Source organism: Ursus maritimus, unplaced genomic scaffold (genome assembly GCF_017311325.1).
Source record: "Ursus maritimus isolate PB19 unplaced genomic scaffold, ASM1731132v1 scaffold_16, whole genome shotgun sequence".
Classification (NCBI taxonomy): Eukaryota; Metazoa; Chordata; class Mammalia; order Carnivora; family Ursidae; genus Ursus; species Ursus maritimus.
In genome coordinates this window covers 43,521,903-43,665,527 of record NW_024424008.1, presented here as the reverse complement: position 1 = coordinate 43,665,527, position 143,625 = coordinate 43,521,903, and the positions used below count along the sequence as shown (strand labels likewise).

At 42.8% G+C, this 143,625-nt stretch overlaps 3 protein-coding genes and 1 long non-coding RNA gene across 8 annotated transcripts; 1 reads left to right on the top strand and 3 right to left on the bottom strand.

Annotated features, from left to right (window-relative positions):
* Positions 1-1,154: 1,154 nt before the first annotated feature.
* ROBO4 (roundabout guidance receptor 4) lies at positions 1,155-15,050 on the bottom strand. The gene is made up of 18 exons (XM_008688248.2): positions 14,941-15,050; positions 14,265-14,594; positions 13,850-14,007; positions 13,535-13,655; positions 13,151-13,278; positions 12,833-13,061; positions 12,464-12,576; positions 11,594-11,762; positions 11,260-11,442; positions 11,105-11,147; positions 8,604-8,740; positions 8,225-8,488; positions 4,469-4,576; positions 4,139-4,277; positions 3,677-3,904; positions 3,159-3,517; positions 1,940-2,146; positions 1,155-1,807 (listed from the first exon to the last, which is right to left on the bottom strand). Exons 1-18 carry the CDS (start codon positions 15,008-15,010, stop codon positions 1,797-1,799), a joined length of 2,997 nt encoding a protein of 998 aa, XP_008686470.2. The 5' UTR covers positions 15,011-15,050; the 3' UTR covers positions 1,155-1,796.
* Positions 15,051-27,195: 12,145 nt separating this feature from the next.
* On the bottom strand, positions 27,196-39,545 carry HEPACAM (hepatic and glial cell adhesion molecule). The gene is made up of 7 exons (XM_040630691.1): positions 39,461-39,545; positions 30,359-30,700; positions 29,361-29,642; positions 29,008-29,101; positions 28,387-28,460; positions 28,019-28,089; positions 27,196-27,498 (listed from the first exon to the last, which is right to left on the bottom strand). The coding sequence occupies exons 1-7, from the start codon at positions 39,543-39,545 to the stop codon at positions 27,196-27,198; spliced, it is 1,251 nt and encodes a 416-aa protein (XP_040486625.1).
* Positions 39,546-46,167: 6,622 nt separating this feature from the next.
* Positions 46,168-53,340, bottom strand: LOC121102909. Its single transcript, XR_005835033.1, has 2 exons — positions 53,154-53,340; positions 46,168-46,408 (listed from the first exon to the last, which is right to left on the bottom strand). It is a non-coding gene; the product is annotated as an uncharacterized LOC121102909 (long non-coding RNA).
* Positions 53,341-53,544: 204 nt separating this feature from the next.
* On the top strand, positions 53,545-124,873 carry CCDC15 (coiled-coil domain containing 15). 5 transcript variants are annotated; one of them, XM_040631083.1, is made up of 16 exons: positions 53,545-53,645; positions 54,150-54,338; positions 59,609-59,758; positions 60,307-60,498; positions 66,757-66,870; positions 71,345-71,467; positions 71,959-72,564; positions 73,139-73,261; positions 73,509-73,631; positions 75,483-75,554; positions 76,476-76,598; positions 83,161-83,253; positions 84,631-84,734; positions 122,168-122,344; positions 122,766-122,914; positions 124,118-124,873. In XM_040631083.1, the coding sequence occupies exons 2-16, from the start codon at positions 54,159-54,161 to the stop codon at positions 124,237-124,239; spliced, it is 2,451 nt and encodes an 816-aa protein (XP_040487017.1). In that variant the 5' UTR covers positions 53,545-53,645; positions 54,150-54,158; the 3' UTR covers positions 124,240-124,873. The 5 variants fall into 5 exon arrangements, with proteins under 5 accessions (XP_040487017.1, XP_040487016.1, XP_040487018.1 ...); XM_040631082.1 differs by having other exon boundaries at positions 53,555-53,787; XM_040631084.1 differs by lacking the exon at positions 71,345-71,467 and having other exon boundaries at positions 53,555-53,787.
* The last annotated feature ends 18,752 nt before the right edge of the window (positions 124,874-143,625 follow it).

Below are 143,625 nucleotides of genomic sequence, written 5' to 3'. Positions count from 1 at the left end.
CCTGACCCCCTTACAGAAGGGTGTGTGAACAGGGATATCTCTTGGCCAGTCTAGGCCTGGATGTGATGGGTTTGGCTGGCATAGGATTTTTTGAAACTTTGGCCCTGAATGCCACAGTGCGCACTGCTTCTTCTCTCATAGCCCATGACCCCGAATGGTTTTCTGAGCTTTGTTTCCTTCTGACTTCTTCACCCCCAGGCTCAGTAACTGCCCTGGGCTCTCAGGGGACGGCCACGGCCCCCACCCCCACCCCCAAGCCCAGGCTCTTTCTGACCTCTCCTGCCACTGTGACCTGTGTGTACAAGTCCCTTTTTCTCCATTGGTCTGGCAAATAGGGTTGGAATGTTTTCAAAAGGAATTTTACCAGGAAGCGAAAAGAAAAACAAAATCCAAAAAAGGAAAAGCAAATAGAGAGGAACGGATATGTATCCGGAGCACTGATTTCTTATTCTGAGACTAGACCCTCCAGCCCAGACTGGCCCGGTTAAGGTAGTTCAGGCAGTACCGTGTCCCCCAGGCCCTGCCTCACTTGGCCTGTGAGTTCAGAGTGGCCTCCAGGTAGAGTGGCTTAGGTGTGGGAGGGTTATACCCCCTTTCTGGGCTTGCTTCCTAATTGGCCCCCCTAAATGTGTCCTCCTGTGGCCCTGGTCTTGCTCAGAAGCACCGTTCCCCCCGCCCCTCCAATTTGTTTTCTGCCCCTGTCTTTCCCACCAAGTTAGAAGGACGGGGCCCCACCTGCCCTTCTGGAACTTTCTGTGACTCCGGCCCTGGCAGTCCTGCTCCATTTCTCTGTTCTGTTGTTTTGCCTGAAGGCTGTTCACCAGCCAACCGTTACAGGTGGTTCTACCTTTTGGGGAATTGCGCTACTTTGTCTATTTTAAGAAACCATCTGGTCTTAACCATCTGGGACTGGTCCCTGGGGAGGGGGGCTGGGACCACTGAAAGCAGGAGTTGTCTTTCCGGGACAAGTTGTGAAGACCAGCAGACCAGGAGAATCCAAAGGATGCGTGTAATTCTTCCCTTAATCACAGAACAGAGCTAAGTGATTCTCCCTGAGTGCCAATGAACACCGGATCCCTTTTAAACTCAGAATTCTTCCCATATCTCCGGGAACCCTCCCCCAAATGGGGCTCTGGGGAATGATCTCACCACACTCAAGTCATTACAGTTTTATGGTATCAATTTCTTAAGTTCACAGAGTCCACGGTATGAGGAGAGGGTTTTGTCCCCCATTTTCCCACCTCCCTTCCTTTAGCTCCCTCCCTGGATCCATCCTGGCCCCTCTGCCTTGGGACCAAGGTAGGGCCTCACTGCTTCAGTGCTGGTCCTCCTTCCTTCCTCCAGCGGGTGTGGCTGGGGAGAGGTGAGCCTGCCCCTGGAGAATGAAGGGTCCCCTCCAGAGAGGGGTGGCTCTGTAAAGCTCCTTCCCCTACCGCCTGTCCCACAGGCTCTGGGAAGACCTCTGGCCTCCCCACTTTCCGTGATCCAAGTCGGGGTGTAGATCAGAAGATTAGGCTGCTTCTCAGGCCAAAAGACCTGGCTGTGGAATGGATGATGGAAGGAGGAGAAAGCAAGGGCGAGGAGTCAGGCCGGGATGACTTTTTGCTCGCTGTGGTCTCCGGCTCTGCTTTGTGCTTGTTTTGTTTTGCTTTAGTCTGTGTTCGCAATCCCGAAGGAGGAGAGCTCTCCTGGAGGCTGGGCAAGGTGGTCCCCCAGCTGCCCGAGAAGCACAGGGCAAGACTGACACTCCGCGGGAGGGGTGGTTTGATTCTCTTCTGGGCGGTCTCGGGCACACTTCATGAGGAGTCTGTGAAGTCGAGGGAGAGTGGGGTTACCCTGCTGCTCCTCTCTCCTGCCCAACCCCAGGGCTCCCTCCTGGCTCCTCCCCCAGAATCCCTGAGGCAAGGTCGCCCCATCAGCTGGGCACGCAGACACTTACTGCCAGCCTTGGGCTCAGGACGGCCAAGTTGACTTCTTCGGGAAGAGATCCGAGAGTCGGGGGGCCAGGGCGGCAGCCCCCTTCCCAGCCGCTGGCTGTGGGGGTTCTCCATGTCCTCCAGCCAGTCCGACCTCCACTCCCACAGGGGCAGGGAGAGGGTGGAGGTCAGGAAGAGGTCATCCCTCGGGGAGGGAGGGGAGGAGGCATCTGTCAGGGAGGGTGGATTTATTTGTAGAGGGTCGACTTTCACTCTGAGGGACGAGGTTAGGGCAGAACGCTTAGGGCCTGCTTAAGGCACACACCCAACCTGAAAGATAACCTAGCCCCAACTTGGTCCATCAATTCTGGTGCCCTTTGGAATGAGTCCATTGGTTTCTTTAGAGAGAATAGTTTGAACTGTTTCCTCCTAGCCCAGCTCTGGCCTTCTATCCATACTCTCACCCTTCCACCCCCCACCCCTCACCCTGGCATCCTTCTTCTCCCTCTGTCCTGAATAATCCTTGCTTTCCCATTTACCACAAGCCAGGTTGTTTTTCTTTGGGGGCAAAGGGTAGAGTTAGGGTTCATAAGATGGGGAAAGGGGATTGACAAAGTGTATGAGGAAGGGGCACAGGGAGCCCTGAGCAACAATTTGTTGACATGGAGATAATGGTCCCACTCTGCTCGACAGGTGGAGGGGTGAGCCCAGCTTCTCCTCACCCCAGCCACAGACAGGGCAAGAGGAAGGGCTGGTAAGCATAGCAGGAGGTAAGAGAGAAAACAGAACTTTCCATAGTGAGGAGAATCTGAAACAGTGGGTTGGAATAAAGAGAAGAGGTGGGGAGCAATCTGTCCTGGATACCAGCGTCTGGGTTAAGAGGAGGGACCTGGAGGGAAGTCAAGGGGTCATACAATTGGCGGCCTCCGGGCTTTAGACTTGAACATTTTGTCCTTGTTCTTGTGGGTGACCTTGGGCAAGTTAAAAAACCTGTTTGATATATAGTTTCCTCATTGGGAAAAGAAAGATAAAGAATAGTCCCCATAGAGGTGTTAATATTGAATGCATATAAAGCACTTATCATAGGGCTGGGGACAGCTAGCTGTTTTAAGGATAACCACAAAGACAATGATTAAGAAGCCTTCTCTCTTGGTTGGGGAAACGGCGGGGAGGGGTTCTTCCAGGAGCTGTGGCTATTCCACAGGGTGGAGGTGAGAAGAGAGGCAGGGTGATCTCACATACCCGTGAAGACACAGTCCACCTCCCTGGGCTCCAGACCCAAGCCAAAGCTGTCCACGGCCATTGCCAGGGCCCGGGCAAAGTGGGCATCAGCGAGGAAGGAGCCGTCAGAGGAGCTGACCAGGCTGGCTCGGGCACTGGGGGCGTTGTCCTCGGAGGCGGAGCCCCAGCCGTTGGCCAAGGAGCCCTCGCTGGGGGTGGGGGTGGGGCAGGGCCGGGGTGGGCACAGCAAGCCCCTCACCTCGGACCCCACCCCTCCTCCTGCCCTGCCCACGTCTGCCAGCTCTGAGGCTGCCGGGATGCTGATGTAGCCGTAGGTGACAGGGGGTGAAGGGGCCCTTGGCACGGGAGAGACACTATTCCTAGAGAAGAGACAAAATGGGGGACAGGACTACGGTTGGGGTGAGTAGGCTGGCAGAGCAGAAACATTCCCATGGAGAAAGTGCGGGGCCAGGGAGCGAGAAGCGTGCTCCTGTCACGTGCTCGTCTGTAGTCCTGTGGTCGTCCCTCAGGCAACTCACCTGGGGGTCTCCTCACCCTCACTGAGCTCCAGGCACAGGGCCACCTCCTCAGGAGTCAGCACACTGTCCTGATCCTCCCCCAGGGACGACAGTGAAGAGCTGGACAGACGACTGGACTCTGGGCTGGGACCAGAGAGGGAAGAGGCCTGGGGGCTGGAGGGGATCAGGATGGGGAGGGGGGCTGCTGGCAGTGGGAGGGAGGAGGGAGCTTGGGGCTCCACAGAGTGCCTGATTGGGGTAAGAGAGTGATAACAGGTGGTTAGTGCAGCTCCCCCCCGTCACCCTCCCCCAACCCCAGTCCAAGCTCAGCGAACACCCCTCACAACCCTAGTCCCCTAGCCCCTGTCTGAGCTCAGCGAACACCCCTCACACCCCTAGTCCCCCAGCCCCTGTCTGAGCTCAGCGAACATCCCTCACACCCCGAGGCCCCCAGCCCTGCTTCCCGACCCCATGCCCTCTTACTGGGTCTGCTGACTCTGAGCAGGGGCTCCACGAGAAGCGAGGGGTGTTGGGGGGAGAGGGCGCGAAGCCAGCTCATTGGAGGAGCTGAGGAGCTGTGGTCCTAGGGCCCTCCAGGCAACCAGAGCCTGGGGCACAGCTCCTGGGGAACAATACCCTGGGGGTGAGACTGGCAGAACTCCCATCAGCCCCAGACCCCACCGAGCCCCCAGCTTCCTGTCTCCACACCCCACTCACCCAGCCTCCTCAGGGGCAAGAGCAGCCACCTGTAGGGGCTGTGGACGCTTACACCCTGCCTCTTCCCCCCACTTCCCTTTTGGGGCCTCCTCTCACCTGGGCTTTGGGAAAGGTTCTTGGAGCCTCTGTTCCCCAACTCCGAGGCCCAGAGCTCCAGAGGGCAGCTTGCCTGGAGGGGCGGGGAGCTGTTGGCTTGCTGCAGCTCTGCAAAGGCAAGAGTCAGCGGGTGGGGGGCAAGCCAGGGTGGGCCTTTCAACCCCAACCACACACTCTATCTTCAGCCTGTCATTCAGTTAAGCTTTAGGGTCCCTGAACCCAGAGAAAAGAGGGAAGAACCCCCCTCCATCCTCTGCACCTTCACCTTCATCCAGGAAGCTATGATAAGGGAGGAAGGTGGCACTAGGCTTGGAGTGGAAAGACCTGCACTGACAGCCCAGCTCAGTTACGTTGTTGCCGTGTGACCTCAGGTAAATCCATTCACTTTTCTGAGCTTTGGGTTCCTTTGGGAACACCCAGTCAAATGATAGTTTTGCCAATTTTAATTTATTTATAAAAACAGATTGTGAAGTTCCTGGTGCCTGAAAGATACTTGGACAATTTTCTTTTCATTACTGTATACACATTCCAATCTTCCTGATCTCTGTACCCTCACATTGCTACTCCTCTCATGAATTTTGGCCCTGTGAAGACAAATACCCCTTCTTTTCTGGAAGAGAATCTGTTAATTTCCATCTCTCACATTACAAATATCTGCCATGGTTCTGGATAACCTTGCCCTGAGAAATCTGAGTATCTGTCACTTGGAAAGAAGGATTGGACTGTCAAGTTGAGCTGAGGCTGAGAGGGTAAGACAACCCCACACCGTGCCGGGTGTAACAGGAGAGAGTCAGCTGAGAAGAAGAGGGGAGGATGTCTTGCCCAGGGAGGCAATGCCCTGCCCATAGATATTTGATGATACTTGTTTTTTTTGTTTTTGTTTTTGTTTTTATTTTTTTTAAAGATTTTATTTATTTATTTATTCGACAGAGATAGAGACAGCCAGCGAGAGAGGGAACACAAGCAGGGGGAGCGGGAGAGGAAGAAGCAGGCTCATAGCAGAAGAGCCTGATGTGGGGCTCAATCCCATAACGCTGGGATCATGCCCTGAGCCGAAGGCAGACGCTTAACCACTGTGCCACCCAGGTGCCCCTGATGATACTTGTTGAATGAATGAGCAAATGGATGGATAATACCAGAGATGTAGATGTCAACGTGAGGTGAGAGGATTCACAATATGGCGGCTCACATGGCCACTTAAGTGAACTCTGACAATGGAGAAGCTGAGGTAACTGAAAGAACAGACCCAGCTGTGTGCAGTGACCCAAGAGCATGCTTCTTGGTCAGGCCAAAACCCGAATGGATCTAAGTTTAAATCAGAAGGGAACCAGGGGGGTAATGGAGGGAAGAGATTTCCCCAAGACCAGGAACCAGGAAAATACTAAGTAAAGGAAAAAAGAAGCAGCCTTCAGATTAGTGTCACACGATTAGAAGCTCAGTTAGGAAAGGGGTTCCTTCCTTGGCAAACCAGAGACCAGGCAGGACCTCAAGGCATAGCTGTCTAGTCGGTCCAATCTCAGAGATTTGGAGGCCACCGTGGGCAGGTTCAGAGCAGGGACGGGATCAAGGCTACAGCATTCACCAAGACTATCTGGGCCCTGGGAATCCATGTACAGTGGTCAGAACTTCTGAGCCACTGGGATGAAAACCCACACAATGACTATACTTCCTCTACCAGAATTTCCTTTTGTTCGTAGGCTGCTTTGTTTTTTAATTTACTTCCTTTATTTGTTGTGTGACCGAGGGAGTCCTGAGGCAACCTCAGGTGCTCCAACTCTGCTATCAACGGCTTTGTGTCCTCTAGTTCTGGCTTCCTGAGTAAGCTCAGAAAAGGGGACACATGTTGGTTGGCTGGTTTGTGTGGACAAGGAGGAGGAAAGGCCAGTCCTAGAAAAGGCCACCTTTGTCCCAGTCCATTTTATTTCCTCTAAAGGATTCTAGTCCCCAAAGCCTTCTTCTACCACACTTGCAATTACTTGGATTTCAGTTTTCAGTGTTATTTGAGCAAACTGCACGATAAAAATTTTATCAAGGTTAGGTCAAATCTCGTTGGGTATACCTGAATGGCGATAAATGTTTGTTTGAATTCATTAAGTGATTAGGATACTCTATGTATCTGGCAGAGTGGAACTAAGACCCTGATATAATGGATGAAAAAAGACAGTATAGTCGTGGTGGAGAAAAAAAAACCCAACCAAGGTCAATTAATAAGAAAAAAGGACTAAGCAGGTTGAGGGGAATGGGGGGCACTGAGAGAGCTTGCAGTGTCTGAAGACAAAGACTCCTCAGTCTTTTGGACTAAGTGACAGCAGTAGAGCCAACTCCATGGCTCTGGACAAGACCATAGCAAAGTCTTGCTGTTGCTGGCGTCCCGGGAACCAGAGCTGGGCCATCGAGTGTCACCAGTGCAGGGGAGCTACTGTGGTGAGCCAGTGGGGCTGGGGTGAGGAGACACAGGGTGGAGTGGGGACCAAAGCCTCGTCTCAGAATTGGAACCTGTCTTGAGAATTAACTGTAGAAAGCGACTTACTTTTTTCCCCAGTAGTATTAATGTTCTAGGATGGGCTACACATCATATCCAAGTCGGTGTCGTTCTCGGTGGGAAGGCTCGTTTTTAAATGGGACTTTTTCAACCCCTTTTCCGCTGCTATTTCATTACCACCGGGGATTCTTAATGCTATAGTTCTCAGGCGAAGCTGGAAAGAATGCCAACTTTGCTAATATTTAGAGTCATAAAATTCTGGATATTGGACAAGCTCTTAATTACTCTGAATCCATCTCTGTCTTCATGAAAGTTGGATTGTATCCACTTAAAAAAAAAAAAAGAATTGGCTGTAGGACATTTGTAAGCCTTACTAATCAGCACAGAAGGCTCATGCAGACAGCAGGTGGAGTGCAGGCCCATGTTCAGAAAGAAGAGAAAATAGTCAGTGGTAGAATAGAATCTCTCAAGGGAGCTGTCAGAGTGTGGCCTTTGGAAGCAGACCACTCTGGCTTCAAATCTGAGCTCGGCAGCTTACTGACTGGTGGGATTTTGAACAAGGTACTCATTTCTGATCCTCTTTCCCCATCTGCAAAATTAGAGAAATAATACCTAGCCAAGAGGTTGGGGGTATGATTAAATGAAAAAACAAATATGTAAGGCACGCAACACAGAGTAGTTGCTAAAGAAACAGACACCATGATTATTTGTCTCTGGGAAGCCAAAGCGGGCAGGCGGAAGTCAGGAGAGAAATCTGGGCAGAAAGGAATCCCTCAGTCTTCTCTGCGAGGTCAGTTGGGAGTCAGTGTCTGGGGAGGCCCGGGCACCGTGCACAAGGAGATGAGCCTTCCCGCTAGCACCGGTCACCCGCTTCCAGGTTCTAACATTACTTATACGCTGGTCAGCCACTCTCCTTGGACTCAGAGGCCTTAGATGGCAAGAGCTGTCTCTTGTGTCCCCACGGCTGGCCTACAGTGGTGCTTATGAAATGTTTGCTAAATTCAAATGAACACAGAAGTGGGCCCACTAGTGGTGTGGCCAAGCAGAAACAGAGCACAGCGTCAAGAAAAGCAGAGGCCAGCACACCCCTCGCTGAGTGTTCTGGTGATAGTGGGGAGACTCTGCGTCTACCAGGGCAAGGGAACCAGAAGCCATGGCTGGGATACAGCCCACATCGGCTGCAGAGCCCCCAGGCCATGTTCCTACCACATTCCCACTCCTGTTCCCTCCTGCCACCCGCTCCAGCAGGCTGTGTCTATCCTCCCTGTCCTTACCCTGCTTCTTTCTGGCCTTCCAAGCCTCCGCAGGGGCCAGAGGCAGGCGCGGAGAAGCGAGGCCCCTGCGGCTGCAGAGGCTGTCTGGACTGGGCCAGGGGCTGGAGAGCCGGGCCAGCTGGAGCGGGAGACGCCTGACAGCTGGGGTCTTGGGGCTTGGCCGGGCTGGGGGGCCGGAAGGCAGCTCAGCGATGAGGGAGCCGTAGAAAGTGCTGGTGTCCGGAAGCAGGGGCACACCAGGGCTTCGGGGATCCCAGGAGATCACTGTGGTGAGAAGACAGGAAGAATTATGGTGAGTGCGTCCCGCCCACAACCCCCAGCCCCAGCCCTGGGATCCCTGCTCCCCTGCTGAGCCCCCGACCCCCCTGGGCCTGCTCACAGGAACGACGACAGTCTAGTGGGTCCCGGGGGTCCGCTCCCAGCCTGCTGCTGATGCTGCTGCTGCTGCTCAGGTCCCGAGAGCCCGAGGTGGAACGCCAAGTGTCTGCCAGCCAAGGGGAGTCGCTGTGATCCATCCTGCGGCAATGGAGGGTGGGGGCGGGGCAGGAGAAATGGGGTGAACCGAGAACGTAATTGGCCAAGACCTCCAGCTCAGAGGGTGATAGCAGCTTTCTTTCAGATCTCTGACCTGGCCCCCCAAACTCAGGGGTCTTTTCTTTTCCTGGGACCAGGGGAAGTCCAAGTGGCCCAGAACCAGGAGGTGTTGAAGAGAGACAGCTACGTGCTGAGACAAAGAGAACACAGATCCAGGGGCAGACAAACCCGCTGTGAAAATCCCCATCTGCTGCAGCCTAACTGTGCAGCCCTGGGCAACGAGGTCTACTAGCCTCTTGGAGCCCCGGTTCTTTATCTGTAAAAGGGCTACCAAAAAAGCCTTCCATATAAGGCTGATGCTGTGAGTCAAAGTGAGGAAATGTGAGATCACTCAGCTGGCAGAGCAAGAGTTTGCCACATGGATGTTGCCTTCTCTACGTCTAGTTTGGTTCCCTTTGAACTGGGTGTCCTGCTGGCTGACTGAGTAATCTTTGAAGAATAGAGGTCAGACCAAAGTAATTCTCTGCCTAAAACCTTCAGTGGCTCCCCATTTACCAAGATAGAGCCCAGCTGCATAGCATGGCTAACAGAGCCCTCATTGGTCTGGCTTCCAGCTCCCCAAACTTACCCTTTACTCTGACCCATCTTGTGTCCTAGGTCCCCACCAGCCTAAATGGCTTATCTTCCCTATGACCATGGCACGTTAATTCTTGCCGCTCCTTTCCCCATCCCCTTCTTACTCTCAGGGTAAATGTGGAATCTTCCTCCCATATTTCCCCACCCTAGCTCCCTCCACGTATCTTGTACATGTTTTTGCCCCCCCCCTTTTTAAAGATTTATTTATTTGAGAGAGAGCATGCATGGGCTAATGAGCGGGGCGGGGCGGGGGGGAGGTGCGGAGGGAGAGGGAGAAAGACAATCCGTAAGCAGACTCCCTGCTGAGCACAGAGCTAGATCCCCCCTTGAGGCCATGATCCAAACTGAAATTAAGAACCAACTGAGCCACCCAGGCGCCCCCGTGTTTCTGCACTGCTAACACTGGATTGCATTCATACATTCATATGCTAGCACAGCGGTCTCCACCTACACTGAGAGTTCCTGGTGGGTGGAGCTTGTGCTAAAGAAATGAATGAACAAAACAATCGGAATGGAATCCCCCCTGGGGTGCCTGGGTCGCCAAGTTGGTTAAGCGTCTGACTCCTGGTTTCAACTCAGGTCCTGATCTCAGGGTTCTGAGATCGAGCCCCACATGAGGCTCTGCACTCAGTGTGGTCTGATTAAGACTCTCTCTCCCTCTGCCCTTCCCCCGTCTCACTTTCTCTCTCCCTCAAATAAATAAATAAGTTTTCAAAAAATAAAAAATAAAAAAGAATGGAATCCCCCTCAAAGACAAGGGATGAAATCCCAGGGGATCCAGAGAAGGTTCAGGGTAAAGCAGGGTAAAGCAGGAAGTAGCTGGAAAAGAAAGGCCAGTGAGCACAGAATAACACAGGAATACGGCCCCAGACAGCTTGGAACCTTGCTCTGGGCTGAGACACTGACAGCAAAACGGCAGCCCAAGGGCTGGTTGTGTCCCACACAGAGGGGGGGCTTGATAAACTTCTGTTGAAAGACACAGGCTTGGAATATGAAGCCCTTTGGAGGAAATCCAATGAGATAAAGAGCAGGAGGAGGTGGGCAGAGAGTTGAAATGGTTATTTAGTGTAAAACTCAGCCAATAAGACAAAAAAGGATGTTTTCTTTCTTAGCATCATGTCTCATAACCACCCGCTCGCTTTGGCAGCCAGAGACACTTGGAGCAGGTGTACCTGCCAGCTGACCCTGTTACTGAGAACAAGGAGTGAGCATCGAGACCGTGGGGGCAGAGCGCCCTCTGCTGGAACTGTGGGTGATTACTGTGAAGGACAGATCCCTCAAGATGCAAAGGCACTGCTAGGTAGACACTGGCTATAGAGAGAAAATTAGAAATTAAACAGGTCTTCCCAGGCTAGTTTTTCCCCACCGAGCAGAACGAGGCAGCAGGAGAGTCTAGTAAGTATTAGTGAGAGGTGGGTGACAAGCACACCGACTAAACGTGTGACACACCAGCTACTAGCAGTGTGGCTTTGGGCGAAGTCCCTTACGTCATGAGTCTCTGTTTATTCAACTGTCAAGTGGGGTGATAGGAACATTAATGAGAGAGACATTAATTCTCCCTTGGAGTTCAGGAGATATTTGGGTAGTAGGAGCCCCAACTGCCTGGCCGTAGGAGAGAGAGTATTCCATCCAGTTCTCTGCTCTGGCTCTACTGTCCCTTGGCCCCTCTGCCCCCGCCTCACCCTCAGCCCCTCCCCTCTCGTCTCTCACCTGTGCTTTAGGATGGCGTCCTCACTGGTATATCTGTACAGACCTGGGAGAGGGCAAAAGGAAGGCTAAATCCGGAGTGTCCAGCTCCTGGCTTGAGATCTAAACCGCTGTACTGTTCCGCCCCGACTGCCCGGGAGTCCACTTCATCCTCTCACCTGGCCCCAGGTGCACCCCCGCTCGGTGCCGGCGGTGGACACACACGGCAGTGCCCAGCAGCAGCAGCCAGAGCAAAACGCCCCCACCAGCAATCACTTCTGGCCGCCTCAGGGTGGCCCTCAGCTGCTCCAGGGTCCAGGGACCGTCACTGAGTTCTTGGGTGGCTCGCTCCATGGTCCGCTCTGTGGGCGATTTGAGCTCAGCGGGAGGGGTGGGTGGGGCGATGAGAGTGGGGCAGACAATGAACTGGAAGGGTGAGATGGAAGAAGGGAGAGAGGAAGGTGGGGAGGGGGGTGCAAGGGCTATGGGTCAGCTGGTGGGCACTGCCCTCACCTAACAGGAGGCAGACGGGGCTACTGGGGGGCCCAGTCCCGGCCCCAGTGACTGCAGCCACTTGCACGCAGTAGGAGCCTGGCTTTCGGGTGGCGATCTCCAGCTGGGTCTGCTCACCCGCCACAGTCCAGTTGGCCGGGGGCAGCGAAGTGTTGCCCAGTCTCCAGACCTGAGACACAAGCGGAGGTGAGCACTCGTCCCCCTGCACTGTCCCAGCTGCTGAGCCCTTCATCTCCGGGCATGGGGTCACCCAGCTCCGCTGTTCACCTGGGGACATTCCCTCCACCCTGTGCAGCCATACTTCCTGTTCCCTTCTTCCAACAGAGTGAGAGAGACTTCTCTCTAGGCTGACAGAAGCGGGGCCGAAGCAGTCTGCTAAAAGAGATGTTAGACCGTGGTTCTCAACCTCCACTGTGCTTTAGAGTCACTGGGAGGGTTTATTAAAAATCCAGGTTACGAGGCCCCTCCCTGAATTTCTGCTTCACGAAGCCTAGGAAGGACCCAAGGATTTGCATTTCTAACACCTTGTCAGGCACTGCTGATACTGTTGGTCCAAGAACCACATTCTGAGGTCACTGCCTTAGAAGCTGGGAGTCAGACGTGGCCTGGTTTGATTCCTGTTCTGTTTCCTGCACCTGTGACCTTGGTCTCACTTTCCACGTCTGTAAAGTAGGGATAATAACCCAGGACGGACAGTGAGACAAAAATGAGACCAGGTAGGAAAGCGCATGGCAGGGTCTGGCAAACCCTGGCTCAGCAACAGTGAGTTTCCCTTGCTTCTCTGCAGGGGGGCTGTTTCTCAGTGCCAGAGCAAGGGTATGCAGGGTGCCAGGGAAGAGGGATGTCCTGGCACCACCAGGAAGGGGGTACCTGGTAGCCACGGATGATGCCATTGTGGTTCTCAGCAGGTGGTGGGAACCAGCTCACAAGAACACTGCTGTTGCCAGGTTTTAAGGTCACCTCCTGGGGAGGGGCACTGGGCACTGGAGGGGAGGAAGAGAGGCTGTAAGATATGCTGAAGGATGAGACTCCAGGACACAGAGCTGGGAGGGGCATGTGGTCGTAGACCACACTGACAAGAAGAGGAGCTTCTTGTAGTTCTGCTTGCTGGCCACGGCAGAAGGGAGTCCAGGAGTAAGACCCACCATCCCCCCAGACTGGAGTGGGACAGTCCAGGGGCCACAGACAGGAAGATGCCAGAGAGGATACTGCTGAGTCCTGCCGGCATCTGTCTCTGACCTTGTTCGGGCAGCCTCAGGAGCAGCACGTTGCTGTCAGGGCCTTGAGCCCGGCCAGAGGACGGTCTCACTTTGAACTCGTAGTCTTGGCCCCAGAGGAGGCCTCCAAGCTCTGCGCTCTGCCAGCCAGCCAGCAGGGCCTCTGCCCATGGAGCTCCCGGGCCCCCTGGAGCCGTCTGGACCCTGAACAGGGCTGTGTAGGACTGAGCGGGTGCAGCAGGGCCACTCACCTGGGAAGGAGTCCAGAGGAAGGATGGGGTCAAGGAGTTTCCGACCAGCTCTTCCTGGACCAGCGCCACCCCTAGGTCCCAGGCCTTACCCTCCAGCTGAGCCACACGGCGGGCTCGGGCCTCGTGCTCTTTGTGGGGTCTGGGTTCAGCAGGGTCACGTTTTCCAGCTGAATGTGCACAGCCAGCAGCTCCAGAGGCTCCTTGTAGTTCTGGGGCTCTGTGGGGAGCACAAGGCTGGTTTGGGGCCTAGAGGCCAGGGTGATGGTGCAATTGAGGAGTGAAACAGCCCCCAGACGTGGAGCAACCACAGTTTCCAGATTTCCCAGTCTAGAGCACTGCTATTTCTCCCTAGGATGGGGGAATCCCTTTAAATGGGGTCCCCATCACTCTGATTCTGATCCCAGGTTGACCCCCACATACCCTAACCCCAGCCCAAACCAGGCCCTAACTTGAGCTGACCGCCCTCGCCTTACCCTGGACAGATACCCTGGCTGCCCGGCTCTCCCGTCGTCCGGCGCTGTTGGTGGCCACACACATGTAGGTCCCCGCGTCGCTCTTCTCTGCTCTTGCCATCTGCAGGGAGCCCCTGGAGACCTGTCAGGGCCAGGTGCTTCGTGAAGTCTCCCACGTGGGGAGGGGCTCTGACTGGGGAGGGAAACTTAGGCCTCACTGCCTTCCTTTCCTCAAATGCTGCAGGGTACATGGGGCTGGGGGGGCGGGTCTCTCCCTCTGGGTGTGCCCCATTCTGCTCAGGACCAGAGAAAGTTTGGGGAAGGGGCTACACTCACCACGTGCCGCCCTGGCTGTAGGGCCAGGGGTTTGCCATCCTTCCACCAGGAGACTGTGGGCTCTGGGTGGCCCCAGGGCGGCCCACACCCCAGAACCACCTGCTCGCCCACTGTGGCCACTGTATCCTGAGGCTGGGTCTGGAAATCCTCCCGAAGGACTGCAGGGATGATGGAGGGTCAGCAGGGGCGAGCGTCCCGTGCTCCCCTCCACAGAGGCCCTGCCTCGGTGCCTCCTACTACATTCTCCCCCTTCGGCTTTACCTGCTTTTTCACTGCCCTGAGTTCACTCTTCACAGCCCCACCCCTCTGTTCTCCGAGCCCAGGCCTCCCCTCCCAGACGGCCCCCCAAATATCCTCACCTCGGGCATCAGGCCCCAGGCGTGCCCCGCCCCGGGCCTCCCCTCCCAGGCCTTACCAGCCACAGATAGCCGAGCGCCTCGGCTGACGGCTGTGCCCAGCCGGTTGCTGGCCTCACAGGTGTAGACAGCCAGGTCTGCGGGTAGGGCCTGGTCGTCGTGGGCACGTCCCTGGGCAGGGGGCCGCATCAGCAGGAGCGTTCCATCAGGTAGGAGGTGGTGGTTGTCTGGGGGCACCATGCTCAGGGGCTGCCCGTTCAGCAGCCAGCGGATGGTGGGAGGTGGCTGGCCCGAGGCTCGGCAGCTCATTTTGGCCGGGCCTGGGCCCTGGAGCAGCTGGTCCTGGGGATGGACTAGGATCTGGGGTGGGGAGTCCTGGGCCATGCCTCCTGGAAGGAAAGGGGGGCAGAGCCCAGTCTGACTACCAACAGGACCCCCCAAGTCCCTGAAGATCTCTCTGCCTTCTCTTGTCTGAAGATAACTTCCCATAACAACATAGCTGGGAGAGGAGAGGGCTGGCACACAGGACGTCCAGGCAGAGCCCTTAATCTGTCCCTCCGTCTGCCTCTGTCTCACGCATACATCGTCATCATCATCATCCCGTCATCATCACCACCATCATCCCTGGTACCCCTACCACAAAAGGGAAGCAAAGGAGCCGGGGGGCCTCTTCTCCCCTTGGCCAGGCCTTGGATCAAGGGAGCAGGCGCTAGGAGAGGGGAGGGTTGCACTCACCCGTGACGAGCAGAAGCAGGAGAGGCAGGGGCCCGGGGGCCCCAAGGAGGCCTGCTCCTCCAGAGCCCATGGCTGCTCTTGGGCCTCTGTCCTTGTCGCGAGCACTTTGTCCTACTGCTCTGAGCTCACAGCGGAGGGAAGGAGGGGCGGGGAGGGGTGGTGGTGGTTGTTTGTGACCGAGACTCTGCCCCAGGAGGGAAGCAGCTTTGAGGAAACCCATGCTTCCTGCCTGGCCCTCCAAGCCTTGGAGAACTGGGAGGAGACCAGCAGAGAGAAACTCTCTGCCCTTGACCCTGTAGCCACAACCCGACTCCAGCTCCGGCTCTAAGGTTTACCTTGGGGTCTAGTATTTCCTAAAGGTGACCTTCACACTGACGTAATTCCAAGCACAGCCTTCAGCCTCTGTTTAAACCTTGATGCCAATCCTGGTCCCTTGGCTCCAAGCATTTCCCTGCCGCAGTGGAACGGAGGCCCGCAGTGGAGTCTCAGGGCACTGCACTGAGAAGCTGAGGGTAGAGAAAAGTGGGCCAAGGCAGCTGGGGGAGGGAGGCAGGAGCGCACTGTATCCCACAGCCCATCTCCCCAAGGAGAGGGGGGTGGGTAGGACAGAAGATGGGAAGGCGTTAGGGGCTCTGGGACAAGCTGGGAGGTGCTCACAGTGTGTTCCTACTCGGCTGGGAAACAAATGAAGTAAGCTGTGGGAGGCCTTGGGCCAATTCCTTCATCCCTGCAAATCAGTTTCCTTACCTGTAAAGTAGGAGTCATAGTAATAGTCCCCACCTTGAGGGCTGGAGTAAGAATGAGATGGGATCGTGCATGAAATCACTTAGAAAAGCGCCGAATCTAAGTGATGTGTAAGGGTTAGCCAATATCGTTATTTATTTATTCTTATGCACATGCCATCACCGAAACTATTCAAGCATCCTTGGCAGGGACATTTTTCAGGGTCTTTCCAGCCCTAGAACCTTGTGCCTACAACAGGCAAGCCTTGCAGCTTCTGAGCCTGCAATGTCAGTGCTCACCCGGCCACTCCTCCCCACCCCCTCCCCTAAAGAGACGCTGCTCTCCCCTCTCGGAGCCCAGCTCCTGTTTACAGGTCTCTTCCTCCCAAATCTGGAATCTCAGCCATTTCCTGGAGCTGTTCCCGGAAGGCCAAGGCCAGGCGCTGGGGCTCAGCGGAAGAGTGTCCAGCCTTTGTTTCCCATTGTTCCTGGCCAGCTCCTCTGTGGGGCCCCTAACACAGCTGACTCCCTCCCTTCCTCCCCCTTCACAGCCTGGCCTCAGCACCAGCCGCAGCCGCAGCCACAGCCCTAGGCCTCCCTCACTCCTCCTTCTCGTTCCCCTCAAATGGAGACCAACAGTGATAAAGACAGTCAGAGCAAGAGAACACCATAGTCTCTAGAAACTGGGCATTTCCAGCGGATAAGGAATAGACAGAGTGAAAGCAACATGGAGCTGGAAGGGTAGGACTTGGGGTTGGAGAGCAGAGTCTGGCATTTCAGAAGTGGGGGAGCTAAGGGCAGTGACAAAGCCCGTGGGCAGGAGCATAGGCATATGTGTGCCCGGCAGAGTGGAGTAGAGTTTATGGCGTCGAGGATCTGGGAGGCCAGAGTGATGAGGGGGGTATTCATGTGGACACCGGAGTCATCCAAGGACAAGGCAAGGAAGGATGTTGTGGGACAGATGGATTTACTGTGCCTACTGCCAACTTGGGACTTTCCTGGGTCCGGAGCCCCCAGTCCCGTCTGACCCCAGATTGCCTATTGTCGGTGGTCTTTCTTTAGTCTCTTCTGCTTATCCACTGGACTTGGGGAGCCCAACCATATTCTCCGCTAATGATCTGAACCAACTGGCTTGTGCTCAAGTCTCTACAATCCATAAAGATGGAATAAGAGGACAAGTCTCAAAGGAATTCAGATCGTGGCTAGCCTTAGCCTCAGCTACACTGTGGGGAGAGGTGCCAGTGCTGAGCTGTAGGAACGGAGCCCCAAAGGGAGGCTACAGTAGCCCGAGGAGCTGCCCCAACTCCACAGTCACGTGCCTCATCCCTGCAGATCGCCTTCAGCACAGCCTGCCTCCATTCCCAGACTCTGGAGAGCCAAGTGCTATGAACTAGGTTGTCCCTGGGAGACGTTGAGACTCTCCTCACTCAGCCCAAGCATCCAGGGCACTCAGGGATCCATGGAGTGATGGCCGAGGGGACTTCCCAACAGTAAGGTGTGTCTGGATGGCTCCCAAAGTTCACAGTGCTCATTTCCAGCAACCGCGCCTCATGGCATCTGTATTGTCTCATTTCCACACGTTAAGGAAAAGCCGACTGCGTGAGTCATGAGGATGAGGGTAGTCAACGGGAGCTGTCTCCGGTTATTTCAAGGAAGCTCTGCTCTGGGGCTAGTGACCAGTTTACACAGCGTCTTCCCTCACCTCCTGGTTTTAGTATTTTGTATTTTTGCGAGAAATTCTTTAGTGGCTTGTAAGAGGGAAGAGAGAGGAGAGGAGTTAAGTGTCCTCCTGAAGGACCCTCCAGGGGACATGGTTTCCCACCTCAGGCTCCTGGCTCCTCTGGTTTCTTATTCTATGTTCTCTGAGGATGTAGCCAGGGATTCCTGCTGGACAAGCTGGTAGGGCAAAATCCATGAATTCAGGCAGGATTTGAAGTCAGCTACACTTAGGCCTAGATCCTGGTTTCACCGCTTACTGGCAGAGAGACCTTGAATAAGTCATATAACCTCTCTGAGCCCTACTTCCCGTATCTGTAAAATGTTTGCATGAGGATTGTGGATAGTGGATACAGAAGTGCTTAGAAAATACTAGATACGTGTTAATTATCTCTTGAGTGTTCTGGGAATGCTCTACCCCCTCCCTGACCAACATAGCCGCAGCCAGCCCCAACTACCTGTAGGCACTCTTTGGTCTTGAGATCCTGCCCTTTTGGTCTTCTGGTTTTGCTTTGTTTTCTCCTCTTTGCTTAAGTCTGTTTGGTCCCAATCTCCAGGTTCGTATTTTTGTTGCAGGACACCAATTGCTGGAGGGAAACTGAGTCAGGAGAGGAGACAGTAATGAACTTCTCTAAGCTGGACAGAAAAGTTGCCCTATGCCCCCTTGCTGGCACAGCATCTGTTTCCTAGTTCCTGGACCCATCAAGGTCATGGGCAATTTCAAGGTCCATGGGGGAATCACGTCTAATACTTTCAACCCTACCGTTTCTTGACCTTTTCAACACCAGTGACTATGGGTCACCCTGGACCAAACATTGGAGATTGGACCAAATGGAGATTTCCAAGGCTGCTAGCATCAACATTTAACCATTTGCTCACAAGTCCAAGAAGAAAAGGAGATCAGTTACTGTACTTTGTGTTCAATCTGTCAATGCCTTCCAGGGCTTCAATGACCACCAGGAGCATACTTGTTATTGAACATGTGGGATTTATTACTCCTTGCAGGTAAGGAGCACGCACACCATGGGGAACCATACTGTGTCTCAGTAAGAGACACTCACTTACTCAGTAAGAGACTTACTAGGGTGTTAGAAAGGATCAATTATAGGGGCGCCTGGGTGGCACAGTGGTTAAGCGTCTGCCTTCGGGTCAGGGCGTGATCTCGGCGTTATGGGATCGAGCCCCACATCAGGCTCCTCTGCTATGAGCCTGCTTCTTCCTCTCCCACTCCCCCTGCTTGTGTTCCCTCTCTCGCTGGCTGTCTCTATCTCTGTCAAATAAATAAATAAAATCTTAAAAAAAAAAAAGAAGAAAGGATCAATTATAGGATTTGGGTTTTGACTGGGTGATATTGGGGAGAGTCATAGAGCTTTGCTCTAAACTGAAATGAGGGATAATTCTATGATTCTTTGCAGAAGAGTGTCTTTGATAATTTCCTTGCTACGTAGTAGATCAAGTGGTTCTTTTTCTTCTTCTGTTAATGAACAGTGCTGCCCCTAACCTTTATTTTATATGTCTCCTAGTATAACTATACGTGTTTAAGCATTTCTCTAAGGAATAAATAAACCTAGTAGTAGAATTTCTGGGTCTTGGGACATACAAATGTTCAACTTTAGGTGGCAAGGATTGTTTTCCGAATCAGTTGGTTGCACCAATGTCCTCGAGCCACATCCCCAGGACAATTGGTAGACCTCTTAATTTTTGATAACCTAGCATGTAAAATACTGTTTTATTATTGCCTTTATTTGCATTTTCCTGATTAAATCATAAAGCTGAACACCTTTTCAAGTGTTTACTCACCATTTGCATTTTCTCTCTGGGAAAATGCAATCATTGTTTCTATCATTGCCTCGTTTTTCTTACTGCTTATTTGTCTTTTTCTCAATAACTTTCAGGAGTTTTATATAGTCTGGATAATAATTCTCTGTGGACTAGAGATGTCGCAAAAATAAGCTTGGCCTTCTATTTTCTCTTTCTTTATGGTGTAACAGATGTTCTTAATTTTAGTGTAGATATATTTATTTTTATGTTTAGTGCATCTTTCTATTTTTGAAGAAAACCTCTTTTACACTAAAGCCAAAAAGATATTCTCCCATATTTTCTTCTGAAACCATAAAAATCTCATATTAAAGTCTTTGATCTATCACTAATTGATTATTTTATACAGCTTATGTATATATATATACATATATATATATTTTTCAGATAGTCAACAACATTCCCAGTACTACTTATTTAGTGACTTGCAATGATTCCTTGTTACACATCAAATGTCCATATATATGTACTTTGTTTCATTGGCCTATTTGTCTATTCCTGTGTGAATATCACATTGTCTCAATTACAGGGCAGTCTAATAAATTTTGATATCTGGTAGGGTGAGTTGTCCCCCCTTCTTTTTCAGAAGTGTCTTGGCTCTATTCAGGGCTTCAGCTTGTCAAGTTCCTTGAAAACCTCACGGACCTGATTGAATATACAGGAAGAAATGACATTTTATAACATTAAATCTTCCTATTCATGAACGTGTATACCTTTCCCTTTATTTTGCTCTTCCTTCATGTCTTTCAATAGAGTTTTAGATTTTGCTCTGTGTAGCTATTATCTGCATTTTTTTTTAAAGATTTTATTTATTTATTTGACAGAGATAGAGACAGCCAGCGAGAGAGGGAACACAAGCAGGGGGAGTGGGAGAGGAAGAAGCAGGCTCATAGCGGAAGAGCCTGATGTGGGTCTCGATCCCAGATCGCCGGGATCACGCCCTGAGCCGAAGGCAGACGCTTAACCGCTGTGCCACCCAGGCGCCCCTATCTGCATTTTGTTAAATGTGTTTTTAGCTGACTTGTTAAGCAAAGATAGTTGCAGTAATCCTTACCATCCTGTATACTTGTCCCTTTGCAATGCCTGTCACCCCACCCACAAAGAAGTGGAACCTTTTCTCCAACACCTTGAAGCTCGACTGACCTTGTGAATTGCTTTGACCAACGGAATACAGTGGAAGTGATGTGCTGTGTGGAACGTTCAAGTCTAAGCCTCTAGAGGGCTTGCAGCTTCTGCTCTTTTTTTTTTTTTTTTTTTTTTTTTTTTTTTTTTTTGCAGCTTCTGCTCTTGACCTTTTGCAACACTGCTCTGAGACTGCCATGTGAAGAAGCTCGGGTTAGCAACATAGAGTAGAGATGGGCTATTCTAGCTGAAGATTCCTAGACCTACGAGCCAACCACCAGGATCAATCAGCAGACATGTGGGTGAGGCCATCTCAGGCACCCAGATCCAGTTCAAGATAGCAGGTGATGTGGCCACACAAGTGACCTCACGCAGCACCAGCACGTGAATCACCTGCAAGTCCAATGCAAACTGCTGACACAAAGAATTGCATTGAATAAAATGGCTGCTCTTTTAAGTCACTCAGTTTTGGGTGGTTCATTACAAAGCAATAAAGAACTGAGATACCTTGATATGATGTCTCACAGTTTCTCGATTCTTTAGAGTTGTCTATGTAGGAAAGCATATAATCCAAATATGACATTTTTGGTTTCTTATTTCCCATCTTTTTACTTTTTTGTTTTTTCCTGTGTTGCCAGGACCCTGTTGACTACAGAGAGTGACTGTGGGTCTCTTTGTTTCCTTCTTCATTTAAATAGAATTCTCCTAATGTTTCACCATTAAGAATGAGGGTTGCTGTTGGTTTTTGTAGATAGCATTTATCAGATTTCAAAAGGGTCCTTTTCTTTTTTAAGTGTCCTTTTATTTCTAGTTTGTTAAGAGCTTTTGATCATGATTAAGTATTAAATTCTCCAAGGTTTGTTTTTTTTTCATCTATCGAGATAGTTTGTCTCCTTTAATCCGTTAGTGTGGTAAATAACATCTATGAATTTTCTATTTTTTTAAGATTAATTTATTTATTTGAGAGAGAGAGCAGGAGCGGGTGGGGGGTGGGTGGGGAGGGGCAGAAGGAGAGTGAGAGGGGAAGCAGACTCCCTGCTGAGTGCAGAGCCCTTCACAGGACTCAATCTCATGACCCTGAGATCATGACCCTGAGATCACGACCAGAGCCAAAACCAAGAATCAGATGCTTAACTGACTGAGCCACCCAAGCACCCCATGAATTTTCTTTTTTAAAATTATTCCTGCATTCTTGGTATTTACCCAAAGGAGTTGAAAACTTACGTCCACACAAAAATCTGCACACAAATGTTTGCAGCAGCTTTATTCATAATTGTGAAAACTTGGAAGTAATCCAGGTGTCCTTCAGCAGGTGAATGGATAAACCATGGTTTATCCGGGAAGTGCAGATCAATACCACAATAACATACCACCCGAGTCAGTTAGAATGGCTGTCATCAAGAGGACAAGGAATGATCAGGGTGTGGAGAAAGGATAACCCTAGCGCACTATTGGTGGGAATGCAAATTGGTAGAGCCACTATGGAAAACAGTATGAACGTTCTTGGAAAAAAAAAAAAAATAGAACTATATGATCCAGCAATCTCACTTCTGGGTATATATCCAACAGAATTGAAATCCAGATCTCGTAAAGATATCTGCAGTCCCATGTTCATTGCAGTATTATTCACAATAGCCAAGATACGGAAACAACCTGTTTCCATATTCATTCATCAATGGATGGATGGATAAAGAAGATGTGAAACATACATATATACATATGAGCTTAATGAGATACACACAATTCAATTTTAATTTTTTTGGTGAAATAAATCTTTTAATATTATGTGGTTACCCTCTGTAGCAGACACTATTGAGGTTCCATTTACATTTCTTCAGAATTTACCTCTATGCTGAAGGCTGCTTTCTGTTTGGCGACCACATCTAGACACATGTAAGGCAAGCTGGAAGCATTAGGAGCTACAGCCCTGGAAGGGGTCCTAAACTCATGATGCATGGGGTTTTGGCGGATCAGGACCCTAGTTGCCTTGCCTCTCAGTTGGGAACATCCTGAGATCTGTTTATCTAAAATCTGATTTCAACACTGTTCTCCAAGGGTCCCCCATAGTATGGAGCTCCAGTTTCCCCCAGTATTAACTGGTTTGATAACACGTCCTTTACTGACTTTGATTGCTTTCCTGATCTACTTCCTTACTACTCTACTGGTGTTTCCTGAAATAAATTATTTGCACTCAAATTCAAGTCACCTCACTCAGTCCTAATATTAAAGGAGGCCATCTATTTAACTGGGATACTTTCAGGAGTCAAAGGGCATACTAGCTGTTGCTAGGCTAACAGGAGTAAGCCAGGATGGTCTCAGGCAAACAGGACGTAAGGTCATCCCACTAATTAGGCTTTTTGTCCCAAAGTCCATTTGTCTTGTGGTTATGGTTACTAGTTATTCCATTTTCCTCTTTTTCCGTTACTTTACTTTCAACTTTTGCAAACCTTTGTTTTGGGTATATTTCATTAAAATGGCATATGGGTGGATTATTAAAAATATAATCCAACAGATTGTATTTTTACTGATGAATAAATTTATAATTTATTTATAATTTAACCTTGTTTCTACCATCTTATTTTTGGCTTTCTATTGTCTCATTTTTTCTGTGTTAATTTTTTCTTTTTTCTTGGCTTAAAAAAATTGTGTTTGTTTCTTTATTCTTTTTTCCCTTTTTATTGGTTTGGAACTTACACCAATTCTTTCATTCTATTCTTTTAGTGGTTGCCCTTATAAGGTTCCCTTGAATATTTAATAAAATCCGAAGTTAATATCCCAACCATCTTCCCCTCCGCAAACAATTCAAGGACCTTGCAATAGTTTCACTCTGATATCCCAATTTACATGTTATCATTTTCCTGTATTTTATTTGGCAGATCTTGGAAAGTACAAATTAGATACTATTACTATCATTTTATAAGGCACTGCTTAGATTTTCCTACCCATTCACCCACCATTCTTTTTTGTATCTCAAATCTTGTTTTTCCATCTTCCCAAAATATGTCCTTTAGGAGTTCTTATAGTGTTGATGGTAAACTGTAGTTTGTTTGGTTTTTTTAAAGACTTTTATTCATTTATTTGTCATTTGTCAGTGAGAGAGAGAGAGAGAGAGAGAACAAGCAGAGGGAGAAGCAGGCTCCCTGCTGAGTAAGGAGGGATGCTGGGATCATGACCTGAGCCAAAAGCAGACGCTTAACCAACTGAGTCACCCGGGTCTCCAGTAAACTGTAGTTTTTGTTCATCTGATAATACCTTTATTTCACCCTCATATTTGGAGGATTGCTTGGCTACGTACAATATTCTGGGTTAATAGTTATTTGTGCCCATTATTTTGAAGATACTACTCTACTTTCTAATGATTTCTATTATTGTTGTCTGAACAGGCAAGATTCATCTTTCTCTCTCTGGATACTTTTATTTTTTATTTTTTTAAAAGATTCTATTTATTTATTAGACAGAGAGAGACACAGAGAGAGAGGGAACACCAGCATGGGGAGTGGGAGAGGGAGAAGCAGGCTCCCCTCTGAGCAGAGAGCCCAGGATGCTGGGATCATGGCCTGAGCTGAAGGCAGAGGCTTAACGACTGAGCCACCCCGGCGCCCCTCTCTGGATGCTTTCAATATATTCTCTTTGTCTTTGGTATACACTGGTTTTACTACATTTTGTGTAGGCGTGGAAATTTTTAAATTTATCTTCCGTGTTAATAAGCTTCCTATATCTGTATATTTATGTTTATCATGAGTTCTACAAAAACTTCAGTCATTACCCTTAAGATACTGTGTCACCTCCATCTATACTCTCCTTTGAGCTCTTGACAAAATATATGTCAGATCTTTTCATTCTGCGTGCCATATCCCTTACTCTCTTTTTCATATTTTCCATCTTGTCGGTCTGTGTCTTACTCTGAAACATTTCTTCAGATACATCTTTCAATTGAACTCTCTTCAGCTCTATTTAATGTGCTGTTTAATTTTCTCATTTACATCATTATTTCAGTAAGTTCTACTTTTATTTACAACGGTTCTATCTTGTTCCTATTCCACTTTGGTCACTTTCGACAGTCTCTTGTGGCTTGTTCATTTTTATAATTTTGTCTTTCATCTCTTCAAACATATTATCGTTATTTTACATTCTATATCTGATAATTTCAATATCTGAGGGCCTTAGACCCTCTTCTATCTGCTGACTCTCCCTCATGGTGATTTGTTTCCTTCTGTGTTTCATGGCCTTTCATGATCATCTTTGGCTGATCTTAATCTTTGAAAATTTTAGGAAATGCTTTTCTCTGGAGAGGATTTGCATTTTTATTTGGGGAGCATAGGACTCCCTTCTGGGATTCCAACTTAATCCAGGAGTCTCAGGCTCAGCTCCCCCACCCTGCCACTGGCCCAAGTCTAGTCTTCCATTACAGTGTGCAAATAAACATTTGCTCCTGGGTAACCCACATTTTATGAGTGCTATGCCGTCTGGACTCACCTTATACTTCCAAGCTTTTGTACGTGGAAGATGTGCCCTTTCATCCTCTTTTTTCACCTGATTAACTAATCTCTCTAAGACTAAGTTCAGGCCTGTTCTCCTCCAAGATACTTTTGTTGACAACCCCTAGTCTAAGTTAGATGGTGCTCTTACGTGCTCTCAGAACGGGCTGTAGCTACTCTGTCATGGCATTTTCCACACTGTATTGTAATAACCTGCTTACTCATCTGTCTTCCTCCATGGGACTGTCTTCTGGGTAGGGGTCATGGCATCGTTATACTGTTTCCCCAGTGTCTCACACAAGGCCTAGTCCATGGTAGATTAACACGTTTGTTGAATAAATGAAAGAGCACTGGAATGAATGAGTGAATGAATGGGTGAGTGAGTGATGATTTTGCAGTGGACAACTCTGGGTTTGCAAAGAGGGTGAAGGATGATGAAGGAAGAAGAGAAGAAAAGGGAAAAGGGAAATGACCAGCATTTTTAAGCTGCTTGTTTAGTTCTCTTGCTTAAGTGCAATAAAGTTGCCATTTCATTTCATCAAAAGTTTATTGAGCATCCAGAAGGTGCTAGGCACTCTGCCAAATGCTGGTAATACAAAGATGAAGATCAAAACAAAACGAAAACCAAAACCACTTCCTTACTTACCACCCCCCCCCCCGATTTAAGGCAGATTTGGCTTGAGCCTGGGAAGCCGGCCCCACAGGGATTCAGCACCAGGGCAGGGGGTACAGCATGCTCTCATCTCCCCCTCACTTCAACCCTGCCTCCCAAGGCTGAGTAGCCTGTACCCCTTCTCCAAGTCCTGTATCTTCCGCCTGCCTGAGCAACTTTCCCCTGCAGGCATGATCTCATTCTGCATGAGGCACCTGGGAAAGTTAGGGGAGCAGTTCTGGCTAAGGAGGGGGCGCTGCAAAGGCACACCTGCTCAATGAGCTGGAGAAGTGCATCAGCACAGGGGGCTGGGAGGGGCATGCTGTCGAGGGAAGGGTGAAGGGGGTCAGTTAGAAATGTTGTTGCCCTTGGGGCTGGAACAAAACCTGCCCCGATGTGGACTGGTGGGGGACACGGGAGTTTCTCTGTGGGGTGTTGGAGAGTCAGCCTGGAACTTAGGAGGTTGGGGAGGGGCCGGGGATGCAAGGACCCGTACAGGCAGCAGGGAAGAGAGGTTGGAACACAGAAGGTTTCTTTCTCTTTCAGCTTTTTAATTGCCATCATTCCTCACACAGTAGATTATTGTCTCTCCTGTGAACTGTTCAAGAGGCGGTGACATGGGCATGGTCTGGCGATGCAGTGGCCCAACCTCTGTGTCCTGTGTTTGTGTGATTAGGGAGTCTGCCCATGTCCTGTCTCCTGGGATCCGAGCATCTGGGAGCAGGACAGGTGGGAGGCGGGAGGCCAAGGGCTGGATCCTGTCTCCCTGCCATCCTGGGGAGCAATGAGTCTCCTCCTCCCCTTCCCCGCCATTACTCTGCAGACTTGAACCTTATTCTCTTACAGCAGAAGGAAGCCCAACGACCTCTCCCAGGGATAATGATTGTTTGAAAGGCTTGTTTTGTAAGGAAACCAGGGAGAAGGCATTGGTGTGAGGGTTTCAAAAAAAGTTCTGCACTTGATCTAGCTTTCTGGGTCAGGGGAGTGAAAACCCCTTTCTCTATAGGAATAGAGACGAAAAGAATGCTTGGTACACCACTGAGGGAGGCTTTGGGAGGAGGCCAAGCACGGGAGGCTTGAATCCTTTGCCCTTGCTAGGTCAAAGGAATGAACTTGACTCCTGCCTCACCACCTGATAGGTACCCAGGTACGAGGTGCCCAGAGAAGGGTGCTCCAAAGCACTGCCTTCACAGTGAGTCCCCGGATGCTCAAACAGTCCTCTGTACACCCAGTAACCGCCATCTGACTTCCCCTTAGATGAGGACAGTTGTTCCTTTTGGGCAAGTGGCCTCTCTAATTCGAGCTTGTCAAAAAAGTGTCCCGGGAACCAGGTGTTCATGCGGAGGGAAGGAAGGTGGGTGGAAGCCCAGAGCTCCCTAGGAAGGGCACAGGATAGTCACAGGGGGTTAGGTTACTGATGTTAGTTTCCATAAGACCCTTGGGGGATTGGGCCAGAAATTTAATAATCTATATGGTCCTAAGAGGGCACAACCCATACCCACTGAGAACACAGCCGGTGAACCAAGAGCAAACGCGACCCGGTTTCACCGCCTGAGCCACTCCTGGCTGCCCCACTGCGCCCCCACCCGCGCATGCTCGCGCCGGCCCCCACGCGAGACCCACGCGCCCCCGCGAGGACCTCCCCAGGCCCCTGGCGGCGGCGGCGGCGGCCGCGCTCCCCCGCTTTCCCCGGGCACCCGCCGCTTTGCTGGGCGCCCGCCCCCCGCCCCGGGGGTGCCGAGGCGGCTCAGGCGCTGATCTCCACCGGGCTGGCCTCGTCTTGCTCGCGGATCAGGTGCACGCCCGCAGTCCGCAGTGTGCGCGAGGCGCTGCGCGAGCGGCCGGGCGAGCTCGGGGCCCGGGGCGGCGACGTGTGCGTCCGGCCGGTGGCGGGGGAGCGCGCCGGGGAGCGCGGGTAGCGGCGGGCCGAGCGGATGGGCAGCCCCGGCGAGCGACCGGGTACCCCCGGCGACACAGAGTAGCCCGGCGGGCCGGGCTCAGTGGCGCTCCGAGGCTCTGGGGCGGGGTTCTCTTCGGGCTCCGGGGAGTCCTGTAAGGACACGCGCCGCCAGGGTGAGCGCCCAGTCGGGGGGCGCTGGGCCTACCGAGCGGAAGGAGCACGGTTCCCTCCACACTCCCACCTCGCGGAAGGCGGCAGACAGACCCTTAGCATGGTGCCTGGCAGGTCACAGGTGCTCGGTAAACGCTGAAATGCATTACCTTGCGTGCTCTTCCCCTTATTCTCCTCTTCCCACTTGTCTTGGACAGCCTGGGACAGACTTAGTTGTGGAACAGTGGGGAAATCACCAGAGTTGGTATCCAGAGACCTGGGTTTGAAGCCTAGATCGGCCGCTTAATGTGTATTTACTTGTTTGATCCTGGCCAAGTCATTTCACCTCTGTCAGCCTTGCTTTTCTAAGCCCTAAAGTGCGGGTGACGCGAATATTTCTCAGGGCTCGTCTGAGTGCTATAGAGATATCAGTGTGGTCTGGCTATCAGCACCAGAAGGGGGCAGGGCTCACCGTGTGTTCGTGGGGGGGGGTGGGGGGGACCAGCACAAACAGTCTCACCTTGTCTTTCAGGATATACAGTGCCATGGGGTTCTTCCGCTCCTGCTCGCCACCTCGTGGAAGGGCATCTGCTGCACAGGGCGAAGAATGGGGGTGGCTGGCCCAGGACAGAACCCTTTCCACCAGCCAGCACCTACACTCTGCTGCCCAAGTGGCCAGTTAAGGCCCCGCCACAACCTCCACCAAAGGACCCAGAATCCCTGGGGTCCTACCTTGGCTGCACCTCTCCCTGCTCTGCAGTCTTCGTGCACTTGGTGGAGGAAGGGGCCCTGCAGAGCTGGCTTCCTTGTGGCCCAGTTCTGCCTTTTCCCAGCAGCCCACTGATCTGAGTGACGATGGGATGGGTGAGTGGGTGGCTGGGAGCTCACCTTCTGGTTTCAGACGGTCATCATTCTGGTCCATATATTCCAGGGAGCTTTGCTTCTCCAGCTTCCTCTTCTTCCTGCAAATCAACCCAGCATCCTCTAAACAGAGCTGTTGAGTGTGAGCCGGAGAGGGCCTGGGGGGCAGGGTTACAACAGGAATCTGGTGGCAGTACAAGAGGCCTTGGAACAGGAGGACAGGCTGGGTGCCGTGAGCGTGGCAATAGTCCGTGAGCTTTGGAATGAGTCACATCTAGGTTTGCATCCTGAGTTTGTGGCTGGCATCGTGGGCAAGTCACTGAGCCCGTCTGAGTCTCAGTGCTATTATCAGTAAACTGCAGATAATCATACTTAAAAGGCAGTTCATTAACCACAACCACTGTGCCCGGCTCACAAAATGTGCCCTAAGCGAAACCATTGTTTCAGCACTGGTGCTGTCGGGGATTGTGAACACAGAATATAGTTCATACGCAACACATACAAGGCTAAGATGGATCTCCTGGGAAGAGGTGCGGGGCCCCGGGGGGATAGGCATCTAAGGGACTATGAGAAGAATAGAGCTTGGGAGGGGGGATGGATTGAAGGTTTAGGGTGCTTAGCGTGGGGAATTTGGAGAGTTACCCAGACTTTTTGGAGGGTTTCCAGCAGGCACAGACTGTCACCAAAGTCACAAGGAGGAAGATGCCTCCTGTGGACAAGATGATGTAGAGGGAGCTTCTTCCTAGGGAGAGAGAGAGGCAGAGAGGTGGGAGAGACTTCAGAGGGGGAACAGGTATGGTGAGGAGAGCTCCTGCGGCAGAAGGAAGAGAAGAGGAGTCCCACACAGCATGGCTGGCCAGTGGCCGAGCTTGCTGAGCCCACTTCCCTGCCTCTCTCTCTGCCCCCATCTAGGGGTACTCTGTCTGGGATGTCCTTAGTCCCTCACAGCGCCTGCCTCTCGGGATTTGGAGTCCCGAGGGCGAGCACACAGGGAGACTCACTGTACACGGTGATCTTGATGGGCAGGCTGCGGCCCTGGCTGATGGGGTTCTCCACCACACAGCTGTACAGGTCATCGTCCTCCATGAGCACGCGCGTGATGGTGAGCACCTTGTGGTCAGGCGACAGGAGCATTCTTGAGTCATTGAGGAGGGGTTTGCCATCCTTCAGCCAGGTGTAGCTGGGCTTGGTGCCGTTCTCATGTGAGCAGTTCAGGGTGAAGGCCTCGCTGAGTTCCAGCACAGTGGTGGAAGCCACCAGCACCTGTGGCCTGGAAATGGGCACTGAGCCCCCGGGGGTGGGGGAGCCTGTGAGCCAGGGGCCAACAGCGTCTCCCCTCCCCTTCGTAACTCCCTGCCTCCCAACACGTCGCAACTCGATTTGTGATCTGAGAAGCCCTTCAGGGATCATCAGTCCAACCTTTCCCCATCATCCACTCATTCATTCATTCATTCCTTCCTTTACCAATTTTTTGTTGAGCACCTACTAAGAACAGACGGTACAATGCTGAATAAGACAGCATGGTCCCTGCCCTCACAGACCTTCCCTTCCTTCTTCTCAAATGTCTTTTCAAGCTATCTTAAACTGGCCCAGGCTGAAACACATTTCAGTTGGGCTAAACCTAGGTTCCAAATGTCTGGGTTCTAATATTGGTTCTATCACATACTAGCTGTGTGACCTTGGGCAAGTTAGTCAACCTCTTTGTGCCTCAGTTTCTGCAGCTACAAAATGGGGATCATTGTATAAACTATGCCTATATTATTATAAGCATTAAGTGAGTCAAGATATGCAAAACACTTAGAATGGTTTCTGGCACATAGTAAGCACTCTATACGCCTCAGGTGTGTCCTGTCTGTCAAATTCTAATGCCCGATTGTCTCCCTCCCAGCTCCCAAGTGGCTTCCGTGTTGGTATTCCCGGGATGTGCCTAGTGTCCTGGGCAGACCCTGCCCCAGTCCCAGGCACCAGTTCCACCTCCTTTGCTGTCAGAGCACCTTACCGTCTACAGTGAGGTTGATGGTCTTCTCCCCAGTGAACGTGTCATCCGTGATGGAGATCTCAACCTCGTAGGTGCCCTCGTCGGCCAGCTGCAGGTCGCTGAGAAGCAGGGAGCCATTTTCGAAGAGGCGGATTCGATCTCGGTAGTCAGGCCGTAGGGTGCCAATGACCTCTGTGCCGATGGACTGTACCACCGTCACTGGCTTGTCCCGCTTCAGCTGCCACTTCACCACGGGCTTGTCACTGCTGGTGCTACTGTACTGCACAGAAAGCAGGGCTGACTTCCCCACTGTGCCATGGATCAGGCGCACCGGGCTGGTGATGTTCACTCCCTCCAGGGGCTCTGTGGACAGAGATCCATGGGGAGAGGGCAACGTCAGGCTCTTGGCTCCCTACGTCCTCAGATGTCTTCATGCCTCACTTCTGGGCTCTTCACTCCCTGTCAGTCCTTCCTTCTTACACTCTGATGCCATCTCCCACGATTGCTCCGGGACCCTTTAATCCTCCATCACCCCTCACACCAATCCCATTGCCCTCAGTCCTTCTTCTGGCTGTCCCTCTGCCTCTGGTGGTTTTCTCCATTGTCTTCCTCTTGAGGAAGACCTCCAGCTAACCCACACACTATGTGCTCCATTCACAGAAACATTTATTGAGTACTTCCCATGTGCCAAGTAATGTTCTATGTCCTTGGGATATATCATTGAGCAAAAGAGACAAACATAGACCTCAGGGTGAATTTGTCAGATTTGCTTCTTGATCGGGGATTGGGAAAGTAGGGAATGGAGAAGCTCGGGAATAGAGATTCAGAAAGAAGGGAGTGTGTCACAAGGTAGTGCCAATAAAGGGAAGTTTAGGGGCCTCTGAAGACAACTAGATTGTTCTTCATTCATACCAAGAGTCTCCTCTCTCCTTGCCCCAGCTGCATGGAGCACTTTATTAGGCCTTGCCTGGGGCTGAACAGTTCTGCAGCTGAGTAGTTGGTTTTGGAAATACACCCAAGCTCCAGCCCAACACGCAACCCTGATAGAAGAGGGATTTGGGATGGACAGAACAAAGAGTTTGGAATCAGAAGGCCTTTTAGGATTGGGCTCCACCACCTACAGGCTATGTGGACCTGGGCAAGCCACGGTTCTAGGCTTCATTCTTCTCATTTAGAAAATCAGGATACAAGCAGTAACAAGAGCATCAGTAATTGTTGTGCAGTGGAGAGAACACAAGAGTGAGCATCAGAGACTTGGGCCCTTATTGTTGACTTAGGACCTAGGAAAAGTCACTTATCTATTTGGGGCTCAGGTAGGTAAAAGAAGTGGCAAACTTGATGTTACTTCCATTTGTTCCAGACCTGCCATTCTGGGATTTTACCATCGTGTCCAATGGTTGCCCCATTTAGAGATGTATCTTATATTTCAGAGATCTCTTAGGGGGCTTTGGGGCCTGAACAGATGCCATTCATTGGTGTTACCTGGCCTTGTAGAGCAATACGACCACCCAAAGGAGGGTCTTCTGGAGAAGACGTCAGTTGGGAGCAGGGCTGAGTTTAGCTAAACAGACACTTACAGGTCAGTTTTTCAGTCCCTCTGCACCTCCAGCTGCTCTCTCTGATGGTCACTGCCTCTGAAGTTCCCTCTCTCTTTTTCCCACTCTCCCACTCTGCTACTGTTGTTTAAATTTGGGGATGTTGTACCTTTCCCTTCCTTATTATTCTCCTTGTGCTCCGAGGACCCAGACCAAACCAGGAGGGAATTAAACTAAAAGGTGAGTTTTGGAGATCAAAGCAAATGTAATAAACCTATTCAGTCCATTTTTGGAACAAGTTCTTTGTTAAGGAGTGAGCTCATCACCTTCGGAAGGGGTCAAGGAAAGGCCAATTGCTATTCTTTCACCTCTCTGTGCCTCAATTTCCTCCTCTGTATAATGAGGTTGTGGGGCCAGATGATCACAAGGGGTCTTCTCAAGTCTGACATTCTATGATCCATTACCTGCCAGGTATGTTAGAATCATAAAACCTTGAGAGTGGAAGAGACTATTTGAATAATTAAAGCTGCCATATGTATGACTATGGTAAGCTTGTTATTTTTTAAAGATTTATTTATTTGAGAGAGAGAGAGAGCACGTGTGAGAGCAGGGGAGGGGCAGAAGGAGAGAATCTCAAGCAGACTTCACATTGAGCCCAATGTGGGGCTCAATCTCACAACATGAGCTGAAACCAAGAGTCAGTTGCTTAACTGACTGAGTTATCCAGCGACCCCTATGCTCGTATCAAGAGGAGTCTTGATTTGGGGGAGGTAGAATGGACAAAATCAAATATTTTCAAATATTTTTTATTAAAGATATTGTTGTTCCCATAAAACTATGTATAAAAATGAAAACAAAAGTTAGTTCTGGCTCACAGATTTGGTAGAAGAGGTAGTGGGGACCAGGCTTCTGTCCCCCCCAATAACTTGGGGTGCTACTCGGAATCCCTCTGGCTCTGTGTATCAGCCTGAAATCCATTTGATCACATAATACTTAAGATTTGTTCCAGCTCTCAGTTTCTGTGATTATTTAGATGGGATTTCCTGCCTAGCAACTGCTAGGTCCCAGGCTTGGCTTGATTTAGAAAAGCAAGCTTTCAGAGTCAAATAGACCTCGGTATGTGTGACTTGAGGTGGCCCTGAGAAAAGTCATTGAGTTTCATTAAAGACCATGGTGGTGATGAGCAAATGGTTGGGGAACCTCTATTCAGGACCCAATCGGAAGCAGTGGGTTATGCTCTCACGAAGGTTGTATATGCAGAACCATCCTGCATCAAACTTTGGGGGTTCTCATTTCCTCCTTCCAGGAGGCTGGGAAGTGACAGTCCCAGGTCCAAGGATAAGTGGAAGGGATTCCCCCTCCCTTCAGTCTTCTCTGGCCCTCCTTTGAGCTTCCCCTGTGTCCTGTCTCTCCTATCCTGTACAAGGTCCTTGTGGTCCTTTTGTGATGTCTTCCCAGCTCAGGTCAGTTCTTTCTGCTAGTTTAAAGTTGATTCTTCTGCACAAAAACATTGAAAAGCTACAGCATATGATTGCCCTAGGCTTCACCCTCCTCTAGGTGGGCACCTTCCTCGTGCGCAGGAACACCGTATGCCCAGGAGTCACAGGGATGTATGTACACATGTTCAGAAATAAATGGAGCAGTCTTTCTGAGAAGCTGACAAAGAGAGTATTTTGCTGAGCAAACACTGTTTCCAAAAACTCTAGCCAAAATTGGAGTTGGTGTTAAGTTCAGGGTTCCACAACTTTCAAGGGACACAGAGCACTGGGACTGGGGCCAAAGCAGGACACAGAAATGAGGAAATGGCTATCACAGCTACGATCCACAGTGGAAATAAAAAGGACTAGGACTACTCAACCTTGAGAAGCGATTAACTTAATCATGGTCCTTGAGTCTCTGAGGCATCATTACGTAGAAGTCTCTGTTCCTACTGGAGGCTGAACAAAAGGAAATTGACATCACAGCAAGATTTACCTGTCAACTTAAATTGTGCCATACTGGTAGGTGGCCCTTCTCAAGGAGGATTTTGACCAGCAGTGACAACCAAGGAATATTAAGCTTTAAAATATGAGAATGTACATGCCAGTAGCCTTGGGTTCCCTTAATAGCCTTTCCCTTTAAGGGAACCATCATCTACTCATTTTTCTATGCTCCTTTATGCTTGGCACAGTTTTCCTTTTACCAGTATTTGCCTGAAATGTTCCTTTTAAAAGTATCAATGAGATGATGCCAAACAGGTATTCTAGGATTTGGTCTTTATACACCTAATCCATACTCACTAACACCATGGGCTGCAGTTAGAGCATTCTTTATGGGTTTTTGTCTTGTTTGGATCTGTCACGACAGGGAAGTCCCTATGGCCATCACAGACACCCTTCTCTGGCCTTTCTCCAATTTTATGCTTTCTTTTATCAGGTGCGGTGACCAGAACTGCATACAAGAATCCAAGGGTGGCACACAGCATGGTTTTCTAAAAGGAAAACATTTCACTTTCTGCTTTTGGTTCTTAATGTTCTTCCTAGTGAACGATGCTCTGAGGACAACCTCCTCCTCTGACCCGTCCTCTAGGTGCAACCCTGATTGCACACTTGTTGAGGTTATTGTGTTGGCCTCTTATGTTGGTATCCTGTTGAGGCCTCCAAGGGCCGACAAGCGTGTGAAATCATTTTAAGTGTCAATCACTCAGGAACATAGGAGAAAGCCAGGAAACAGAAATTGTGAAGAAGACCCTTGGGATCCGGGAAGAGAGGGGTCTTTGTACTTTCTATTTGTACTTTAAAGAGTGTAGATGTTCAGTAATGTGTCTAGCTAATAGGTATTAAGATGGCATACAGAGATTTACCCTGTTTTAGATCAGAACAAGTACTATTGTTAAGCTGTCAGGTCTCCTAAACTGACTTATAAATTTAATACAATAGCAATCAAAATCCTAGGAGGTTCACTTTGTGATAGTGAACAAGAATGGACAAACAGATCAGTGGAATAGAATAGAGAGTCCAAAAATAAACTTATATATGATCACTCGACTTATGATAAAGGTGATGCTGCAGTGCTATGGGGAAAGGATTCTTTTTGCAATAAATAGTGCCAGGCCATCTAGGAAAGAAATGAATCTTGATCCTTACCTCACACCTTACACAAATATCAATTCTAGATGGATTGTGAATCTAAATGTGAAAGGTAAAACAATATTTTTTTTAAAAAAGAAAACATATCTCCATGGCTTGAGGGCAGACACAAATTTCTTAGACAGGACACAAGATTGGTACCCATAAAAGAAGGAAGTGATACATTGGATGCAATAAAATTAAGAGCTTCTGTTCATCAAAAGACACCATTAAGAGAGTGAAAAGGCAAGCTGTGGAGTGAGAGATATTTGTAAGGCATATATCCTATAAAGGGCTGGTATCCAAAATACATTTCTTAAACTCCTACAAATCAATAATTTTTTAAAAATCCAAAAAACTTAGTAGAAAATTGGGCAAAAGACTTAGAAGAGGTACTTCACAAAGAAGGATATCCAAATGGCTAATAATAATATGAAAAAGATACAACTTCATTAATAATAATAATGGAAATGCAATTTTAAACTATAATTTGATACCACCTCATACTCACTAGGATGACTAAAACAAAAAAGAGAAGACGCAATTGCTGGTGAAGATGTGAGGTGTCTGGAGCTGCTGGTGGGAATGTGGATTGTGGATTTCAAAATCACTTTTGAAAATTGTTTGACTATATCTACTAAAACTAAACACACACATGGAACTTAGCAGTTCTATTCCTAGGTATATTCCCAAAGAAATGTGTACATATGTTCACCGAAAGACAGGTACTAGAATATTTTAACAACTGTATCGAAAAAGGCCCACACTAGAAACAACCAAAGTGTCTATCAAAGTTGACTAGATACATAAATTGTTGTATATTCATACAACGGAATACTATACAGCACTGAGACCAAACAAATTACAATTTCAGCAACAGCATGAATGAATCTTACAGATTTGATGTTCAATGAAAGAAGCCAGATACAAAAGAATGCATGCATATGATTCCATGTATAGAAAGTTCAAGGACACACAAAATTAATCTGTATTAGAAGTTAGGATACTGCTGTAATCCTGAGGGAGGGCAACAGTAACTGAACTAATATGCACAGGCTTCTGAGGTGCTAAAGTGTTCTCTTTCTTCATCTATGAGGCTGATTCCATGGGTTCATTCACTTTTTAAAGGTTCTTCAAACTGTAGCCTTATGTTAAATGCATTTCTGTGCATAACTCTCTGTTAGAAGAAAAAAATAGCACCTACAATGTGGAGGTGATCTTGGGGCTAAAAGGGTAGAACCCAGGTAAGGGACTTCTTCCTACTGGGTCCCTAGAGGATGGAAAGTTCTAGGATCCCAGAGAGTAAAATTTTGCCAATCAGATTATCCAGATTTATGGCATGCCATGTTTATGTCTGCATGTCAGTGTCCTAGCCTCTAGAAAAACCTTGTTTGAATGTTTCATGAATTAGGCTGTGATCAATTTAGGAAAGCCTCAGTTGTCCATGTTAGGCACAAAGCATTAAAGACTGAGTGCTACCTGCCCCCTTTAAGTGCCAACCTTAAAAACTACATTTCCCAGCCTTCCTTGCAGTTAGGTATGGCTGTGTGACTGAGTTCTAGCCAATAGAACCAGTGGAAGTGATAGGTACCACTTACAGGCTAGTTTGGAAAAAAACTCTCTCCTGTTTTTTTGTTTGTTTGTTTTTTGTTTTAAATTATCTGAAAGAAATGGGAGAAAAACCTCAGGGTGACAAGGTGACTAGTGGAAACACATGTCAAAGTCGATAGAGAGCTTTTTCAATTTGGCCCCTGAAAACTTCAAGGAGCAGAGTTCTTCTTCATTCTAGGCCCAGTCTGGAACTGCATTGTACTATTTCATGGTTAGTGCCAGGGACTTAAATTTTGGAACTTACCTGTCACAGAAGCTGGTATTTTCCTAACTAATATAGTGAGCATGGCAGAAATTCCTTGTAGAATCTCAGCTCTCTATTGTTCTTGAGTCCACAGCAATACAATGGCCCAAGCCTGCACTTCTTACCCATCATAGGTCATAACTAATATCCTCTCAACACCATTTATATGTTTTGCTGTATTTATTGGGTTACCTTTTCCCACACAGAAGATCCTTTGTCACCTTTTTTTTTTTTGCCTGATCACACTGACTGACGAGATCTTTCTATAATTTTTTCCCTTAGCATTCGATGACCTGAAAGAATTTAGGGACAGCTCTGATTTGTATATTTCACTGTGCACCTTGTGTTCCTGATTCACGGCCTCTGTACCTTCAGCTCTCGTGATTTCTTCCACTCCTTGTAATTTCCACTGAGACCACCCTCACTAAAGCTAATTGTTACTCTGATTTGCCATATCCAACAAACTCTTTTAGTTGTAATATGATAATAATAATAGTTGAGATATATTCGGCCCTTGATATACTGGACGTCTTTGACACATTTGATGCTGATTCTCCGAAAAACTCCCAACTCCCTTGACTTTCTGGACACCTCAGTCTTCTAGTTTCCCCTCTGTCTCTCGCACTGTCCTTTTTGGCCTCCTCAAAGTGCCCTTTTTTCCCTCTACCTCCCTGTACAGATCTTGGGGTTACTCAATGTTCCATGTTCAGCCCATTTTGTTCTCCTTGGTGATATTATCCATTCTCATTGTTTTGGATTTCACCTATAGGCTGACAGCTCCCACATACCTCTCTTCAACCCTGACCTCCCTGCCCCCCACCCCCACCCACAGATGTCTCAGAGGCATTTCAACCTCAGTATGGACAGTACTCATTATCATATACCCAACACTATCCCAGTTGTCATTTCGGGTTTCACACAGAAATCCTAACCCCCCCCCCACCCGGATCCTCCCACTTCCTATCAATCACTAGGTCCTGACTTTCCCTCCAAAATATTATCTCCACATGCCTCGTTCCCCCTATTTTTATCCTAATTCCAGCTCATGTTATTTCTCTCTTGAATTATCACAGTAGTCTTGTTATGGGTTAAATTGTGCCCCCCACCTCCAAATTCATATGTTGAAGTCCTAACCCCCCACTACCTCAAATGTGATCTTATTTGGCAATGGGGTTATTGCAGGTGTAATAAGCTAAGATGAGGTCATATTGGAAGAGGATGGGCCCTTAATCTGCTATGACTCATGTCCTGAAAGAAAGTGGAACTCTGGACACAGACACAAGCATAGGGAGACTGTCCTGTGAAGAGAGAAGCCCTGTTACCACAAGCATAGGAACCTGAAGCTAGCAGAGAGGTCTGGAACAGATCCTTCCTTAGTGCCCCAAAGAGAATATGACCTTGATCTCAATCTTTTAGCCTGCAGAAGCGTGTGACTAGACATTTCGGTTGTTTAAGCCACCCAGTTTGTGGTTGTCACATTGGCCTTAGCAGATGGATATAGGCTTCCTTTCCTATCTTGTTTGCCTCCAGTTTCTTCTCCAATGCCTCACAGCAGAACGAGCTCTCTGAAACACAAGTCTGGCCCTGCCAGTCCCCAGATGAAAAGCCATCCGATTTCCCCTTCCCACCGTCACTGTTTACAAATTATATCCCAGGTTCCTTAGTATGGTTTACAAGGCTCTTGCTGAATTCGCATTTTCTTCTCCAGCAAGGGCGAGTGGCTGGGCTGCTCCCAAACACATGATGCCGTTTCAGTGTTGACCTTTGCCCATTTCCCCAACTTTAATGCCCGTTCCTACACCTACCTAGTAACTTAGTCCCCCCCCCCACTCCACCCGGCACTGCTAGCACCAGCTTTCCAGATGGGGTAGGTGACCTCTCTCTGATCCTGGGGATCCTCTGTATATCTGACTCATCATAGTTTCTGCATTTTATTAAAATGATCTCTGCATCTGTGTGCCCCAGCAAATTGTGAATTGCTAGTCTCTCCGGAGTAGTGTGTGTGTGTGTGTGTGCACACGCGTGCGCGCGGGCATGGGCGTACACACACAAAGAAACACATCTATTTAAAGTGAGATCAATTCTCTAAGGAGTTGGTAGGGGGCAGTACAGAAGGTAGGTGTCTACGGCATGGGATGAGTTATGGATAGGTTGGTGTTATTTCCAAAAACCAAAAGCCTCCTTATCTCCCTAGCTAATTTCATCTTCCTTGCTGTTGTACACTCAGAGCGGCCAGGGTGGGGGTTGGGGAGGCACAAACCCAGATCTCCCCCACCCCTCCAAGCCCCATCACGATCCTTTGGAAAGAACGCTGGACTGGCCCACGCCAACAAGACATCCCATAAGAAATGGCTCACTGCCCTCTATCTAATGTACTGAATGCCGTGGGAGCTCCAAAGTCATGCAGCCTTTTGGGGGAGGGGCGCAGGGGCTGGGCGGGAGGCACAGAGAATGAAGAAATACATTCAACACTAATGCCTGAATTCACTGAGATGCTTCCCACGGCAGCTGAGCTCTCTCCCCTCCTCCCACCTTAAAGACATTCTGGCCTTCAACTCCCCCTCCCTCCCTTTTGCAAGTAGCGGGGCCCCTCTCCAGACCCTCTCTTACCCTTCTGGTCTCCTACCTGTCTGGATCAGAAGAAGGTAGACAAAAGGAGTGAGGCTCAGGGCACTGAAGGCTCTGGACGGGGCTCCCCTTTCTCTCTTCATTTTGGGTGGCGTTCTCCAGCTCTGGTGCAGACAATTAGCATGATTTCTCCACTCTGGGCACGTCCCTTTGTACCACTCGGAGTTTCTCTGCCCGAACACAACCCTGCCAACTTCCCTCTGAATACACAGAGCCTTGTGTATTGCTGGACTTGTTCTTTCCTCTCTTTCAGACCTGGCATTTTCTAGTTTCAAAACACTTACATCCCCGGTTCGGAAGGGGGTATCTGCTTAGGATATAATCTTCAATGAGGGTTCTAATCGGATGGGTCTCTCTGCTCTTTTGCCTCTCTGTGCTGAGCCCCACTACCGGGGGAGATGAGGACTGGGGCTCAGTGAGGGGACTGGGCTGGAACACACACTGAACTGGATCTTGTGTCCCAACCTATCCTGTCTCCACCTCACGCTCTGTGTTCCTGCGAAGAAGGGCGCGTGCCAGGGACAGACCTCCAATAAGCTCTGGAAAGGGAGGGAGAGGAGCTTTTAAAAAGCTGGGGAAAGAGAGACTCCAAGAACTGCTGAAGAGATGGAAAATCCCTGTTCTGCCCCCAGGAAGAAGATTGGAAAATGGCTTGAATTCTATTATTTTCCTTCCTGTCCTGGTCCTGCTTGGGATTCTCTCTCCTATCACAGAATCACATAGATGCTGGGGACCTCTTTCCAGGAACCACTCTGTTCATTCCCCTGCATCCAGCCAATTTTCTAGAACATGTCAGAGCACAGATGAAGGTAATACTCTAATAGCCAGCATCCTGGGGTTCTGATAGCAGCTTCACAACCTACTTACCTCCTCTTGTCTCAAGGATGTGATGAGGAGAGACACCCTAGCTCCAACTGACTGCTCACTACTGTGTCCACACCTTTTCAAGAGCACTGTCAGTGGAATGTATGCTCATTAACTGTGAAATCTTGGGTTGGGCTTACAATCTCCTTAAGCCTCCAGTTTCACATCTTCCTTGTAGATGTGTGTAGCTTCCTTGTAGAATTGTTGAGAGGATTGATGACAATTTAGTATAATGGAGTGCCTTGGAAACACTTTGTTAGAGAGAGAACATTTTAAACGTAAAAAAAGCTGCCTCTTCTCTTTCATTCCTGTAGCAATCTTGATGAGACCAAAGTTTACAGCTCCCTTCTTGGTTGTCTCTAAGCCTGGTCTTAGCCTTGTAAATGTCCTAGCTACTTCTCCAAATAGTCTTTACATACTGGGGAAAGCCTGAGTAGGCCAGGTTTCTAGAACTGAAGACTCATTGCATAACTCATCTGAGCCAAAGGGTGGGGAGTCGAGGAGAGAAACATTGGTTTTGAACTTCATGGAGGTACTGCAAAAAATATTCTGAAATACGTCAAGATTCTTCTTTTTTGTTTGTTTTTTCATTTTGCACTTCTGTGTCTATGACTTTTTCCTAGACTTCTGCCTCTGGTAAAAGTCAGTGTGGTTTCAGCAGACATACAATGAAAAAGAAATAGTCAAGATTCAGCTTCTGACATCTAAAATAGTATTTTAGAGTCAGCAGCAAGACAAAAGGCTTATGAGCCAGTCTTTGTAAAGGCCCAAAGGATATTTTCATTTCCTTTAACTATCACTTCCACCTATCCCGGAGCAAGCCATGGACAGACTCACAGTTCTTCTGCTCTATGGTATAGATAAAAGGCCTCTTTCGTCTGTGAGGGCTAGGCCTTGACGCTTATTGTCTAAGGGTAAAAGGAGGATATGATATTCAGGAAAGAGAGAAAGTCTGCAGGCTGCCTTTTTAAGCCTGAAGGATGATGGAAAGAAAACCGTGATAGCAGGAGACCTAAGTGGGATCTAACTTCTCAACACCCACCCTTCCCCTGCCCTGAGGGTGGACCTTTGGCTCCTTGCACCCATGCAGAATATGCAAGTGTCCCAAAGTGCCCACGAGCTCTCTTGAGGGGACTCAGAAGTGCCGAGAAGACAAGGAACTGGCAACAGCTGGGGGCCGCCAACTGCTGTAGAGGGGGGGTTAACATGTAGCTCAGCAGGGAGCAGGGAAAATGCCACACAGGTGCCCAGACACCAGCTCCCCACTTGTCAGCAGGTCTCCTAAGCCATACCACGTGGACTCACCCCACCTGTCCTCAGAGGGGAGCTGGGTTGGGGGAGGAAACTAAACAAATTGAATGAGCAGTGGCTGCGTGAGTTGTCCCAGCAGTGACTGAGCCTCCTCAAGAGAATGTTGGAATAGACTGGTGGGTCGGAATGAGTTTATCAGGATGGATTAATATTTAGCTTTTCTCTGCTGCCCAGGGGGCTGCAAGGGGACTCAGGTGGCAAGTCACAGCAGCCAGCCGCAAAGGCCCAAGGGACCGTGGTTGCTTTGTGTGTCTGAGTGTCCAACGAGCGATCGTGCGATCTTGCTTCAGGTCTTTCTAAGATGAGTAGACCTGATGAAGCTTATGTCATCGGCCTTTGTGTCTTTCACTCTTAAACCAGCGAGCACTCTGACCGAAGGACTATGTCTTACTGGTCTCTGTAGTCCTACTGCCTAATATAGGGCAGGGCACATAGTAGGTTCTCAGCAAACAGTTACTGAATATTGCAGGGATGAGAAATTGATTGGAGGGGGCACTCCTTAATCCACTGGTACAATAAAGGATGGCTGTGAAGGCGAGCTGGGACAGAGGCGTGAGTGCAGGAAGGGCACCTTACTGCAGGTGACAGACCAGTTTGGGAACACATATGAGGCACCTCTTTGTGAATTCCCAGAAATAACTGGGATTTGCTTGGGGGGGGCCTCATCTGATAAGCAGCTGGGTTACAGACACATTGGGTCTCGCCAACTTGATTCTCACACATAACATACCGTTTATCTCACCTGTCCTCACTTCCCTTGTTTTATCCTTCAGTATGTCCTTCTAATTGTTGAGGATAGGCTGTTCTTTGATTTTACAGGGATATCCTGATTCTAAATATCACATTTCTTCAACTTCCAAAGTCTATTATGCGTGTCAGTCCGCATGTCCCACTTTGGGATCAGAAAATGTTACTGAGGCCATTTTCTCATTAGCCCAGGAGATTCTCCAGTGCAGGGACCACAACTCTTTATTCTCACAAGTCTTTATTCCTCACTGGGCCCAATTCTGAGTGAGACTTAATGCGGCTGCTGAAGCAGGTGATGTAGACGGACTGCTTGAGTGATGGCAATAATGCCCCTGCTTAGCCGAGACCCGTGCCCCTTTCTCCTCTGAGCACTTCACAGATGCATTTCCAAAGGCACTGTCCTCTTCTGAGCAGCATGGCCCAGTCCTCCTGGCTCTGCTGCACACAGTTACTTCCGGCCACTCTTCCTTTGGCACCCCTGCTGGGGCTCTGGGATCTGACTCATGGCAGCCCTAGCCTGCTGTACTCAGACCTCTGTGCTGAGCACCCAGATAGGGCCCCTGAGGCTCAGAACGGAGCCCCCATTACACACAAACACACACGCACACACACACCTGTCAACTTAAACTCACAAATGTTCCATCCCCAGGACAGGAGGCAGTTCCTTAGAGATTTAGAGTAAGCCACCACCCTACATAGACCCTTATGGGAAATGCTGGTGGGCAGGGGAGGCTGGCAGGGGAATCATAAAAATGAGTTCTGTCTTCAAAGAACTGAAGGTCTAGCAGGAATGGCAGAACCATAGGTTCACTCCACAGCAAGAGACATCTGAGATTGCCTTTCCCACTTCTTCATTTCTTAGATGAAGAATTTGAGGGACAGAGAAGTTAAGTAACTTGCCCAGAGTTAAACTGTTATGAAATGATCAACCCAGGACTCCTGAAGTTACTTTATTGGAGAGGCAAGAAGAGGTAGCACACACACACACACACACACACACACACACACACACACTGGTAGGTAAGTACTGATTTTAATAACTCGACCGTTAGATTGAAGAACATCTCCACCCACCTCACCTGTTTCTTTGGCTCCAGGCTCTAGGAAGAATGCACTGAAATTGATGGTACTACTGGAGAGGTTCTGGCCTTGTTGACCATAACATCAGTGGTAATTTTTATATTTAGCACTCACCTCTCTTTCTCTCCACTCACTTCCTGGTATTGAGTCACATCTGTTCTTCCGTTAGATTATAAATCATCTTTGGGAGCAGAATGAAAAACAGTCTTCCAACAAATGGCACCAAAATTCCTCTTAGAGTGGGAATTGTCTTCAGCCAGAAAAAGATTTAAATACATCACAGGGAGGGGGAGGTAAGGTCTTAAGCATCAAAGGTCGAGGAACAAAAAGGTAAACTGCTGTACTTTATAAATAGACAGGAATTCGGGGAGGGAGATAAGCAGAGAGGAGAGAAGTCAGGAAGGAGAGAGAACATGAGAGAGCCACATGGTGGGGGAGTGAAGAAAATCAAAGAACAGCTTGCACAGCTGTGTTGTGAAACCCTTCCTCCTCTGTCTTCTTCAAAACTTCCAGGAAAGTTTAATACAGGAATTGCAGAGTGTCTGTGCCTCTGGCTGATGGAATATGGCACAAGTGGTAGGATGACCACTCCTTTGATTAGGTTTTGTCATGGACGACTGGGCTCAGCAGACCAGAGAGAGACTGTCATCCTACTGGCTTTGAAGGTGGAAACTGTGGAGTGAGCAAGGGCCAAGTGGAAATGAACTGCTGGTGGCCTTTCGGAGCCAAGGGCAACCCTCTGCCGACAGCTGGCAAGAAACTAGGGACCTCAGTCCTGCAATCAGGAACCGAATTCTCCCAACCACCAGGGAGTCTGGGAGGGGGTCCCTGAGCTTCAGAGAGGAATGCTGACCAGCTGACCCGTTAACTGAAGTCTGATGAGACCTTGAGCAGAAGAGCCAGTAAAGCCATGCCTGCACTCCTGACCCGCAGAAACTGTAGAGTAACAGGTGTATAATGCTTTAAGCTCCTAGATCTGTGGCAACTTGCTATGCAACATGGAAAACTAGTATCAGTGTGTGTGTGTGTGTGTATGTGTGTGTGTGTGTAAGCTACTTCTCACTTTTCAGGCACTTTATATCTATTTGTTCATTTAATTCTCCCAATAGCCCTTTTAGGTAGACATTATAACCCCACTTTACAAACAAGAAAATTTCAAATTCCAAGAAGTTAGCACCGCACTAAGGTCCTGTAGCTACTCAGTGGCAGAACTTGGATCAGAAATGCAGACTGATCACCAGCAAAGCTTGGGCTTCTGACCACCTCCCTAGCTCAGCAGTAGGACTCCACCTCCCATGTGCAAGTCTTGGTCCTGGTCTAGTCTTTTGCCCCCAGCACCAACTCTGGGACTAAGCTCCAGAATGTAAGGTGGCCCTCTCCGCCCACCCCTGTTGCCCCTGATGATTGCTGAAGTTGTTTTTGATTCTTGGTTGCATAAACCTATGCGGGAATGGTGCCGGAGTTGTCCCTGTCATAAGTTCAGTTTGCCAGAACGGAGAGAGCGGGCGGACTCAGGATGCCGACATCAGCCAGAGAATTTGTAGAGCTGCAGCAAATTGCCTGGGAAACAAGGAATTTGTGTGAGGCTTTGTGTTGAGAGGAGGCAGGGCCCAGCGGCTCCAGCAACCACTGAACAAGAGACAGATTAGCTCGCTCTCTTTGGAACAAAACAAGCTTTTTTTTTTTGGACCTGGACAGCGAGGAATGGCTCTCCCAAAGGACATTTTGTCTTTCCTTTTCCTTTTTAAAGTTCTCCTAGGTAGCCTTCCTGAGAAATATCAAATAGAAAGTGGAGATGGGGTCAAAGGGCTCCTTCTGCCCCTCCCAGGGCCTTCGTCCTGAACCTTGGTTTTGCTGCCTGCAGATTTCTGTAAATGTGAGGAGTCACTCAGAGGAAAAGCCTTCTGCAAACAGATGGTATCTCAAAAAAGTGTGGGGTGTGTTGGGAGAAAGTATGTGATCTTGTGAAGGCAAGGGGTCCTGGGTGAAGTTCAGTGAGGTGGGGACGAGGTGCTCCCATTTCCCAGCTGGCCAATTGAAAAACATCAAAGCCTTTTATGCTGAGAGTAAATATTTGACTTCTGAATAGAATTCCTGCCCCCTCAGAAACTGGGAGGAACTCAGGCTTGTGTCCATGGTTGCTGAACGTGCCCTATTCAGCAACTCTCCGGAGGAACAAAGAGGGGAAATTAATGGGCATTAAAGTATTGGAAAGATCATGCTTTTGCTGACCTATTTAAGATATAGTGAGGACATTTCAGAGAACATCTCTGGAGTTCTGTTCTTGTAAAACTTCAGTACTCAAATAAAAACAGGTTGAAAAATCCTGGGGAAGCCACAGTTACCCCAGCTCATGAAAGCCTTCATTGTTTCCCTTCTTCTAGATCCTCAAATGGTGTCCTCCCACCCACCATGTCCTGCAGAAGGATTTGCTGCCACACTCCCTCTGCCTTCCTCTCCCTCTCCCCCTCCTCCCAGGGAGGGAGGCACGGAAATGGAAATCAGCTAGCTAGCATCTAATGATTCCCTACTGTGTGAAGAGCATTCCATGTTCTAGAGGTAAGAGAAGTGGGGTGTGGGAAAGGGGAAAGGTGGCACATTGCAAAGGAACAAAAGGCATGGTTCCTGTCCAGGTGCTTCAATACAGGTGGGAGAGGTATATTTCAATCTGTAAGCAAGTATAATTGCCAATACATTCGCATTGCTGCTTAAATTATTATTTCATTTAATCTATCAGTTCTATGTGGCAGGAATTTTTTTTTTCCAAAGACAATCGTGAAGCTCAGAGAGGCTAAGTGGCCTGTTCAAAGTCCTGCATTTTGTAAGCTGGCCCAGTCCAAACTCCGGCGGTGCTTCTTGGTCTAGTGTTTATATACGACACTCCAGAACGAGGTTGCCTTCAGTCAGCCCCAGATGTAAAAAGTCAGTAGACTACAGCAAGGCTCTGAAATGAGATGTGAAACAAAGAAGGATAAGGCAGACAAGAGGACCTAAAAAACAAAGCCTAATTGGCAAGAGAACGATTGAGTCCCCAATAATGAGTCCAGGGACACTAAGAAGAATTTGTGATACACAAGACTCAACAGGGGGAGAAACAAAGTCTTTCTTTCTTTCTTTCTTTCTTTCTTTCTTTCTTTCTTTCTTTCTTTCTTTCTTTCTTTCTCTCTCTCTCTCTCTCTCTCTCTTTCTTTCTTTCTTTCTTTCTTTCTTTCTATTTTATTTATTTGAGAAAGAGAGAGAGCACAACGGGGAGAGGGTCAGAGGGGCAGGGAGAAGCTGACTCCACGATGAGCAGGGAGCCAGACAATGCCAGGCTCCATCCCAGGACCCTGGGATCACGTCCTGAGCCGAAGGCAGACGCTTAACTGACTAAGCCACCCAGGTGCCCCTGTCAAGACTCTTTGTTGTGACAGAGGTTCAGTGCGAACAATTTGAAGCAAAAAAGGAGAAGTTTCTTGTATTGTGTAATGAAATTTTGGGGGGAGCTCAGATAATCGGAATTAAAATACTTAAGACCCATATTGGTTATGACTTGTCATAGGTGGGTCAGTCTATTATACCTATTACCAGGGACACTGGGCAGACAAATCAAAATCCTCTAAAGGTACAAAAGATGATTTCTACCTTGATTCCCTAAAAAAAATTAGCAAGCATTTATTGAAAACCTATTACATATCATGCATTTCGTATATATTACCCTAATTTTCACAGAAAAGTCCCGAAAGTCCAATTATTGCTCCCATTTGACAGATGAAGAAACAAAGGCTCAGACTGTGTGACTTAACCACAGACAGTAAATTACAGAGCTAGAATATAAATTCAAGTTTGTTTCCAAAGCTCTGTGCTCTGCACTGTTAATATACTGTCCCTAGAAGTTTGGGATATAGAAGATGTGACTATTAATAGTGGATTATTATAACAATCAAAGCAGAACACCCACAGATTAATGACTTGGGTTTCTCCAAACAGTTACCTTGAGTGTCTTGCTTCTTATTCTAGAAAACGTTGTTTAGATTCCTCTTCTGACATTGCTTTAAAAACTTGCACCATATTTTTAAAGTATCTTTAATGATAGCAACTTTTGCATTTTAGGAGGTACATTTTCAAAACCCGTCAAAAGTATGGTGAATCAGGGGCGCCTGGGTGGCACAGCGGTTAAGCGTCTGCCTTCGGCTCAGGGCGTGATCCTGGCGTTATGGGATCGAGCCCCACATCAGGCTCCTCCGCTATGAGCCTGCTTCTTCCTCTCCCACTCCCCCTGCTTATGTTCCCTCTCTTGCTGGCTGTCTCTATCTCTGTCAAATAAATAAATAAAATCTTTAAAAAAAAAAAGTATGGTGAATCATATAGATAACACCTATAGGTAGATAAAATCATTTTGACCAAACTTTAAGGCAAAGTCAAGCTTCTTTGGCTTCGCAGAACAGATGACCCAGTGAAGTTACCATCAAAGGAGAGGCGTATTGTATGGCTCTGGAGTAGGAGAGCCCAAACACTGGGGCAGCTTCCAGAATCAATTTGTGTAGGTAACTCTGAATCTTCCTGCTTCTCTGCTCCATTCTCTTCTCTTGACCAACTGACTCTCTCTATTTTGTGCATCTCAGAACTCTTTACATTCTAAACAGTATAAAACCTAATGCAAATCGGCATTAGCCATAAAGAGCTTCATTTGCTCACCTATTTACAAAGTCTGGAGGTGGGGTAGCCTGGAGAGTTAGCTTACTCCAGAGGCTCAAAAGTGTCAACAGGGAATAAGAAGGACTTTAACTTGTGGTTGGACCATCTCCTTGAAATATTGCAGGTGTCTTTGATGGAAAGGAAGAGAATAATGATCTGGGAAGTGCATCTCTATGTCCCTCCTGGAAGAGTATTTCGGAATGTGGAGAGACGCTGAGCCTCATATGCTGATTTTATTTTAATCATTCACCCAGAGAAAGGAGAAAGACTTCTGCATTCTCTAATCCAAAATTAAAGAGTCTTTTGCAAAGATCAGGATAGCAGATGTTATTGAGACAATTGAGTGATCTGCTACTTGTGCCATTTATGATGAGATGTTGCTGCAAACACCTGATCTGCATAGGCAAGCAGAAGGACCCTCACCAATGATTCCAGTTAGGAAGGTTATTTGCAGAGGTGGCTAAGGAAGAAGAAGATCAAAGAAGGACAGTGCTATCGTCTGCTTTCAGAAAATAGCCCAGAACATTGTTTAGTCCTGGGAAATCCAATTCAGGTTTGGGGAAGAGAGTGAAAGTAGGTATGACTCAGCTGCCTGGGGTTGAGTTCTCAACATCCAGATCCCATGAGCATGGAATAGGCAGATTTCCTGCCTCTAGAGAAATTTTCCTTGGGGTCGGCCCTTTGGACTAACTGGTCACCATGTTTTCTGATCTGCTACCAGTGTGGGTCTGTCAGCCACAAATAGGATAATGGCGACCAAAGAGCAAATTGCCCTCGCCGCTCATCAAACAATTGGTTCTGTGTGGAGTGGACTGCTGCCAAGGACCCAGTGACTCAGGGCTTTGTGCAGAGATGGCCAGGGATCCCCCAGCCGTACACATCAGAGCTAATCCAGCTCTGGGGAGGAGTTCTGTGGTACAGGACCTCAAGACTCTGGTGCCAGAAACATGCATTCTTTTAAGTTTCTAAAGAAAAGAGACATTCCTGAGCAAACAGTTCCCTGCTGAGAAACTAACTCTGGCCATATAGAAGATAAACCCTGTGAAAAGGTCAGAAAATGGGAGCAGAGCCCGAGATGTAAGCTTCCTGGGTATAACAAGAGTATAGATTCATACGAAACCAATGGCACAGCTGCTAGTGGGAGGCACAGACCTTGAGCTAGAGGTTTAGAGAAAGCAAGGAGCTACCTAATCACACTTCTCCCCAGTGTTGAGGGCCGTGTGTGTGTGTGTGTGTGTGTGTGTGTGTGTGTGTGTTTGTGTGTGTGTGTGTGTGTTTGGAGGTATGCAAATCAATCTCCCTCTGGCCCTCTCAAAAGGTGGCTCTTTCCTGCTACCTATCCCTCTGGGTGGAGGTGGGATGGGTTGCCTTCTTGCTCACTGCTATTTATAAACCATTCTCTCTCCTTTTTCTTAGCTTCACCCCTCACTTTGAATCTAATGTTGTTAGACCATACCACTCACTGCTTTCCAAGTTATTCTCCTCTACCAACCTCCAGATATTTTCTCGAAATTCCTGGAAGACTATTGTTCCCGGTTCTCACCAACACTATTCTGGTCATATATTTTGGTGATTTTGATAACCTTGGGAACAGCCCATTCAATGCTTTGGCCCCTCATTTCTATGGCCTCTTTTTCTCCAGTGATCTTAATTTACTTTGGCACTCCCTCCCTTGGTCATACCATGGAGTTTGCCGGTACTGATATCTGCAGAGCCCCCCATACCCTCAGTTTCAAGCATCCCACTCTTGGATCCCCACCTCTTATCTTTTCAGGGCATTCCTTCCAGCATCCTGCTTTAACAAACCTTAGACCTCCACTGGAACCTTCAATCTCCTCATCCTACTAACTTTACAATGTGCCTTACATCTCACTTGTTCTCCCTTTCCTTAAAACCTATTTTAAGTTTCATGGTCAGTCATTTAATTACTCCCTTGCACTAATCTCTCTTCAACTTCCTAAATCTTCATTTCTTGCTTGAGAGTAACATTTTGGTAAAGGCTCAACCCTGATTAAAATTAATTTTTTCACCTACTTTATGCCTGTAACCATGCAACTGAAGAAAAATGCTCAACCATGCTGACTAGTCTCACTTGAAATTCATAATCATGAATCTCACATGCATTCTTAAGGCCATCTGGCAATTGTACAAGTCTCTGGTTCTACTCTTCTGCACAACTACTTTGGACCTTATCTTCCTTCCTCAGACCTCCAACATCTCTTCCTCTATATTAATTGATTCCTATTTGTATTAGTTATCACTTTCTGTGTAATGAATTACCCCCGAATTTAGCATGTTAAAACGACAAACATTATCCCACATAGTTTCTGGGAACATAGTCTGGTTTGGGGTCTTCTATGAAGTTGCAGTCAAGCTGTTGGCCAAGACAACAGTCTCTGAAGATTTGAATGGCGCTGGAGGATCCACTTTCAAGACCATTCACAGGGCTGTTGGCAGAAGCTTTCAGCACTTTGTCATGTGGGCCTTTTTACAGGGCTCCTTGTGACATAAATGGCCTCAGAGCAAGTGATCTGAGTGAGAGTGAAAGCAAGAGCAAGAAAAAATGAGAGAGAGAGAGAGAGAGAGAGAGGGAGGGAGGGAGGGAGGGAGAAAGAAATAACACAGCATCTTTTACAATCTAATCTCTGGTGTGATATACCATTACTTCTGCCATTATTTTATTGGTTACACAGACCAACACTGTTATAGTGCAAAAGGGGACTAGACAGGGTGTGAATACCAGGAGGTGGAGACCATGAGACACCATCTTGTAGGCTGGCTACAATAATATTTTACAGATAAAATGGAGCAGTCAGAGGAGAACTTCCATAAGCTCCCATAATAATATTGGGTAATAATTGTATTACCCAATTACCAGTATATAGTCTACTTTCACTGCTATTGTTATAATGAACTTCTCTTCCTGCTATCTAAGGCCAATCCCTCCACTTGTTCACTAGATCCCATTCTCTCTGCCCACCTAAAGACATAGATGCAGACATTCTCCCATCTCTCTCTTGCATTGTGTTTTTTCCTGTCTATTGGACAATTCCCAACAATAAAAAACATGCTGTGATCTTAAAGAAAAGAATCATCCTGTGATCCTATCTTTCCTTGCAGCTACCCATCCCCTATGTCCTTTTATAACCAAACTCATTGAAAAGCTTGTCTAAAATTGCTGTCTCCAATTCCTCCTCCCCTTCTCTTTTAAGTCTACCCCATCAGGCTTTCACTTTCCAACTACTCCAAAAACACTGCTCTTTTAAAAGTCATCAATGACCACATTGTTAACCCAATAGTCAATTCTTAGTCCTTATCCAATTTGAGCTATCAGCAGGATTTAACATGAATGGTCTGTTCTCTTCAATGAAACATTTCCTTTACATGGCTCTCAAGCTATCACACATTCCTGGTTTTCTTTCTTAGCTTACTAGCTGATCCTTCCGAATCTCTTTGTGTTCTCCTCCCCTTTTCAGCCTCTTTAATGTTGGAATACTCCATGGCTCAGTCCTTGGGCCTCTTTTCTTATGTATGAGTCAGTCCCTTAATGATTTAATTTCATCTCCTGGCTTTAAACCCATAATCTAACAACTCCCAAAGTCGTATTTCTAGACCAGAACTCTCTGCAGATACTTTTATCATACTATCCTCTTGGATGTCAATTAGATAAACAAAACTTAATCTGTCTCAAACTGAATTCCTGATCTTCCTCCCAAACATACTCTGTCCGCCATTTTCCCCATCTTAGTAAATGGCAATGGCAACTCCATCCTCTCAATTGCTCAGGACAAAATCACTAGAATTTTTCTTGACTCCTCTCTCTCTCTCCACACACACACACACACACACACTCCTCTCTCTCTCTACACACACACACACACACACACACACACAACTATATCCAACTTTCAACAGGTCCCAAAAGTCCTGCCTCCCAAATATATCCAGAATCCAACTACTTCTCGCCATCTCTACCACCACTTCTCTGATCTAAGGCATTGTAATCTCCTATTGGGATTATTGGAATAGCTACTTAATTGGCCTACTTTTACTCCTGGCTCATTCAGTCTATTCTCAATACAGCATCCACAGTGATTTTTTAAAAATTTAAGTCATGGTCTAACATTATGGCCTTCTTTTGCTCAAAACTCTCCAGTGATTCCCCATCTCAATGTCTTTCCATGGCTTACAATGCTTTATATGAATGCCCACCCCCTAACTTTTGACTCCTACCCCAACACTCTCTCCATCTCACTCTGTACCAATCACACCAGCCTCCTGTTTCTCAGCTACTTTGGAGAGATTGTACTTGCTGTTCCCTACCTGAACATTTAACTCTCCTTCGACGATTATAGTAGCTTGTTCCATTAGATCATGGAAGTTTGCATTGGAGCCTCTGCTCAGAAGTACCTCAATGGGGGCACCCGGGTGGCTCTGTTGGTTAAGTGTCTGACTTCCGCTCAGGTCATGATCTCAGGGTCCTGGAATGGAGCCCTGGGCTCCTTGCTCAGCGGAGAGCCTGCTTCTCCCTCTGCTCCTCTCCCCTGCTTGTGTTCCCTTCAAATAAATAAATAAAACAATGAAAAAAAAGTCCTTCAGTGAAGCCTTCTCTAGTCATCCTATTTAAATTCACTTCCTCTCCCTGCAACACTCTTTATCTTCTTTCTCTGCTTACCCTACAATATTCGTCAGCGTCAGACACATTTACTTACTCATGTGTTTATTCGGTTTCTTCTCATTATACTACAAATTCCATGAACAAGGGATATTTGTTTTGTTCACTGCTATATATTTCCAGTGCCCAGAACAGTACTGGTGCATAAAAAACTCTCAATTATATGTTAAATGAATGAATGAATGGATATTTCACAGGAATAATGAAGTGTCCCTGAATTACAGTGCAGTTTGGAGGAGAGAGGGTGACCGCTCGCGAGGCTGCGATGTTCAAATATAAGAATATGTCTTAAATAGCCTTTATGTTACGAATTGTACACAGGATTGGTATGATTTACCGTTAGCTTAGTTTGTTTCTCGAGGAAGTCCTGCCAGGCCCACCTTTTTCCATCCTTTTCTGCTTCCCTCTGTTGGGACCCCTGTCCCTCCTAGTCAGCGTTCTTCAGCTCAACGTAACCCTTTCCTCAAAGATTTGAGCTGGTCTCGGTGCCGAGAGTACAAGCGCACCAGCAGCCAGCCCCACCTCTGCCGGCCCGCTACCCAGCAGCAGCGCGAACCCATTAGTTCCCGCCCAGTTCCTCGCGCCTTCACAAGTCCCACCCCCTCAGTAGGACACGAAGCGGAAGTGACGTTTTTGAGGTCCCCCGAAGTGCCGCCCCTCACGCTTCCCCAGCCCCGGGGAGGGAGACGCAAGACCGGAAGGGGCGGATACAAGGCCCCCGAAGGGTGGGGTGGGGCGGGGCCAGGCGGCCCTTCCCCAAGTGGCGGTTTACTGGAGGCGGTTACCTTAGTACCCGGAATAGTTTGAGTCTGTGGCGAGCGAAACACCGGTACTGGGTCGGTGCTATCTCAGTAGGAGTGGGACCCCCTGAAGCCTCAGAAACAAGCTTTTATCTGGCCCGGGACTCTCCGGCGTTCAGCGCTTCCCCCCATAACCGGATACCGGTTATTTGGACTCTGCCTCTGGCTCAGGTTCCCACCCCACCCTACCAGCCCCCTTTCCTTCTGGCTGCTGCGGTCGTTCCTCCCTTTTCTCGCGGTGCCACCGGTGGGCACAGCCTTCGTTCTCTCAGTAGATCCCTTTTTCACTCCCGTCTCATCCCCATTCTTTCCATAAGGCAGTGTTTATACTTTTCCTTTTTATTTCTTCCCACTTCTCTTCCCTTCTTTCCTCTTTCCTTCCTTCTCCAGAATTCTCATTCTTCTACTGCCTGCCAGGCTACTGCCTCCTCCAAGGCTTCTCTCCTTTTCTGGAGCCTGTGCTCATGGCTTAGGAGGTTGAGCTTTTAGCGCAGTCGTTTGAAAATTTTAAGCTTCTCCTTTCTCCTACCCAGGAGTCACAGATGCCAGGAAGTATGGCCCCCCTCAAGAAGCCTCGAAATACCACAAGGGTGCCTCTGGCTTTAAACCCCCTGAAGAGCAAGGACGTGTTGGCAGTGCTGGCTGAGAGGAACCAGGCTATAATGCCAGTTGGGGCATGGGTGGAACCTGCCTTGCCAGATAGTTCGGAAGTCCCAGCATATGTGAGTGTCAGTTTATTGCAAATGTAGTGGGGTTCCTCCCCCATTTTTGTTTTTTCTTTCTTTCTCCCCCCCACCCCCCATATTAGCCTTCTCTAATCTCTGGTACCTAGTTAAGATCAACAGTCCTTTCTGGAGATGTCCTTTCTCTTCTGTTATAAATAGGTATGTTCTTGAATTAGGATTGTAGAACAAACATGTATTTGCCAAAACTGTTTATTTCCCAGACTCCTGACTGCTTGCTATACACAAGACATAGGCACTGTCAGCATCTTGCAGGCACCCTATAAGGTAGTAGGGATGACAGTTGCCACACTTAATGTAACATTAATTGATTGCTTAAAGTTAATAAGTGTGTAGTAGAGATTCAGTAAGATTCAGACACAGAAAATAAGGAAAGAACAGATTTAATTCTGACTGTGATTCTAAGAAAGTTTAACTATAAATTTCATGAGGACAGGGAACTTTACTTTTTGTTCATTCCTTTCCTGTCATATAGTAAGTCTTAAGGAAATATTCAATGAATAAATGTGGAAATATAGTGTACGTTAGTCCTTAAAAAATGGAAATGTTGTAGGTACAGATAATAGGGAACAACATTTCAGATGAAGGGAAACTTTTGCAAAGTTTACACGTGTGCCTGTTTACATAATAACTCGTATGTGCAGATTGACACAGGAGGACAGTTTTGTAAGAATATTTTTGATAGGCTTTCACTAAACTGTGCCCCTTAGCTATTTGTTGGAATTTTATTGTGGCATTTACCACATTATAGTAAGTTGTTTACATATCTACTCTTCCTGATGGAGTGTGAGCTTCCAAAACTCAGGAAAAAAATCTTATTACCATGCCCCCAACTTTATCTTAATGCCTAATAAATGGAATGCACAAATTATGTGAAGGTCTTCTGAATGTATCAACAAAATGCTGAACATAAGATAAAAATATGAGTGGTCCTTGATCTCAGAGAAGAAATGAGACATGTTTAAAGTAAATCTTAACTAACAAAACAATGTCATATATTCATTCATTTTATTTTTTCTATGTATGTGCATACATATTCATTTATTTCTCTTCTGCCTATTACCAGAAAGGATTTTTTTTTAAAAAGATTTTATTTATTTATTTGGCAGAGAGAGAGACAGCCAGAGAGAGGGAACACAAGCAGGGGGAGTGGGAGAGGAAGAAGCAGGCTCCCAGCGGAGGAGCCTGATGCGGGGTTCCATCCGAGAAACACCGGGATCACGCCCTGAGCCAAAGGCAGACGCTTAACGACTGAGCCACCCAGGCGCCCCACCAGAAAGGATTTTAAGAATCTAAGTAGTATATGATTAAATGGTAGGACTATAATACTTAAAGAAGAAAGATAGGAATTTGAGTTGATGTGATACAGGCAAGTTTAATGAAGAATTTAGAGAAGGAGGATGATTCTCTCAAGAAGAGTGGGGAGAGTGGGAAGTGAGCAAGGTGTATCAGGATTCTAAGAGTAGATTAGATTGATTGGAGTGGGAAGCTTAGTAGGGGGGTGGTTGATAAGATTGTAGAAAAAGGAGCTGTAGGGAGCCACAGGAAATTTTGGATAAGGGATTGACGTCATTCATTGTTTAATATTTACAGATGAATTTCATAATAAAACAGTGTTCTGACTAGGTTAATTGCTTCAAATTTTTTTTGAGGTGAGGGATAGATTGGCTCCTGGGGGACAAATTAGGATGCAATCGTAACAATTTAGCCATGAAGTATGGCATCAAGACTTGCTTAATGATAAGGAATAAAGAGGGAAAGCCTTGAAAAAGGGTAGTTGAAGTAGGAATGAAGAGGGATAAATGTCTTACATTTATCCCAGAAGAATCAGTAAGATTTGGTACAAAGGTATTTTGGTATTTAAGTTAGTGACACCTCTTTTTCATTGCTGAAATTATGACATCTTTGTAATGTAGCATCAAAATGCCTGAAAACCACCAAAACTTTCTCTTTCTGTGTTAAAGAGAATTGAATCTCATGTTCCCAAACATTAAATCAAAATACTGGTCTTGGAAAGAATATAAACATGTCTCCTTTCCCTCATTTAAAAAATTCTGATCAGTACCAGTCAAAGGCAATTTGATCAAGCATCTCATAGAACTCTTTACCGATTTAGCATATATTGTCTGGGGAATCCACCCTTATTAACAGATGCAGCTCTTGTCAGCTCAGAATAAATGCTGAACAGTTACTTCTAAAGCGTGATAGACATAATATCATGCTTATTCTAAAGGGAAACTCCTAATCATTTTTGTCCCTAAAGTTTCAAGGAGCCGTCAAGAATACGTAGCTTCAGACCTCCCTCCCCTTCCATTAATTAAATTAGCATCAAAAGACACTGCTGTTCTATCAGCATTTATGGCTGTTGCGTTATTTTATAATTTATCTGGTTATGTCTTGTTGTATAACAAACCTGGATCTTAGTGGCATAAAGCAAAAGATACTGTGTATCAGGATTTCAAGCCCGGCACAGTGGGGATGGGTTGTCTGCAACATGGTGTCTGAAACTTCAGTTGGGACAGCTAAAATAGCTGGAGATATCTGAGACAAGTTTACTGGGTTCTGCTTGTTAGTTGGATTTCTTAGTTCTTCATCTGGCATCTACTTGGCTGTAAGTCCAAATTGGCTTTCTCACTCACTTATCTGGCACTTGGGCTGGGATGACTAGAAAGGCTAGGGGCTTACTGGATGCTTTCTCTTTCCACATGACCTCTCTACTTGGCTAGCTTGGGCTTCCTCTCAGCATGGTAATCTTAGGGTAGAATTCTTACATGGTGGCTGGTTTCCCCTAGGGTGAGCACTCCAAGAGCTATAGGTGGAAGTTGCTTTGTGACCTTGCTGAAAAAGTCATGGAGCCAATGCTTCTTCCTTGTTCTGTTGGATATACAGAGCCAGACTACATTCAGTGTGGGAGATGTCTACACAAAAGCATAAGTACTGGGAGGATTGATTCACTGTGGGGAGAAAGGAAGATCATCTTTGGAGACTACTGTGTAATCTAAGTATCAGTTTCATCATATGTGAATTATCCAAAGATATTCCTTGGTTGTTGTGAGAAACACTTCATTCTATATTGCCCCCTTGGATAGTCTTTAGGGTTCAAAAAGTCTATGAGGAATTAGTTGTACAATTGAAACAGTATTTATTTTTGCTTAACCCAGTATTTCTCAAATTTATTTGACTCTGGGAATCTGCTAACATTCCAGAACGTGGGACAATGTTTTTGGGTTTTGGTGGCCTTACACAATGGTGTTTGCTAAGAAAAATATGTTTCTAAAATATGGTACACTCTTATCTTTGGTTTACAGTTGAGATTCAGTTTGGAATCCATCATATACTTCAATAAGATGTTTGTTAATCTCAGCGTGGGGGTAAAAGAGGGGGCAGACAGATAATGGAAATAAAAGAAGCAAGATGGCTTTAATCTTCTGGGACTTGAGTTAATTTCGGTCAGTTGTTCAGGTTTTACTACCTGTATCTCTCCTTTGGAATTATTTTACCTGATTGTTCTTTGATATTTGTTTTGTACACTCTACTCCTATGGTATATACTTGTATAGAATATGGGGTAGATTTCTTGGAAAATTTAGTTTAATTTAATTTTTTAAAAAAGATTTTATTTATTTGACAGAGAGAGACAGCCAGCGAGAGAGGGAACACAAGCAGGGGGAGTGGGAGAGGAAGAAGCAGGCTCATAGTGGAAGAGCCTGATGTGGGGCTCCACCCCATAACGCCGGGATCACGCCCTGAGCCGAAGGCAGACGCTTAACGACTGAGCCACCCAGGCACCCCGGAAAATTTAATTTTAATTGGAATTTAAGTTCATTTGATTTTGAGAGTTAATGACTGCCTATGAAATATTTGGGCACCTTCTGAGCTAGAATTTGAAATCACTGTGTTAGAAGAAGGGCTCAATAGGAGTATGATTTTATTTAATTTGAAGATTCCTTTTGAAAGAGAAACATAGTTGAGAGAAAAGCGGTACAGTATAGGGCATACGTATTGGAGTCAGAGAAACTTCTAGTTCTGCTACTTGCCGGCCATAGGATCTTGGGCTACTACTAAAGATTAATCTTTCTGAGCCCCAGTTTTCTCATCATTCTATATGAGATAAGAATACCTTCTATTGGAGGTAGTGTTGGGGATTCAGTGATATAATGTAGTTAAAGTGCTTGTCTTGTAGCAGATCTTTAATAACGGTAACTGCTTTTAATTATGATGCCTATGGTTGTTATTCAAAGCACTCAGAGGAAGTGAATACTGATCAGGGACTCAAATGGGATAAAATATTCTAGATTGCTTAGAATACGTTTTGGAATGGAGCATTACGTAAATACTGAGTACCTTTATGTTCAAGGCTCTGTATTATATACTGTAGGGGAAACAAAGGAGAATTAAATACATTTCCTGTCCTCAGAGTGTACCTAATCTAATGGGGGATTTTGAGAAATGTTGCTCTCAATTAATTTTAATAAGAATGAGAGGTAGTATAGCATAGGAGAGCTCAGAAGAAGGGATTGTAGAAGGTCCTAGGTAAGTGGGTATCAGATGGTCTTAAAGAATGAGTAGGCCTTTACCTTACTAGATAGAGAAGACGGGAAGGGCATGCTAGGTTAAAAATGGAGCGTAAATCTGAGCGTGAAGGCATTTTGTAATAGGACATATTTAGTGAGTGGTGAGCAAAAGGACATACTTAGTGAGTGGTGAGCAATTTTAGAAAATGTGTGACATAAGATAAGTTTGAGTTCGTTCATGAAGAATTAATGAGGGTCGCCTGGGTGGCTCAGTCGTTAAGCGTCTGCCTTCAGCTCAGGGCGTGATCCCAGAGTTCTGGGATCGAGCCCCACATCAGGCTCCTCTGCTAGGAGCCTGCTTCTTCCTCTCCCACTCCCCCTGCTTGTGTTCCCTCTCTCGCTGGCTGTCTCTCTCTGTCAAATAAATAAATAAAATCTTTAAAAAAAAAAAGAATTAATGAAGACAATTTTAAATCAGTTCAATGAAAAATTAAGATTTGATTTGAGTGTTCACAAATTTTACTTTTTAATTGTGATTTGGTTTTGGTACTTACCAGCTATGTCTAGATTATCAGCTCTGAACTCCTGTGATTTCCTTACTCTGCTGGGAAATCTGGATTAAAGAACTGAATTATTTTGTCGGGATTTTATCTTGACTGATTTGTGCTTACAACCGAGCCCTAGTGGGCAAAAACTGCTGACATTTAAGTTTATTTTCTATCTTTCATCTTTCAAGACTTCAGCATATATGATTGAAGAAGAACTAAAGGAACAGCTAAGAAAAAAACAAGAAGCTCTGAAGCATTTTCAGAGACAAGTCAAACACCGAGTAAATCAGCAAATCAGGCTGAGAAAAAAGCAGCAGTTTCAGAGATCTTACGAAGCAGTAAGTTCAAAAGTGAACCTGAGTAAAGATTCAATGGAAAGTGTGTGTTATGAGATAAGCTATTAGGCAGTAACAGAATCTAACTTTCTTTGGATTCCATGCTTTGTATAATTGCTAGGGAGGGCAATAGATTTGTATGTAGAGAAACCGCGTTTTATCTTTGTGTTGTTCTGACTCACAAGAATTTTTTTTGCTTTCACCAATAGTTAAAAACAATGTCAGAATTTTGGATTTGGGTTTGAATTTTGGCTTTGCTGCTTGCTAGCTATGTGGGTTTATTACTTATCCTCTGTGGACTGTAGTTTTTTCATCTATAAAATGGGGCTATGATACTTGTCTCACAGTGTTGTTATGAGAATTAGATAAGTAAATTATTAGCACTTAGTAGGTACCTGGTAAATGTTAGTTTCTTTGCCTGCTAAAGCTTTCCCCTTTCTACCCCTGACCCTGATTTAAAATCTTTGGGGCTACTTATAGACATTATTTGATTGTAATGGTTTGGAGTGGAACCTCACTAGAAGAATCTCACTCTTTCTTCCTTTATGTAGGCAGAAAAAGAAGGCTCTATAGCCATGCAGTCTTCAGATCCAGCACATTTAACTCCTAAAAGAACAAGTGTTTTTCCAAACAACTTGAATGCTGCTATTGGAAGTGCTAGGTTACCTCCTTCTCAGATGCTTGGGGATGGAATGGATGATAGAGAGAATCAGAATGAATTATTCCAACAACAAGCCCAGGCTGTAAGTACATATTCATTTTATGTCTATGATTTTTTTTAGATATAGGACATATCTAAGATAAGAAGTAGAGATTAGGAGGTATCACATTCAACTTCACTTTTATTTACCTTTTTTTTTTTTTACCTTTGTAAAGTGGTGAATGGTGAAATGATGTTTATTTTTTTATACATATTTTAAATTTATTTATTTTCGGTAAGACAGTTTAGAATCATCTAGAGGAAGGTGCCAAAGTGTAAGAGTCACACCTTATGAGAACGAGCTTTAGGGTCAAAGAACAGAGGTGTTTTTTTCCCCCCCAATTATACTGGAATTGTGTTATGGGTAAATTATTCTGTTTGTAGCACATAAACAGAATTGATTCCTAACTTCTGTTTCAAATAGGTACAGTACATATATGGGACATTTCATACATTATTTTTGTCTCTTTTTCCTCTTTTCTGTCCTTTAATCTGATTATCGTAATAAATAGATCTATAGGTCAAGTAATAATATAGTAAACTCTCAACATAATCAGAATTTTTAAATGTAACATATCTAGTAATTGATTTTACATGTCTGTTATTTATTTATTTATTTATTAAAGATTTATTTATTTACTTTAGAGAGAGAGCGCTAGGGGATGGCAGAGGGAGAGGGAGAGAGAGAATCTCAACCAGACTCTGTGCCGAGCACGGAGCCTGATGTGGGGCTAGATCTCATGACCTTGAGATGGTGACCTGAGCCGAAACCAAGAGTTAGACACTTAACTGACTGAGCCACCCAGGCACCCCTTACATATCTGTTATCATATCTGTTATTTCATCCACTCAAATCACTTGACACCATGCATTCAACTCTCCTTGGTATACCTGAGCTTTTTGTCTGGTTAATACCATATTCTTCAACTCTGCTATGGGAATTATACTTCATCTTATTTAAAATGTATTTCTAGGGATAGTGAGAGGAGAGCAAAAATGTAGATGATGATTAATGGGGGTGCCTGGGTGGCTCAGTTGGTTGAGTGCCGGACTATTGGTTTTAGCTCAGGTCATGATCTCATTAGTTGTGGGATCAAGCTCCATGTGGGGTTCTGGGCTCAGGGGGAAGTTTGCTTGAAAATTCTCTCCCTCTGCCCCTTCCCCCACTCAGGCTCTCTCTCTCTCTCTCTTTCTCTTTAAAATAAATAAATAAATCTTTAAAGAAAAAAGAAAATGATGATTATGTGAAAATAAAAGTTTCATAACTGTTCATGTGCTCGGTCATAAGTATGAAGCAAATCCGATTGTGTTGTTAGTATCAATACAGAAAAGCTTTATAAGCACATGTTATATTGAAATACTTAAAAAAATTTTTTTCTCTTTGCCCCAAACTGTGACTTTCTTGCCATTGCTTGATTTGTAGTAATCATTTTATAAATCATTTTTGTTTTCCTTTTTAAGATTGTGAACAATTTGTTGAGCAAATATTTATTGAGCCAGACACTGCATAAAGTATAAGGGATAGGACATTGGTAAAGACAGACACAGTTGTTGCCTTCATGGTGCTTGTAGCTATAGCCTCATTCAGTGAGGATTTTACTTCATCTATATAATACATAAGTAGAACACATCAGTTCACAGATATTTGAATATACTGTGTTTGTTAAACATTGTAGGGATACCAATGAAATGTGAAATAGGACCCTTCGTGGGTTTATATATCCAAGTAGAGATATAAAGCTAACAGACCCCAATCTATTAAATAATAATATGGAGACATTTGCTGTATTTGATGAAAAGTTGTGCTATGGGATTTCAAAAATTTTAAAATACAAGGAAATATTTGTGGGAGAATTCCTGGAAGAGGTGGAATTGAGCTGTATATTTTGAATTGATAAGGTGAATTGCTAAATTCAACAGAATTTTGAGATAAGAGGAACAGTGGAAAGTCTAGAATATGTAATGAGCTTGCTATATTTGGGAATAAGTGCTGGAATCGTTCTAATTGATAGTTTACAGAGGAGAATAATAGAACATGAGGTTAGATAAGTAGGAGGAAATTAGGTTATGAAAAGCCTGAAATGTTACAAAATCTTAAAAAGTTTTTATACCCTGTTTTTTTTCCTTAAAAGATGAACTACTGAAGAATGTTCAGTGACCTAAACTACTTTACGCCTACAAATTTTTGCCCCTACTACACCGTGACAATACATGCTTTTTAATTTTACTGTTTCTGTTGCAGTTTTTATCCACTAGATGTCACTAAGAACTAGACAGTGAGACATTGTTCGAGCACTAGGTTTATCTAGAAGTGGTTGAGCAAATGGTGAATGCAATTCACTTTCTGAGTGTTCGTGGACTTTTAAATTTTCTTGTGTCTTGGAGTGATAGAAACATAGACTCCTGGAGTTGGGGGGTTTTACATGTTCATCTGACAAGGATGAAATGACTTGACATCTGGGGTATACTTCAAAATAACGCAACAGTGAGGTGAAGTAGGACATTATAGATAAAACAAGATTGGCCAGGAATTGATAATGTTAAAACTGGTTGATGTGTATGTGGTGTGTATTATAGCTTCTGTCTGCTTCTTTGTATGTTTGAAGTTTCCAATATGTTTGAATGTGTTTACATTTTTAATTAAATGTTGGAAAAGAAAAGACATTATCTAGTCTAACCTTTCTTTCTCTTAGGAATTCTTTTTATAATGTGTCCTGTATAAATGGCCATCTAGTTTCTGCTAGAACACTGCTACTGCTGAGCAACTGACTACTTTTTAGACTATTTCATTTTTAGAAGTCTTGAAGTTATAAGTACTTTTTCAATATATTGAGTCAAATTCTTTTTCCTATAATTTTTACCCATTGGGCCTAGTTTTGTACTCTCAAGTAATAGAAAATAAAACACCATGGTCATCTCTAAGATACTTCAAGTATTTGATTATGACTATCATTTTTATCTTTTGATTCTTAAATTCCAAATGCTTTCTGTCATTATATTCTGGGTTGATTTCTTCTGAATGTTAGTTTTTCAGTGCTTTTTTCAAATATGACCCTCAAAACTGAACACAGCACTGTACCCCAAATGTGACTTTGCTAGGACCTCTCTTATTCTGCACCCCCACCCCATTCTCCACTTTTATAATACTTGGTATTACCTACTTGTTCTGAAATAGATTAAGATTGGGTACCTAAAGTTAGGAACTATAATCGTAAAACCCGAAGAAATTTCAAGTGTTCCCATAAAATAGAACTAGCCTAACCCCCTGCTTTTTGTTAAGCCTGATATTTATCTCTAGGGATTGAGTTTCTGTTGTGTCCCTTGATAGCTTCATTTTGGTGGGGAATTGAAGAACAACTGATCATTGTTTCTCACCATGTAATAACTTTTTATTTATACACTGTTAAGCTTACCACTATTTTTTAACATGGTATATCTCAGCTTTTAATTTGTTTCTCACTGAATCTTTTATTATCTTATTTTTTACTTTTATTCTCTTATTTTTTACTTTTATTCTCTTATTTTTTACTTTTATTCTCTGTTTATAATGAAGGTTTTCCAGGTTTTTCAACCCTGGAAATAACAATTCATTTTTGCAATGAAGAAAGGTTTAAACAATGTGAAATAACCTGATAAGTTTTCTGTAATCTATCATTGAAAAACTAGTTTTTGAGTTGGACTCTTTGGCTGCAAGAATTCATTTTATTTTAAGAATACGCATGGGATAGTAAAGATAGAATCAGAAACTCACACAAATCTAAACTCCCTTAAGGAGTGTGTGCCTGGACAGTTTTTCTAGATCTGAGGTAGCTCCACTGATCGCACAGCACAGGACCTTTGATCTTCCCACTAATATTTAATCACTAACTTGATTGATTTGGTGGCCCTCATAGGGTGACCCACCTTTCCCCATTGTCTGAGAACATGAGACTTTCAGTGCTAAACCTGGACAGTTCCAGGCAAAGTGGGAGAGTTGGTTGCCCTATCTCTACGCATGCTTCTCCCTTATTTGCTTAATTTTCTACTAACTCGTATTCTCATCATCACAGCTCTGAAACTTTGGCATATGTAGGCTCCTTTAGCCTCTTTTCTCCAGCTTTGGACCTTTTAGGTTCAGCTTCTGTCTCTGACTTTTCATACTTTCTAGTTCATTATGTAAGATAAGGAATCTTCATTGGCCCAGCCTGCCTTTTCGTGGAAGATCTAGGTTATTGGCAAGCCTATAGCTTGGAATGCTCACCTAATAATAATTTGATTTGTAACATCTCCCTGTTTTCTATGTTTTTGTTTAATGCTTATTGACATTGACTTTGGTCCTTGTATTAGTTTCCTGGGGCTGCTGTAACAAATTACCTTAAACTTAGTGGCTTGAAAAATTTCTTCTCTCGAAGTTCTGGAGGCCAGAAGTCCAAAACCAGTTTCACTGAGCCGAAATCAAGGTGTCAGCAGGGCCCCTTCCACAGGTTCTAGGAGAAAATTTGTTCCTTGACTCTTCCAGTGTTTGGTGTCTGCTGGCATTCCTTTGCTTGTGGCTACATCATACCAGCCCCTGCTTCTGTCTCTACATCACCTTCTCTTCTTCTGTATGCCAAATCTTCCTCTACCTCTCTCTCATAAGAACAGTTGGGATGACATTTAGGGCCCATGTGGATAATCCAAGATTATCTCCTCATCTCAAGAGCCTTAGCTTAATAATATCTGCAAAGGCCCTTTTTCCTTATAGGGAAACATTTACAGTTTTCAGGGATTAGGACCTGGTGTCTTTGGGTGTCCATTATTTAGCCTGTTACAGTCCTCATAGCTGGTCCTTGAAAGGGCCTTCAGGTTGAGGTTTGATGAAGAACCATGGTAATGATAGAGAAATGGAAAGACTATAATGTATATTCCAACTGCTGGACCAGTTGAAATATCCTGCTTAAGGGACTGAAATAAATCTGTGACTCTAATAGAGGTTTGAAGTTGATGGGTGATGAACATTATGTATCCTTATTTCATATCTGTTACAACGGGTATTTTGAATCCTTGGTCACATTGTGCAGGGCAATAACATTTACCATACTTGGTAATGAGTAAAAGCAGGCATATGTGTGGCTCTGTATTTTTCATAACCTCAACTACACATGTATCTCTTTTTGCAATGTGATTATCTCTATCTTGACCCATTTAGCCACTCTGCTAACCAAATTTAGAGGTCCTCCTCTTAGCAGAATAAAGAGTGATATTTCAGGCTGATTTCTCTGGCTGGAGGTATAGGCCTTTAAAAGCAAGGACAAAACAGAGGTGATGTACTGTAAGGAAACTGCTAGTAGTGAGAGTGTTTTTATCCCTAGCTCACTATTAGTAAAAATCAAGGTGTTGTTATTTATATCTGTAAATCGTAGTCATGAATTGCCTTCAAGGAAGAATTGATATCATTATACTTTTACTGGATGGGTTAGAACTGGTCCTGGTTTTGCCATAATTTTATTGAGTAGTTTAGGAATTTACTTTTCTTGTACATGATGTAGGGCTCAGCCTAAAAAATGGTACTTTGTTCATTTCTGTATTTTCTTTAAGGGCAGATTTGTGAAAAATAAAATAGTCTGTGCTTCTCTGAAAACAAAATCAACATAGGTGCTTAATGAAATTACTAGGTAGGTATAGGGAATGAACACAAAGTCAGTGCATTTAATATTAATACTTATTATCAGCTGTTACTTAGAGTATTTGAAACAAATGGGTTGAGATGTTTGAGTTTGTGTTCTGAGTTAACTTAGAAAAGCTTCCTGGAAGAAGGGAGATTTTAGAAAAGACTGAATAGCTATAGTCTTCAAATGTTAGGGGTGAAGAAGGGATTCTTGTAGATAGGAAACAAGAATTTTAGAGGGACTAGGAATGGAATCTTCTAGCAAGGAGTCATGAAAGTGATTAGGCATGCAAGGACTGGTTGAAGAAAGAACTCCTTATTGAGAAGATGAATGGAGGGTAAGGGATGTATCTGCTCAATCATTTCTAAGTTTATTAATTCAGACTTTTAGGTTCTGATATTTTTGTGTACATTATTAATACAAAGCATATGTTGTTAAAAAAACAATTTGAATAACAGCACTTAAATCAAGTTATGGAATACAGCATATTAGAATAATGAAAATCATGTAAAAATACTATCAGCGGACCAAAGTCTCCTTTGCAGGTAATCCTCTTGTCTGAGGTCTGGCATTTTTTAATAATAGGGGCCTGTTTTCCTGTTGGAACACTTAGTGAATTTGGTATTAAAACTTTAGCCTGTTTTTGTTTGCTCTTTTTTCTCTTTCCCTGGCAGCTTAGTCAAACCATGAAACAGGCCCGTCACCGGCTGGCATCCTTTAAGACTGTGAATAAAAAAAATGTGTCAGTGTTTCCAGATGGTAGAAGGAAAACCTTTCCCCCGCAAGAGGTAAATTAATTTCTAATACATTGTTTTAAAAAGTACAGATAAAGATTTATTTACATCTCAACATTATTTAGAACTGTAAAAATAATTGGAAATAACCTGAAATATCCAATAGTAGGGAATGGTTAAAAAATTATGGTGTATCCACATATAGCCATTCTAAAAATTATCATGCTTTCAGAGAATATATGAAGACAACGCAAGGTGTGATACAAAGTTAAGTGAAAAAAGTAGGATACAAGATTATATACATTATACTCTCAATTTAAAAAAGTTTATTCAGCCAACATTTACGGAATGTGTATAATTGCCAGGCATTGTTCTAGAAGCAGGACTTAGAGTAGAGAAAAGATAGACAAAGATCCTTCAAGGAGCTTCTGTGCTAGTAGGGAAGCAAATAGTAAACATGCAAATAAATGTAGACTATAATTTTAAGCAATAATTGCTATAAAAAAAATAAAGCAAAATAAAGAGATGGGGAGGGAATGCTGTGTACAGAGACAAAAGCCTGGAAACAAATGGACCAAGAGGTTAATACTGATTATTTCTGGGGCACATGGGTGGCTCAGCCATTAAGCATCTGCCTTCGGTTCAGGTCATGATCCCAGGGTCCTGTATCAAGCTTCGCATCGGGCTTCCTGCTCTGCTGGGAGCCTGCTTCTTCCTCTCCGACTCCCCCTGCTTGTGTTCCCTCTCTCACTGGCTGTCTCTCTCTCTGTCAAATAAATAAATAAAATCTTTAAAAAAAAGTACTGATTATTTCTGGTTAGTATTATTACAGGTGATTTTTATTTTCTTCTCTCGGTTTTCTCTATTTTAAAATTTTTCCATAGTGCACATATTTTACTTTTCAGTCAGGAAAAAAAAATCAATACTGCTATTTTTTAAAAAGGAAAAAATTCTTTTAACTCAAAATACAAGGTTAGAGTGAGTAATTAGAACCTAAATGTGGAGCTAGACTTAAAAGGATATTTAAGGCGATACTTCTAAAATGACATCATTTTGTACCTGTTTATTTCAGTGTTCACAAATTTGGATGCTAAAGACAAATGTATATTTTCCTGTGTTTACTCATTTTGGCATTAATTTCAAGTTTTGGTAGGCAGCATCTAGTAAAACAGACAATTTCATCTTTTTTACTCTATTTTTTTTTTTTTTTTGGCCATCATCATCATCATCATCACCTCTGTCCCTTATTAGTGCTTTCTTAGTTTTGCTTCCTAGATTATATATATATTATAGTTTTTGTATTTTTTTCCTTAAGTATCTCAGCACAACCATCAAAAACATTTGTTTCTTACATGTTTGCAGTTTGTAGAGTACTAACCTATAATGTTTTCCTCTTCAGTGATAATTAAGACATTTATAGTTAAATATAAAACACAAGTGGGCACGGGTGTGTGTCACATACAGCACTTTGTCCCAGATGCATTCAGTATGGGTACCTTTTTCTAGCATTGCCTTGTTACGACTCTCAAGATAGAGTTTCTTTTTTACCTAAATTCTTCTCACTGGCTTGGTTTTTTTGACAATTTTTATACCTATGGATTTGACAACTACAGTTTGTGACATTAGACTGACTCTAGAGTCCTGTTAGAATGAAGTGATTGGACACATTCTAGTAAACCAGAAAAAACGGTTAACAGATCCTGGAGACTCATATTTTATTTTGTGTGGAACATGTTCAAACCTTTCAATTGATGTTTTTCCAGAAAAAGTACTGTTTACAGGTCTGACTGAAATAATCATTCAGTAGAAGGGAGAAGGATTAAGTCTGAGATAACATCCTGTATAAACCAGATTGATACATCAAAGATGCCATTTAAATGTAATTCATTATGATGATGATGATGAATTCAGACTGCTGCTTCTAAAGAATGCATGTGTATTTTTCAGCTAAAACACTGGAAACATCTATTCCACAGAAATGAGAATGATAAAGAAATTAGTGAAATTTTTCATATTTCTTATATCAAGTATGTGGTCTTTCCCTCAAATCTGAACAGTTTTCTACCCTCTCAGTTGTGTGAAGTGGAAATCTGCCGGTCAGAAAGGACACAATCTATAACCGAGTTGAACTCTGGTTTCATTTCCTTGTTAGACTTACTTTTAGTGATCTTAGAATCTGTCTGGTTGTTATTGTTATTCCAGATGTAGAGATACAAATAGAAGATATACTTGCTTGCACACTGTCAGGTCACCAAGATCAAATCATAAGGCTCCTCAAATTGATCCTGGCTGGGATAGGGACAAATTGTCATTTATAAAGTTAATATATTCTCCTACCAGCCTGTTTCACTCCATGTTTGATGTGTGAGTGTTTTGTTCATAAATCTGAGTAGAACTCACCACTTGTTTTTCTTTATTCTGTATTAACCACCCTAATCTGTTAAAGTCATTCCAGATCTTTCACAAAAACTCAATTTAGTATCATGAGCATATTGCTTTCTCTAGACCATTTATATTTGTATTAATTTTTTTTTTCAGAAAGCGCTTTGTAGGAAACCATCATCCCTCAAAATAAATACAAGAACAAGAGGACAGTTGACCTTTAAGGGCCATCAAGGTCTCTGGTCTTTTAACTACTTTGCATTACCAGACATTTATAGAAAATCAGGGAGGGAAATGTAAAGAATAGAGGGGAAAAATGGCTTGTTAGAGCCATCCACATCACATTACGTTTGGGCTTAAGGGTTAAGATTCTAATGTCCAGTATTGTTTTTTTCCTAACAGTTTTATTGAGATAATTTATATACCACACAATTTACCCATTTAAAGTATACATTTCAGTGGTTTTTAGTATATTCACAGGTTTGTACAACTGTCAACATAATCTAATTTAGAACACTTTCTTCATCTGTAAAAGAAACCCTATTCCCATTAGCTGTCACTTCCCATTCCATCCTTTCCCTACCCCAAGTCTTAAGCAACCACTGATCTACTTTCTGTCTCTATAGAGTTGCTTCTTCTGGACATTTCATTTAAATGGAATCATAAAATATATGGTCTTTTGTGACTGGCTTCTTTCACTTTGCATAATGTTTTCATTATGTTGTAGAATGTATCAGTACTTCATTCCTTTTTATTGCCGAATAATATTCCTTTTATGGCTGTATTAAATTTGATATATCCATAATCAGTTGATGGACTTCTTGGCTTGTGTGAATAACTGTGCTACAAACACTTGTGTACATGTTTTTGTACCGACGTTCATTTCTTTAGTAATGGAATTTTGGCGTCATAGGCTAACTCTATGTTTAATATTTTGAGGAACTGTCAAGCTATTTTCCATCAGCAATATATGTGGATTCTAATTTCTCCACATCCTCACCAATACTTAGTATTTATTGTCCATATTTTTTATTATAACCATCGTATTGATGTGAAGTGATATCTCACTGTACTTTTGATTTGTGTTTTCCTGATGACTTATGATCTTGAGTATCTTTTCGTGTGCCTATTGCCCATTTATATGTCTCTGATGGAGAAAATGTCTATTCAAATGTGGTGTCCATATTTTAATTGGGGTATTGTTTTTTTTATTATTGAGTTATAAGTGTTCTTTGTATATTCTGGATACATGTCCCTTATCAGATACATGATTTGCAAATATTTTCTCCCATTCTATAGGTTGTCATTTCACTTTTTTTTTTTTAAATATTTTATTTATTTATTTGACAGAGAAAGAGAGCGAGAGAGGGAACACAAGCAAGGGGAGTGTGAGAGGGAGAAGCAGGCTTCTGGCCGAGCAGGGAGCCCCATGGGGGGCTCGATCCCAGGAACCTGGGATCATGACCTGAGCCGAAGGCAGACGCTTAACGGCCGAGCAGACGCTTAATGGCTGAGCCCCATCATTTCACTTTCTTAATGCTATCATTTGTACAAAATTTTTAATTTTGGTGTAGTTCGTTTATCTATTTTTTTTTGTTGCTTGTGCTTTTGATGTAGTATCTAATAAACCATTGCTTAATCTAAAGTCATCAATATTTTCTGCTATGTGTCCTTCTAAAAATTTAAAATTTTAGTTTTTACATTTAGGTCTATAATCTATTTTGAGCAAATTTTTATATGTGGTGAGGATGTGTTTTAACTTATTTCTTTTGCATGTGGATATCCACTTGTCCCAGTACTGTTTGTTGAAAAACTATTCTTTTTCCATTGAACTTTCTCAGCACTCTTGTTGAAAACCAGTTGACTGAGGGTTTATCTATGTCTTAATATTATCTTCTGAGATCCATGAACATGGGATGCCTTTTTGTTTATTTAGATCTTTTAAAATTTTTTTCAGCAGTGTTTTATAGTTTTCATTATATAGTCTTATGCTTCTTTTGTAATGTCCTGTTTTTATTATATTTGATTATATTGATCTACCAAATTATTTTAATAGTGTGCTGAACCAGCCTAGGATTTTATTGTACTCACATCGTTTTTACCTGTAATACTTTTTTTTTTTCGTTGTTGATTGTGTGTTTTATAGGAACCTGACTCTGAGGAATCTTCATCTATTATGATAGATAAGAAAGGGAGAGAAAATTTGATTTGGGGAGACCAGCAGGATCTCCTTTCTGAAGACAGGGACAAACCTTTCAACAAAGTTCAGGTAAAGCAGAGTGAAAGGAGATAGTATAATAGAAATTAAACTAAGTGTGATTTGGACTGGGGATGCCATATTGTTGTATTAGTTTGGGATTATAGATTTAGGTTCTGTTAAGTCGAGCAAAGATTATAATTTCTCATTTTATTCTAGTAATTTGTTTGACTACCATATCTTTATTTATTTTTCATTTATTTTTATTTTTGTAAAGATTTTATTTATTTCTTTGACAGAGGGAGAGAGAGCAAGCACAAGCAGGGGGAGTGGCAGAGGGAGAGGGAGAAGTAGGCTCCCCACTGAGCAGGGAGCCTGATGCGGGCCTCGATCCCAGGACCCTGGGATCATGACCTGAGCTGAAGGTAGATGTTTAACCCACTGAGCCACCCTGGCGCCCCTGACTACCATATCTTTTTGAGATTATTTTAGGAATCTTGTGGAAAACCTAGAGTGTTGCTACTACCTGGCATTCTATATTTGATGTTTATGTCCACTTTTAGAAAGTACAGTTCAAAAATCCATTATTTGCTGTGATGAAAGAGGAAGAGGAATTAGATCTTCAAGGCCTTCAGAATATTCTTCCAGAAGCCCAGAATTATCTTCCAGAAGCCCAAGGTGATTTGATAGAAGTCCAGAGTGTTGAGCTAGAAGCTGAGAGTGTTGAGCCAGAAGCCGAGAGTGTTGAGCCAAGGTTCAATACCCCGGCTATTGAGCTGGAAAGCCAAGCTGTTGAGCCCGAAGCCCAGGCCACTGAGCCTAAAGCCCAGGCTGTTAAGATAAAAACTCAGGGTATTATGCCAGAAGCCCAGATTGTTGAACTAGAAGATGGGAGTATTGTGTCTGAAGTCCAGGATTTGCTACCCAAAGTACAGTGTGTTCTTCTCAAAGACCAGAATATTCTACCCAGATGTCAGGACCAGGACTTTCTACTTAAAGACCAGGATTTTCCACCCAAAGACCAGAATATTCTACCCGAATGTCAGGACCAGCATTTTCTACCCAGAGACCAGCATGTTCTCCTTGAAGACCAGAATATGCAATCCAAATTTCAAGACCGGGATTTTCTACCGAAAGACCATCATCAGCGTTTTCTACCCAGAGATCAGGTAAAATAGAGTGGAAAGGAGATATAACAAAAAGAAATAGCTACTTAAATTTTGGAGTGGGATTTGCAAGGTCTAAATTGTGGCTGATTTGGAGAGTCATAGTGTTGGAAAAAATAGTTTCTTCATTAATTCCTCAAAAGTCTGGCATTCTCATTAGATGTTAAAGTATTATCAGCAGCACATTACCCCTTACTGGACAATTTACTTTTTTTTTTTTTAAACTTTATTAGTAAAAATATTTCTGACAGCCATTATCTGCTTTGACAGCTGAAAGATAGAAAAAGGAGTGGCCCACAAGTGTGCAACAGTATCATTTACTACTCAGGTTCCAAGGCCAGCCCTCCACTAGAGATCAATTAGGCCGAAAATAAGAAAGAGATCAACAGGAAGTAAATTACATAGGGTTGTAACTGGGCTTATGTGGAATAGAATATAGTGTTTTCTTTTATTTCATATCATGTTCAGTTATACTCTGACCTCAGTTAATGCCAGAATTCTCACCACAGCCTAAAGTATTGGTTAACCTGTCTTTCTTAACTGAACAGTTGGTATTTTGTGTTTGTTCTTTCTTTAGGAAGCAAATTTGAAGCAGCCAGCATCAATTTTGATAGGCCCAAGAGGGAGACAGGTGTTTCCTCTGGATGTCCATCAGGATCTCCTACCCAGGCATCAAGATCAGACGTCCACCAGGGACAAGGTAGAACAGAAAAAGGAGAGACACCAGCAGAAACTGAATTGTTCAGGGTTTAGTTTGGAACTTGCAAAGGTTGTTCTCAGCTAGACTTCGGAAATGACGAAAAGTATGGCTTTCTGTTTTATTCCACATTTCACATTATCTTGAGTTAAAAAAATTACTGTAAGGCTCTCAATAAAGCCTATAGTATTATTACTATCATATTATTCCTACTGGACAATTTACAATTAGTGTTTTTGTTTTCTTTTAGAAAGTACGCTTCAAGGAGTCATATTCTGATATGTCAAGTGAGAAAGGGAGAGAAGACTCTTCTCTGGCAGGTTATCAGTATCTGCCTCCTAAACTCCAGGACCAGACCTTCATCAGAGATCAGGTAGAGCAGAATAGAAAGGAGATAAACGGGAGATAAAGTAACTGGACTTTATATATTCCCAGTAATTGGTAACGTGAAGTATAAAGACAGGTACAAAATTCCCTGGCCTGATGAACTGTATCAGTCAAACAGTTCTGTCATTTAGAAGGTTGCTAAATCACATTCATATTCTTTTTTTTTTTTTTTTTTAAAGATTTTATTTATTTATTCGACAGAGACAGAGACAGCCAGCGAGAGAAGGAACACAAGCAGGGGGAGTGGGAGAGGAAGAAGCAGGCTCATAGCGGAGGAGCCTGATGTGGGGCTCGATCTCATAACACCGGGATCACGCCCTGAGCCGAAGGCAGATGCTTAACTGCTGTGCCACCCAGGCGCCTCCACATTCATATTCTTATTGTAGAATCAAACTGTTTTAGTTTACTAAGATTATGCTACAACTTCTGCTGAAGCCCACAGTATTAGCCACAAACACACTGTCCCTGCATGAACAGTGTAGGAAGATGTGCCAGATCCTAAATTATTTAACATATGGGGAGTTGGTCAGACTACTCTGTCACAGATTAGGATTAAAAAATTAGGTCTACAGAGTTGAGCTCAAAGTGTTACATCCTTAAAAAAAATAGCATAAAATAAAAGTAGTATATCCTTGTTCAAGTTAAAATGTATCAGCATATCCTCACCTGGTACCATTTCCCTGGAGTTCTCATTGAAACCTACAATATTATGATTAGCGTGTTGCCCTGGTCAGACAGTTTGCTTTTTATTTTTATTCCTTTAGAACATGTTTCTCAAGCAACTGCCATCTTATATGAGAGCAGAAGGAATGAGCGATGAATTGCCTCTGGAGTATCATCAGTATGTTGAACCTAAAACCCAGAATAGAGCTTCCCCTAGGGAACAGGCAGAGCAGAATACAGGCCGAAGACTCTCCTTCCTAAAAGAGTAACAGAGATGAAATTACTTAGGATTTGGGTTGGAGCTTACCAAGCTAGTTCACATGTAGGCTACATAGAGTTAAAGCTTCTAGAGTGAGGCTAAGAGCATTACATTTGCAGTTATTTCAAAGTGTGCCAGACCTCAGGTCTGTCCAGGTGAGAAAGCATATCTCTGTCATTTGGGCTGACCGAGAGACAGGGTTTGTATGATAGTGATTGGTTAACAGTAGAGCGTTCTGCATAAACTCACATCCTGGAGCATATTTGACTTTCTTCATTTAGTTTTATAAATACAAGGGCTTCTCCTCTTGGCCAGCTGAAGCAGTACACCAAAAGCAGACATTCTGCTTTACCAGTGTGCAAACGAGTTATGAAGAAGGGTAAAACAAGCTGTTTGCCGCCTTAGAACTGCCTGAACTTTACCATTGCTAGTGTTTGTGCATGGAGTTATTGGGGACATCTAGTAGGAGTACTTTTGGAAATGACACCAGCTTGTTTCCTGGCTGTACTTTGGGAAAATGCTAGCAACATTATAAAAATATTACTTTGTTGCCTTACTTCTTCCAAACATGTTATTGAATGCAAAAAAAAAAAAGAAAAAAGAAGTACCAGAATAATCTGGGATTTGCTTTAAAATAGTCCAGGAAAATGTGGGAAAAGAGACAGATGGAAAAAAATGTTGCTAATTATTGAAGTTGGGGGCTGGGTATCTTGGGATCCATTATACTATTTTCATTCCTACTTTGATTTATATTTGGGGATTTTGTGTTAACACATGCAGGCACGCATGCACACCAACTCTGTTGGGTTATCCTCCCCTAGTATCATTATTTTAAAGTTGTCACTGATGTCATTAGTCATTAGTTGTCACTAATCATTTCTGCTTAGACTGTTTTGTATTTTGTTGTTCCTTTAGAGCAAGTATATCAAGCAACCCTCATCTTGTGAGAAATGGGAGATCGAAAGAATGGCTTCTGGAGTGCCATCGGTATGTTTCACCCAGTGTTTAAGATCGTGCCTCTCTGGGGAATAAGTAGAGCAGAATACAGTGAGGAATAAGTAGCAGAGAATAAATTGCTTAGGTTTCGGCTCAAGTTTAACAGGGAAATATAGTAACTACTTAGGGGTTTAGTGTTAAGATTAGTAAATAGTGAGCAGAGCTATCCTGTCTTCTAGTTCTGCGATGTATCATACCATTCTGACCTGTTGAAACTGCTTCAGGCCTCTTCACTGAGGCTTTTACCATTGCCCTGGCATGATGCTTCTGCTTTGACAGCTGATGTTCAATGTTTACCTTGTCTTTTAGCACAGGAACTATGGGCAGGCCTTACATAATGTGACAGTTGAGAGATGGAGAAAGGAGTTATTTCCGGAGTGCCACGAATATGTTTTACATGATATGCAGGATTCAGGTTCAGCTGGAGAGCAGGTAGATCAGAGTGCAGTAAAAAGTAAACAGCAGAAAATAAATCAGAGTTTGATCTGGGCTTGCCAGAGCTATGCTTCCAACAACAGTGCTGCTGCTGCTGCTTCTGGTAGTGTTCTCTCTTACTAATACTATTGATAATATGAGTAACAGCTTGCATTTGTTAAGCACTTTCCATAACCAAACTAGTTCTAGAACTTTGTATCCATTGTCTCATTTCTCATTCTCACAATAATCTGGGGAGATAGATACTATGATTATCCTTGTTTTATAGATGAAGAGACTTATGATGGCTTTGTGGATACAGTGAAGATGCGTAATAGTGGCAAGGTGTGTCATGTCTACTTTGATGCCGTTATGTATCAGACTAATCTAAGAGACTTGTAGAGAGTATGTCAGGGCTATCACTGCAGCCTACAGTATTTTTACTAGCATTATGTCACTGCTCACATACTTTGGTGACTGCTTTCATATTTTTTTTAGAGCTTATACTTCAGGCAGCAGCCATCTGTTGGGACAGCTGAAAGATGGCAAGAGAATTTGCTTCTGGATGACCATCAGCATCTGCCAGCCAAGCCCCAGAGAGAGGCTTCCAGCAGAAGACAGGTAGAGTGTGAGTAATGGAATTTAGTTAGGACTGTAGGCACCTACAGAGCTGGGAGTGGGAAGGCTGAGCACAAAACAGATTCTTGTTTTATTTCATAGTGTGTAAAACTTATCCTGACCTAAGATTACTTTAGTTCTCTCACTGAAGCCTAGGGTATGGGAAAAACTATATTTTATATGTGTGCTCTTTTATAAGAGGTGTATTTCTTTTCTTTTTTTTTTTAAGATTTTATTTATTTATTTGACAGAGATAGAGACAGCCAGCGAGAGAGGGAACACAAGCAGGGGGAGTGGGAGAGGAAGAAGCAGGCTCATAGCAGAAGAGCCTGATGTGGGGCTCGATCCCACAATGCCGGGATCACGCACTGAGCCGAAGGCAGATGCTTAACCGCTGTGCCACCCAGGCGCCCCATAAGAGGTGTATTTCTGATGGCCACTGTCTTTTATGGCATGCGAGGGGAAGAAATGAGTGGTTTCTCAGGGAGAGGGGTCAGGACGATCTTCCACCCAATGGCCAGGCCTAGATCTCCATCAGTAAACTGGTAGAGCATGAGATGGGATCACCAAGAAATAAACTGTTCAGAGTGTAGGCTGGAGCTTATTAGGGTTATATTGCCTAAGCTTCGATGTACTGAGTTAAGATCTATAGTTTTTCAAGAAAAGGTTACAATAATTTGGCCTCCAAAGATTCCTTCATGGGTTAACTGAAGTCTAGTTTATTCCCACTAGAACTTATCACTGTCTAGATAATTTCTATCTTGTGATTTTTATGTTATTTTAACAACAGAGCCTTCAGGCAACCAGTATTGTTAGGATATATAAAAGAGATAAAGAGACATTTCCTCTTGGCCCTTTTAAGAGAGCAGAAGAAAAGGAGCATAAAGACAGAAAGTAGGATTTGGGCTGAGGTTTTCAGGATCACACTGTAGCTCTTTTGTAATTTTTAGTTTGTCTCTATGAGGTTGGCCTAAAGGGACGCTGTCATGTTTTATTCTACGTTGTCACTTACATATCCTGAAGTATGCTGGGCTCTTTCCTACCTCAGGTCTGTTGCATATGTTTTCTCCTTTACCTGGATATCCTTCTCTGTTTTTCTTCACAAAGCTGGTCCCTTCTCATCCTTCAGGTTTCAGCTTAAATGTTACCTCCTTGGAAAAGACTGTCCTGACCACCTTATCAAAAATAGGTCTCCTCTCTTCTGTTTTCTCTATTCTTGCATTCTTTTTCCTTCTCAGTACACAAAACAATTCGTAATAATTTACTTATTTAACATGTTTTCCACTGGTCTGTAAGCTTTGTGAGGAGAGGTCCCATACCTGATGTGTTTACCAGCATATGGACAGCCTGTCTAGTACAGTGCCTGGTACCTGATAGTCTCTTGCTAAATATGTTTTGAATTAGTCAAGCAATCAAACATTTACTGAACACTTTGTTAGGTGTTAGCCATTGTTTAGGTGCAAAATATCAAAGATACAGTTGTGAATCAGACACAGAACTCAAATTTCAGACAGTCTAAAGAAGAGAGACTGACGCATAAGCAGATAATTATGAAGCAACATAATTAATGGTAGAGGGTGCATAAGGCATTAACTGAGCACAGAAGAGGCAGAGCTAACTGTTTGATGGAGGGTGCTGTCTTGGTTGTCAGAACCTCTTCTTCTTATCCTTCTGCCATACAAGCCCTGGTCCCCTGGATCAGTCCTTTCTCCTTTTAGGCTCCTGAAATGATCCAGCCTTATTGGAAAAAACACTTTAATAGTGTAGATTTAGGTCACAGTCATACTTAGGGTTTATAGTCACAGCTGCTTAGTCCCCCGTGCTGCTTAGGATTTTTCTTGCTTGCCCTTTGTCAGCTCCCTCTCCTGTGGCCCACACTAATAATAGTAAACCTTAAATACTTTGTAAAGTTCTTGCTACATCCCCATACTCTCACACTTTCATGAAGAAAAGAGAAGCCATCGTGCAATAACTCCCTCAGCCATTTGTTTTTTTGGCATTCTTACCTATTCCTACTATGTCAGAAGAAGAGTTATCTGTCTTTGGACCGTATTCTGGATTCTTTTGCCGTCCTTTCTTCTGGGTCCAGTTTTGAATATTATATTGTGAGACTCTGGCTTCTATTGAAATCCTCTGAAGCATGTTGCATCTTTTGTTTGTTTGTTCTAACAGGCCATCAACCTGGTTAAGTTTATAAGTTCTTTCTCACCTTCTGTGAACAGTGGCTTGAACGTTTTTCAATTTTCAAAGCCTTCATTATACTCTTTTAGGTCCATTCCATGCATGCACAACTCAGGGGTGATTTTGGGATATATGTCAATTCATACACAGATTTAAGGAATCCACTTTTCTAGCTCATTCCTTCTAAGGATACCCAACCCCTACACTCTCCAGATACCACAGGCCACATTTCCTGGAATCTTTAGTTAGAATCAGTGAGACAGACAGGTCCATAGTGAGCTTACTCCTTGCCCAGTGTTGAAAGTCTGGTTTTTCTTACTTTTTTTGAAAGCAGAAAATGTTTTCATTTTTATTGTAGCAAAAGTAAACACAAATAAAAAGAAAAAATAACCCAAAATTCCAGGAATAACTACCATCGGTCTCTGCTATGTATCATTTTCAGATTTTATCTATAACAAATAAATAATTTTTAAAATAACGAGGTATACAGTCAATTCTCGTTATTCACAGTAGTTATATAAAGTTGCCACAAACTTTGAGTTGGTGAATACTAAACCATTGTTCCTAGGGGAGATACAGAGTTAAGTTTTTGTGAGCCTCTGATCACAATGTTTTGGTCACTGTTCTATACGTGACTGTTTTATGTGAATTTCTGTTTAAAGACACCTTATTTAATACATAATGTTGATTTATTAACATGGACTCAGAGCCAGTAACACTATAGCTTATTCCTGAATGAGCTTATCACATACGTGTATTTTCTCCATAAGGCACATCAAGCCTTCTTATGCTTAGGAATACTAGATAGTATTTCACAGCACTGTGCTTGGGAGCCATTTTATTTTATTTTATTCTGTTTTTTATTTATTTAAAAAAGATTATTTTCGAGAGAGAGAGAGTAAGAGAGCGAGCCAGGGAAAGGGCAGAGGGAGAGGGAGAGGAATTTTCAAGCAGACTCCCCCTGAGCTCAGAGCCCGATGAGATCTGGGGCTCGATCCCAGGACCCTGAGATCATGACCTGAGCCAAAATCAAGAGTTAGACGCTCAACCGACTGAGCCACCCAGGTGCTCTGGGAGCCATTTTAAATAGTGAAATCACCAATAAAAAGCACAAAAATGCAAAAACTGTGGCACTAAATAGACCTTGAAAAGAATACTTGTTTACAGTTTGAAGGCTGAAACAAAAAGAGCAGAGCATCACTCAGCTGGCAACATGCATATCTGGTGACTCAAATTTGTCACAGTTCTACGCATGTCTGCAAAGGTCCATAAAAGCATCACAAGTGTTAATTTTGGGATTACAAATAAATTTCTGTGAATAGGCAAATTCACAGATAAGGAGTATGGAATATTGAGGATTGACTGTAATTTATATACCATATAATTAACTTATTTAAAGTATACAGTGCAGTGTTTATTCAAAGGGTTGTGTAAAGTTTGCCACAATAAATTTTAGAACATTTTCGTCATACCGCAAAAGCCCTTACCCGTTAGCTGCCAATTCCTTTTTCCTCCACACCACCCCCCCCAATCCTAGGCAACGAGTAACCAGTTTCTCTGTCTATAGATTTGCCTGTTCTGGACATTTCATATAAATGGGAATCATGGAATATGTGGCCTTTTGTGACTGGCTTTTTTCATTTAGCATAATGTCTTCAAAGTTTGTTGACCTTGTAGTGTATAGCAGTGCTTTTATTCGTATCATTAAATAACATTCCATTTTATGCATATAGCACATTTATCCATTCATCAGTTGATGGACGTTTGGATCATTTCTACTTCTTGGCTATTATGAATAATGTTGCTATGAATATTTGCATACAAGTTTTTCTCTGGATATGTGTTTTCATTTCTCTTGAGTATACCAAGGAGTGGAATTGCTGGGAATATGGTGACTCTATACTTAATCTTTTGAGGAACTGCCAAACTGTTTTCCAAAGCGGCCACATATCTTTCATTCCTTCCAATAGTGTCTGAGGGTTCTAATTTCTTCACATCCTCACTAGCACTAAATGTCTTTTTAATTATAGCTATATTAATGGGTGTGAAGTGGTATCTCATTGTGGTTTTGATTTATATTTTCCTGATGGTTAATGGTAAGCATCTTTTCATGTGCTCATTGGCTATTTGTATTCTTTGGAAAACTGCTTATTAGAATATCTGCCCAATTTGTAATTGAGTTATTTGTCTTTTGATTATTGAGTTTGCAAATTCTTTTTTTTTTTTTTTTAAGATTTTCTTTATTTATTCGACAGAGATAGAGACAGCCAGCGAGAGAGGGAACACAAGCAGGGGGAGTGGGAGAGGAAGAAGCAGGCTCATAGCGGAAGAGCCTGATGTGGGGCTCGATCCCAGATCGCTGGGATCATGCCCTGAGCTGAAGGCAGACGCCCAACCGCTGTACCACCCAGGCGCCCCTGAGTTTGCGAATTCTTAATATAGTCTTCATAAAAGTCCCTTATTAGTTACATGATTTACAAATGTTTTCTCTCATTTTGTAGACTGTCTTTTTGTTTTCTTGATGGTTTCCTTTGTACCACAAAAGTTTTTAGCTTTGAAGAAGTCTAAGGTAGTTATTTTTTCTTTTGTGGATTGTGCTTTTGGTGTCATATCTAAGAAACCACCAGAAGGGGGAATGAAGCATGAGAGACTATGGACTATGAGAAACAAACTGAGGGCTTCAGAGGGGAGGGGGGTGGGGGAATGGGATAGACTGGTGATGGGTAGTAAGGAGGGCACGTATTGCATGGTGCACTGGGTGTTATATGCAACTAATGAATCATCGAACTTTACATCAGAAACCAGGGATGTACTGTATGGTGACTAACATAATATAATAAAAAAACATTAAAAAAAAAAAAGAAACCACCTATCCCAGGATCATGAAGATTCACTCTTACGTGTTCCTCTAAGAATTTTATATCTCTTGCATTTAGGTCTGTGATCCATTTTGAGTTAATTTTTATATGTGGTATTAAGGTAGGAATCAAACTTCATTCTTTTGCATGTGGATATCCAGTGGTCCTAACATCATTTGTTGAAATGACTCTTCTTACCCATTGAGCATTCTTGCCAAAAATCAGTTGATTGTAAATATAATGGTTTGTTTCTGAACTGTCAGTTCTGTTCCATCGATCTATAAGCCTATTCTTATTTTTTAAGTCTGTTCTTTTTTTAATAATATTTTTTTATTATGTTAGTCACCATACAGTACATCCCTAGTTTTTGATGTAAAGTTCCATGATTCATTACTTGCGTATAACACCCAGTGCACCATGCAATACGTGCCCTCCTTTAAGTCTGTTCTTATGCCAGTACCACACTATCTTGATTACTGTAGCTTTGTAATAAGTTTGGAAATTGAGAAGAGTGATTCCTCCAACTATGTTCTTCTGTTTCAAAACCATCTTAGCTGTTCTGGGTCCCTTGCATTTGAATTGAATGATCACCCTGTCAACTTCTACAAAGAAGTCATCTGAAATTTTGATGGAGGTTGCATTAAATCTGTTGATCAATTTGGAGAGTACTGCCATCTTATCAATTAAGTCTTCCAATCCATGAAATGGAGATGTCTTTTCATTCATTTAGACCTTCTTTAATTTCTTCCAACAAAGTTTTGTAGGTTTCAGAGGATAAAATTTACACTTTGTTAATTTTAAGTAATTTTTATGGTATTTTAAATGGATTTTTCCATTAATTTCATTTTCAGACTGTTCATTACAAGTATAAAGAAATACAATTGATTTTTGTATACTGATCTTATATCCTGCAACTTTGCTAAAAGATATGTAACTTTTAAGCTAGAAAAAAGTAATACTAAGCTTTCATTCTAAAAGTTAGAGATCGTAATTTGACCCATAACAAAGTAGGTATATCAAGGTATGTCATAAGGCTTTTCTAGTAATATGGGGGGAAATTAGCTCCAGTTTCCTTCCTTCCATGTCAGTTGATGTTATGATATTTTTGGGTTCTTATTTGGGCTCACACCCACCAAAAGAGTTGTATAAATTGAAAATGATTACAGATTTGAGATAATAAGGGATCTGGCTTTATATCCTGGATTCAGTCCTAAGCATACTCAGAGTGATTTCAAGTGACCACTTTAGAACTTCCATTCTGAACATTTTGATTTATTAATTCATCCGTGTTTTTGACTTGAGTCATTTTCTTTGGTTTATTATTTTTTGTTTAGTTTATTCCTTCTGAATCTGCTTCTTTTGTTCTTTTTAAGTTTATTTTATTTTATTGATTTTTTATTTGTTTGTTTTTATCCAGTTGAGGTTAAGGCTGCAGGAGAAAAGAAACAATAGATGAAAATATCAAAAGCACATACAGGGCTAGCTTTTGGCAATTTTGTCACTTTGTGTGACTGGACTTCTAACAGGTTTATGATGCTTATCAATCAAGATTGAACACTGAATTCCAAACTCCACTGATGCTTCAGTCTGGAGTAGATCAGGAAGAAGACAAAAAAGAGGTATGTAATGATAATTGCTTTTGGACAACAGTGTTTCTACTATAATAGCGTATGTGAAATTGGGAACGATTTACTGTGTTCTTACACAGTAAGAGCCAATACTACAAATTCCATGGATAAAGGCAGAGAAGTTACTTGAGTCATTATAATGTGTTGAACTTTTCTCCCAAGCTTCTAAGATTTAGGATACCTTGATGGGAAATCAGAGATCTGATCCTGGTGAATTTTTCCCATTAGTGGGTATTTGTCACAATAACTTAAAGGAAGGGTTTTAACTTAGGACTTCTTTTTTTCCCTTCTCAATCTCAAGTTGGTTTAAACCAACAGTTTTTAACATTGCCCATGTGCCAGAATCAGATGTAGGGCTTTTTTCAAAATACAAATGCCTGGACCCAAACAGATATACTGATCAGTATATGAAAAGGTAGGTTTGGGGCATCTGTGTTTTTAAAAAAGCGCCACTGATGCTTGTGATGGCCTCAATATTAAGGACCAGCTATTAGAATTTTAATAATTTTTACCGAAAGGACATAAGCTACTCAAAGGGCAAAAACATGTCTATGTGTACACTAGTGCCCTTTAAGGAGCTTATATAAATAAAATAATTCTTTAAGGAGAATATATAAACCCAGAGACTATGTAACCCACAGGGCAATAGCACTTGCTTTTATTATACTTGTTCCCTTTTTGCGAGGGGAGAGGGGGACAGAGGGAGAAGGAGAGAGAGAATCCCAAGCAGGCTCATGCCCAGCATGAGCCCAACATGGCCCTCGATCTTACAACCCTGAGATCATGACGTGAGCTGAAATTGAGTTGGACGCTTAACCGCCTGAGCCACTCAGGCGCCCCTATACTTGTTCCCTTTGAAAGTATTGTGCTCAGATATTCCTCAGTCCTTCTTCCCTCTTTCTTACCATATGAGGCTAGGCTTAGAGTATACTTTTGTGATGTGGTTTTAATTTTGAAAATTTAAAGTGACTATTGTTCTTTTATAAAATACCTCTCACATTCTTTCTTTGGCCCTGCTTCTATGGTACTTGTTACTTAGGAACACAGAGTAAATGTAGTATTATATTTTATCATATCAAATATAGTCATTTCATCAAGTGCTGTTGACAAAGGGTTATACTAAGGGCAAACTAAATTAGTACTTCTTTCTCTTATTTGCCTGTAATATCTAAGAGCCATGTGCTTGAGAATGAGAAGCTCTTGCTGTTTGTGATATTATCCTAGGTCACCCTAAAATAGAAGGAAATTAAGGACTTAATTCCATGTGACTTTTGTATCATCTGGCATATCTATAGCACAAGGATATTTTCCTTCTTTGGAAAGTCCTCTGAGAGCAGAATCTTAACAATTTTAACTTCTTTCCTTTAGCGTCAAAAACAATACCTGAGATATAGACGGCTTTTCATGGATATTGAAAGAGAACAAGTAAAAGAACAACAAAGGCAAAAAGAACATCAGAAGAAAGTTGAAAAGTAAGTTCTTTGATCCATTACAAGTTAAGATGATTTTGAAAGCTAAGTTTTAGAAATAATCAGGCAGTGGTTTTGCCTTCTGATCCATAGTGGAAACAACCGTTTTTTATCTGGATAGAAGTATGAAAGGTAGTTAAGAGCTATGTTTTTTTAATAGACTTTTTTTTTTTTGAACAGTTGTAGGATTACAGCAAAATGAAGCAGAAAGTACAGAGTTTTATTGACCCCCTTGTGGTATACATGGACTGCCTCCTCCACACTCAACATCCTGCATCACAGTAGTATAGTTATTACATCTGATGAACTTCCATTCACACAGTATAATCCGTATTTTACTTTGGGATGCACTCTTGGTGTTATATATTCTTGTAGATTTTGACAAATGGATAATGGCTTGTATCCACATAATATAATATCATACAGAATAGTTTTACTGCCCTAAAAATGCTTCATGCTCTACCTATTCATCTTTCTCTCCTCCCAGCCCATGGCAGCTATTGATCTTTTTATTGTCTCCATTGTTTTGCCATTTCCAGAATGTCATATAGTTGGTATACAATATGTAGCCTTCTCAAATTGTCTGTCTTCCACTTAGTAATATGCATTTAAGTTTCCTCTAATACCTTTTTATGGCTTGACAGCTCATTTCTTTTTAGTGCTGAGTAATATTCTATTGTCTGGTTGTACCACAGTTTTGTTTATCCATCCACCTTCTGAAGGAATCTTGGTTTCTTCAAAGATATGGCAGTTATAAATAAAGCTGCTTTAAATATCCATGTGCAAGATTCATGTGGGTGTATGTTTTCACCTCATTTGGGTAACTGCCAAGTAGTGTGTTTGCTAGATCGTATGGTAAGAGTATGTTTACTTTTGAAAGAAACCGCCAAACTTTATTCTAAAGTGGCTGTACCATTTTGCATTTTTGTCAGCGATGAACAAAAGTTCCTGTTGCTCCAGATCTTCTCCAGCATTTGGTGTTGTCAGTGTTTTGGATTTCGGCCATTCTAACAGTTGTGTAGTAGTATCTCGTTGTTGTTTTAATGTGCAATTCCTTCATGATGTATGATGTGGAGCATCTTTTCATATGCTTATTAGCCATTTGTACGTTTTCTTTGGTGAGGTGTCTGTTTAGGTCGTTGGCTCATTTTTTAATTGGGTTATTTGTTTTCCTATTCTTTTTTTTTTTTTTTTTTAAAGATTTTATTTATTTGTTTGACAGAGATAGAGACAGCCAGCGAGAGAGGGAACACAAGCAGGGGGAGTGGCAGAGGAAGAAGCAGGCTCATAGCGGAAGAGCCTGATGTGGGGCTCGATCCCATAACGCCGGGATCACGCCCTGAGCCGAAGGCAGGCATTTAACCGCTGTGCCACCCAGGCGCCCCTGTTTTCCTATTCTTGAATTTTAAGAGTTCTTTGTAGTTTTGGATAATAGTCCTTTATCAAATTTTTTTTATTTGATAAAAATATTATCAAATGTTTTATTTGATAAAAATATTTTCCCTCATTTGTGGGTTTAATTCTCATTCTTTTGACACTATCTTTTGGAGAGCAGAAGATTTTAATTTTAATGAAGTCCAGCGTGCAGTTATTTTTTTATGTATCATGCCTTAGGTATTGTATCTAAAAAATTATTGCCATACTCAAAGTCACCTAGATTTTCTTTTTTTTTTTTTTTTAAGATTCTATTTATTTATTTGAGAGAGAGCATGAGACAGAGAGCATGAGCAGGGGGTGGGGGAGTTTGGAGGGGCAGAGGGAGAGGGACAAGCAGGTTCCCCACTGAGCAGGGAGCCCGGCGCGGCTGGATCCCAGGACCCTGGGATCATAACCTGAGCTGAAGGCAGGCGCTTAACCGACTGAGCCACCCAGGTGCCCCTCACCTAGATTTTCTTTTGTGTTATCTTCTAAGAGCTTTATCATTTCGTGTTTTACATTTAGCTCGATGATCCATTTTAAGTTAATTTTTCTAAGGGGTGTAAGGTCTGTGTCTGGATTCATTTTTCTGCACAGTTGTTCCTACCCCATTTGTTGAAAAGACTATCTCTGCTCCATTGTATTGCTTTTGCTCCTTTGTCAGAGATCAGTTAACTATATTTATGCAGGTCTATTTCTGGGCTCTCTGTTCTGTTCCACTGACCTATTTGTTAATTCTTTTTCCAAAACCACACTGTCTTAAAAGAGAAATGATGCCTATGAGAGACTCACTTTTGCTTTAAGGACATATATAGGCTGAAAGTGAAGGGATAGAAAAAGATACTCCATGCAAACGAGCACCAAAATAGAGTGGGGGTGTCTATCCTTATATCAGACAAAATAGATTTTAAGTTGAAAGGGTCACAATAGACAGAGAAGGTCATTACATAATGATAAAGGGGTAAATTCATCAAGGATGTAACAATTATAGATATTTATACACCCAGCATCAGAGTATCTAAACATAGTCTTTGCTTTGGCAGCACATGTACAGAGTACCTAACCATGAAGCAAATACTAACAGAACCGAAAGGAGAAATAAACAGCAGTGCAATAATAGTAGAAGCTTTAGTATCCTCCTTTAAACAATGGATAGAAAATTAATAAGGAAACATTGGTTTTGAACAACCCTAAAGACCAAATGGACCTAACAGACATATACAGAGCAATCTGTCTAACAACAGCAGAACACACATTCTTCTCAAGAATATACAGGACATTCTTCAAGATAGATCATATGCCACATAGGCCACAACACAAGTCTTAACAAATTCAAGAAGATTGAAATTATATCAGGTATCTTTTCCAAACACATTGGTATGAAAGTAGAAATCAGTAACGAGGAAAATTGGAAAATTCAAAAATACTTGAAAATCAAGTAGCACACGTGTGAACAACCAAAGGCTCAAAGAAGAAATCAAAGGAGAAATAAAATGTTTAGACAACAAAAATGGAAACACAGCATACTAAAATGTATGGTATACAGCACAAGCAGCTCTAAGAGGAAAGTTTACAGCTACAAGATGCCTTCAAAGAAAAAAGATCTCAAATAAACAACCTAATCTTACAACTTAAGGAACTAGAAAAAGATGAGCAAACTAAGCCCAAAGTTAGCCAGAAGGAAGGAAATAATAAAGATTAGAGCAGAAATAGAGAATAGGAAAAAAACAGAAAAGATCAATGATACTGAGAGTTGGTTTTTGAAAAGATAAACAGAACTGAAATGCTTAGCTAGATTAACCAAGAGAAAAAAAGAGAACTCAAATAAATAAAATTATAAACAAAAGAGGAGACATTACAGCTGATACTGCAGAAACATAAAGGGTCATAAGAGACTACTGTGAACAATAATATGCCAACAAATTGGGCAACCTAGAAAAAAATGGATCAATTTCTAGAAACATGTAACCTCTCCAGACTGAAATGTGAAGAAATAGAAAATCTAAACAGACCAATTGCAAGTAAGGAGATTGAGTCAGTAATCAAAAACTTCCCAAGAAACAAAGGTCCTGGACCGGGCTTCACTGGTGAATCCTACTAAACATTTAAGGAAGAATTAACACCAGTCCTCTCAAACTCTTCCAAAAAACTGAAGAGGAGGGAACACTTTCCAACTCCTTATAAGGTCTTCCCTGATATCAAAACCAGACAAGGTCACTACAGGAAAAGAAAATTACAGGCCAGTATCCCAGAACATTGATGTAAAAAGTCTCAACAAAAAATTACTAACTAACTGAATTCAACAGTACATTAAAAGGATCGTATACCAGGATCAAGTGGGATTTATTCCAAGGATGCAAGGAAGGTTCAGCTACCACAGATCAATCAGTATGTTACACTGCATTAACAAAATGAAAGATAAAAATCATATTGTCATCTTAATAGATGCAGAAAAAGCATTTGACAAAATTCAATATCCATTTGTGATAAAAACTCTCAAACTGATACAGAGGGAATGTACCTCAACATAATAAATGCCTACATGACAAGCCTACAGCTATCATACTCCATAGTGAAAAGCTGAAATCATGGGTTGCCTGGGTGGCTCAGTCGGATAAGTGTCCGACTCTTGGTTTCATCTCAGGTCATGATCTCATGGCTCCTGAGATCGAGCCCCTGTAGGGCCCTGTGCTCAGTGGGGAGTCTGCTTGAAGATTCTCTTCCTTTGCCCCTCCACCTGCTCACAAGTGTGCTCTCACTCTCTCTCAAATAAATAAGTAAATCTTTAAAAAATAAGATGAAGAAGAAGAAGGAGGAGGGGGAGGGGGAGGAGGGAGAGGGGAAGGGGGAGAGGAAGGAGGAGGAGGAAAGCTGAGATCTTTTCCTTTAAGATCAGGAACAAGACAAGGATGCCCACTCTCCCCACTAACATTCAACTTATTACCAGAAGTCCTAGCCAGAGCATTTAGGCAAGAAAAAGAAATAAAAGGCATCCAAATTGGAAAGGAATAATCAAACTGTAACTATTTGCGGAAGACATGATATTATATATGGAAAACCCCAAAGACTCTGCCAAAAACTTGTTACAACTAATAAATGAATTCAGTAATTTAATTCCTGTATTTTTCAGGATACAAAATCAGTTTACAAAAATCAGTTGCGTTTCTATATACTAACAGTGAACTATCAGAAAGATAAATTAAGAAAATAATCCTGTTTACAATAACATCAAAAAGAATAAAATACTTAGGAAAAAATTTAACCAAGGAAGTGAATATTTTCATATTGATGAAAGAAATTGAAGATGACACAAATAAATGGAAAGATATTCCAAGCTCATAAATTGGAAGAATTAATATTGTTAAGATTCATACTATCTAAAACAATATACAGTTAATGCAGTTCCTGTCAAAGTTCTAAAGCAGAAATAGAAAAAGCAATACTAAATTCTAAAATCTGTGTGGAACCACAAAAGACCCTGAATAGTGAAAGAAATCTTTTTTTTTTTTTAAGATTTATTGATTTGTTTGAGAGAGAGCGCATGCACACCTGCGTGTACCTGCATGCACATTGGGGGGAGGGGCGGAAGGAGAGAAAGAATCTCCAGCAGACTCCCCGCTGAGTGTGGACCTCCCAAAGCAGTGCTGGATCCCAAGACCTTAGTGGAAATCTCCTCAAGCGACTGAGCCACCCAGGCGCCCCTGTGACGGAAATCTTGAGAAAGTAGAACAAAACTGGAAGCATCACACTTCCTGCTTTCAAGCTATATTACAAAGCTATAGTAATCAAAACAGTATGGTTGTAACATATACAACAGATACATAGATCAATGGGACAGAATAAAAAGCCCGGAAACAAATCAGTTAATTGACATCAAAGCGGTCAAGAATATACGATGGGGAAAGGATAGTCTCTTCGATAAATAGTGTTGGGAAAATTGGATATCCACATGCAAAAGAATGAAAGTGGCCCCCTAACTTACTCCATCAAAAATCTACTCAAAATGGATTAAAGACTTGAACATAAGACCTGAAACTATAAAACTCCTAGAAGAAAACATAGGAGTAAGCTCCTTGACATTGGCCTTGACAATGATTTTTGAATATGACATCATAAGTACAAACAACAAGCAAAAAGAATCAAGTGGGACTGTTCAAACCAAAAGACTTCACTCAGCACAGCGAAGGAGACAGTCAACAAAATGAAAAGGCAACCTGTGGAATGGGAGAAATATTTCAAAAGTATATACCTGATAAGGTGAATATATGAGGAACTTACACAATTCAATAGAAAGAAAACCTCAAACAACCCAATTTAAAAAATGGTCAGAGGACCTAAATAGACATTTTTCCAAGAAGACATACAAGTGATCAATAGGTGCATGAAAAGGTGCTCGCTCAACATCACTAATCAACAGGGGAATGCAAATCAAAACCATAATGAGATATCACCTCATACCTTTCAAATGGCTGTTATATGAAAAGAGATAAGTGCTGGCAAGGATGTGGAGAAATGGGAAACTTGTACACTATTGGTGGGAATGTAAATTAGTGCATTACTGTGGAAAACAGTGTGGAGATTCCTTAAAAATTAAAAATAGAACTGTATGATCCAACAATCCCACTTCTCAGTATATATGTGAAGGAAATGAAATCACTATCTCACAGAGGTATTTGCACCCCCATGTTCATTGCAGCATTATTCACAATAGCTAGGACATGGAAACAACTTAAGTGTCCGTCATCAGATGAATGGATAAAGAAAATGTGGTACATATATAATAGGATATTATTTAGCCATGAAAAAGGGAAATCCTGCCATTTCTGACATGAAAGTACATTGAGGTATTATGCTTAAGTAAAATAAATCAGAGAAAGAAGTACTTTATGACCTTACTTATATGGGAAGTCTAAAAAAATGAACTCATAGAAATAGAGATAGATTGGCATTTGCCAGGACCGGGGGGTGGGGGTGGAGCGTGGGGGAAATGAGATGTTGGTGAAAGGCTGCAAAATTTCAGTTATAAGATAAAGGAGCTCTGGGGATCTAATAATGTACAGTGTGGTGACTGTCATTACAGTACTTGAAATTTGCTAGGAGAGTAGATTTTAAATGTTCTCATCACACACACAAACAAAAGGTAACTGTGAAGTAATAAAAGTGTTAACTAATATCATGGTAATCAGTCCATACTATATATATAAGAAATCATTGATATATATTATACATCTTAAAGTTACACAATATTTTTGTCAGTTATCTCTCAATAAAGCTGGGGGGGGGGGTTGGGTTCCAAAGCAAGGACTTCACTTCTTATCCACATTTGAGAGTGATTCTGCATTTGCTCAGCAAACATAAATCTGGCACTTTCATATCATGGGACTGTCCTAGACATAGGCATTACAAAGATAAATAAAATGTGGTTCCTTTTCTTGAGGAATTCATAATCCAAGGTGGATGGGGGAATAATTGTGTGCAAGTAAGTAGTATAATTATTACAATAGAAGAAGTAGGTACAGAATCCTGGAGAAGACAGAAAAGGGATTACTGATTCCATCTGGAAAGTTAGAGAAATTATTACATTTCCGTTGGGCCTAGATGGATAAATATGTGTTTACTGGGGAAGCAGATAAGGATGGTGAAGTAGAAAAATCAACATAAACTGAGAGTGAAAGCAAATAATGGTATTCACGCAGAGTTTTATAATTTAGAAGGGCTTTCGTATATTATTTCATTTGGTATTTTTCAACAAACATTTATTGAGAATCTGGCACATGCCAGGTACTGCATTATATGCTGAGAATATTAAATGTGAATATGTGGCAGGGTAGTAGTGGTTCATAGCACAGGCTTGGAATCAAATAGTCTTAGGTTTGAATTTGCAACTTATTAGCTGTGTAACCTTCAGCCTATTTCTTTACCTCTGAGATTCAATATTTTTAATTATAAAATGAAGATTATAATCCCTGTCTCCTAGGTTGTTGATAGAATTAAATCGAGAAATATATGTAAAATACTTAACATTGTATTTGGCATTGAATAAAATCGTGGTAAATAGTACCTATTATGACCATGATGATAATGATGGTGATAAATAGGATGACCATGATGATGGTAAATAGGATGAGAACCAAGGGAGGCCAGACAAATGGAGATGAAAATAGTAATTATAATGCTATATGAGAAGTAAGGCAGGGATAGTCTTTTTTTTTTTAATAATTTTTATTTTGTTATATTAGTCACCATACAGTACATCCCCAGTTAGGGATAGTCTAAGGAGGTCAAGAAAGGCTTTATATGTAGATGGGTTAGTACTCAAGCGGGGTCTTGAATCAGGAATTGGAATTTGCTAGATGGTCATGGAACGTAGTAGGAAAGTATAACATATGTGTGGGAAACAGTGTGAAGACTTGGGGTGACTAAATTGGTGGAAGTGAAGTGGCAGAGGGGCTATCAAAAGGCTATTGAAAGATTTTAAGGCATAAGTCTTGTCAGATTTGTATTTTAGAAAGATCATTCTGACCACAGTACAGAATGGTCTGGAGAGGACAGAAAGCTAAAGCAAAGAGTCTAGTTAGTAAGTTATTTTAGTAGCTGAGGTAGGAGATGATGGGGGACATTGGGAACAGAGAGTCACATATTTAATAAAACTTAAGAAATAGAATCCATAGGACTCAATGACCAGTTGGGTTTGGTGTTGTCAAGGGTAGTTTCTTTCTTTTTTTTTTTTTTTAAGATTTTATTTATTTATTTGACAGAGATAGAGACAGCCAGCGAGAGAGGGAACACAAGCAGGGGGAGTGGGAGAGGAAGAAGCAGGCTCATAGCGGAGGAGCCCGATGTGGGTCTCGATCCCATAACACCAGGATCACGCCCTGAGCCCAAGGCAGACGTTTAACGACTGAGCCACCCAGGCGCCCCTGTCAAGGGTAGTTTCTAACTTTGTTCTTGGGTAGCTAAATGAATGGTAGTACCATTAACATAGGTAGGTAATGCCCAAAGCAGAACTAGATTTGACAGAAAGCTAGCAAGTTCAATTTAGGACATTGAGTGGGAGAAACCTGTGGAACATTAAAGGAGGGCTGACATGCACATTTGGAAATAAGGAACTAGAGTTCTGGCAGCAGTGAGGACTAAAGATTTCTTTAGGAATTTTCAATATTTGTTTCAACATGAATTGGGACCAAGCATAGAAGTACTTCTGGGGGACAGATAATTAAGAGAAGCTTTTGTTGGTCTTCAGGCACTGAATTAACAAAATTGGAGACTTTGAGGGGGTCTCAAACACTTGATTAATTTTCTCCTCAAGACATTTACCAATGTCTAAATTTGTGCAGTAAAGAAGGCTAAAGGTGGGGCACCTGGGTGGCTCAGTCAATTAAGCATCTGCCTTTGGCTCCGGTCATGATCCTGGGGTCCTGGGATTGAGCCCCATGTTGGGCTCTCTGCTCAGCGGGGAGTCTGCTTCTCCCTCTCCCTCTGTTCCTCCCCCCTGCTCGTTCTCGCTCTCTCTCAAATCAATAAATAAATCTTAAAAAAAAAAAAAAGGCAGCTAGGGGTCTAAGTTGAAAACTTCTGGAAAGCATAGAGAAATTTTCTATAATCTTATTGTACATGTAGAGTTCAGGACCCACCAGGGTGTGGTGGGGGCTGAGTAGGACCCAATGAATATAACAGGCTTTCAGTCAAAAAGAGGCTGAAGAGTTCTACAGGAACATGGAGAGTTCTACACTAACAAAATGATCTAGCCAACTATAGAATAAGCCTTACCCAAACTGTAAAACAGCCTTGATTCTGCTAAGTGCCTGATTGGATTAAGGTGATGAACCCTGCATTCTCCACCTAGCAGAGATAAGGGTGAACTTTTTCTGGTCACAGATAACATTACTTGGAGGGGCGCCTGGGTGGCACAGCGGTTAAGCGTCTGCCTTCGGCTCAGGGCGTGATCCCGGCGATCTGGGATCGAGCCCCACATCAGGCTCTTCTGCTATGAGCCTGCTTCTTCCTCTCCCACTCCCCCTGCTTGTGTTCCTTCTCTCGATGCCTGTCTCTATCTCTGTCAAATAAATAAATAAAATCTTTAAAAAAAAAAAAATTACTTGGAACCTCTAAATTTATTTTAAAACAGCATTCAGCATTCAGTCAGAATTTTCTAGGCATGTCAAGAGGTAGGATCAGATGACCAAAAGCCAAGAGGAAAAGAGACAACAGGAGCAGACTTACAGATGATACAGATATTGGTATTAGCAGACAAGGACTTTAATAAAACAGGTAAATAGAGGAAAAGATGAAGAAAATAGATGAAGATATGGAGGATTTCACCAGAGAACTGAATCTATAAAATAGAATAAAATAGAAAGTCAGGGGTTGACAAATATAATCTTAAAATAGGAACTCAGTAGAAACACAATGAGATACCACTTCATATGCATTGGAACAGCTTAAAAAAGAAGACGATGACAACGAACTTAACAGTACCAGATGTTGGCAAGGATATAGATGAGTTATAACTGATATATTGGTAGTGAAAGTGGAAAAAAGCATAACCACTTTGGAAAACTAGTATTTTATATAGTGAAACATACATTTACCTTATAACACAGGCCTTTTACTGATAGATATTTCCTCAAGGAAAATGAAAACATTTATAAAACACTGAACAGTGATAGAATATATTCTTTTTATGTGTCAATGGCACATTTATCAATATTGATTGTATCCTGGGTTATTTTTCAGAATATGCTCTCTGATTATAGTGATGTTAAGCTAGAAATCAATGAGCAGTACATTTGAAAAGAGTTCTGAGTCAAAGATAAAATTGCAATGGAAATTATTAGGAAATGCTTTGAAGAGAATAATAATGAAGATAAAACATATCAAAACTTGTCAGATACAGCTAAAATAGTGCTTAGAAGAAATGTTAGAGCCTTAATTGCAATTATCAGATAAGTAAAAGGGCTAAAAATCAATGTTTAACTTTCCATCTTTAAGAAGTTAGGAAAAAATAGCAAATCAAGAAGAGGAAAGAAGTCATAAAGAGCAGAAATCAGTGAAATAGAAAACAAATATACAATGGAGAAAATCAACAAAGCCAAAAACTGGTTCTTTGAAAATTTAGTTTTGCCAGGGATATACCACTTTAACAAATCAGTGAAAAAGAAAAGAGAGAAAACCAATATTAGGAATGAAGAGGGAGTCACTACTACAGAGCCTTAGAGACATTAAATGATGATAAGAGGACATAGGAACAATTCCATGCTAAAAAAAATTTGATCATTTTGATGAAATAGACAAAGCTCCTTTAAAAAAATGTGGATGCAAGAATAAATAGAAAGCTGACTCATCCCATATCACTTAAAGGAAGTAAATCAGTTATTTTTTTTTAAAGATATTTATTTATTTGAGAGAGAGAGGGCACACATTCAGGGGGAGGGACAGAGGGAGAGGGAGAGAAAATCCCAAGGAGACTCTGTGCTGAGCACAAAGCCCAATGTAGGGCTCAATCCAATGACCCTGAGATCATGACCTGGGCCCAAATCAAGAGTCAGATGCTCAACCAGCTGAAGTGCCCCCAAAGTAAATCAGTTAGTTATTAAAAATCTTACCAAAAAGAAAAATTTATGGTCAGATCTAGGCTCAGATGTCTTCACTGGGGGATCCTTGCCAAATATTTAAGGGAAAAAAACAATACCAAGTTTTATGTAAACTACTCTAGACAATGGGAAAAAGGGAATTCATCCCAAATAATTGTAGAGGCCAGCATAATCTTAATATCAGTCTGACAAGGACGTTACAAGAAAGGAGCATTACAGACTGATTTCTCTCATGAACAGAAATGTAAAATTCCAAGTGAAATAGTAGTCCAATGACCTTTGAGGGGCACTCTTGCATGCCCTTGCCCTTGGAACTTCTGCCTAAGCCTCTGCCTCCTGCCCCAGGACAGCTTCTTAAACACCCCTGAACTTTTCCCAAGCCACGGACCCAATGGAAACAAAGCTTTTTGCAATACCAATGATGATGAAAAAAATGACTGAAATATCCCCAGGTGTTTTAAGAATTATCTTTGGATGCTGGAAATAATTTTTTTCTGTTCTTTGTGTGTTTCTTAATTTTTCAAAAAAAATTTTTTTAAAGATTTTATGTATTTATTTGACAGAGACAGCGAGAGAGGGAACACAAGCAGGGGGAGTGGGAGAGGGAGAAGCAGGCCTCCCGCCAAGCAGGGAGCCTGATGCGGAACTCGATCCCAGGACCCTGGGATCATGACCTGAGCTGAAGGCAGACACTTAACGACTGAGCCACCCAGGCACCCTTTCAAATTTTTTTATTGTTAGTGTATTTGACTTTGAGAGCCTAAGCAATATCTGCAGGAGCCCGTTGCTGGTGCATATCCTGTTTATTTTGTAGTAGAGAGTACAAGGACTTCTGAAATTTTTATGTGGCAGTCCACTTGCAAGAATGGTTTCCTTTGAGGTGTTTAATAGTTGCTTTAGTATGTTTTTATTCTCACGTGCTTTTTCTCCCCTTGAGATATAATACTGTTGTCTTATTTTTTTTTTTAAAGATTTTATTTATTTATTTGACAGAGATAGAGACAGCCAGCGAGAGAGGGAACACAAGCAGGGGGAGTGGGAGAGGAAGAAGCAGGCTCACAGTGGAGGAGCCTGACGTGGGGCTCGATCCCATAACGCCGGGATCACGCCCTGAGCCGAAGGCAGACGCTTAACCGCTGTGCCACCCAGGCGCCCCTATAATACTGTTGTCTTAAAAACAACTTGACAAAAACAGCTGCAATGAAAAAGTGTGTGTATGTGTTTTAGATTGGGGTAGAAGAGGCTTGGAAAAATCTTCATGAAGTTGTCTAGGGTAACTTTAGGTAGGTTTCTATTTAAATATTTCAAGGATCTTTTCTATTCTTAATGTTCATTAGGACTATAATTATGTAATCTCCCTGGATAACAATTTCAGAATCTAAGGACATTGGCTCTCAGGAAGTTCATTCTTATATCTAGGCCAAATTTGTCTTACTATAACCTAGTCATTTAGCCATAATTATGATCTGATCTGCATCAAAAATTCTTTCAGCTCTGTAGTGCCCATATATAAGCGTTTTACCAACTCATCAAGCAAAAGAACAGAAATTTAGTTCAGTTCATATAACTGAAGCCAAGACATCCGTGCTGTGGGTGTTCTATGTCTAAGCTAAATCTCCTTATGACGTGCCCACCACATGGCATAGACAGTGGGGAATTCTTCTTTAGCTACATGCTGACCTTCTTTGAAAGCTTTTCTGCTTAAGGCTTTTGTTTTATTGCCATTTTCTCACTGGATAATCTTTTTCTTCTTAGATTTATACTCCTGACCCCAGAAAAAGTACAGAGGTCTGTATCTCACAGATGGTATCAGAAAATTAACTCTGTTGTCAGTCATTTGCAAATAATTAAAAATGATTTTTTTGCTTTGTCCTTGTTGAAGAAACTAAATCATATATGCCTTTTTTGGCACGGTTATGATTTAACTTAAAGACAAAACCACTTTAGCAGCATTCAAAAATGAACATACATCTGCTTTCTAAATAGGACTTGATAATAACTGCTTTACCTCAGTTGTTGTAAGAATCAAATGATATGTTTTCATTCATTCATTTAGCAGCAATTTATTGAGTGTCTATTAATTGGTATACATGATCGCTAGACTTAGGGGGTTCAAAAAATGAAAGACCTCATCCTACTCTTCAAAGATCTTACTAGATAGATTTCACTCATGAACGGGGAAACAGATAAATGAATAGATAATTATAATACCATATTTTCAGTATTACAAGACAACATAGCATGTGGTTAAGAACATGCAGAGATATGTGTTCACATCCCACCTCTGCTACTTACCAGTTGTGTAACTTTGGGAAAGTGACCTCAGTAAGCCTCGGTTTCTTCTCTGTAAATCAGGGATAATAGTGGCATATACTTCATAAAGTTGCTGTGCAGATTAAATGAGGTAACCTGTAAATGTGTGTAATCTGGCTCAGTGGATGCTCAGTAAATGTTAGTTGCTAAGTATTTAAGGAAAAAAATAACATCAAGTTTTACATTATTCCAGAGAATGGAAAACAGGGAATACTCCCCAAATAATTGTAGAGACCAGTATAACCTTACTGCCAACCTGATAAAGACATTATAAGAAAGCAATGTTAGAGACTAATTTCTCTTATCAACATAAATATACAAATCTCAAGTAAAATAAAATATTTCTTTTAATGCCATTAGAAGAAAAAATTGCAAGAATATATGGGGGTACAGAGACTGTGTTTTCAACTCGGAATTAGGGGTATAGTTGTAGCAAAAGGCTTGCTGGGCTAGTTTTGAAGGATTAGAAGCAGTACTATGAGACAAAATTGTAATTGGGTTGGAGAAAAGACTAGATGGGAATCTTAGGTAAAAGGAATAACGTTGTAAAAGCAGTGACTTGAGAGAATACGACACTTCTGAGTTGGGTGTGATTAGCAGTAAAAGAATAGCAAGAGGTGAGTCTTAAGAAATAAAGACAAGATCATATACAGCTTTGTATGTCATGAGAAGGGATTTGGATTTTATCCTGAAAACAGGAGCCTCGTAGGGCATTGTGGGGAATAGCTGAGGTGACTAAGACTAGATGTTAGGAGATTATTGAAGTAATATACTTAGAAGATGAGAGGTGAAATTGTTTTTTTTAAAAAAATGTTTATATAAAGTCCTTACTGTGTGTGTCAAGTACTTTATATAGATTGTCTCATTTAATTGATATGCAATTCTGCAGGATAGTGGTAGCTGCCATTCATTGAGTGTTTATAATGTAGCAGGCACAGCGTTGAGTGTTTTAGTGGCATTAGCTCATTTACTCACTTCAATAACCTTATGAGGTGAACTTTATTATTCTATAGAAAATGAGCCCTAGAGGGGTTGAGTAATTTGCCTAAGATTAAGATCACACTTAGCAATGGCAGAACTGGAATTCAATCCCAGATTTATTGGATTCCATCACCTAACCTCTTTGAAGCCTGTAACACCACCTTTCACAGAAGCCAGGGCCAAGGAGACAATGAGGAGGAGGCAATTTTAAGAGAATAAGACAGAGTCGATAAGATTTTGTCAGTAGAGAATTCAGGGTTAAGTCCCAGGTTTACGGCTTAGGCCACTAGATAAAATCTAAAACAGATTTGCCTGGGAGGAGGTAGATGTGGAGGGATAAGTTTAGTTTGGGGCATACTGGGTTTAAGGTGCTTAAAGGAAATCCAACTAGAGAACCCAGTAGGAAGTATTATGTTATTTTTAATAATGATTTCAGAAATCACTAAGGAAGAATACTTAGCAGAATCAGGAAGTGAGCAGACAGAAAGGTTGAACAGACAAACAGGATCAGCAAGCAATGATTTAGACCTGGTAGATTAGACCTTAATCCTGTTGTGCCAAAGAGGAATATTTCTTTCATGTCTTTGAGATCTAACAGGGCACTTCTTTAACCCCTGAAATAAACCTGTTTTTTAATCTTATAAGCAGAATTCCTTTTATTTGAAAGTATTGGTGTTGCCTAATTTCTGGCTCGGGAAGACAGAAACCAGAGAGCCAAAAAAAATAGGCCTCATTTTTAGTTTTAGGTCTGTATTTTAGTTTTAACTTTGTGAAGGATTAGTGCTGTGGCCTTATCATATGGAAGATGACTGAGTTTTTGAGTTGTTGCAGTTTTACTACTATTTTTTAATGCAGTTTGCCTGCGATACTGATTTGTCTTCAGGATTCTTTCTAGGGTGTAAATGTTGACCTATACTTTTTGTTTAGTTGTGCCAACACACAGCATAGCAAGTTTACCAACTGAATTGCAATGTTTCCTATTCTTTCTCTCTTTTACTGAAAGTCTGACACTAGTTTCAGAATACCTTTTGGCATAACTGCTGTAGCTGCATTCGCTTCAGTGCTCTGGAAAAAACCAATTCATTGACATGTTGATTTCTGATCTAGTTTAGTTTCTATTGTGTATCAACTGAGAGTTATATTTACACAAGAGGCCTTAAAGGTATCAGAGACAAATAAGAGCTTGTTTACAGAATAATTGTTTATATCAATTTTGTAAGTTAACTTTATCATTTTTGATTTTATAATCCTTTCTGAAACTACTATATTGGAAATAGTTCTTAATCTGAGAATCTGATCAAACCTGTGTGTTCTTTTCCCAGAAAAATGCCTTTGAGACAATCCAATGGAGATGTCAAATTGGCATGTAGTTAAATAGGTTTGAATCTCAGAGGAACTGTCTGATGGAGCTGTAGCTTTAGGAGATACAGATGTTGGTGGCTATCTGAAGCAGATGGCATACCTAAAGTCACCTGGGGAGAAGTTACAGTGCAAGAAGTGGAGAATGCCTGGATATGTTGTATTTCTGCTTATGTACTATGACTTTTGGAGGGCCACAGACTATTTTTAATATCTAATATTTTTTGGTCTCTCAAATCAATTTTTGCTACCTTGGGTACAATATTGCTTCCATTGAGAATGTATATGCTAGATGGATTACATGACCTGTAAGCCACCATTGACTTTGGAGAGAGTTGTTTTGATGGAGCGATAGATGGGCCTCAAAGCCACATTGGAGTAGGTGAGGAGATCAGGAAATAAAGACAGAAAGTCTAGACAACTCTTACAAGATGTTTGACGTAAGGATTAGCTAGGGAAGAGGGGGAGGGGCTGAGTCCATCAATTTTAGTAACTGTTCTATTAGCAAGATCTGCAGTGTCAACATTTGCAAAACAGTGCTGACGTGTTTCCTTAGTTCTTAGTTTACTGGGTTAGAGAATGATTGGCATAGAGAATTATACCAGTAACTAAGCTTTTCCATTGTCATTCACTTGGCTCATTTTAATTTCACCATCGAAAACCTCAATTTGATTCATTACCTTCAGAAAAATCTCTTACCACTTGCCTTTTTCACAACATAAGGAGTTATCGAACTAAGCAAATATAAATGTCCTCAAAATACCACTTTTCTTTGCTGGATGTCTTTGGAATAAGATCTCTATGTAGATCCCTAGCCAGGAGCACCTTCGCGATCTTAGGCTCATCTTTTAGCTTTTGTACTCTTTTAATCTTGTCCTGTCATTCTCTTACATATTTCACACATTATATTTTAAGAGAGCAAGTTGACATGTATTTTAAAGTCAGTTGTGAATGACTGTATGCCTGTTTTGGCCTTCCACACATTCTCTTTCTCATATTCCTGCTACACTGCCTCGTTTGCCTTTAAATCTTCATCTTCACTGATATGAAAACATCTCTCTCTGCCCACATTGCAGTATGGAGATTTCTTACCTCTAACCCTATTATGACTTTATATTGCACTTTAGTTTGAATCATGCTATAAAAGATATGTTTATGTTTTATACCCTTTGAGAAATATTCAGTTTAGACTTACAGTTGGAGCTCAGCAAAGATGGCAAGTGTGGGAGAACACTTGTAAGAAAATCCTGGTTTAAAGTAGCCTTGTCAGTTTGCTAGAGATGACCGTGATTAGCTGTCAGAATCTGGACGGACTTGACTTCCGTATACAATACAACTACGGAGTCTCGTACTTTTCCAGTGCCTGGTCTTCCAGCCTTTGCAGGATGGTTTCCAGATTTTTAATATATACCTGTGTTAATCTAACTCGAAGGCCATAATTCCCCTGGAGTAAATAGCTTGCCACAAATGGATAGAAGCCCAGAATTTTCAGCAGCCCGTGCTTTATTGACGAGGTATGAGTGTGACTTGGCCTCATACTGCTGTTCAGAAAACAATAGCTCTTTTGTTTAGAAGTAATTTTTAACAACTGACATTATCCAGCATGTATTTATAAGTTTTAGTCTTGAATCAGTCATATATTTTAACAAACATTCATTACTTAGGTTTTCTGATATTTTTCTGCTTGAGCTACTTATTTCCTCTCTACTTATAAAGTGAGTTTTTTTTTAAATACAATTAATGTTCAATAAACTGCACATATTTAAAGTGTAAACTTTGATGTTTTGACATATATGTATGTATACACACACATATATGTGTATATATGTGTGTGTGTGTATATATATATATGTACACACATATATATATATGTACACACATATCTATATGTATATATATATATATACACACATATGAAACCCCTAAAACCACTACCATAGTCAAGATAGTGAACATATCTATCATCCCCAAAAGTTTACTCATGCCCTTGGTAGTCCCACTTTTTTCTCCCTCCCTGTCTCTACCTCCCTAGGCAACCACTGGTTTGGTTTCTGTCACTATAGGTTAGCTTGCATTTTCTGGAATCATGCTATTACCAGACTCCCAAAATCAGATTCTTGAGTCTCAATGTCATAGAAATGAACTTTGAATTGCAGAGAAAGAAAACAGGCAGAGTTTATGGGTGATAGCTTGGATACAAGGTAGCTGATAAGAAAGAGGACTGTTGCCCCTGAAGGGGTACTGTGCATGGTTTTTAAAGGCACTTTTCCAAGGGATGAGGGGCTAGGACTGGGAAAGTGTCCTTCAGTCCCTGGATCATTATCTTCTGGTCATCACTTGTTAGTAGTCTCAAGATAGTTGTAGGTTGCCTTTTACCATGGTCAGCATTGTTTAGGGTACCTGAAAAATAGAAATACTTGTACAAGCCGACTTTGAGTTGTTACTTCTGTGTGAACTGGTTTCTTTTGTTTTTGTTCAAATAACCATTACTCTCTAACAGTTGTTATTTGCTCATTTGTTCTTTCTGAGAAGGAGGTATTTGTCCTTAAGTGTATGGAAACAACTCTTGCTGTAGACCAGTGGCTTTATAGGAATTAAGTTCCTCTTGTTTCCCCTATACTGCCTCAATACAACATGTACTCTTGTGCCCATCTCCTTTTACTCAGCATAATTATTTTTAGATTCATCCTCACTGTAGAGACAAGAGTTCATTCCCTTTTGCTGTGGAACAGTATTCTATTTTATGGATATACCACACTTTGTCCATTCATAGCTTGATGGACATTTGGGTTGTTTCCAGTTTGGGGCTGTTAGAAAAAAAGCTGCAATGAACATTCATGCCTAAGTCTTTGGAAATATGATACCTTTTCTCTTGGGAGTATACCTGGGAGTGGAATAGTTAGATCATATGTAAGTGTATGTTCAGTTTTTTATAGAAGCTGTCAAACTGTTTTCCAAAGTGGTTGTACCATTTTATTTTACCACCAGCATTGTAAGAGATTCAAGTTCTTACAGCTTCACCAGTGTTGGGTATTGAGTATGGTCAGTCTTTTTTATTTTAGGTGTGTTGTGGTATCTCATTGTAGTTTTAGTTTGCATTTCCTGTATGACTGAAGATGTTGTACATCTTTTCAAGTGTTTATTTGCCATCAGTATATCATTTTTGGTGACATGTCTATTCAAACCCAAGTTTTTTGAGTTGTCTTATTGAGTTTTAAGATTTCTTTATTTTTTATTTCTTTATTTTTTTTAGATTTTTTAAAAAAAATTTTTATTATGTCATGTTAGTCACCATACACTACAGCCTCAGTTTTTGATGTAGTGTTCCATGATTCATTGTTTGCATAAAACACCCAGTGCTCCATGCAATACGTGCCCTCCTTAATACCCATCACCGGCCTATCCCAATCCCCCATGCCCCTCCCCTCTGAAGCCCTCAGTTTGTTTCCCAGAGTCCATAGTCTCTCGTGGTTCATTCCCCCTTCTGTTAACCCCCCTTCATTCTTCCCTTCCTTCTCTTACCGATCTCCCTGCTATTTCTTGCATTCCTACCAGCAGTGAATGAGAGTTCTTATTGCCCCACATCCTCATCAGCATTTGGTATTGTCAGTGTTATAGATTTTGGCCATTCTAATAGCTGTGCAGTGGTATCTCATTGTTTTATTTTCCATTTTCTTGGTGACATATGATGTGGGTCATTTTTTCATTTACTTGGTTGCCATCTGTACAGTTGACCCTTGAACAACATGGGGGTTAGGGATACTGACCCCCCGTGTAGTTGATGGTTTGCATATAACTTTTGTCTCCCCCAGAGTTTAACTACAGATAGCCCACTCTTGACTGGAAGTCTTATCGATGACGTAAATAGTTGATTAGCACATATTTTGTTTGTTATGTATATATCATATATATATATTCTTACAATAAAGTAAGCTAGAGGAAAGAAAATGTTAGTAAGGAAATCACAAGGAAGAGAAAATATATTTACATTACTATAGTGTATTTATCGAAAAAAACCCAAATGTATAAATGAACTCATGTTGTTCAAGGGTCGACTGTATATATGTATGTACAGTATACATACATGGAGAGAAAGAGAGAAAGCAAATGTGGTGAAATGAGAACAGCTGGTGAATCTAGGCATGGTCATTGTATCGTTCTTTCAACTTTTCGGTAGGTTTGAAGTTTTCCAGAGTAAAAAATTGGGAAAGAAAGTATAGGATTGAAGACCCTCACAGTCAGCTCCAGCATGAGATGGTTCTCCCTCACACTTGCCAGAGGAGGTCCCTAAAATCTAGGGCTTTGTGACAGAAGCAGCTGGATTACTAGGGACTGCTTTTCAAGCAGCTTCCCAGTGGGGCTGGATTGAGCCGGCTAATTGTGGGATGTCAGGCTGGATAGATTCTAGTTTGTCTGATACCAAGAAAAAAATAGGTCCTATATTTTAGGTAACCCTGATAAGATGCCTCCATGGATATGAGTAGTAGTCAGACCCAGGGGATGAAGCGGGGCTAGGAAAGCTGGACAGTTGGAAAACCTGGAGCACCATGACAAGGGGGGGTCTTCTCCTGAATTGCCTTTTCCTATCACGATAAGCTCGTACAAAATAAAGCACCAGGCACAGAGGTGCTGGCCGTCAGTTGCAGTGGGAGCACTCAGGCCTGAGCAAGAGTAGGTGAGTGCCTGACAGCACTGAGTGGTCTGCAGAGGATTTTCTCTGGCCTCCTGTGCAGGCCACAGGCTTTGACCTCAGGTCCGGAAGGCCTGGGGTAAGTCCTGATCCCACCGCTCGCACGCTGTGAGGCTGATTCCTGTTATTCTTGTTCACACAAAAAATGCTGACTTCCCTCCAACCTGCCTTATTGATGGGCTACAAAAACTGAAAACAAACCATGGAAGGGCCTTTTTAACTCCTAAAGGCCAGTGAGATTACCTGTTACTATTACTTTCTAGGCATGAAGCAATTTGTTTTGCAACTTTCCCCCCTTTTTAGGTCCAACTCAACTAGATATTTTTTTAGGCCTTGAGTAGATTTTCATTATGAAGTTGTAGGAGTAAAGCTCTTTGATCCTCTGAGGAAGCAGGATTGAGATACTTTGAGATGCTCATTTTCTCCTGAACAGAGAGTGGCAGAGGATGATACCCTTTTGATATATGCCTTCACTGGGGAAATAGATCCCCGGAGGCCAGTAGTGACTCACCTGCACTGGCCACAGTGTCAGTGTCCTCGCTGAGCAAATACTGGCAGCTATCTGCCGGAGTGCTGCAAGGGGAGGGAGTCGGGACCTCCACGAGTCCAGGAGGTCAGCCTTGGCATCTCAGGGGCAGCAGAACTGACAGAGTGGAAGGGGAGTCCTGCCTTTGATTGGTGTTCAGGAGGAGAGGATTGAGTTAGTGGGTATGTGCCACAAAAGTTTAACTCAGCGCAAGGGAGAACTTCACGTGACCGTGTCCAAGTTGCAGTGGTTGCACGGGGCTCCCCTGTACTAGAGTTAGTCTAGCACAGCTCCATCACCCCTCCTGGAGGAGGTTTGGGAGAAGATGCACCATTGGCCAGAGAGTTGGATCAGATGATATGCTAGGGCTCTCCCAACCCTAACAGTATGAGCCACTTTTGTCTAGCAGTGAATTTGAATTAACCCATCCTCTGCTTACTAGCCCTGTGACCTTGGAGATATTTATCAGCTTTCTGAGCCTTACTTTTGTCAGCTATGAAATGAGATTATTGACATCTACCCTGTGTCTTTCACAAGGTTGTTTTAAGTATCATCAGAAATAAATGATGGGGCACCTGGATGTCTCAGTCAGTTAAGCATCTGACTCTTGATTTCAGCTCAGGTCATGATCTCTCAGGGTTGTGAGATCTAGCCCCACATTGGGCTCCACGCTCAGGGGGGAGTCTGCCTCAGGTTCTCTCTTCTCCTCCTCCTGCTCCCTCTCCCCCTGCTTGTGCGCTCTCCCCCTCTGTCATTAAAATAAATCTTAAAAAAGAAAGGAAGAAAGAAAGAAAAGAAAGAAAAAAGGAAGGAAGAAAGGAAGGAAGGAAAAGGAGGGAGGAAGGGAGGGGAAATGATTCCTAGTGAAATCATAAATGTTCTCACCTCATTCTCAGTACTCTGCCCACAGTTCCAGGGTGACGAAGTGAGTGCCTGGACTGGCTAGCCCGTGGTTCAGAGCAAGGATCACAAGTGCTCAGGGGTCAGCACTAAATCAGATTTCAGTAGCCATCCTCCATCCATGCTTACCTCTTTGGCCCTTTTTGTCTTCCCTGTCCCTATACCTTTGCTCTTCTCTTCTTTCTTTCCCTTATATTCCTTCCACTAGCACTTTCTGATAGGTTGCTGTGTCCCAGACATCTGCTGGGCCAGGGGGAGCATGTAAATGATTTCCAGTCCCGCAAGTGTGTCTTGCCTGGTGCAGGGAGAGCACAGAGAAGCAATGAGGTGAGCAGTGCTCTAAGGGAGGTTTGTGCAGTGGGGTCATACGGTGGCAGTCTTTTGGCAGGACAAGGCTGGAGGAGCAGAAGCTAGACAGGGGTAGTGTTGGCCAGGAAAAAGACATTTGGGCCTGTCTTTGAAGAATAGATGATGATTTTTCCAAGTAGAAAGGGCCAGGGGAAGGCATAAACAAAGAGCACGTGGATGTGAGTGTCATTGAGCCCTGTGGGCTTTGCTTCTCTGCCCCCATCCGTAACCAGCTCCTCTCCTCTGGGCAGCTCCCACATGCAGCTTCTTTCTAAGCAAAAAGATTTGAAAGCTATGGACAGTGTTTGGAAATACTGCTGCCTGCTCATTGGGGTCTGCGAAATATTACTGTGAAATAAAGGCAGTAATTGTCAACCCTGGCTGTGTACCAGAATCTCCTGTGGTTTGTTTTTGGTTTTGTTTTAATTCAAGTTTCCTGGCCTCACCTTTCATGTATTCTGATTTAGTAAGTCTGGAGCGAGACCACGGAAATTGCTATGATCTGCTTTTACAAACTTGGAAGTAGAAATATTGTCACATCGTCTTTGTTTTTCCAGTTCCTCACTAAAGACTACACGTGTTTTGTTGCAGGAAGCTCAGTATCATCTAGTAAAAATGCTCATCTAGCTTCAGTTTTCTGAGAAGCCTAAAGGCTTTGAAGTTCTAAAAAGTGAAGGAACTGCTGTGGGTGGGATTAGCCCCACCTTTTTTCCCAGAGGAGAGAGAATGGATAATGAGCAGTCCACTACTTATCTTCCCTGGGCCTCAGTTTCCTCATCTGTGAAATGGGAATTGAAACAGCACTCACCTCATCAGATAGTGGTGAGGACTAAAAGAGCACAGAGAACATAAGAGCACATAGTAAGTGCTCAATAAATGATGGCTGTCATTATAGGCCTGCCTAGTGGTTAGCGGTGTGGGCACTGGAGCTAGACTGCCTGGCTCACAGGCTGGCAGCTACTCTCCCTATAACCTCCGTGGCTCAGTTTCCTTCTCTGTACAATAGGGGTGGTCATGACTCCCTCATAGAACTGTTAGGAAATGTTACCAAACGAATAAGTGCAAGACACTGAGATCATTGGTGGGCAAATAACACCAGAGAAATATTAGCAGTTATTATTACTTCTGCTGTGACCTCTCACTGCCTTGCAGTGTCGCTGTTGGATGCTGGTCCTACCCTGTCATCAGCTGGTGCTTACCAGCTACTCCTCGTGGCCTTTTAGGCCCAACTGTGGCCCTTCGAGAAGGGAACATCACCTCCCCCTTTGCTAACCATAGCCAACGGTACCCTGAGTTGGTCTCCTGATATAGCAGTTCACCTACGCAGCATCCTGCCAGGGTACCAGCCAGCCCTGCAATGCTGAGTCAGACCCAGTTCTAGCTCCTCCTGCCAGTGGAGCCAAAATCTTTGTTCTCCCACCTCCTTACCCACAGAGACCCACCCTAGGGTCCGCAGCTTTTCTGTTGCTGTCTTGGAACCTAAAAGGTCTGAGTACTTCCCTGTCCCCCGTGAGGTTAGTCTTTTAAAGGAAATTACCAGGGTAAGTCCTGGGGTCCCCACACCCCCTTTGTTCAGATGGCTGCCTGTCCTCTGTGGTGCCAAGTGATTGATGCTCATTAGAGCTATTCTCCAAGGGATTACCAGGTGCTAACATGTGGAACCATTGCTGGGGATTGTAAGGCACTCATCTCTGCTTGGAATCCATATTATGTGTTAATTTTTTAAAAACCCCATGCATAATTCTGATATCCAGCCAAGGTAGAGAATCACTAAAATAAAGAAGACTGAGACTTAGTGGTTATTAAGACTCTCCTGTACAAGCTGGGAAGCTGTGAGCTGACTCTGATTCCCCAGCGTGCAGCAGACTCGCCCAGGCAGTCTGCTTATCCTACAGATTCTCAAGTCTTGCTGATTCAGTAGGTCTGGGAGCGGAGGAGTGGGGAGGAATCCCAAATCCTAGTGAGATGCCAGGGGAAGGGTCCCATAGGGAGGGTACGGACAAAGTGGGTGGAAGGCTGCCTGTACAGTCAGCGTAAGCAGGAAGTTGTGCGAGGCAAGGGAAGTATCTTAGGTAGTAGTTGTTATCATAAGGCGGAAACGTAGTGCGGCTCTCAAAATTAAATCTCAAGTCTCTTGTCAAATAATACATTCCCTCTGTGGATATCAGGGAATATTTTCAGATGGGAGAAAATGTATGTCCAAAATAGGAATCCCAATAGCAGAACCCTCCATGGGAGGAAGGTGAACCCCTGGGAATTCAGGCTGGGGAGACAGCTGCTGCCAGTGGTCAGCAGGGAAAGGCTGGGGCTCTGATCACCTCCTGGCTCTTTTCTGTCACTGGACTGCCCTCTGTCCACTTCCACCCACGGGTATATCAGATAGATGACCACATGAGCACAGGGAAAAATATCCTCCCCATCAGGAAAGCATTCTCATGTGCTGCCACCACCACTGGTTTCATTTCCAGGGATATCAGGCTGAGCAAGCCTGAATGAGGTCAATGGGGGCTCTCTCTGGAATTTTTGAGAAGTTGTAGAAGGCACATGCCTGGTCATACCTTGAGTTCTTTATGTGAAACCTTTCGTTCTGACAGTTGACATCATGTTTGCCCCCCTGGCTCACTGCTCATGGTTTCGGTTTTTGTAGCAGTGCTTATTGTGAGAGGTGAAAGAATATTTCCATCTGGTCCCGAAATAATCAGCAAGGAAAACCTATCCAGCCAGGAAGTAGGTAACTGTGGAATCAAATCATGCTCAAATGCTACTGCCTCCAGAGCCCACACCTCAGGAGTCACTCCCACTTCTCTGTATCCTGGCAGTGACCCTAACATGTCTCCTGACCCCCGGAGAACCCTGTGATAAAGAACTCAAGTCATGGGACAGGAGCCTCTGAGGTATCACCATTTCCAATACAATGTCAGAAGGCTACCAAAAGGAGTCCTTTGCTCACGTGGTCATGCTTTCAAACCTCTGACCACTTCCCAAGGAAGGTTCGGCTAATATTTGGGGGCTGAAACAGTAGCCTTCCTGAAGCAATGGTGAGAAATTACTGGAAAGTTATGTGATTGTCTGAGTTGAACCAATTTGTCAAAGATCATTTTCCTTTTCACTCATCACCTTCCCCACATCCCATGAGAGAGTCCCCAGAGCACAATAATCCTTTCCAGAGACACAATCTAGAGACACCGAAGAAAAGGAACAAAAGTGAGGCTAATTTTGACTTTTCTGGGACCAAAGAAAAGAAAAGCAGGCAGGCAGGTCAGGTCCAGCTCAAGGAGGCCGGGGTAGGCCTCGTATTATAGTGCCAGGGTGTCTGCTCCCATCACTAGGGGGTTTGGAGAACAATGCAGGTGGGGGAGGGGGAAATGGGAGCAGAGTCTTGGCCCTGGCTGCAGTGACCAAAGCCTTGTCCAGGTTCTGAAGAGTTCTCTAAAATGACAGTCTATGGCTTCAGACTTGATTTTTTTAAAAAACTGTAAGCTCCATACCACTCCTCCCCAACTAAATTATTAGCGAATTAAGATTCAGGGATTTTTTACAGATCCAGCAGTGGTTCGTGCTCATCAGGGCTCTGTGAAGCCCTTAAGTTGTAGGGTACTGTTGGTACGCATCAGCACTTTTTTCTGGGGCAAGGTCCTTGGCTGTCCTCTGATTCTCAAAGGCATCTGCCATTCAAAACTGCGCACCTCCAGGAGGAGTGTCCGTCCCCCACACTCCAGTCCCCTCCAGGCAGAGCTTCTGTCTCTGATGACGGTGCTGGTCAAATTTCAGTATGCAGTAGTTAGCTGGCCATCATGTTAAAATATAGATTCTGATTCAGTAGGTCTGGGTGGGGCTCAAGGGTTTGTATTTCTAACAAGCTCAAGTTGATGAGGAGGCTGCCGTTTCTGGGACCACACTCTCAAGTGGCAAAGCTTGATGACAAGCTGTAATTATCTCACCCCAAGCCTGGCTCATGGCCACAGCCTCTCAAGTCGTCTCTAGACCACTCTCCCTATGGCCACTGGAGTGATCTCAGTGCACAGTTCTGATCTTGTTCTTCCCCCTCCTCTCCCTCCTGTGGCTCCCCTCCCTGGCCTCTGTGTTCAATAAAGTCACCTCAGAATCCATAAACAAAACATTGCATGATTTGTCTTCGTCCTGTCTTTTCTCCCAGTGTGCCTGTCACTCTATGAGCAATTAATTCCGTTCATGCTGGACTACGTGAGAGCAAGGACTGAGGGGTGGGGGAAGGGTGTGAGTCAGACCAATGTCTGTTCCTGCTGCTTCCGACTTTGTGACCATCTGAAGTCCAGTTTTTTCATAGCAGAATGGAAATAAAAATAGCTACCTCATGGAGTTACCATGAGGAGCAAATGAGATCCTGTATGTAAAGCATTTAGCACGGTGCCCACACTTAGCCACTTCTCAGTAAGCAGTGGCTGTTGGGACTTAATCATAAAATGCTCTGGAGTTTCCATTTGTCACATGATTTCCTGGTTGGCTTGTTCTCCTAGTTCCCCTTCTCTGCCTCCTCACATGTCGCCCCCCCCTCAAATCCTTCCTGACCCCCACACCCCTCAATCACCATGCAGTCTTTCGCCTCAGTTGTAACACTGGGTGATTTCTTTCTATACTCTGCCTACAGCAATGCCCAACGTGGTTTGCATATATTGATAATTGTCACTAGAAAAGTTAAATGAATCCGATTTGTGTTATTTCTTTCTGTTGTGTATGTGTTATACATACCTGTAATACCTAATTTTTAGCTACAATGAATATATATATGTATTATATAATTGGAGAGATTTGTTTGGTTATTTCTTTTTTTCCTCCAACTAATTTAATCCTCAGTAACGTCTATTACTTCTGCCCTGACAAGTTGCAGATCTCAGGAGAGTATGGGATTAGCATGGGCATTACCTTATATTGAAATCAATTCACTCAACAAATATATATGGGCATCTTCCATGTACCAGGCACAATGAATGACCATAGCGAAGATCATCACATTTGCTTGGCAGCAACACAGTGTGTAGCTTTCCTTATGGAGGCATTGGCTCTTCACTTCTGCCACCCAGGAGAGGACAGGGTCTATGCTGAGGCCTCCTTCAGTAAGCCTCATTGCACGCCCTCAGGGAGCCCATAAATACCAGGAATGTTCTGCTGTAGACCTAGGCAAGGATCCCTTGGAGCTATTTCTCAACTCCAAAGTGGTTAGGGCAGAACATTCTACTTCTCTGAGAAATCCATGCTTTTTAGTATTTGTACTCCTATCCAAGCCTTAATTCCCTAATGATAAAGACCCCCCACCCAAGCAGTCTGTACAGCTTACAAAGATCCTTCATGTACATTAAATGAGACTCATCTTTGTCACAACCCTGAGAAGTAGACACAGCGGGGTTCTAGATCCCTATTTTTAAGATGAGGTGCCAAAAGCTCAGAGGAATTAAGGGATAGACCCAAGGTCTTATAGCAAGTCAATCAAACACTCAAAACTCGAATCCAGACCTGCTGACGGTAGGTCCAGCAATTCTTTCTGTTGTGATTGAATCTTGGGTCTCTGAGCCAGAAAAAGATGAAGCAGCATAGCAAAACCACCGCTCTGCTATTTGCTTTCAATGCATTTCCTGAAATGGGGGAGCGGACCAGTGAGGGAGACAGCTGTGGGAGATGTGGGGCTGGAGGGAGGGTGGCCCTTCCACGTCAGCAGGAGAGGAGGCTTGAATGGAGAAGATGAACTTAGTCTGATTCCTGGCCTTTCTCCTTGGCTCTGAACTCATGGAATTCGATGGGCTTCACGGAACTTCCTGCTCTGCTGGTAAAGGAAATGGCCTTGACCATGTGGGCCTAGGCAGGGAGGCAACCAATAGGCATCCCTCTCAGAAGGCAAGTGAGCTGAAGTGGGAGCAGATTTTCTTGTTGTATGTGACTTTCTGTGGCTACTTCCCATCAGTTGTCCCTTCTAGCAAAGCTAAAATTTAAATTAGGGCTCTCGTAGTTGATAGCAGCTTACTAGTAGCACCTGTGATTAGTGAGATCGCCAAGGGGAAGGTGACTCTCAGCAAGTCAGTCAGCGTGCAGTCCAACTGCCCTCCTGCTGTGGAAGTGTCTCTCCAATGCTGCTTTGGGATCTGGGGTGATTTTTATTGAGGAAATCCAAGAGGTTCCGTAGATGGGAGAGAGAGAGATTCCATAAGTCACTTCTAGATGCTTTTCAGGGATTGGGGTTCACAAGCTTTGAGGTCCAATTCCAACCGTGCTGCTGACTACCAGAGTGCTTGGGCCAGTGCCTGGACCTGAGCCTCTCTGCTGAGAGCTGTAAATAATGATGGGTTAAATGATTTCAGCTTTGAATGCACATTTGAATCGACCTGGGGGGCTTTCTAAACTATACCTAGGCAGGGGCCCTGCCCTCAGATCCTTACTCAATGGTCTGGGTGAGGCAGGGGACTGATCCTTGTTACAGGGTCCCCCAGGTGATCAGTTGTATAGTAAAGGTGAAGAAATGGGATGGGTTAATCTCTGAGCTCTCCTGAAGACCTGGGGGAGAACTCAGGTGTTTGTCTGGTCCATAGTCCACAATGCACCATGTGGCCATTCCAGCCTTTAAACTCAAGGTCATGAAATCCAGAGCAGAAAGCACGGTACAGACGGCCACTGTCCAAGTCCCTTATTTTGAACTGGCAGGCCCCCTGGGGAGCAGTGTGTTCCAGGCACATAGTAAGGTAGAGCAAGCAGCTGTCTAGGCATTCTGCTCCCAAGCCTGTGGCCCTGTCTTAATGCCACACAGCTCTGAAGGAAGCCATGGGAATTACTGGAGGACAAAACAACGCTTTTGTCCAGTTTCCCTTATAAGCCTTTCACCTAATGGTGTTTTGGAGTTCGGTGAATATTTACTCATTCCTTCTGCACTTAGTAACTACATGTCCAAGCTCCAGAGAAGCAGATTATTCTTATCCACAGATGAAGAAACTACAGGTGGAAAGATTGACACTTTTCCTGGTCACACAGCATGATAACACAAGCTGTGTAGTGGAAACCGAAGTCCTTGTTTTCCTGGAGGAAAATCCCTCTCTTCCCACCTTGACTTAGCTGTTCAGAAGCAGCAGCTCTTAGCGGCAGTGAGCTCCGCTAAGAGAGGCACTCCTGTCTGAGGTGCTCCTGCCCTGGAAGAAGAAAGTGCGCATTCTAGGCAACACTTCTCTAGCGGGGCGGCTGTGCCTTTGGCACCTCAATATCTCTCCCATGCTTACCAAGCCCTTTCGCATCCTGTCCACTGGTTTACCCTGCCCTTCTGTTCAGGACCAACTGTCTAGGCTGTCCTGAGCCATGTCAGTCCATCTGGAAAGGCAAAATGGCAGGGAAGCTCCCACCAGGGACGGAGGAGGCGATGAGAAGGAAACATGCTGGGCTTTCGGGTGTCCTGGGGGTCAGCAGAATAGCTGCAGAGGTGCTGCGGCAGGAAAGCGTAGTGGGCCAACGTGGAAGCTCCGGCTGGCTCCTGCTGCGTGTTGCATGTCACAGCACATCCATATTTCTGGCGGTTTACAAGAGTGAAAAGACTGTTTTCATGCAAATCTGCTATGTCAATGTAGATTTCTTTTTAGGTTTGCTCAGTGGAGAATGATTTTTGAAGCTGTGCTGTTGTTTCACTCCTCCTTCCCACTCAGCTCTAAATTCATTAGCAGCCACAGAAAATGTGCCTCCAGAAACTGTGTGGCCCAGAGACATGTGTCAGGCAAAGAGTTTGTCCAGCCCAGCAAAGCAGCTTGGTGTGGCTTTGCTTTGAAGATTCCAGCTGATGCGTCCCTTTTGGGAAATTATAATCATCTATGGAAGGTTATTGGATTGGGCTGATGAAAAATCCGATAGACCAAGAACAGCATCTATAGACCCCATGGCTGGAATAGCCAAGACAGTGAACCACCTCAGTTAGGCTTGGGCCTCTAACAGTTGCCTGCCCTTTAGCATCCTGTCGGTAGTGCTCTGATCTGGCTCTCACTGACCTCTTGTCATGCCAGGTGTGACAGCCAGCCTCCAAGGTGGCCCCCAATGATCCGCATCTCTTGGTATCCACACCTTTGTATCGTCCCTGCACACAACAAAGAGGGCTGATCCATGTGACCAACAGGATATTGCAAACTGATGGTGTGTGGATTCCCAGGCAAAATCATTAACAAGAATTGCAGCTTCCACCTTGGCCCCTTGAATTACTTGCTCTGGGAAGCCAGACACCCTGTTGTGAGGACATTCAAGCAACACGGTAGAGATCATGTCAGGAGGAACCAACTTCATGCTAGAACTTGCCAGGCACATGAATGAACCATGTCCAGAAACATCCTCCAGGCTCAGTTAAGCCTCCAGATGATTCTGGCTCCTCAGCATTTGAGTCTCAGCTGAGGCCTCGGACATCATGGAACAGAGATAAACACACTGTCTGCACTGTGACTTGTGTGCATTCCTGACCCACAAAAATAATGGGCTAAGTCTTTATTGTTGTTTTCTGCCAGTAAGTTGTAGGGGTGAATTGTAATGCAGCAATAGATGACTCTAGCCTAATCGTGTATGGATATGAGCCATCATAAAGTTGTATCTGCAAAACACATCCCACTTTATAAAGTAATCATTCAAAGGTGAAGTCTCTACACCTACTTTCTAAATTGTATTCATGTAGTCAAATATTCATAATAGAGATAAGTTCTCCATTTATAAGTACCAAGAAAGGCTTAAATGCACCTTGCTAATGGAGGGGAAATGCGAAGTACACTAAAAGAGCCCTTGCTTGAAGAAGCAGTCAACAGTCTTACTCCTCTCACCGAACCTGTCCTTACCCCTGGGAATCTGACTTGAGTTTCTGCCACTCCTTTGGAATCAACCTCTCCTCAATCATCAGGGGCCTTCTCATCTGTAACTCCAGGTGCACAAGTTCTAACTCTCCTGTAGCTTCTTGATTTACACCTCTGTTGACTTCCCTGATACCAACCTACCTTTGCTCCTCTATGGTCCACATACTGCTTTCTCTATTTTACTGGCAAATCTTTCCCCCTAAGTTCCTTTTCATTCTGGCCTTCTCTCAAGAATAAGCCTTTTTTTCTTCCAGACTAAAGAGAAATGGGCAGCTTTGTGAAACAGTGAGCTTCTTGTCCCTCTAGGCATTAGTAGTTAGAGGGTGGCCGTCTAGCAGGGATGGTGTGGGAGGGATTCCAGCTGTGGTCTATAAAGCAGTAATCAACATTATCAATCTGTAAATTTTGAAAGGCTTAGGTACCAAGTTACCTTTAAGAGTATCTGAACCAGGACAGTTATAATCCCAGAATTCAGACTCATCATAGAGAGTCAGAGCTGGTTAGGATCTTTGAAATAATCTGCATGGTCTCATTCAAACTAAAATTTCAAGTCTCCGTAGAGATGACTCCCATTATTTTCTCATGACTAGATGTATTTTCCAAGAACTAGTCCTAAGTTCCCTCCAGGAACCTATACTTCTGCCCCTGGGTGTATCCCATGCCTGTCAAACTCAGGCTAGGTAAATCAGATGCACTGTCTTCTTCCCCAAACCTATTAATCCTCTTACTTAGCTCAAGCACACTGTCCTCTGGCTGAGTTGTCTTGTCTCTTTCCCCTGTCCTCCAAGTCTGTATTTTATCAGTTGCTAAGACTTATTCATTCTTTCTTCTTAATATCTCTCTCATTCTTTCCCTCTGTTTTAGTCAGAGTTCTCCAGAGAAACAGAACTGATAATATGTGTGTGTGTATGTGTGTGTGTTTATATACTTACTATATATGTGTACATATATGCTATATGTGTGTACATATACACTGTGTGTGTGTGTATGATTTATTGTAAGGATTTGGCTCATACTATTATTGAGACTGGCAAGTCCCAAGATCTGCAAGCTGGAGACCCAGGAGAGTTAATAGTTTAGTTGCAGTCAGAACCAGCAGAGCTGATGGTGTAGTTTCCATTCAAAGGCTGGCAGGCTCGGGGCGCCTGGCTGGCTCAGTTGGTAGAGCATGTGACTCTTGATCTTGGGATTATGAGTTCGAGTTCTGTGTTGGGTGTAGAGATTACTTAAAAATAAGTAAATAAATTTAAAAAAATACAAAGGCTGGCAGGCTTAATACTCAGGAAGAGCCAATGTTTCAGTTTGAGTCTAAAGGCAGGAAAAGACTAATGTCTTAGCTCAAGGCAGTCAGAGTCCAGAGGAGTTCTCTCTTACTCTTGGGAGGGTCAGCCTTTTTGTTCCATTTAGTCCTTAAACTGATTGGACGTGGCCCACCCACTTTAGGGCAGGTAATCTGCTCTAGGTAGTCTACTGATTGTTAATCTCATCCAAAAACATCTTCACAGAGGCACCCAGAATAATGTGCACCCCATGGTTCCCGAAACCAAGTTGATACATAAAATTAACAAACACATCCTCCTACATAGCCATCACCATGGCCTCTGCCCTGGTTTGGGCCTGTATTAATTTGCTACCCCTACCAGCATTCTTAGTTTCTCAACCTATAACTAGATTCAAGTCCCAGCAGGCCCCAAGTGAGATACAAAGTGTGACTATGAGGAGATATACTACACTCCAAAAAAACTATTTTTCTAATTTATATATAGAGAAATCCGGGGAGTATGTGTAGACTGGGTCATAAAAGGATAGGATCATGGTGGATGAAATATATGGATGGAATATAAAATTGGATCAGGTGGAATTTATTGGTATGGGCCCATTCAGCAGAGACTCCAAATTCAGTGTTTGAGATTGAGGGGTTAGAAGTCTTTAACAGTTTGGTTGACTAAACTATGGACCCAAATGTAGCCTACACAAAAGGAAGTTAAATGCCAGAACTGCTTTGGTATATTGTAGAGGAAGGTATCCAAAAGCTTAGGGAGATTGGTGGGCTAATCATGTAAGGCCTGTTCACCAACTCTGAGCAGGTCAAGAGGGCACACCTTTCATCACCACTGTGAGAAATTTGTGAGGGGAGCCTCAGCATCTTTGAAGAGTTCTGTGGTCACTCTTTTCTGTAGGTCAGACATTACAGTAGGAACTGCAGCCATCAAACTGGGATCCCTGATGCAGTAGGGATAGTGGGATTCCAGAGTGGCAGGACGAGAGGGATGTGGTTACCATAATTGGACAACTGAGCCAAAGCGATAATCACAGTAGTCTGACTCATAGAGACCTATGACAGCTGACTAGTAGATCATGGTCCCTTTGGGGAAGACTGAGAGAAAGATTAACAGTATAAAATTTTGACAGTATAGCAAGGTCCTTCCTCAAAGGGATCTAGATTCCACTTCATTCAAGAGGTTCTTGGTCTGTAAATTGGCTCACGTCTGGGAATTGATTGAAGGGCCATTATGACTGTTTTGGTGATCTAAGGTATATTACTGTTCATTCAACCTAAACTCTTACGCTTATACAAAGGTAAGAGTTCATGTTAATCCATGAGCTGTGGTCAGTGGTTTGGCTGGATGGTCAGAGACTTGAAAGGTACATTGTTGGAAAGCTGGTGACAAGGAAGTCTGGGGAAGAGGTAAATGTACAGACCTCTCTGGGCAAAAGATATGAAGATATTTGTCTTCCATATTAATGCTCACCAGAGGGTAACCTCACCATTCAGTCAGTCAGTCAATAATTCACTCACTCACTCATCATGAAGGCATGATCCCATGGGAGTTAGGAGCAGCCATATTCCTCACTGTCAAAATCCACCTGTAACTTTTGACTCTCCCAAAACTTAACTCATTACAGCCTGTTGTTGACTAGAAGCCTTCACAATAACATAAGCAGTTGATTAACACATGTTTTGTATGGTATATGTATTAAATGCTGTATTCTTACAATAAAATAAGCTAGAAAACAAATGTTATTAAGGAAATCATAAGAAACAAAAAATACATTTACAGTACTGTACTATAAAAAAATCCATATGTAAGTGGATCTATGCAGCTCAAACTAGCGTTGTTCATGGCCAACTCTGTATATTCTTTGCTGAGGTGTCTGGTCAGGTCTTTGGCTCTTTTTTTTTTTTTTTTTTAAGATTTTATTTATTTATGTGACAGAGAGACAGCCAGCGAGAGAGGGAACACAAGCAGGGGGAGTGGGAGAGGAAGAAGCAGGCTCCTAGCGGAGGAGCCTGATGTGGGACTCGATCCCCGAACGCCGGGATCACGCCCTGAGCCGAAGGCAGACGCTTAACGACTGCGCTACCCATGCGCCCCTGGCTCATTTTTATATCAGATTTGTTTTCTTACTGTTGAGTTTTAAGAGTTCTTCGTATATTTGGTTAATAGTCTTTTATCATATATCTTTTGCAAATATTTTCTACTAGTCTATGGCTTGTCTTCTCACTCTTTTGACAGTGCCTTTTGCAGAGCAGGAGTTTCTGATTTTAATGGAGTCTAGCTTATCAATTGTTTCTTTTATGGATCGTGCTTTTGGTATGTATCTAAAATGTCATCACCATACCCAAGATCATGTAGATTTTTCTCCTAAGTTATCTTCTAGGAGTTTTGTAGTTTTATATTTTATAGTTAATTCTGTGACCCTTTTTGAGTTAATTTTGTGAGAAGTGTCTAAGATTCATTTTTTGCACATGAACATTCAGTAGTTCCCACACCATTTGTTGAAGAGACTGTCTTCATGCTGTTGCATTGCCTTTGCTTCTTTATCAAAGATCAGTGACTCTATTAAGATGGGTGTATTTCTAGGCTCTCTGTTCCGTTCTATTCTATTTGTCTATTGTCCCGCCAAAATCACACTGTCTTGATTACTGTAGCTTTGTAATAAGTCTTGAAGTTGAGTAGTATGTATCTTCTGTTTTTCTCCTCAATATTATTTTAGCTATTCTGGGAATTTAGCCTCACCATATAAACTTCAGAATCACTTGGTCACTATCTACAAAATAACTTGTTTGGATTTTTGGGGGGATTGCATTGAATCTATAGATCAGGTTGGGAAGAATATATACTGTCATGTCATCTGGAAACAAACACAGCTTTATTTTCCTTCCCAATTTGTTTATCTTTTATTTCCTTTTCTTGTCTTACTGCATTAGATAACACTTTCAGTACCATGTTGAAAAGGAGTGGTGAGGAGACAATCTTGCCTTATTCCTGATCCTAGTGGGCAAGTGTCTAGTTTCTCACCTTTGAGTATGATGTTAGCTGTAGGTTTTTTCTAGATACTCTTTATCAAGTTTAGGAAGTTCCTTTTATTTCTAGTTTACCAAGAGCATCATAAATGGTGTCGGATTTTGTCAAATGTTTTTTCTACATATATTTATAGGGTCACGTGATTTTTCTTATTTAGCCTGTTGATGTGATTGATTATATTAATTGATTTTTTTTCATGTTGAACTAGCCTTGCATTCTTGGGATAAATCCCACTTGGTCTTGGCATATATTTATACGTTGTTGGCTTTGATGTGCTAATAGTTTTGAGGATTTTTGTCTCTGTGTTCATGAGAAATACTGGTCTCTCGTTGTTTCTTTAAAAATATTTTATTTATTTGAGAGAGAGACAGAGAGAGCACAAGCAGAGGGAGGGCAGAGAGGGAGAGGGACAGGCAGACTCCCTGCTAAGCAGGGAGCCCAACGTGGGGCTGGATCCCAGGACTCTGATATCATGACCTGAGCTGAAGATGGATGCTTAACCTACTGAACCACCCAGGTGCCCCTCTAGTTTTCTTTTCCTGTAATATCTTTGTCTGGTTTTGGTATTAGGGTAGTGCTGGCCTCATAGAATGAGTTAAGAAATATTCTTTCTGTTTCTGTCCTCTGAAAGAAGATTGTAAAGAATTGGTATAATTTCTTCCATGATTATTTGGTGAACCCATGTGGGCCTGGTGTTTTCTGTTTTGAAAGGTTATTAGTTATTAATTCCATTAGATATAGGCTTGTTCTCCAGTGTATTTTTCATTTCAGATATTGTAGTTTTCATCTCGAGAAGTTTGATTTGTCCTTTTTATATCTTAACTTTTTGAATATATAAAATGTAGACATAATAACTGTTCTAATGTTTTCCTGTGCTAATTCTAATAACTCAGTTCTAGGTTGCTTTTGATTGGTTGTTGTCTTCATTATGAGTATGTTTTCCTGCTTCTTTGCATCCTTGGTAATCTTTGATTAGATGTCAAACATTGTGAATTTTACCTTGTTGGTTGCTTGGTATCTTTGTATTCTTATAAATTTTTCTGAGCTTTTGGGGTAGAGTTAAATTACTTTGGGGTTTTGCTTTTATAATTTATTAGGTTGTATCTGGAACAGTGCTCAGTTTAGGACTAATCATTATTCCCCACTGTGGAGGTAAGATCACCCTGAAAACTCTGCCCAATGCCCTGTGTGTTATGAATTTTTCAAGTTTGATTGGTGGGAACAGGCACTATTTCCAGCCTGTGTGAGCACAAGGCACTGTTTCTTGTTACCCATTTTGATGATTCTGTCCTTAGCCTCAGGTTATTTCCTCAAATAGGTACACAGTGCTGTGCTGTGTATTAGAAGGAGAGACCCTGTAGATCTCCAGGTTTTCGCTCTTGAACAGCTCTCCACTCTCTGATATTCCCTCCTACGAACTCTAGTTGCTCTGGACCTTCAGCTCCATCTTCTTAACTCAGGGAATCTACCAGGCTCTACCTCAATATTCCTACCTTGTGCTACTGCCTGGAAACTGACAAGGCAGTAGGCTTGGGCAGTTCATAGGGCTCGCTTCATTTGTTTACCATCTGTCAAGAATCACTGTTTTTCATTGCCTGATGTCCAGAGTCATAAAACCCATTGTTTTTTTGTATTTTGTCTGGTTGGTTGGTTGGTTGGTTGATTTATCTATTTATTTCGTTGTCTAAGGTAAGAAAGCTTTTGTACTTGGATTCTTACAGCAAAACCTTTTTTTTTTTTTTTTAAAGATTTTATTTATTTATTTAACAGAGATAGAGACAGCCAGCGAGAGAGGGAACACAGCAGGGAGAGTGGGAGAGGAAGAAGCAGGCTCACAGTGGAGGAGCCTGATGTGGGGCTCGATCCCATAACGCCGGGATCACGCCCTGAGCCGAAGGCAGACGCTTAACCGCTGTGCCACCCAGGCGCCCCTACAGCAAAACCTTTTTATATGTTACCAGTGGTCATTGCCATTTGAGAGGCTATATGTTTACGTGAGCTGTGGAATAAACTCCAATCAGCCAGCAGGAATTTTTGAGGCTATTCTAGGGGTGCTAAACTGATTTCCTGACTTTCTTGTTTCTGGGAATTCCTTGAATTATTTGGGTCTAGAAGCTAATTCTAAATAATGATTTTATGAAATTCCTAACCATGTTATGATTTTATTCTCAGAATTAAAAAAAAGAAAGAGCAGCAACGTTACGCTGAAGAGCAGAGGATACTAAGAATGAACTTTCATGAAGAGCTATATTCAGGGGAGAAGATGAGTGACATATTAGCCCAGCTAAAACTTGAGGAACTAAAAGGAGCCAGAGAAAAACAACAGCAGAGAGAAAAGGAATGCCAAAGGTATTTTGAAAAATTCTGCATATAGTCCTGGCTCTAGAGGAATAGCACTATATTTCCCCCAGTGCTGTTTCCCAGTACAAAAAGGAAGAGTCAAGGCACGGAGATGTGAAATAGTGTAAATGGTTAAAGTTGGGGGGCACCTGGGTGGCTCAGTTGTTAAGCGCCTGCCTTCAGCTCAGGGCGTGATCCCGGAGTCCTGGGATCGAGCCCTGCATTGGGCTCCTCTGCTGGGAGCCTGCTTCTTCCTCTCCCACTCTCCCTGCTTGTGTTCCCTCTCTCGCTGGCTGTCTCTCTCTCTGTCAAATAAATAAAATAAAGTCTTTTTAAAAAAATAAATGGTTAAAGTTGGTAGTCAAATAAGGACTCATGCTATTTCTCTTCCTAGTGGTTCACTTAACCTGACCATACTGTGTCTTTATAGATATATAGAAGCTCTGCGAGCCCGGATCCAGGAGAAAATGCGGCTGTATAATATTACTTTACCTCCACTCTGCTGCTGTGGTACTGATTTTTGGGATGCTCATCCTGATACCTGTGCCAACAATTGTATTTTCTATAAAAACCATAGAGGTAAGCTTCTTAAAGAAATGGTTGGGGTCTGGTAGCAATTCAAACAAACAAACAATAAATGTAGTGATTATAGTAAGTTAGCATTTATTGGGTATTTACTATATATAACCCCTTTACAAAACAACTCTGAGACAATGCAAATAATTATAGTGAGTTATAATCCTTTTTGAGATCTGCTATTTCCTTGTCTCCATTAATGCTGGGGAAGTATTTCTACTCCACTGTAGGGAGACTTGGCTTCCAGGTCCTCCTATAAATGAAGAAAGTAGAGCTTGTGTTTTATGGCCATCTAAGTTAGGCCTCTATCCAACTGAATTCCCTATTATCCGCATACTTTAGTGTTACTTAACATAGACTTATTGCCATCTGTATGCACATTAGACTGCCAGTTCTGCCAGGTGACACTGAGGAAAGTGAGGACCGGTATAAACTCTATCTTCAGGAATCCCAGCTAGAGAAAACAGAGTCCTTCTTGTTGTCACTAATGTTCCTGTTTCCTGGCCAGCCTTAAATATATTGACGTGTGTAGTGTAGAGATTAGGTAGGCTTCATGCACACACCAAAAATACTGCCACTATTTGTATTCCTACTGCCTTATCCGTGTGATACGAGTTTCTCATCCATTCTGTGAGTTAAATTTTAAAAACACAAATCTTATCATGCCATTCCTCTATTCTAAAACCTTGAGGGTTCACCATTACAGTACAAAATGTATGCCATATTTGGCATACTTTCTCTCTGGCCCCAGGTGACACTCCAGCCTTATCAAACTTGCTATTTCCAGTACCTGTCACTTTTTTTAATACCTTTTGCACCACGAATTTTTCTGCCTAGAAAGCCTTCTTTCCTTTACTCTTATTAATCCTTTAAGACCATCTTTAATGTTACTACTTCTGGAAATCTTTTCCTAAATGTTTTTTTTCATTCATTCTGAACTTCATTCTGTGATGATATTTTGTATATGCCTCTGGTTTGAAAGTGTTAACACTGCAATTTAATTATTTTTGTGTCTGTTCTCTTCATTATCTTTCCTGTCCTCATGGAGTGCTTGGGATGTACTAAGTACTCAATATTTATTCAATGAATAGGCTAAGTTAATACCTAGGAGACTTGTAGGGAAGCAGTACTAATGGGAAGGAGGTTGGGAGAGTGAGTAGTTTAGAATCTGACTTCACTCCTCACTGTGCAAACCTTTATTTGCAGCATATACCCGGGCACTACGTTCGGTCATCAATTCCTGCGATATCCCTGAGGGGACGTCAACTGTTCGAGTCGCCATGCATAATTTGGCTTCTGCACATAGACGGACTTTGAAGAATCTGTAATGAGAATCTGAATCCAATTGTTAGTATTTCAGTCTTCACTTAAAATCAACCCTGAGAGATTATTTAGGAAAAGCTGTTAAAATGTATAAGATGTATAATCTGGAAAGAAGGAGGGTCCCACGTGACAACCATCGCTCTAATTAGATCATAACCATTGTTTCAGTCTCTGCTTGGGAATGAAATTGAAAGTTGACCTCCAGGCTTGTGTTTTTGCTGTGAACTGTATAGAGTCTGTTGCTTTAAAACCAGTAAGAGTTTTTTTACTTAGCTCTGCTCTGATCAGAAGAGATCATGAGAAATCTTTGAGATTATCTCATTTATTGTCTTTCTAAAAGTGTATCTTTGAATCTTGACAAGATTGCAGATATCTAGGTAAAGCCGAAAAGAAGATGATGAAATGAGTTTCTGAGTGTCAGTGGCCATCTCTATTGCTGATAGCTTTTCCAGTTGTGTATAACAATTAGAGGTGAGAAGAATTTGAATTTGATGCACATTTTTTTCCTCAAGATTTTTCTCTCCTGGTTTTTTAACTTATTACCTCTTTCCCCGTTCAGTGACATTGGACTTAAGACTTTTTAATTTTATAATTTTGTATTGCAAAAGTAAGGTGAATAAAACCTCTGTCTTTTGAGCATCTTCTTTGTGAAATCATTGTGATGGCATTTCAAAAAGTGAATCTGAAGTCAAAGTGAGTCCTGCCTATATATCCCTACCTTTTAAAAATCTGGTGAATGGCATAGCTACAAAGCAGATGAAATAAAAATTGCTATAGTTAGTATTAGTATGAATGTTATTTCTTCAGAGTATTCACTGACACAAAATATGAAAAAGTTTAGTATTGAATTGGAGATCCTGAGAATTCCTTTTTCTTACTTTTCTCTAATGGATCAGTGCTGAAGAAGCACTTTGGTTACGTCTCAAAAAACTTCTAAACATCTAGGCAGGTCATCAAAAATAAAAGCCAAAATTACGTGTATGACAAAATTGACTGGTTATTTAACCAGATTAATAATCTAGTTCAGTCAAAATCTTTAAGTAATTATATCCATGATTCAGCCTTTAGGAGTTGTATTTTTTAATGATTTATTGAGATATAATTTTTATAGCATATGATTAACCCATTTGAAGTGTACAATTCAGTGGTTTTTAGTATACTTCTAGGATTGTGCAACTATCACCACTATCAAATTTTAGAATAATTTTGTCATTCTAAGGAGATGCCCCCATAATCCAACAATTCCACTTCTGCGTATGTTTCTAAAATAATTGGAAGCAGAATCTCGAACTGATCTTTGCATACCATGTTCATGACAACATTATTCACAATAGCCGAGAAGTGGAAGCAACCCAGGGTCTGTCAACAGATGAATGTATAAACAAAATGTGGTGTGTATATAAATATGCAGTGGAATATTATTCAGCCTTAAGAAGGAAAGAAATGCTATCACATGCTATAGTATGGATGAGCACTAAGATCAGTATGCTGAGCGAAGCAAAGTCACAAAAAGACAAATTCAGTATGATGCCACTTACATGAGAACCTAGAGTGGTCAAATTCACAGAGACAGAAAGTAGAATAGTCATTCCCAGGGTCTGGGGGGAGGAGGAAATGGGAAGTTGTTTAATGCGTAGAGTTTCAGTTTTGCAATATGAAGAAGTTCTGGAGATTTATTTTACAATAATGCGAATCTACTTAATATTACTGAACTGTACACTTAAAAACAATTATAATGGTAAATTTTAGTTTATGTGGCTTTTTTTAACCACAATTTTTAAGAAGAAAAATTCCATACCTGTTCCATACGATACACTTCCTATTCCCTCCTCACTCAGCTTTAAGCAATCACTTTCTGTCTCTGTAGATTTGTCTATTCTGGCCTTTCATATAAATGGGATCATACAGTATATAGCTTTTTGTGATTAGAATTTTGTTTAATATAATGTTTTTAAGATTTTTCCATGTTGTAGCATGGATCAATACTTCATTGGCTTTTTGTTACCCAGTAATACTTCACTATATGGATACCACATTTTATTTACTCAGTTGATGAACATTTGGGCTGTTTCTACTAATTGGCTATTATGAATAATGCTGCTATGAACATTTATTGACAAATTTTTCTGTGGACATATGTTTTCATTTCTCTTGGGCATGTACCTAGGAGTGAATATGCTGGGTCATATGGTAGCTCCACGTTGAACCTTTTGAGGAACAGAAAATTGTTTTCCAAAGTGGCTGCACCATTTTATATTCCTACTGATGGTGTATAAGGGTTCAGATTTCTTCGCATTCACCAACTTGTGTCCTTATCTGTCTCTTTGATTATGGCCATCCCCCTGGGTGTGAAGTGGTATCTCACTGTGGTTTTAATTTGCATTTTCCTGATAGCTAATATTGTTGAGCATCCTTTTATATCCTTATCAGCCATTTGTATATCTTATTTGGAGAGCTATCTTTTCAGATCTTTGCCCATTTTGTAATTGGGTTATTTATCTTTTGATTATTGAGTTAAGAGTGTTAGTATATTCTACAAACAGGCCCCTTATCAGACATATGATTAGCAAAGATTTTCTCCCATTCTGGAGATTGTGTTTTCACGTTTTTTTATTTCCTTTGTAGCACAGAAGTTTTTAATTTTGATGAACTTCAGTTCATCTATTTTTTCTTTAACCATTACGTAATCCACCACCTAATCCTAATCCTAATCCACTCCTATGTGTTCTTCTAAGAGTTTTACAGTTTAGCTCTTAGATTTAGGTCTGCGATATATTTTGAGTTCATTTTTGTGCATGGTGTTAGACAGGGGTCCAGCTTTATTCTTTTGCATGAGGATATCCTGTTGTCCCAACACCATTTGTTCAAAAAACTATTATTTGCCCTATTGAATTGATGTGACACTCTTGTCAAAAATTAGTGGACCATTGATGTAGGGGTTTACTTCTGAACTCTCATTTCTGTTCTGTTAATCTATGTTTATCATTACATCGGTACAATCTGTCTTTTTTTTAAAAGATTTTATTTGTTCATTTGTCAGAGAGAGAGAGCACAAGCAGGGGGAGCAACAGGCAGAGGGAGAAGCAGACTCCCCACTGAGCAGGGAGCCTGAGGTGGGACTCAATCCCAGGACCTTGGGATCATGACCTGAGCCTGAGGTAGACGTTTAACTGGCTGAGCCACCCAGGCGTCCCCAGTCTGTCTTGATTAATGTAGCTTTGTAATAAGATACGAAGTCGGGAAGTATGAGTCCTCCAACTTTGTTCTTCTTTTTCAAGATTGTTTTGTTATTCTGAGACCCTTGCATTTTTCATATGAATTTTAGGATTATCTCCTGCAAAAAAGCTAGCTGAGATTTTTTTAGGGATTGCATTGAAACTACAGATCAATTTGGGAGCTATTCCCTTGTGATTTGTGAACATGGGATATCTTTACATTCATTTGAGTCTAATTTCTTTCAACAATGTTCTGTAGTTTTCAGAGCATAAAATTTGTACTTATTTTGTTAAATTTATTCCGAAGTATCTTATTTTTTTTATGCTGTTTTAAATAGAATTGTTTTGGTTCATTTTATGTTCAGCTTGTTCATGGCATGTGTATAGAAATGTAATTGGGTTTTGTATATTGATCTTGTATTCTGCAACCTTCCTGAACTCTTTTTTTTTTACTTCTAATGGTTTTTTTAGGGGGTTTCTTGGGATTTTTTATATATAAGATCTTCTCATTTGCAAATAGATACAGTTTTTTCTCTCCAATCTGAATGCCTTTTTCTTGTCTAATTGCCGTGGGTAGAAGATTCAATATCGTGTTGAACAAGAATGATGAGTGACACTCTTGTCTTGTTTCTGATATTAGGATAAAAGCATTTGGTTTTTCATCATTATGTATGATGTTAGCTATGGGTTTTTAAAAAAAATAAAGGCTTTTTTTTTTTTTTTTAAAGAGAGATTGAGAGCACACGAATGGGGGAAGGGTGGTGGTGAGGAATGAGGGTCACCAGGAAGGGGGGGGGATCTTAAGCAGGCTCCACGCCCAGCACAGAGCCTGACACGGGACTTGATCTCACAACCCTGAGATCATGCCCTGAGCTGAAATCAAGAGTTGGATGCTTTCCCCACTGAGCCACCCAGGCGCCCCAATACAGGCTTTTTTTTTTTTTTTAATGTTTTTTTATTACATTATGTTAGTCACCATACAGTGCATCCCTGGTTTCTGATGCAAGGTTCGATGATTCATTAGTTGCGTATAACACCCAGTGCACCATGCAATATGTGCCCTCCTTACTACCCATCACCAGTCTATCCCATTCCTCCACCCCCCTCCCCTCTGAAGCCCTCAGTTCTAATACAGGCTTTTAATAAAGGGCTCCTGAATGCCCTTTATTAGTTTGGGGAAGTTACCTTCTGTTACTAGTTTGTTGAGTGTTTTTATCATGAAAAGGTGTTTAGTTTTGTGAAATGTTTTTTGCATCTATTAGGATTATTGTGTGGTTTTTGTCTTTTTTTCCTATTTAATAAGATGTATTACATTAATTGATTTTCAGGTGTCAGGCCAACCTTTTACTTCTAGGATAAGTTGTATTGGTTCTTATTTGTTTGGTCTCGTACAAGTTTTTTGCTTGTTCTGTTTTTTTAGTTTGTTTATCTGAGATGGGAGAATTGACTTATCTGACATTAAGTGAATAGTGAAATGATGATGGGATTAAATCTAACATAGGATTAAGCAGCTTTCAAGTCTTCTTCCTCTAAGTTCAGTCTATGAGCATAAGTCTCACCTGAGTAGGAGTATGTTTTTACATTGTAATTTGGTCATATGTAAACAGTGTTAAGGATTTATTTTTGTGGGGTTAGAGAATGCTGGGATAGCTAGCAGCTACCAAGGAAGAGGCCTGAGTCTCATGACCCTTACTGATGCTAGTGTGGTGAATCCTGTTTGAAATGATGGATACACTTTGGAAAGAAGCCTGGAATCTAAGAGTTTGCCTGAATTTACAAGTTTGTGAAATCACAGTTGGGAGGACAAGTTCTGTACGTTTTCTAAATGAGCAGGGACCTGTAAAAATGAAGAGGACTGAATGTAAGGAGTGAGCCTAGTTGAGATAGATTTTTATTTCTGAGGGGAAAAAACAATTTAATTTGGACCAACTATTTCAAATAGGATAGATGGCAGGCATTTCAAGTAAAAAAACGGAATAAGAATGCAGACTTTCCTAGATAATTATTTCTTTATTCTCCTCAAACTTCCTCTAGGTTTTCCTGCATATTCACCAGTTGGTGACAGTGCTTATCACTGAAAAGACAAGCAATCCCAAGCTCCTACCATCATATCTACCCACCTACCTGTGTGTCTTAATTCTTGTTGATGTGAATAAACTATGTATTGTATCTTAGGTCTGCTCTAACTTGTGGCTAGATCCAGTTCCCTTCCATCTACTCAAAGACATTGCCTCAGCATCTCTTCCCCTTGTCTTCTGCGTCATAATTTCCTCCTGACTACTAGAGTCTTCCTACCAATATATATAGCTGCTGTAATTTCCTCCATCTTTAAAACGCTGCCTTCTCCTTCACCTACCACCAACCTTCTCTGCTTCTCTTTATGACAGAACTCCTTGAGTTGTCTGTACCTCCTCCTCCTGTCCTCACATTCTCTCTTGAATGCATTCTACTAAGACTGTTTGCCTTTACCTTTCCAATGAAAGTGCCTTTTTCAGAGTCACAAATGACTTCCGCATTGCCAAATCCCATGGTCATTCATTCTCAGACTTCCTCTTCACTTATCAACAGAACTAAACACAATTGATCCCCCATTTTTTTTTTTTTGAAGTATCTTATCAGCTGGCATCTACAACACCAAAGCTTTTGATTTTTCTTTCAACTCAACTGGCCATTGCTTCTTAGTTTCTTCTACTATGTTTTTCTCATCTCCAGTTTTTCAGTATTAGGGTGTCCCAGGGCTCAGTCCCTGGACTTCTTTTCCATCTACACTTGCTCTTTTGGTGATCTCTTTTTGTCTGGTGGTTTTAAATGTTCTCTATAAACGCCCACATTTATATCTCTGGTCCAGACCTCTCCCTGAAACCAAATTGTTATAACCCTGACTGCCTACTTGACATTTCCACATTGTTGGTTTCCCTCAAATTTGCTCTTTCTACACACTTTCCCATATCAATTAATAGTAGTCCCATCTATTTATTGAGGCCAAGAAATTTGAAATATCACTGACTTCTATCTCTCTCTCTTCCATCCTACATGACTTCCTCAGCAAATTGTGTCAACTCTACCTTCAAAATATATCTCCAATTCACGTTACTTACACTGCCAGATGCCTGGTCCAAACCACCAGCATCTCTCTCGTGGATTATTGTAAGAGTTTCCTAAGTAATTTGTCTGCTTATATATATTTTTTAAAGATTTTATTTATTTATTTGAGAGAGAGAGCAAGCATAAGTGTGGTGAGGGTAAGGGGGAGGGGGAGGGGCAGAGGCAGAGGGAGAAGCAGACTGCCCGCTGAGCAGGGAGCACCACTCAGGGCTTCAGTACCAGGACCCCAGGGTCATGACCTTAGCTGAAGCCAGACACTTAACTGGCTGAGCCACCCAGGTGCCCCGTCTGCTTGTATTTTGTATACTTTCTCCATACCTAAACCAAACTTAAGACATCCAAACACCAACCTTCGGTTTCCCCCCTCTAGGCACACATGCACACACTCCCAAAAAACAAAGATCTGTTCCTTCAGCCTTCTCCATCTCAGCAAATGACCACGCCATCCTTGTAGGAGTACTGGCCAAAAAAAGGATAGTCAACCTTCACTCTTGTCTTTCTTATGCAACGCACAACCACTTCTTGTTGGCTCTACCTCGAAAAATGTATTCAAAATACAACTACTTTTCAGTACCCACTGCATCCCAGTCATCATCATTCCTGAATTGTGGCAGTCTTCTACGTGGTTTTCTTGTTTCTCTATTTGCCCCCTTACAGACTGTTAGTACCACAACCAGAGCAGTCCTTTCAGAAAAAGTAAGATCATTCCACTCCTCTGCTCAAAGTCCCCTTTGGCTATTCAGGAAAAGCCAGAGTCCTTGTAATGTCATACGAGGCCCCATAAAGTCAGGGCCCCATCCAAGGTCCTAATCACTTCTGAGGCTCTATCTCCTGCTGCCCTTTGTTCTTGCTCATTCTGCTCAGCCTTGTATTCTTTGGGACAATCCAGGGACACTTTTGCTTCGGGGCTTTTTAATTTGCTGTTTGCTCTGCCTGGGGACACTTCTCCCTCAGATCATATTTGGCTAACTTCCTTAACCTCCTTTAAGTCTTTATTCAAGTGTGTCTTATTAAAGGGCCTTCCTGGACCATCTTATTTTAAGATGTGACCCTCCTAACCACCCCTACACCCAGGTACTCCTTATCCCCTCTCTCTGCCCCTTCATGATATTTGTACCTGTATGACATACTATAGATTTTCATGATATTTCTGCCTGTATGACATACTATAGATTTTACTTAATGTTCATTTATTCTCTCTCGCTGCTGGATTGTACACTCCATGAGAAACAGGGATTTTTGCCCGTTTCTGTTCCACGGTGCATCCCTAGTTCTTAAGACTATGTGTGGCACAGAATAGGCTCTCAGTAAATGTTTGTTAAATGAATAAACAGATTTATCCTTAAAAAATTCCAAATATTTCTACATGATTAGTAGTTTTACCCCATGTTTTTGATCTTTACTCAAAAGATCTTTAGACAAAGATCTTTTTACTTTGTATTTTATTTTCTTATTGCTACTGTAATTTGGGACAAATAATTTCTCTGGGCTACAGTATTCTGTTTTACAAAATAGGAGGCTTATAGTAAGTGACCTTTAATCTCCCCTGTAGCTCAAACTTGTATGAATTTATTAATTATGTTTTATACTTTTGACCTCACCCAGGGTTTCCATTGCATTTGCCCTTCATGCTGAGCTTGCCCTAGTGGTAGGTTTCACCTGTGGACAGTGAGATCGGGGTGAGACAAGTTCATTCTGCTCTGCTCTGATTCCACCACTGATCTTGTCAGAGTAGCTGCAAGTTCACGAGGTCACAGTGGACTAGAGGGCAGAACAGGAGGATGTAGGAGAGTAGGGGTGTGTATCCAGCAAGAGGGGCACAATCCCAGGGAAGCTCATCTGTGCTGTTCCCCAGAAGGGAGCTTCATCAGTTACGGAAGCCATGCCACGAGACGGAACCCGTGTGTGATAGAGGCCATTCCAGGATTACGGTAGTGGCAGAGGATATTCATGTGCTAGTTTTCCTGCAGTAAAAAAGCTGGTGCGTGATATATTTTTCTAGGTGTCTAACCAAAACAGCTTGCTCCAATTGCTTTGGTTTAGTAAACTCGGTGTCCTCCCCCTTGCATTGTTCTAGTATATTGCTCTAGTATATTACTTAATTGTCCAGGCCTCGCCCTTACCTATTTAGCCCTTTTATGATGACAGGAATGAGACTGTCAACAACTTTATGGACTACCCACTGGGCTCAGAGGCTAGAAACTGCTGCTTTCATATCTTCTAACCTTTTAAAGTGCGATAAAGGAGGTATCTGGTATTACTTTACTGTGTTTACTTAGATTATATTTTTGGAGGCGAAATACTTCTTTTAATTTCCCTCTAGGTGTAGTGAACATAATTTGCTTTGTGTCCTGTCTTGGACGTTTTTCCATGTTTCTCAGGAAAAAAGATTTAGGAGATTGCAAATATTACAGAGGAAGATAAAACAAATGTTCTTCTGGCATGCTAGGCCCATTCTGATAGGCAAAAGACTTTGAATATGTTGACTTAGATTTTTATTTTAATTTAATTTTTACTTTTTTTGACTTAGATTTTTAAAGCTGTCTTAAGGTGGAAATGAATGGTTCATTTCTGGTCTTGCTCTCAGTGTTAGTGACCACTATTAGAGGGATATGCTAAGGAGAAGTCAAATTGATTCCTTTTGAGTAAGGCAGTTTGGTATTATACCACCTGAGTCATCATCCCTTTGGGGCCCCCAAACGAGATCACCCTTGGTAGAAGTTGTCACTCAATTCTTGGCTTAGGTTCCTTGCCACCCTCTACCCCCCACCACCAGAAATCTACAGCAGTCATTAATGGATGAAACTATTATACATTTTCATCATCTGAACCCACCAATTCATCCTCACATCACTAAAAGTATGAGAAGCAGATATTTTGCCTCCTGGTGTGATGCAGGATGAAGCATCCTTCTGTTAACTATTTTTGCCCCCCAAAAGTTGAAACTGAATATAATCAAGCCTTTAAGCCTTTTTCATCTGGGTTCTGGGAGAAAATTAAGTCTCACTGCCCTAAGGAATCCACTGTATATAAGAAACTTCTCTCCTATTCACTTAGAATGGTACTGTGTACTATACTGGGGAGAACTGAGAAGATAGCCACTCGAATCATTGTCTGTGTTTTCTGGTTTAGATGAAGACAATATGTGAAGAGAAAAGGAGTGAGAATTCCATTTATAGGAAATGGAAAAAATTATACTATGAGAAAGCAGAAATCCAGAGGGTGGGTCATTCAGAAGTAAACTGACAATTCCTTTAACAAGTTAATGGCTTAAATTTTAAAAATGGGGAGGTAGCTCTAGATTAAGACAGACTTACAGAGATAACAACCACCAAATGTAACGTACGGACCTTGTTTGGGTCCTGATGTGAAAAAAACCGCCTGTCTTTGAAGCAGTCAAGAGAATTTGAATCGAGTCTAATTTATTCATTTTGGTAAGTATAATGATGGTATTATAGTTATATAAGAAAATATCTATACAAATATAGATACTAAAGTATATAGGGATGAAATAAAATTATATTTGAGATTTACTTTAAAATAATTCAACAAAATGTGGGGCGCCTGGGTGGCTCCGTCGTTAAGCGTCTGCCTTCGGCTCAGGGCGTGATCCCGGCGTTCTGGGATCGAGCCCCACATCAGGCTCCTCTGCTGGGAGCCTGCTTCTTCCTCTCCCACTCCCCCTGCTTGTGTTCCCTCTCTCGCTGGCTGTCTCTCTCTGTCAAATAAATAAATAAAACCTTAAAAAAATAATTCAACAAAATGAAACAACAGAGAGAGATGGAGTGAGTGTGGCAAAGGCTTGTGACTAGTGAGTCTAGATGATGGGTGTGTCAGGGTCTCATTATGCTATTCAGTCTATTTTTGAGTATGTTTGAATTTTCTTAAAAACAATTTGTTTTAGAAAACTTGGGCCTGAAATAACCTTGTTAGCATTATAAATGTCCTCCTCACTCTCTCTGCCTTCCCCCCTAAATAATAAAAGGTTTAGGTACGAAAGTAGTATCCCTTAGTTGTGGGACTTCTGACATAGTAGTTATTATCCGTTATTATTAGAACCTAGAGGCTGCAACGTTTTGTGGCCTTTCTATAGGAAGGAGTGATTCAATAGAAATTAGGTTCATTCCAGCAGGCCAGGTCTGTATGGAAGTTCCCTTAACAGCTCACATCCTAAATAATCTGATAGGCTCCCAGTCACCTGGGTTTATAATCGGGTGAATTCCCAGGCATATAAAAGTTGAAAAGATCAGGGATGAAAGACCATGGAGAACATGAGTTTGCAAATGACAAAAATCACAAAATGGTGATTGTAAAAGAAGCTTTGAGGTCTTAGGGAGAGATGGGAGTAAGAGAATATTTGTATAGCTCAATTCAGGGATGGGAAAAATCACTTATAATTCTTATCTTCCCTCTGAATAGAGTCTTCCGGAGGCTGAAAAATTGCTCTTTGTTGTCAAAGCTCTTTCTTGCTCAGTCTCTAAAGGCCCTACTGCTGTAGGATAGTTTGTACAGTGGCTAAGATTGCAGTCACAGTTTAAATCCTGGTTCTACCACATACCAGCTGTGTGGCCTTAAGCAAGTTACTTAAGCCCTCTGTGCCTTAGTTTCATCAATTACAAAATGGGAATAATAGTAGTGCTTACTTCCTAGAGTTGTTGTGAGAATGCAGTGAGGTAGTGTGTATATGATAGTATAGTGCTTGTCATGTGTTAAGAACAGTGAGAGGCAAGGTCTTCTCTGCTTACATTGGCTTTCCATGGAATCCTGATGTTTCAGATATTTTAGCTGGGAGTGAGCTAGGTAGGTATAGGAGCATAGGGACATCCAATTTGACCTTTTAATGCCTAAGAAAAAAAATTTTCTATATGCCTAGGTTATTATGACATTTATATTTGATTTGCATCTAGTTATTTGATTTTGTTCGTTGTTCCATCTTACATTGAGCCTTTATACCACTAAAACCAGATTTTTTTTGAGTTGGAGAATCAAGAAGAGAGTTTGCCTTGTTTCCAAATGGATGGGTGTGTCATTTAAATTGCAAATTAGCACACCTTCTTTATTGCTCAACCAGAGGTGAAATGATGCCTAATTAAAATCCTTCCTACTCAGAACTGTAGATACCCTCATCCGACAGGATCCACCCACCTTATCAAGATTGGGTTATGGTTCTGCTGGAGGAGGGACATGCCTTAACCTGCTTTCCTAGGTGGGCACTGTGTTTTTTTTCTAAGGAGTTCAAAGCAATTGCCATAGAGCTGACCAACCCATCTTTTTCTGTCAGTCATTAGTCCTTAATGTCCAACACATAAAACCTGACTGTCATACGGCTCTTTTAGGGTTCGGAGTCAGAAAGTCTTCTTTCCCATAAGATAACTTTGTTGTTCTTACCTTACCAGTAACTTGGGTCAGGGATAGTAGATGCAGGGGAACCAGAAGCAGAGCTGAGACTGGGAGGGGATGCCACACAGACATAAGGCAAAGAACAGAACTGAGACTAGGATTAGCAATGGACGATCAAGGGAAAAGAGTTTGAAGTAGAGCAGGATTGGAGCATGAGTCAACAAAATGGGAATCAGTAGGTTAGCTCAACATGGGTTTCCAAAAAATGTGGAGGTATTTGTTGTTAGTCTAGAAGAGTGACATTTAGTGGCCTATAGTGTCTCTAGTTAGTAAGGCTGGAGAGTAAGTCTAGACTTACATATGGTGGCTCAGGCTGGAAAATCCATTCATGAAGGAATATCATCTGACACAAGTAAACAATGATACCTGGAGACTTAGTTAATGCTCTTCTAAATCTATATTTTTCTGCTGATTACATTTTCTGAACTCCTTACCTACCTCTTCCTCTTGACTATTGGCAATATGGAAATGTATAGTAACAGCTATTAATGAAACTTAGTTTGACTCCAGAAGTAAAATGCAATTAGATCCATGTAACTACATACCCGAACTACCGAGACAATAGGAGATAGGGAATTTGTTTAGGCCACCATATAGTTCTGCTATATGGCATCCAGGAAGTAGGCTGTGATGTTAATTTCAAGACACATTGCTTTGAATTAATGAGCCAGTTATCCTAGTTACCATCATGCGTCGTGCTCCTGTGCTTGCTAGGGGCCCTTTCTCAGCTGAGCAGTTGGGACTATAGGTCTTGTCAGGTAGAATGATCCATAGGGAGACTCACCGTATTCAACCAATACATAGAGAGATTGGTTCCAAATTGGGTATTGACCCTACCTGAATCTCATAGGTTGAGTCTGGCCTCTCTTTGGCAGTCCAGGATGCTGGGTGCTGGCTAATAACGTTAGGTTTAGGAGAGTCCCTTAGGATTAACAGGCCTTTTGGTCGCTTGAAATGCCCTTCCTAGTCTGTCTTAAAATTCTGTTTACCCTTAAGGCAAAGTACTAGTATCACCCATTCTATGAAAAGTTATTTTGATTTCTTTCAATCAGAACAATTACTCCCTGCCCAACCACAGTATGCTACCTGCAACTCTGTGTAGCACATATTTTTTGTGCCTTAAATGATAATTATTTATATATGTTAAAAGATAATTTTCAAAAAAAGGTAAATCATGACTGTCATGCAGATATTAAATGAGCATATGTTGATATTAAAATGAACATGTGTTAAAGGCTTTAACCCATGAGGGAATAAGCAGATGTTATAACTGCTTCTAAGAAAAAGTAAAAGAAAAAAATACTCCTATGGATAAAGGAATGTTGAACTGAAAGTTCAAATGGAGGCAGAACTGATCTTTTCCATAGTCATTTATGATTTGCAGAATTGTAAAATAGATCAACTATAGGCTAAAAGCAGATAAACTGGAGGGCTGTCATATAGACAATGGATAATAAAATGTTTTCTACCACTTCCCTTGTTTTGATAAGAACAGTCTCAAAGGAAGACTAGTCTTTTTTTTTTTTTTAAAGATTTTATTTATTTATTTGACAGAGAGAGAGACAGCCAGCGAGAGAGGGAACACAAGCAGGGGGAGTGGGAGAGGAAGAAGCAGACTCCCAGCAGAGGAGCCTGATGGGCTCGATCCCAGAACGCTGGGATCACTCCCTGAGCCGAAGAAAGACGCTCAACGACTGAGCCCCCCAGGCGCCCCTCAAAGGAAGACTAGTCTTAATCACAAACTAAGGTTGGTCTTGTTAAATTGGATCTGATTATTATACAGGTGTAGCAAGAGTATTAATTTACCATACAGTCTTCTTAAGTTTGCTTCTCTGGAAGTTTTTCTGAAGAATCTCAGATTTGACTTTTAAAATACTTGTTAATTAACTGGACTATTTAGTTCATCTGTTTTCAACCTGATTGGGTTTTTTAATTTTGACTTTTGTGAGTGTGTATCTTAAATTTCATTTGGTGCAAGAAATACACAAGGACTTGATAAGACTTGAAGAACTTGATAAGGCAACATACAAAGACTTGAAAGAAACTAATGAATTTTCTGGGTTTTTTTTGTTTTTTGCTTTTTTTTTTTTTTTTTTTTTTTCCTTAAGAGGCCTGGGAATATCCCCCTCTCTCTGGCTGAAGCTCTGTCATTATAAACTAAGAAGAACTTGTCCAAGTTCATTGTTAGGAAGGGGAAAACAAGGTTTAGAAACAGTGCTCAGTAAATACAAATGATTAGAGCCTACCTTGGCATACAGCGAACATATAGATGATACTGACTCTAGAGAAGGGAAGGTCTGGGACTGAGAATACGAGTTTCTCAGAAGGTAGGTCTAGGATTAGGACTCTTTGTCCCAGGAATTTCAGTGTTGGACTTGATTTCTGCATCTTGCAGCCTCTGTCCTTCATGTATTTTATAAGTCACTCCAGTAGTAACTAGGAGCCGGGGATCTGAGGCCAGTATTCAAGAGTTTTGTGGAGAAATTCTAGGATAAAGGTATTGTGGGCCAAAGGAGATATTAGAGAGTTTTTCCAGACCTGGGGCCTGCCTTGGCTGCCATAGACATCCAGGAATAGCAGGAATATCTTCAGTCTTTATTGTGTGGTGTGGCACTGGTTTGTTTGCTCGGGCCTTTTAAAATCTTGCTGGGAAAACTTCCCTTGAAGACCTTCCAGTCCTCACCCGTGAAAAGTATCATGGTTCTTTGAAGTCCCATAATTCTGAACCAAATTTCCAACTTTTATTTGTCCAACCCATTCTCTCTGTTTCAGTCCCCTCGCTTCACAGTGTTACAATAAAAATGTGTCCCCAATTGTAGACCTAAGAGAGCAGCAGTGTAAGTGGGGGCTGTTCCCGCACTTTCCCCAGGTGCTAAGAGGGAATTTGATTTTACATATGGAGTGGTCCTTGGGGAGAGATGCTAGCTTATCTTTCTACCACCCTCACTGCGTGAATCGGGCATGCCAGTTCCCTGTGAGCTTAACTCTCCTTGTCTGAGGAAGGGGGAGGAGTGTTATCTCCTAGCCACCCAGTGGTGCAGAGGATGGCGTGAGAAAAGAGCTAAGAACTTGGAATCTAAGGAACAGTTCTGAAATCTTGCCTGACATTAACCTGAAGTAACACGGGTAGCTGATCCCGCCACTCCATAGCATATTCTCAAAAGAAAAGATTTATATTTACAAGGTGAATGTCTTCTTCCATCTCCTGTTTCTAGAATTAGCAAGCTGAGACCTACTCGAAGGAGCTTAAAAGTTGATGAAAAACTGCTTTTTTTTTTTTTTGCTTTTTATAAAACTTATAAAATAATTATAGATATACAGGAAGTTGCAAAAGTAGTTCCAATATGTTCTGTGTGGACTCCATCCAGTTTCCCCCGATGGGTATATTTTACGTAACTATAGTATAACATCAAAGCCAGAAGATCGACATTGGTGCAGCAGGTGTGTATAGTTTTACGTGGGCCATTTCCACATGTTGGTTTGGGCCAATACCACCACAATCGAGAGCGAAAACGATTCCGTCACCACACAGACCTCCTCGTGTTACCTCTATAGAGTCACACCTGCACCCCTCCCCTTGACTGCCGACTCTACCCCTGGCCACCACTAATCCGTTTTCCGTCTCCATAATTTTGTCATTTTGAGAACATTATATAAATGGGATCAAACGGTAAGTGGTCCTTCGAGATTTTCTTTCTCTTCACTTAAGGCCGCTGAGATCCACCCATGCTGCTGTGTCTCTCAGAGTTTGTTCCTCTTTATTGCTGAGCTGTCCTCCATGGCATGCGAGTAGCACGGTTTGCTTAACCATTCATTCCTTGAGGGACATTCTGGTTGTTTCTAGGATTTTGCTATTACAGATGAGGCTGCTACGGATGTTTGTGTACAGGTTTGTATGGACAGAAATTTTCATTTATCTGCGATAAATGCCTGGAGTATCACTAATGGATTGCGTGGGAAGTGCATGTTTAGTTTTTTAAGAAAGTGATAGCATGTAGTTGGATCATGCTTTTACTTCTGTCTGCCAGGTAGGCAGAAGAAATCCAGGTTTTTCTACATGGCCTCCTTTGATACCCTTAGTGACAGGTGGGGGAGGACACCTCATTACTGCTTGGATAGTGGGGGTTCTGGCTCCCTGCGGGGCCTCCCCTGACATCACCCTGCATGGGATAGGGAGAGCGCTTCGTTACTGCTCCCCTTGTGTCCTCCACGGACACCACGGTGTTAGGGGTAAGGTGCTCATCACCACTGGAGGCTGGTGAAAGTCCTGGCTTCCCACTTGTGGTTTCCTTACACCACCCTGACAGTGGGGCTGGGAAGAGACCTCGTTACAGCCAGGCCCAAAGGCAAGGTGAGGCTCCCCGCTTTGCCTTGGCTGGCAGGAGTGGGGAGGGGCTGCAGTGTTTTCTGTGATGTTCGGTGGGAGTAAGGTGGCTATTGCTAGGCTACCCTCATCTTGATCCTTCAGCTAGATATAGCCAGCTTTTCTTTCTTCTCCTCCTCCTCCTCCTCCTCCTCCTCCTTTTTTTTTTCATCTGTGCTATTTGGTTCTTCCAGATTGCTGGCTTTTCCAGCATCTAATCTGGATAGATGAAGCAAAAAGCTAACCCAGACAAATCACTACTGTGTCTTTCCTCAGATCTTTTCCTAGCTCATCTGCCTTTTTCTTTCCACTTTTTCAGAGTCTTCTTATGTTGCTATATATACATATTATATATATATAATATATACATATATCTCCAGGGTTTTCAGTATTTAGTGAGAATACTAAGTGCTAGGGAGAAGTGCGTCTATTCCATTTTGATCCAGAGCCGGAAATCTGACAAAGGGCTTTTTAAAAAATGGCCATATCTCCTCTAAGAACATAAATCTGATCATGTCTCAACCCTTCTTAAAAGCTTCCTCTTCGGGACACCTGGGTGGCTCAGGCCGTTAAGCATTTTACTCTTGACTTCAGCTCAGGTCATGGTCTCAGGGTCATGAGACCAGCCGTGCATCAGGCTCTGCACTGAGCTTGGAGCCTGCTTAGGATTCTCTCTCTCCCTGTCCCTCTGCCCCCCACCTCAACAAACAAACAAACAAACATAAAAGCTGCTCGTCGTATCCTGTCCAATGGATAAAATCCCAAGCCTTTAACATGGACTTTTTAAGGCTCTTCAGTATCTTACAACCAGTACTAGGAGTCCTGTCTCTGCAACTCCACGCTTCAGGTGTGCACTCTCCAGCTACCTGGGTTTCGCATGCACCACTTCTTAAATATCCCTTGCTTTTCCAGGTTCCTTGTTGGGCACACACTAGGGCAGGTCCACTCTGCTGCTCCTGTCTCCTCTTCTCTACTTGGCAGGCACCGAGCTATACTTCAGTCCTGCTTCTTATATTACCCGCTGTGAAGCCTTTCGAGAATTTCCCAGTTATCTGATCCCTTCTCGGTACCACCATGGCAGCATGAACATAATTCTACAAGCTATTTCTTGCTTGAATTTGTTTATTCTACTGGAGCTCTTTGAGGTGAAATTCTGTCTTTATGCATCTGTGTCCCATTCCACCATATGTTCTTTGAGGTTTGGGGCAGCACCTGTCGTATTTATCAATGGTACCTAGCACCTAGTGCTGTGCCTGGCATACAGTCGGCACTTAACACATGTTTATAAAATGAATAGATGAATGATTTGTTACTTTCAGATACTACAGTAAAGAAAAGTGTCCTCTGCTTGTTTGACGAGGCTGCCTGACGCTAACTCACTTTTTCCATTACCATATCTTCTTTTTTATTTCTGCCCACCACCAACAAAATGACTTCAGGACCAATAATTTAACCACTTCCCCAGTCTGCCCCTCCTCCCTGCTCTCAGGTTATCCTCATATATATTTACTGCCATCACTGGCTGACCGTTTGAGAGCAGGGCTGACTCCTTGCCTGGCTGATAGCGGTCTCCAAAGCCCATTCTTCAGGCCGGTGTGAACCATCAGTCCTGCCTTGAATAGAGTAAAGCTTTTGACCAGTTATATCAAGGTTAGGACTTTCTTTGTCTTTCACTGAAACAAAACCCTTTGGGATGCATGGTCACTTTGCTTATCTATCTTTTGACTGTGTTGGCTGGAAGAAATTTAATAACAATTCTTCTTAGTGAAATGTCAGCATCTGACCTATTGGAAATAATAATAGCTTCTTTCATTTTTTATGACACCTTACTCAACCCATACATCCATCTTGTCAACCCCAAATTATTCAACCTGTGTTATCATGATGCGTACAACAGCTTCAATGAGTAAAGTCATATATACATAGACACCCACACATGCACGTATACACACGGGATATTAAGGATATACAGCTCAAACCAATTCTGCTGTACTCACTGGCACTTTTTAAGGACTCCAATCTTGACCACTATACTTTGTTATCATTTATATTGGCCATTGGTGTCTATCCATTGTAGTAAATATCTCATGCACATATAATAATTGCTGCACTTCCAAACCTACTTAATATGGCCAGGCACTTTTTAAAAAAAACTATTTATTTATTTGTTTTAGAGAAAGAGCATGAGCAGGAGGGGCAGAGGGAGAGGGAGAGAGAATCTCAAGCAGACTCCATGCCCAATGTAGAGTCCGATGGGGCTGGGGGAGGGAGGGGCTAGATCTCATGACCCTGAGATCACGACGTGAGCCAAAACCAAGAGTTGGACACAAGAGTCAGGCGCTTAACCGACTGAGCCACTCAGATGCGCCGGGGCAGGCATGTTTTATATGTATAAGTTTTAATTCTTACAGCCACCCTGCAAAGGCAGATGTTACTACCCACATTTTGCAGATGAAGGAACTGAGACTCAGAGAAGTAGTAGTATCTGAGTCGGGATGGGCTTGGCCTCAAAGCCTGTGTTCTTTTCACTACAACACTCAGCATCTTAATTAAAAAGCCTAATATGAAATTGAATCTTTAAAAGGTTGAAGAATCTCTGTTACCTCTAATATCCCAACTCCTACCCCATTCATCAAGGGGCTGGTTCTTGATTCTATCACAACAAATATGCCATTCTCTGTTTAGTAAGACAGAAGTGGGAGGAGGGAGAGGGATTCAGAGAATACTGCTCGTGTGTGTGGTGGGATTTTGCAGTTCTGTTGCCTAACGGCTTATTCTCATGGCACTCGTTCTCATAGGCTTTCTCTAGCCTTTGGGTCCCTGGGTCCCTTGGAAAAAAATAGGGAGGACACTGTTACCATATCTAAAAGGGTCTGTACAGATCACTGGCTACCCAGAAAGTCCTGCGGGTGATCAGTGAACCAGCAGGAACTAGGAACTCCCACCTAGCAGTAGGAACTGGCATTTGATGGGCAAAAAGGCCATTAAGGGCCAGCTCCTGTCCTACAAGTGTCTGATACTAAAGCATAGCAAGTATTTTTGACAAATGATAGGGCTACCCACAATGAGAACTGAAGAGCTTTTCCTTTAGCCTCAGAGTCAGTAACTCGTCGCTTCCCTCCTTATTTCCTTCGGATACCTGTCCGTACCCTGCAGGGTTTGGGGAGTGTGTGTAAGGGGGGCCACATAACAGGAAGGTGAGTCGAGAGTAGAGAGCTGGTGTAGGTGAGTGAAAGGAATATCTGAGCCATAACCTCCTCTTTGTCACTCCCCCAAGCGGCAGGAAGCAGAGAGATTGCCCAGCTCAC

Coding starts and splice junctions, on each gene's coding strand:
- CCDC15 (XM_040631083.1), top strand. CDS start 54,159: ATGCCAGGAAGTATGGCCCCCCTCAAGAAGCCTCGAAATACCACAAGG. Junction 71,468..71,958: donor AACCTTTCAACAAAGTTCAG/GTAAAGCAGAGT, acceptor GTCCACTTTTAG/AAAGTACAGTTCAAAAATCC. Junction 122,345..122,765: donor AGAGAAAAGGAATGCCAAAG/GTATTTTGAAAA, acceptor GTGTCTTTATAG/ATATATAGAAGCTCTGCGAG.
- ROBO4 (XM_008688248.2), bottom strand. CDS start 15,010: ATGGGCTCTGGAGGAGCAGGCCTCCTTGGGGCCCCCGGGCCCCTGCCT. Junction 14,595..14,940: donor CCTGCTTCTGCTCGTCACGG/GTGAGTGCAACC, acceptor CTTTCCTTCCAG/GAGGCATGGCCCAGGACTCC. Junction 4,278..4,468: donor GAACCTTTCCCAAAGCCCAG/GTGAGAGGAGGC, acceptor ATTGTTCCCCAG/GAGCTGTGCCCCAGGCTCTG.
- HEPACAM (XM_040630691.1), bottom strand. CDS start 39,545: ATGAAGAGAGAAAGGGGAGCCCCGTCCAGAGCCTTCAGTGCCCTGAGC. Junction 28,461..29,007: donor TGCTGGAAACCCTCCAAAAA/GTCTGGGTAACT, acceptor GTTGATTTGCAG/GAAGAAGAGGAAGCTGGAGA. Junction 28,090..28,386: donor TGACCGTCTGAAACCAGAAG/GTGAGCTCCCAG, acceptor CGCCCTGTGCAG/CAGATGCCCTTCCACGAGGT.